The sequence below is a fragment of the Salvia splendens genome, chromosome 2 (assembly GCF_004379255.2).
Source record: "Salvia splendens isolate huo1 chromosome 2, SspV2, whole genome shotgun sequence".
NCBI classification, from domain to species: Eukaryota; Viridiplantae; Streptophyta; class Magnoliopsida; order Lamiales; family Lamiaceae; genus Salvia; species Salvia splendens.
The window spans coordinates 3188412-3323103 of NC_056033.1; the positions used below are offsets into that span (position 1 = coordinate 3188412).

The 134692-nt window shown below is 38.2% G+C and overlaps 9 protein-coding genes and 2 long non-coding RNA genes across 16 annotated transcripts; 5 read left to right on the forward strand and 6 right to left on the reverse strand.

The window, feature by feature from the left end:
* Nucleotides 1–10043: 10043 nt before the first annotated feature.
* Nucleotides 10044–16649, forward strand: LOC121783743 (protein TIME FOR COFFEE-like). Of its 3 annotated transcripts, none has more exons than XM_042181916.1 (13): nucleotides 10044–10441; nucleotides 10524–10964; nucleotides 11046–11200; nucleotides 11284–11551; nucleotides 11633–12011; nucleotides 12109–12157; nucleotides 12250–12351; nucleotides 12439–12667; nucleotides 12765–12834; nucleotides 12921–12993; nucleotides 13089–13433; nucleotides 13513–15949; nucleotides 16085–16649. In XM_042181916.1, exons 1-13 carry the CDS (start codon nucleotides 10345–10347, stop codon nucleotides 16123–16125), a joined length of 4686 nt encoding a protein of 1561 aa, XP_042037850.1. In that variant the 5' UTR covers nucleotides 10044–10344; the 3' UTR covers nucleotides 16126–16649. The 3 variants fall into 3 exon arrangements, with proteins under 3 accessions (XP_042037850.1, XP_042037866.1, XP_042037857.1); XM_042181932.1 differs by having other exon boundaries at nucleotides 10045–10441; nucleotides 16111–16649; XM_042181923.1 differs by having other exon boundaries at nucleotides 10045–10441; nucleotides 12924–12993.
* A 6170-nt stretch (nucleotides 16650–22819) lies between these two features.
* Nucleotides 22820–26992, reverse strand: LOC121783761 (vacuole membrane protein KMS1-like). 3 transcript variants are annotated; one of them, XM_042181942.1, is made up of 8 exons: nucleotides 26728–26992; nucleotides 25140–25351; nucleotides 24896–24974; nucleotides 24285–24584; nucleotides 23979–24136; nucleotides 23608–23724; nucleotides 23332–23511; nucleotides 22820–23263 (listed from the first exon to the last, which is right to left on the reverse strand). In XM_042181942.1, the coding sequence occupies exons 1-8, from the start codon at nucleotides 26789–26791 to the stop codon at nucleotides 23090–23092; spliced, it is 1284 nt and encodes a 427-aa protein (XP_042037876.1). In that variant the 5' UTR covers nucleotides 26792–26992; the 3' UTR covers nucleotides 22820–23089. The 3 variants fall into 3 exon arrangements, with proteins under 3 accessions (XP_042037876.1, XP_042037882.1, XP_042037889.1); XM_042181948.1 differs by lacking the exon at nucleotides 26728–26992 and adding an exon at nucleotides 25757–26029; XM_042181955.1 differs by lacking the exon at nucleotides 26728–26992 and adding an exon at nucleotides 25880–26028.
* A 15199-nt stretch (nucleotides 26993–42191) lies between these two features.
* LOC121783783 (linoleate 9S-lipoxygenase 5-like) lies at nucleotides 42192–57008 on the forward strand. The gene is made up of 8 exons (XM_042181965.1): nucleotides 42192–42294; nucleotides 53225–53494; nucleotides 53581–53870; nucleotides 54198–54435; nucleotides 54529–54867; nucleotides 54966–55159; nucleotides 55330–55898; nucleotides 56020–57008. The coding sequence occupies exons 2-8, from the start codon at nucleotides 53263–53265 to the stop codon at nucleotides 56792–56794; spliced, it is 2637 nt and encodes an 878-aa protein (XP_042037899.1). The 5' UTR covers nucleotides 42192–42294; nucleotides 53225–53262; the 3' UTR covers nucleotides 56795–57008.
* Nucleotides 57009–57840: 832 nt separating this feature from the next.
* Nucleotides 57841–58677, forward strand: LOC121759476 (photosystem I reaction center subunit II, chloroplastic-like). The gene has a single exon (XM_042155071.1). It carries the CDS (start codon nucleotides 57953–57955, stop codon nucleotides 58568–58570), a length of 618 nt encoding a protein of 205 aa, XP_042011005.1. The 5' UTR covers nucleotides 57841–57952; the 3' UTR covers nucleotides 58571–58677.
* Nucleotides 58678–59574: 897 nt separating this feature from the next.
* On the reverse strand, nucleotides 59575–60387 carry LOC121780820. Its single transcript, XR_006046099.1, has 4 exons — nucleotides 60289–60387; nucleotides 60101–60158; nucleotides 59927–60026; nucleotides 59575–59787 (listed from the first exon to the last, which is right to left on the reverse strand). It is a non-coding gene; the product is annotated as an uncharacterized LOC121780820 (long non-coding RNA).
* Nucleotides 60388–65522: 5135 nt separating this feature from the next.
* LOC121783792 (thermospermine synthase ACAULIS5-like) lies at nucleotides 65523–67985 on the reverse strand. Its single transcript, XM_042181976.1, has 10 exons — nucleotides 67755–67985; nucleotides 67272–67338; nucleotides 67089–67183; nucleotides 66904–67006; nucleotides 66732–66820; nucleotides 66493–66649; nucleotides 66331–66406; nucleotides 66187–66245; nucleotides 65968–66104; nucleotides 65523–65885 (listed from the first exon to the last, which is right to left on the reverse strand). The coding sequence occupies exons 1-10, from the start codon at nucleotides 67859–67861 to the stop codon at nucleotides 65801–65803; spliced, it is 975 nt and encodes a 324-aa protein (XP_042037910.1). The 5' UTR covers nucleotides 67862–67985; the 3' UTR covers nucleotides 65523–65800.
* A 4817-nt stretch (nucleotides 67986–72802) lies between these two features.
* LOC121759482 lies at nucleotides 72803–74489 on the reverse strand. Its single transcript, XM_042155082.1, has one exon. It carries the CDS (start codon nucleotides 74011–74013, stop codon nucleotides 73102–73104), a length of 912 nt encoding a protein of 303 aa, XP_042011016.1. The 5' UTR covers nucleotides 74014–74489; the 3' UTR covers nucleotides 72803–73101.
* A 13162-nt stretch (nucleotides 74490–87651) lies between these two features.
* LOC121759491 lies at nucleotides 87652–90390 on the reverse strand. Its single transcript, XM_042155091.1, has 7 exons — nucleotides 90178–90390; nucleotides 89982–90099; nucleotides 89684–89772; nucleotides 89535–89581; nucleotides 89343–89431; nucleotides 88560–88693; nucleotides 87652–88479 (listed from the first exon to the last, which is right to left on the reverse strand). The coding sequence occupies exons 1-7, from the start codon at nucleotides 90277–90279 to the stop codon at nucleotides 87799–87801; spliced, it is 1260 nt and encodes a 419-aa protein (XP_042011025.1). The 5' UTR covers nucleotides 90280–90390; the 3' UTR covers nucleotides 87652–87798.
* Nucleotides 90391–110802: 20412 nt separating this feature from the next.
* Nucleotides 110803–111410, forward strand: LOC121771495. The gene is made up of 2 exons (XR_006044056.1): nucleotides 110803–111000; nucleotides 111112–111410. It is a non-coding gene; the product is annotated as an uncharacterized LOC121771495 (long non-coding RNA).
* A 3492-nt stretch (nucleotides 111411–114902) lies between these two features.
* On the forward strand, nucleotides 114903–118026 carry LOC121783802 (pentatricopeptide repeat-containing protein At3g09040, mitochondrial-like). The gene has a single exon (XM_042181985.1). It carries the CDS (start codon nucleotides 115063–115065, stop codon nucleotides 118024–118026), a length of 2964 nt encoding a protein of 987 aa, XP_042037919.1. The 5' UTR covers nucleotides 114903–115062.
* Nucleotides 117985–120579, reverse strand: LOC121783813. 2 transcript variants are annotated; one of them, XM_042181994.1, is made up of 5 exons: nucleotides 120130–120579; nucleotides 118805–118964; nucleotides 118516–118695; nucleotides 118367–118427; nucleotides 117985–118286 (listed from the first exon to the last, which is right to left on the reverse strand). In XM_042181994.1, the coding sequence occupies exons 1-4, from the start codon at nucleotides 120273–120275 to the stop codon at nucleotides 118422–118424; spliced, it is 492 nt and encodes a 163-aa protein (XP_042037928.1). In that variant the 5' UTR covers nucleotides 120276–120579; the 3' UTR covers nucleotides 117985–118286; nucleotides 118367–118421. The 2 variants fall into 2 exon arrangements, with proteins under 2 accessions (XP_042037928.1, XP_042037934.1); XM_042182000.1 differs by lacking the exon at nucleotides 120130–120579 and adding an exon at nucleotides 119049–119135.
* Nucleotides 120580–134692: the final 14113 nt, after the last annotated feature.

Sequence of the window (134692 nt, forward strand, 5' to 3'; positions counted from 1 at the left end):
GAAAACTAAAAAGTATATATGATATGCAACTTTGAGATGTTCCCTCTTTATAAATACCTACTCCACTGATTGGCCATTCCCAACGTCCCATAAATACCACATGCTCAATGATAATATTAAATAATGTATCCTAGTTTTTTTAATTATACTCCATATACGGAGTACTTGTTTAGTTAATACTCCAAGTTCCTTCTAAGTTAATTCTCACTAATAACAAAATTTTTATTCAAATAAATAATTTTCACCTATTTTATTTTTATTTTATTTTTGTTTCTACAATTTTGCCATCTCCATTTTTTTCATCAATGTTTGTCCAGTATCTTAGTACTATGATTAATTTGAAACGTGAATACTTATGTAGTAGTCTTTGCACGTGTGGTCTTCAGTGTCTGTCACGTAATGGGTTGGGTGATACTATCATTCCCTTTAGCAAATGTGAAGATATTTTTGAGCTAAAGATAAGAGTTGAGAGATTCACAAGAAAAGCGAAAAAAGATGTAGCCAACCCAAATGCAAATTCTTTCTTTTGTTTATTTTATTTAATAAAAATTAAAAACAAATGAATAAATAATAATTTCTTGCACACGTGTCTGGGAGGAAAGTAGCCACGTAAGATAGCTCACTATGCCACGTAGGATAACATGCACTAAATGCGACATATGTGGGGCCACTAGTTCGAGGGAGAGTAGTACAAGTTTTGGTAAAAAAATTATAGTAGCTCAGAATTTTCTGGTTCCTTTTAGTTTCTTACTTTTACTTTTTTAGGTAATTTTTAATTCCGAAAAATATACTCACAGAAATTAATTTTCCGTCTGTTTTGTGGGCCATGTTTGACTACGATTAGAAGTGGGATCGAGCAGGTTGAGAATATGTTATTTTATTAATTTATTTGAAATTATTGAAAAAGTGGGTAAATTGAGCTTTGATTTTTATAATTTTTATGAAATAAAAAATTTCAATAATACTTTTATTGTATTAGAATCAAATTAAATATATAGATTAAAACGAACAATGTTAACCGTGTGTCAAACGGAAGTGGTGCTCACGTTAGATGTGTAGCATATAATTTCTTTTGAGATACCATCATAACTATTTTCTTATTATACTTTAAATTTTGAATACATATATTGATATTTATGCACGAATTTAACACAATTACGGGAGTACATTTCTTTTAATGGTCCGACATAAGTATTTTGTTACTAGCTTAATTCCATAATTCCATTGAATATTAAAATGTAATAGTGGCAACTTAATTTCACTTTTATCATGATATGAATTCAGAATTTGTATACAATGGTAATCACGGCAGAACTTGAGAAGATATTTATATAGTGGTATGGAATAGAAAAATGAGATAAAGTAATTGAAGTTAGCTATTTATACTACTATTATATTATAGGTAAGGAGTAAAATACCTTTTATATTAATATATATTCATTTAACTTCAATAATGAATAATTATTTGATTATTAATCTACTAAACTACAGTATTCATTTATTAACAATAAGATCAACTAAAAATCAAGCGAAAATGTCTAGTTAAGTAAATAAGTAATGCTTATTGTAAGCTAAATTGATGATGAATAATGCACTACTATTAGTTATCAAATTGAAAATTAATTAAGGATTAATTACATAAATCAACATCTTCGTTTAGAGTTTTTCCCAACGGAAAGTTGTCGCCGCTTCCCGGGTAAAGTTTTGCCGGGAAACATAATTGAACTATAAGTCCGAACAACCTACATTCAAACACAAAAGTTGAAGCGGAATGTGTTGACAAAAAAAAAAACAAATCTTCATTGCCCTTACCAATATTGAACAAACTACATTAAAACCCGCGAACAAAAAATATGCCACAATTGAACCCTAATATTAAAATAGGTGGTTCGAAATTTGCATACAGAAATCCTCATCACCCTTGTAAACATAGAAGTGGCTCAGATCTACCGAAGTGGAGTCACCATCGTGGCTGCAAGCCTGCTAACCAATTGCGACGACAATGTCGTTCGGGTTCGCCCAACCAAGCCACCGATAGTTAACAATCTTCAAATGTGCCCTTAGAGCATCCACATCCGTGCTCTTGCCAACGAGCACGGATGTGGGCCCGGACCCACTTTTACTCCATGCTCTTAGGCAAGAGCACAACACCCACATTCGTGCTCTTCCGCAAGGACAAGCTCAAGGGTTTCACCATTCTATTATTCAATTTAAATAAAAACATTTCCACAATATTAAAATGCATTAAAAATAATCAGAATAATATTACAAATTACAAAAAATTAAAAATTACATAATTAAAATCATAAAAATTAAAATTTTCATAATTAAAGTCTTAAAAATTAAAACCGCGGCTGGTCGGAAAAATAGTCGGCAACGAGCCTTTCGTTGGCTCCATCCCCGGTCACGATGGATGTATCGGCGAGTTGATCTAGTTGGTTGAGAAGGAGGGGTGGGGTTATTCGCTGCGACATAGGCTTCATAGGCGGCACGATGTTGTTCATAGTTTTCTTGTTCTTCGCGCTCCGCTTCCGCAATGAGATGAGCGAAATCCATTTGAGGGTTTGAGTGAGAGAGGAAGATGTAGATATAAGTTGTATGAAAAAATATGAATGAGAGATGAATGAGAGATTATTTGATGTGAAAAATGGATGATGAATGTGTGTATTTATAGATGATTTTGCGGATAATAAAAATAAATAAAAAAAATCCAGAAAACGGTAAAAAAACGGCCAGATTTTTGGGATTCTGAAAATATATATTTTTTAATTTTTGGAATTATTTTCGATTTAAAAAAATGAATTTCCAACGAAAATGCGGTTGGCCAATCAGAACGCGACACGTCAGCTGCTCGCTGGCACGGACGTGCTCGATGCATCGAGCAGCGCCGCGCTAGCGGCAATAGCGCAACATCGGACAGCAGTGCCGTGCCGCTGGCACGGACGGACAACGTCCTTCTCACCGCTGCGGATGCTCTTATATTAGATTTGTTAAGAGTGTTTATATTATGTGATGTCTTCTAATCTAGTGACATGAAATGAGATAATGACACATGATCTGAAATTTTCGGGTACCCGATTTCGAAACTCCCAAAAATCAATACCCGATACCCGATCCGAATTTGATTTCGGATACCCGACTCGGGTATCCAATCTCGATTGTATTTTTTTAGAAAATTAATTACAAATTTTTAGAATTTATTTAATACTTTTATTTACGCCGAATGGCAAATTTAATACAAAGTTGAATCCTCAACCTCTTCCATCTACATACAGATTTTTTTTACTATTAGTTGGATATTAGAATATATGTATAAGAAATTAAACTATACAAAATCAAGATACCTTTTTCTTTAGTGTTCAGAATCAAGACACCATTTTTCTTCTGTTTTGGAATCAAGATCCCATTTTCTTGTGTTTTTAGAATCAATACACCATTTTTAGTTTGTGTTTTAGAATCAAGGCTTTGAATTTTAAAACTTATTGTAATTCTCAAGACATTAAATTTTCCCTTCAAACATAATCTTAGGAAACCCGCAACGCGTCACGCGGGTGGCCCGTAATCCGTCACGCTAGGACGAGACGGCGGCGTGACGCGTTGCAGCGCCCCGTCTCGTCCCCAGCCCGCCGAGCGTTTCGTCCCGCCGAGACGGATGGCGAGACGTCTCGCCACGCGCAAGCGCGACGTGGCGCGCTCCGCGTGACGCCCACTCGCCGGCCCGCGATTGGGCATCGTCACGCTGACGCAATAAATCATTTTTTTTAAAAAAATCGAATTAAAAAAATTACAAAAAACGAAAAACAGTAATATTACCCTTTTTATAATTATTTTACTCTATAAATACTCCTAATTCATCTTCATTTCACACACAAATACACATCTATTCTTCCCAAATCATCTCCATTTCCTCTCCAATTTTCATCTAGCCTCTCATCACAAAATGTCCGGCGACGGAAACTCTGGTGGTGGCGGCTCCGGCAGGTTCGACATCAATGCATTCGGCGACTGGGGGGGCATGTACAATATCCTGGGTGGTGGTTTCGGTTCGTCGACGCCGGGCACCCAAGGTTCGTCGACGCCGGGGGTACTAACCACCCCATTTTGATGTGGATGCATACGTCCGTCCCTCCGCCCCGAGATATTCGCAGGGATTATCCCAGATTCGGGAGGATTATTCCGTTGAACCCACTCCGGAAGAAGGCCAAGGCGGTGGAGGGGGCCAAGACGGTGGAAGCTCCAGGCCGGAGGCGGAGAAGGAGGAGGAGGATCTAGGCCGACATCCGTACAGCCCCAAAGAAACGCTGGCGGTGTACAATGCCTGGATCAGCGTCTCGTACGATCCCATCGTCGGGAATCAACAATCCCGGAAGTGCTTCTGGGAAAAGGTCACCGAGGCCTACCACGAGATTAAGCCGAAGGGGTTCCACCGCCGCACATTTAAGATGCTCCGCGCTCACTTTGACCGAGTCGACGGAGAGGTCAAAAAATTATGCGTCATCTACAAGAGTAAAGCGGCTCATTACCAAAGCGGAGCCACGGGAGCCGACATTCTGAGGTCGGCTTTGCGAGTCTACTTCGATGACACTGGCAAACAATTCAAACATGTCGATGTTTGGGAGGTCGTCAAAGACGAGGAAAGGTGGGTCGGCGGTGTCCGGTCCAGCTCGGACTCGACTTGAAGCGCACGAAGCATACGGCGGGTGGCCAATACTCGTCTAGTGAGAGCGGTTCGGGCAGCGCCGCACAAAGAGTTTGCCTCCCGGGAGGTTGAGGGCACGACAGACGATGTCGGGGGTCCTCCCGTTGGTGCCGTCGGCCGCAAGGGTGAAATGCGGCGAAGGCGGCTAGAGGGAGGAGGGGCCGAGCTGAATCAAGTCAGGCGGACTCGGGCTCGGGGGCACCCTCGAACTCCCTAATGTCCATGTACATGACCGCTACAATGACGGACACTTCCCGCATTACACCTTCCCAATACCAAGCCTATCTTACCGGAATTGAGTTTATGGCAAGACAACTTGGTATTCCGCCTCCAGGTGGCTTCAGTGCACCTCCACCGCCTTCGGGGGATGATTCGCCGGTGGAGTAGTTTTTTTTTATTTTCTATAAAATTGTATTTTAAATTATGTAATTTTTATTTTTTTAGGATTTTATTTATGTGGTTTTTTTTTTATTTTATATTGTAATTTTATTTTATTTAATGAAGTGTGTTTTATTAATTTAATTTGGTTGGAAATAAAAATAAAAAATGAAATTGAAATCCGATCCCGATCCGAAACCCGAAAAATCATGTTTCGGATATCCAATTACCCGATTTTTTCGGGCTTGGATATTGGGTATCCAATATCCTATATCCATTTTGACATGCCTATATGTGGGGTAAATGGCAATATCTTATACTGTTAAATTTTGTCTTGTTTATTGGATAGACATACGAAAGTGGGCATTACCCAAAGCTGAGTGTTACACTCTAAAATGCACTAAGATGAATGTGGGTGCACCCACCACATGTAGAGCTCCATTCGCATAAAGTTAACTTTTTCATGAACTCATTGCAAACAATTACAAGCAAATTGTTTTGTGGATATTTTATAGGTGTAAATAACGAAAATATGAAAAACTTTAAACATTAAAATTATTTTTATCCTTTCACTATTAGACATAATACAATATTTTGCGATACTGCTACACCATTGTATGTCGATGGTAACTCGATATTGACTGATCCAATGCGTACTGCTACACCATTGGCTGTTGGCGGCAACTTGATACTACTCTAGTGGGTGGTATGCAATTATATATGAATGTGTCAAAATCGTTGAATAAAAAAATCGGGTGATACCATTGAACTGAAATAATATTACCCCCAATGTTTAAAAAATTCGAGATCTATCTCTCATTGTGAAACAACTTCGAACACGAAGTTTATTGAACATTCTCAAAATTTGTACTCTTATAGAGACATTTAGTTGCAATGTATAATTGTTTAATTTGATTTGTAACCATATGTGCTGATATGCATTATAGCCTCATTACTTTTCTAACCTAAGGCACGTTTTTCATTTTAGATGCATAAATCCAACGTATCAAGTCGTCAATTGTTTGTGAAGAAAATCTTAAAGAGGAACCAAAATATGTCAATTGAAGTAATTTTTTAATACTCCTATAAGTGCCTAAGTGATTACTAAAATCGTCTCCAAGAGTTAATTTTGAGTATTTATATGAAAACTTTCAAAGGTAATGGATTACGACAAGTCACTTATCCGGTATAAGTGATTTAAAGTCATTAACTTTCAATGAACTATATTTATTATGTAACGTACATACATTTAAAGATTCAATCGAAAAGTTATCAGCATTGTAATATGCATACACACAATTAACTACAGTCATAAACACAATGAAAATATTATCTAAAGAATTGATACGCAATTCAATAGTATTTTCTATAAAGAATTTATTGCATAATAAGCATACCTTTTTCTTCATACGGACTAACATTTATTTATTTTTACCACATTTAAAAACATCATCCAGACACAATATTTGAGTTGTCGTATGTAAAAGTAAAGTGCCTACAATTCTAAAATATGAAAACAATAGTATTATTTTTTTTGCATACTGAAGCGGCGGTGGCATGAATGAGAATAATTTTTTGACTTTAGTGGGACTCATTACACTTTAAAAAGTTTTACAAATTTTCCACCGCAACGTGACAATTAAGCATAAAGGATTAGTAAAATGAAACAAATAAATAATTTACCAATTAAACTAACATAAAAAAATAAAAAGGCAAAAAGACAACTCCGTGGGCCCACTCACTTTCGGAAGTTCCGTGACCGCGACTTCAGTTTTATTTGCTCGGTCTCGATTCACCACCGTCCGATATCCTGCAAAGAAACGGACGGCCCAGATCCGTTCCAGCCCCGCCACTGCCCAACCAAATATGTCTGCATCAATATGCCAGCTAGGACATATATTAAATTGCCGAACCCGCCACGTCGGCATACGATCGGACAGTCGAGATATTTCAACATCCATCCGCCAACCAAATCGCAGCCGTTGAGACTGGGACCCACGTGTCACTTCTATAAAAAAAGTAAGTACTAGCTGCTAAAAGTGTCCAGCGGACACGCCTAATAGCTCCGCCCCAATTTTTATCCACAGCCCCAATTTTGTTGTCCATAGCCCCAAAATATTATGTTTGCCACTATAGTAGACACCTCCAATAGCCCCCAAATTCTAATAAACTTTTATTTTATAATGTTTCAAGTAATTATGAACAAATTTATCGGGCTATACGTAATTAGAAGAACACGACTATACGAAGTAGAATTAAAATTAAATTTAAAATTGTAGTGAGATAAATTATTATAGATGTAGAGTTGGAATGATGTGAAAATAATGAATGGAGTGAGGTGTATTTATAGGTGAATTGAAATGAAAAAAAATTAAAATCGGCTATAGCCGCGGCGGTCGGTGCCGCCACTATAGGCGCCGCGCCTATAGCCGCGTCCGTCCCCATTTCGCCACGTCCTCGCCCCGGAGTAGGCTGAAGCCCCGTCCGCCCCCTACCGCCCCCATTTCGGTGTCCGCCCCGCGGGCGGACAACCTCTCCACTATAGCCCGCCCGCCCTCCGCCCCAACCCGCGGCTATAGCCGCGAGCACCCCATAATGGACACCCTAACATACGCCCCCGGTCTAGCCCCAGCTAATTAATTCCACCAAAATATCGAAATATGAGAAACTTACTTCTGTTAGCATAAAAATGAGAAATGCATATTTTATTATTTGGGCGAAGTTTGATTTTTTAGGGTATCCACAATAAGGGCGACGCGCCGACCGCCACGGAGTCGACTAAGCCGCGGCGACCCATAGTGGAGGACATGGCGCCGCAGTGTGGACAGATGGAAGGGGGCGGAAGGTCCTTCGCCGACTACTTGGCGAGGACACGGTGATGGTGGCGTAGCCGCGGCTATCGGCGCGGCTGATTATTGCACGGCTAGCCGGCACGGCTATAGCCAGTTTTTTTTATTATTAATTTTAAAATTTTAATAATTTGTATTATAAATACCCTTCCTCCATACACATCTTCACATCCATTTCACTCTCTATAGCGGTGGAGAATAGGCGGCGGATTCCGACTCCGCCACCGAGTAGACGGTGGCAGTGTTTTTATTTGTTTTTTTATAAAAATATTCATTGTATAATTTTCCCGTATCCATAATACAACGAATGTTTGGTCCCAATATTTTTTTTAAATTTGAATATTATCTCGTTTTCTAATTATTTATAGTCCGATAATTTTAATTATAACTGAATTAAAATATACAAAAAATAAAATAAAGTGAAATGTGGCAAAAAGTTTCCACCGTCCACTACTGCGGTGAAAACTTTTTTTTATGATAGCGGATAAATAAGAAGTGACTGAAGACAAAAAAAATGGTTTGTGCAGGAGAAGTGTCCTCACTATTGTGGATACTCTTAAAATTTGTTTTCACCTAATTAGTCTGGCCGTAATTCTTGGGACCTTCAATTTTGTTCTTTATTTAATGGAAATTAATTTTTTATTGAATAAAATTATATTTTATTAATGTGAACCGAAAAAATAATAAAATTTGACCAAGTTTTTGCGATATTTTTTCGATCACACCTAGATTCTTTAAAAGAGCATCCACAATAGCAAGGACTTCCCCACGGACTAGCACTTCCCAAAAACACTTTCTGTCACGTCATAAGGACTTCCCACCCCATTACCACATCACTAGTACTTCCCACTGCACAATAGTGGACTAGCACTAGGACAAGCACTAAGACATCCCAATAACACAATTTCACATTTTATGTACGAAATTTAAATACAGAATTGAAATTTCGACACTAATAAGGAGAAAATGCGAACAATTTATATAAATTAAAAAACATACATAATTTTAAAAAAACATTGTGAAATAAAAAAAATACATAGTTCAAAGAGAAAATAATACAATGCAACAAAAAAATAATTTAAACAAAGTTTAGTAGGCCTTCATTTTCGACTATCGTTGTGCATGATATGAAGTGCAAATGAAATGAAGTGGAACGAGCCGGATATATACAGTTAAAATTTTAAAAAATAAAAAGTAAAAAAAAAAATCAAAAAATGCTCTCGTCCGTCGAGGACCCACAATAGCGGACGAGCGGAAGGACGACACGACGGACGATCGAAAAATCCGATGGACGAGAGGTTGTCCGTCTAGCTCGTCCTTCGTGCGCTTGTCCGCCCCAATAGTGGACGTCCCGGATGGACGGCCCGCTCGCCGGTCGGACGTCCAGTACTGTGGACGCTCTAATGGCTCTCGTCCGTCTGGCTCGTCCTTTGTGCGCTTGTCCGCCCCAATAGTGGACGTTCCGGACAGACGACCCGCTCGCCGGTCGGACGTCCACAGGGACGTCCAGTATTGTGGATGCTCTAATGGTCATGTTGCTTTAAATAAGGTTAGCAACTGGATATACCCGGTCACTCCACCCTCCCACTCAATGCGTGTATTAAGGCTTTTTATTTGCTTAGACATTTAGAAAACAAATATTATTGGAGTATTTTATTTTCCATTTAAGAATTAAGATCAGTCACAAAAATTAATCAAATTTTACTTTGATAAATTTCTTCTTCATTAACAATACTAACTAACAATACTGTAAAAGATTAATTACCAAGATTAGTAGTAGTAGTTAAAGTTAGGATTGTTACCATGCTTGATTTTAGATTTTATATGGAGCAGTAAAAATACATATTTCTAGGATTTGATTTTATTATGCTAGAGACGTAAGCAAAATGGCTTTCCCATATAAATACAAATCCGAAAAAAAATGGAAGCTTGAATCCAAAGACAGAAACCGACACGTAGCGGTGGTATTCGAGATTTCATAGAGTAAATACCGCCATGCTGGCGACTGTGGAGCGTAGATGAGACCGATCTCAACGGCTGAGATCGATTGGCGTGACAAAGCAAGCTCATATGATTTTCCACGAGGGCTTTTGTAGATGTCAAATACTCTATTCTAACAAATGAATAGATGAAGGAGATCGTGACAGCAGGAAAAGAAAGCTTCATTTATAGGGGTAGCCAGACAGGAAAAAAAAGCTTCATTTAGAGGATTTGTGGAAGAGGAGGAGCCCATTTGGGGAGAGAAAAGGATATTTGGAGAAAAAGATTGTTGTTTTATCCGCTGGATTCATTCTGAATCTTGATTTCCGGCGAGCCTCTTCTTCTTCTCCGGCGAGTTATGCTATAGCGACCTCTGATGAGATATCTGATTGGATTTCTTCATCTGGGTCAAGCTGAAATTCTGATTCTATTCCAGTGATGGACAGAAACAGAGAAGCCAGAAGAGCTAGTATCGTCGGCTCCAATGGCTTCAACCGCCGCCGCCACCGAACCAACAGCCTCAGAGACTCTCCAGGTTGGTTTTTCTCGTTTTTTTAACAACAGATCTGTTTCGGCTCCGCTTTTTCTCCACTGATAATTCGAGCTTTTTTTTGCAGATGAAGATGTGGAGTTGCAGGAATCAGTGAGGTTAAGAGATAGAATGAAGAAAGATCGGGATCGAGAGAGGGAGAGGGACAGGGAGAGGGAAAGGGAGAGGGAGAGGGACAGAGAGAGAGATTTGAGAGAAAGGTCTAGCCGGAGTAAGAGGAGAAGAGGCGGAGACGAGACTTCGGAAGAGAGCATCAATGATGAAGAAGACGAAGAAGATGAAGTGAACGCCGGCGGCGTGAGGTTGCTGTCGCAGGCGGTGGGTTCCGTCCCCAACCACCACCACCATAGCAGTAGTTTTAGTCAACCGCAACAGAACAATACTGTAAGTAGCAATCACCATCTCCAGCACAGGAAAACCTTTCCTCCTATTTCTTCAACGGCGGCCAAGGTTTCTAAAGCGCCGCCGGAAATGATGAGCGCTCCCGTTCCTAGAAAGGCACGCTCCGGTAAGTGACGGAAAACTCTTATCTCATTTCTCCGATTTGATTTTTAGGTCAAACTTCTGATTTCTTTTCATTTTATTGAAGCATCCACGAAGAGGTCTCACGATTGGATTTCAATCAGCAACAACAGCGGCGGAGAGCTGAATCATGGGAGCTCTCCGGCGAGACAAGCGGCGACGCCTGTGCCGGCGGCTCCGATGTCTCCGTCATCTTCCAATGCTTCCATGAGAAAGAAGCTTGTCAGTGTCTGAAATCGGTCAAATAATTATTGAATCTCCAAAGATCTCTTCGATTCTTAATTCTGAACTTTTGCAATCTGCAGAAGCAGACTGTGAACAACTCTGGGCCGAAGCTGAAGCCGCCGAAAGTGGCAACGGCGTCCGCGTCGAAGCCAAGCTCTTCGAATCCGGAGGAGTTGGAGATTGAAATCGCGGAGGTGTTGTATGGTTTGATGACTCAATCACAAGCCCCTTCTTCATTGAAAAAGGAGGAGTCTAGAGAAATCAAGCGCAATTCATCGCCGATTTCTAATTCCCCTTCGGCCAATAATCCCAATTTGGGATCCAATTCTGGGCCCCTTTCAGCTGTCGGTAAGTTTTAAATCACGCTCTATTTGGTCTCTGCTTTCTCTGGCTGAGAGTTCTAAACATCACGCTGCTATCCTTTTGCAGCTCCGAAGAGGAAGAGGCCGCGGCAGATTCCGGAGAACTCAAGCCACGGCGCTCGTAGCAGCCCCGTTCCGGCGAAGCTCGACGCAGATCAGACGCCGAAGTGCGAGATTCCATCCCCAGAGAAAATCTCAGGACCCGCAGTTGAAAATGTGCATGAAATGGCTACCAATTCGGTCGATCCACAGAGGCAGGCGGCGGCGGCGGGGTCAGTGTCGGAGATGAAGCCTGTGGCTGAAGAATTAAGAGAGAGCAATTCCGTCGCGAAGGAAGAGATAAAGTCGCCGAAGGAAAAAGAATCTCCTGCGTTGAGAGCAGCGGTTAACCAAAACGGAGATTCACCGGCGGCGGCACCTTCACCGGCTGCGGCGACTACTAAAACGTGAGTATACAAATTTGGGCTTCACTTTTTTTTGAGGCGGTTGGGGTGAATTTCTCATCATTTGCCCTAATTTTGGTTATAATTTTCTCGAGCTTAGCAATTTTGCGGATTATCGGAAGGAAGAGAAGTTCGAAATAGATCTTATGGTGAGCGAAGATCAATTTTTTTCAAGTTCGTTTTCTTGTGTTTTTGTTGTTGAATTGGATTTCTTTTTAACGGATTTTTATTTTATTTTCAGGCGCCGCCGCCACAAGCAAAATCTTCTCCGGATAAAGAAGCAAAGATTGATCTGAGGGGTTCGCCGGTGGATCAAAAGCCGGTTGTTCCGGCCACCGATACAGTACGTAGATTGAGAATCTTTCTATTCGGATTATTGGATTTTGATGATTGGCAGCCTTTTGATTTTTTATCTGCTGCATTTCTGCAGAATTCGAAGGCGGTGAGAGATCAAGCCAACGAAAATGACAGAATTGGGGCAGGGAGTGATCAAGAAATAAAGGTGCTAGAAGAAAGGGAATCAAAGGAGAGGAATGTAGATTTGCATCTTAACTTGGAGAAGTCAGAAAGAGATGACGGTGATGGAGTTACTGCAGCAAACAAATCGCAGTTGTTGACTCCGAAGCAGCAGCAGCAGCAGCAGCTCACTGAGAAATCTGGTAGGTTTTATATTTTGTTATTTTTAAGGTTTTGGGCCATTGGTGTGGAGATCTGTGGATTGGGATGTTGAGAAGTTTGAACGTGTCTTGAACTTAGGTCACTCAACGAGCTCTTTGCCGTTGCCAATGTCGATGGGGAATTGGCCCGGTGGGCTTGCTCCGATGAGGTATGACTGCGTACCATTTTACTTGAAATCTTGGATGTTTTTATGTTGGTTCTGTCTGATGATGGCGTTTTGTTGGTTTCGGTCAGCAGATATATGGCTCCGTTGCAAGAAATTGTGTCAATGGAGGGAGGAGGGGCAGTTGCGCCTGGACATATTCAGGTAAGGGATCCTTGGTCCTTGTTTTGTTATGGTGGAGTAATGATGTCCTGTGGTGGTGGATCTTTGATGATGCGATTGTCTTCGAAATTCTGCAGCCGTTGTTCTCTCAGCCCCGACCAAAACGCTGTGCTACACATTGCCACATTGCTAGGAATATACATTACCTCCAACAGTTCATGAAGATGAACCCCTTCTGGCCTGGACCGGCTGGCTCGGCTTCTTTATTCGGGGCAAAGCCTTGCAATCTTAACTTCATACCAGGAATGGAGTTGCACGGGAATGTTGCTGTCAGAGGTGCTCAGGATAAGGCCCAGAATGCCCCCATTCCTGTCGGGAAGGAGAAGGGTTCTCAACCGGCCAGTACGTCAGATTCTGCTCAGGGAAAGCAGCAGATTCTTATCCAGCAAGCATTGCCTCCCGTTGCTCCTAGTAATTTGCTGGTATGTTTCCTTTATCAACACTAACTGCATGTCTTGTTTTGGTGGAGTGTGTGTTGAATGTTTGAATTGTTTTGAGCAGGGGCCTACTTTCATCTTCCCCTTGAGCCAGCAGCAATCGGCAGCACCACGGCCTAGTGGAACCAAATCACCGGCTGCTGGTGTTTCTTCCAATACCTGTAGCTCTGGTGTTACGAATTCCACTTCAGCAGGTGCAGTGAGCTTCAACTATCCGAATATGCCTTCTAATGAGACGCAGTATTTGGCGATCCTACAGAACAACGGGTACCCGTTTCCCATACCGGCTGCTGCTGTAGGTGCCCCCCCGAATTACAGGGCTACCCCAGGCCAGGCGCTGCCTTTGTTCAACGGTTCATTCTACTCGTCTCAGATGATTCATCCTTCGCAACTTAAGCACGCGCAGCCATCATCCATCCAGTCACAGCTGCTGCAAGCTCACCAAAATGCAAGCCAATCCAGTGGTGGTTCCTCGACTTCACAGAAGCATTTGCAGGGCCAGCATCCGAGAATGCAAACTGGCGGCGGCGTCTCCAGTGGTTCTGGAACTGCTAGCTTGCAGAACATGCCGTCCCAGAAATTGCAGTCATCCCAGCAGCAGTTGCAACAGGGTCTCAGCCAATATGTGCACCAATCACGGGCAAGGCACCTTGAGGGGGAACCAAGTAGGGAAGACAGCCCATCAATGGCTGAAAGCCGGGGTTCTCGAGCCTCTATGAACATATATGGCCAGAATTTCGCAATGCCAATGCACCCGCAGAATTTCGGGTTGATGACTCATCCTGCCACTTTGGCTGGTGTTGGCGGTGGTGCAGCGAGTGCTACGAGCGCGAGTAGTAATCATGCTGACAAGAAGGGGCAGCACGGATCCAAGCCTGGACCGGAGTCCTTGCCTGCATCACATAGCTTTGCGATGAGTTTTGGTACTGTCAATGGAACCAGTGGAGGCCCGGGCATTGATGTGGCATCCATGGCTCAGAATCACGCTCTGTTTCATAGCTCCTCAGAAGCTACGAGACAGAATATGCAGATGATGGCTGCTGTTCAGGCTGCCCAGAAGAAGAATTTCCGAATTTCAGATGATGGTAAATCTGCTGGTGTCGATTCCCATGCCACAGAAGAACGTAAGATCTTGACTGGAAAGGCAATGGGTGTTGGTGGTGGGCAGCAATCCATTGCATTCACAAGGTCGGACTTGACTACTGATGGGCATGTTTCGTCGTCTATTCAGGCAAACAACGTGATTGAGAGCTCCACACGGTCTATAAATGCTGCTGCTTCTGGTGCACCTCGCAGTTCCCGTTCCAATGCTGTGAATGTTCAGAATGCTCACAGCATTCAAGCTCAACTTCAGCAACAGCAAAATCTGCAGCTTAAGCATCAGCAGCAGCAGCAGCAGCAGCAGCAGCAGCAGCAGCAACAACAACAGCAACAACACCAGCACCAGCAGCAACTGAAGCAACACATGGCAGCAAACTCAGGTAGTCTGCAACAGCAACTGAAGCAGCACATGGCAGCAAATTCGGGTAGTCTGCCGCAGCACATGACAGCAAATGCAGTTAGTCGACAGCAGCATTTCAATTCATCTTCAACCATGGGTTTGAAGTTTCCGAGTGGACTCTCTGGCTTCCCGACAAATCTTGTCAAGAGCAACAGCAGCAGCCCCTCCCAGTCCCCACAATGGAAAGGCTCCGGTAGAAATCTGTCACCCCAAACCTCCTCTGCAACCACTGCGACTCTAAAAAACCTTCCTCAGCAGCATTCTCAGACTCAAATATCCTTCGGAGGAAATCAGAAACCATCAACAGGTTCTCAAGGGCAAGCTCATCCAAGCAACAACCAGACTTCGTCTTCCCCTATGATGGTAGGCTCTCCCACGGCCTCTTCAGTCTCCAAAGGAGCCAGTGGGAGCCCAAGAACAGCTTCATCTGCTTCTACGAACAACAAAACAAGCCAAGCGCCATCTTTGTCAGCACAGCCTACAAAGAACGCTCCATCCGGTCCTAACCAGAAGTCTCCATCAATTCTGGGGAACCTTCATGTAGCTTCTGCCTCTTCTGGAAGCATACAGAAATCTCAAATTCAACTGCAATCTCAGCAGCAGATGCCTAAAACAATGCAGCAGCAACTATTCTTCTCAAATCCGTATGCTCAATCCCAGTGTCCGCATTCTTCCAGTAAAAGCTCAACCACACCTGGGGTCAGTGGATATTATATGCCGCGAAGACAGACAGACCAACAGCAGCAGTCACCAAGTGCTCCGGTGACATCAGCTGGGTGTTTGTCTTTATTGGGTGGTGCAAACACGAATGATCCAGCTACAGCAATTGCAGCAGCCACTGCTAACGCAAAGGGTAGTGGATTGCCTTCACAGGGTATAATCCATGCACCACAGTTTGCTGCGAAGGCTGCTGGTAGCCTGTTGCCAGCTGGCTTTTCTTACGCACATCCCGTTCCAGCTGCTGTTCAGGTGAAGCCTACCGAGCAGAAACAACCTGATGGTAAGTATTTAACAAAACTAGAAAATAGACTTTGCAACCCCATTGTAGGTTGAGAAATGTGACTTTGTTATACAACATATTTTGGAATGAATGGGGGGTTGTGAATTTATGATTCAATTTTTATTACTTGACCAGGAAATGACAATTTAAATCCATGGCAGCCTGAGAAAAAGTGAAAGGTGCTGATGATGCTATGAGTCCCAGGAGGGAGGGAGAGTTGGGACAGGCACTTGCTGGAAGAATGAGGAGGAGGTGTCAAGAAGGGAGAGGATGGATGGAGCTCGTACTGCGTGCTCACGCCCCTATCATTCATCAGGTAAACATGCTGATGAAACAGTGAAGTGTTTTCGTGCTTTTGAAAGTCGGGTGGGGAAGAATGATCAATTTTTTGGTGGACAAGAACAAAATTTTAGATGTTAGAAGACTGAGTAGCTTCTTGTTTTGGTTAGAATAGTGGAGGTTCTTTGATCATATTTGTATCTTCCTCAACTACTCTCCTGCTTGGAAATATATTTCCCCAGAAAAAAGGAGAGAGAAAGAAAAGAAATTATTCTGAAAACCAAAAAGGAAAGATTTTAGTTTTGGATATATATGTATGTAATGGAGGGCTTGCATATGTATATGTGGTAGCTGTGTAAGATAAGCCCTCACTCCTTTTCTGTTATTTCCTTCAATTAAATTTATTAATCTCTGTTCTACACTTGCTTGGATTCTTGATGGTGATGGTGATGGTGATGGGTGATGGTGATGGTGATGCATTAATCTTCTCTGTACAGTTCTTGTTGGAAGAATTGTATCGTAGTATTATTTGTTTTGAATAGATAGATCTTGTTGGAAATTGTAGTGAGATTTGCATTACTTTTTATGGCCAGTGTTTGTGAGGGATGTTATTGAACTAAAATATGCATTAGAAAATGGGAGTGGTAGTAGTGTTGGAGGAAAATTGGACCTTTTCCTTTGTTGATATTGTCTTGTGGTCCCACTCTAATACACACCACAGGCTATTAATGTGTTTTTTATGAATGTGTTTTTTATACTACTACTACTACTATTATTCATGAATTTTGAGAGAGAGAGAGAGAGTAAAAGCAGGTTGTTGAAAAGACTATCTTGTACTCCTAGTACTGTTAAAACTTTAAAGTATTTCATGATTGAATTAGTAGTTGGTGGATAATGGATTGGATGATAATTGTTATATGATTTAATCTATTGTGAATTATTTATTCTTCTATTAATGAACTGATTTAAAATTTATAATTATAAGTTACAACTCAGAAATTGTACAAGTTTGGCCAATGTTATTTGAAATTCAACTCAGAAGTACACACTATATAACTCAGGCATAATTAAAATTAAAAAAGATTCAGTGCACAATTCAAAAAGCAGTTTCACCACGTTTCTGTTTTAGGGCATCCACAATAAGAACAACACAGCCACAAACTCCTCCTGCCACATCATCAGCATTAAAAATCTTTCTGCCATATCATCAGGACAAGCAAATAGTCCAGCAATAGCCTAGTCACATCACTCAAAATTATAAAACAAATAATTGATAATCACACAAAATACAGAATTAAATTTACGACACATATACGAGAAAATTCAATAATATTATTTAAATTAAAAAAAATACATTAATTAAAAAAACACACTTCATTAAAATTAAAATAATATTACAACATCCTCATTAATGAGTTTGTCCCACATCGAAAGTGGAACATAAAACATTCAAGGATGTCTCTATAAAAGAGAAACAACCAAGAATGATTTTGTCTCATATCGAAAGTGGAACATAAAACATTCAAGGATGTCTCTTTAAAAGAGAAACAACCAAGAATGAGTTTGTCCCACATCGAAAGTGGAACATAAAACATTCACGGATGTCTCTATAAAAGAGAAACAACCAAGAATGAGTTTCATAAAAAAACATTAAATAAAAAAAATCAAAATTTCCGCTCGCCGATCGGGAGCCTGCAATAGCGGTCAGCCGATCGGCGAGCGCTCGCCGTTTTTCTCGTCGATTTAGCGCTCGCCGGCTGCAATAGTTCGGCGAGCGGACCGGTTAGCGCCCGCTATTGGAGATGCTCTTAGCAGACATTTTGAGGAAAGTTGTAATTGCTCTATCTCAATAAAAACATACGCATCTAACCTTATCAAGTTGAGAACAATCAAGAAGGGAAAAAACTGTTTAAAAAGGGGCAGAAAGAAAAATTTGTGGGCCATGCATTATTAAATATTCAGACAGCAAAATCAATAGACAATATGGCATCTTGGTTATGAGGAAATTTTGTGGGGTTTATTTTAGATTGTATTGGTGTCAGTATGAGTCCCAAATTCCACATTTTGGTAAATAATAGTAGTAGTAGTAAATAGTGTGTGAGAGGTTATGACACGTGTCCATTATATATCTTTTTAATTTGTCAATGTCTTGCGGAAATTCAATGATAAGAAAGACAAAAGATGAGGTGAATGAAGTTGAAAATTAAATATACAGCTTAGTCATATCGGAGTAATTGGCATTTAAATAAGTAGTCACGAATTGAATTGGATTTGCCTTAAGTCGTTGGTCCCATCATGTGTCATAAATGTCGAAATGTAACATTTGAAAATGGGTAGAAAAGTTTAAATTAAGTTGAGTTTGCAGCATTAAATACACTAAATTCAAATTACTCTCCATTTAGACCAAATATTCTATTGCTTAGACTATCACTACATTTTTCTTACAAAAATAGTCGTCGTCTACAGTTTGCAGAGCACTCTTAGTTGGAATATTCTTTAGAGGGAACATCATTTTTGGTCCACGAACTTTACCAAAGTATCATTTTAGGTCCGTGAACTTTGAGTTAAAAAAAAAAAACTTTGAGTTAGTATCATTTGAGATACTTTTTACTATTTTCAAGTTTTTTTGGACGAAAATACCCTCAATACCTTAAAGTGTATATATTTTTAATAAATTTATCATATACTCATATTTTTTTATAAATATCTTTACAATATATTTTGACAAATTTTCTAAATATAATTTGACCTTAGATATTATCACTTAATTTTGTGACATGCAAGTAAAATTGCTTCTTCAATTTTTTATATTAATTTTTTTTAAAATTGAATAAAGAACTTTTCTTTAATAATAAAAAATTGAATAAAGATCTTTTCTTGCATGTCACAAAATTAAATGATAATATTGAAGGTCAAATTATATTTAGAAAATTTGTCAAAAATATATTGTAAAGATATTTATAAAAAGATCTTTATTCAATTTTTTATTATTAAAGAAAGTTCTTTATTCAATTTTTTTTTAAAAAATAATATAAAAAATTGAAGAAGCAATTTTACTTGCATGTCACAAAATTAAGTGATAATATTTAAGGTCAAATTATATTTAGAAAATTTGTCAAAAATATATTGTAAAGATATTTATAAAAAAATATGAGTATATGATAAATTTATTAAAAATATATACACTTTAAGGTATTGAGGGTATTTTCGTCCAATAAAACTTGGAAATAGTAAAAAGTACCTCAAATGATACTAACTCAAAGTTCACGGACCTAAAATGATACTTTGGCAAAGATCGTGGACCAAAAATGATGTTCCCTCTATTCTTTATTAGTAGAATTATTTTTCTTGACGTAGATAGATTTACAAATTGTTGTATTTTTTTGCTAGTGGATATTGTGTTGCATTCTATTTATATAGTATATGTATGCACATCCCACTAATAATGTTTATTTCAATCTTTTTTTAAGAAAGACTATATCAACATACAAATTATTTAAATAATAGCTTGACATTCATTTTTCAACATCTTTTAGCTAGGTATTCTTACTTTACCCAAGCTGAATTATTTAATTCTATACTTGGGTCACTTTTAACGGATTCTAGGTTTAAAATTTAAAAGAAATTATATAATAATATAGACGACATATATCTATATACATCTTTTAATTTTTTTTTATAAAAAATGGTAACTAAAACAATCCTTTTTATATAGGGTAGTCCAAATCACCCCAACCATGCTAACCCAATGGAAAGCAAGCACATGAAGGTATTAAATTTTACTTGAAGTTACTACCCTAGTTCTGCATTAACTGTCACATTTATTTTTCTGCACTCGTTTTGTAAAAATGATAATAAATAGTTAGAGCATCCACAACCGTGCTCTTGCCAACGAGCACGGTTGTGGACCCGGCCCTACTTTTTCTGCCTGCTCTTAGGCAAGAGCACAACACCCACAACCGTACTCTTCCGCAAGGACGAGCACAATGGTCCCACCATTCTATTATTCAATTTAAATAAAAAAATTTCCATAATATTAAAATTCATTAAAAAAACCAAAATAATATTACAAATTACAAATAAAATAAAAATTATATAACTAAAATCCTAAAAATTAAAAATTACATAATTAAAGGCAAAAATACCCCCGTGGAAGACTATTCATCCGATGGCACTACCCCCAATTATTTTTGAAGACCCAATATCATGGTCTCATGCGATCGAAATTGCGCGGGGTCATAGTTGACCTATCGGCCATATTGAGTTGGGCCAAAATCGCCCACAATGAGTTGTTGGGGGTGGAGGTAGCGCATAGGGAACGGGAACGGGAGCCGGTTCGGGAGCATCGCCGGATGGAGTCGCAGCGCGACGGCGGTTGGCCGCCGGCTTCTTCCTTCCTTGCGGTCGGCGTTGGGAACCGCTCGGGCCGGCGTCAGGGCTACTCAAGTTAGCTCCGGCAAGTTTGGCTAGCCACGTCTTCGGAGCCGGCGTAGAATAGGGATACCGACCTTGACCGTTTGGAGGAGCCGCTAGAGGAGGATGTTACGCCTCCCCTACACTTCAGATGCGACTGCGTCTCCTGCCAAATGTTGAGGTACTTGAACGGCTTGTAGTTCATGGATTGGTACGTCGACAAGGCGGAACTGCTCTCTGCCGACCGCTCTTCCTGGAGGTAATACCCCAGGAACTTTTAGATTTCTTCGTTGGCTTTGTATATGGCGTTGCGCACCATACTCTCGTTGCGTTCGATTGTTCCCGCCGGCCGGTTTTCATTGTACCGGCGACAGGTGCGCCACCACTAATGATCGCCGGATTGGTTCGTGCCAACCTCCGGATCTTCTGAGATTGACAAGAACGCCTTGAACAATTGCTCCATCTCCGTCGGAGTGTACGGTGTGCGGACTCCGCGAGTAGGAGGAGTCGGAGTTTGGGAGGGGCCGCTCGACCTCGCTCTAGGCTCGGGTGTCCACCCGTATAGCCCTTCGGGGGAATCTTGGTCGTCGATCGGGTAAGGCCGGTAGCCACCCGGAACTCCCGAACTTTGGGTTTGAGGAGGGGCCGAATATTCCGTTTCCGGACTAGGAAACGTTTGTGAACCGAACCAATCGGGGTTCCAACCGTGGGAGCCCGGGGGGTGATCGCCGTGGCCGGACATTGTTATGTTGTATGAGTGGAAGAAAGATTGAGAATGGAAATGAGAGAATGTAGATGAGAATTGTGTTGTGTGATGTGAATTTTTGGGTGTGAAAGTGGGGGTATTTATAGATGAAAATGTGTATTTTTGGGGGAAAAATGAAAAAAAGTGGGTAGAAAACGGATATAATTTTTTGGGAAGTGGGAATTTTTTTTTATTTTAAATTGTTTTTTTAATTAAAAACTGATTTTAAAAAAAATAAATAAATTGCCAACGGCTATGCCGTTGGCCAATCAACGCCTGCCATGTCACCTGCTCACTGGCACGGACGTGCTCGATGCATCGAGCAGCCCCGTGCCGGCGGCACGAGCGCAGCGGCGGACGAGGCCTCCGTGCCGCTGGCACGGACCGACGGACGCCGTCCTGCTCGCCGTTGTGGTCTTGTGGATGCTCTTAAAGTGGAAAAATTGTAATGTAAGAGAGAGAATAATATAAAGATGACTTTTCTGTACTTTATTCTCTCTCATTTTACTATTTCTCGACTTTAACTATTTATTATTATTTTTACAAAACGAGTAAAAAAAATAAATGTGATAGTTAATGTTGGACGGAGAATGCTAAGTAGAAATAGAATAAGTTATTCCCTAGACAACAAGTTCAAACCAAGTACTAATAAATTATTGAAGTCCAACATTAATTGATTTACACTACATTTCATGCATGATTCACACAACTAGCTTAAATATGCTACTATTAATGACACGCATTTACTGTATGTCTTCCATATGAATGGTTGTGAATAAACAAGTTAAAATGAAAAATAAACTCGATGTTATTTTTAATTTTGAGAGTGTATTTAATTTGGATTTATTAATTTAAAATTTACATAGTGTAATAATATCTTTTAAAGTAAAAGGATATTTTTTTCTTCTGAAATTAAGTAAAGGGATTTTGGGAAATGCTGAGACAAAGAGTTTAATTTTCAGGTAATTGATTAGTCCCCTTATAGTATATTTCTATAAAAACACCGTGATTTTTTTTATTATATCTACTGTTATTACTATAAATCATACTGTATATAAATTATTAAAACAAGAGGGTACATTACTTAAACATTAGGGATTAACTAAAAAATATTATTTTAATGGATACAAGGTACACAGAATCTATTTCTTAGATCAAGACGATTAGGACACCCTAATCTGGATAACTGGTATCGTTGTAGTATAAAATACTCATAAAATTTAGATCTTAATTAGATTACAACTTGATTTTTTTATCTCATATTCCAAGTCTATTTTTATACAACTCTGAGTCATTAAAGCATGAATTCCTGCTTTAAAAAATTAAATTTATCTAACCCATACCACTTGCATATGCAAATCAAGGCAAAAAGATATTTTAATTGAATATAAATAAATTTTCCTTAAAAAATAACTTCTTGGAGGATAGTAATATATGTGGGATTCCAGTAATATTAAATTCAAGTGAATAACAAAACAGAAGAAATAGAAGCAAAAATGCTTTCTTACATAACCCAAAAAAGAATAGGTCTCAACTCTCCCTCATACTAAAAATCCTGCAATTCCTGTACAATTTCTTCAGAGGGCTTTCAATGGTGACTGTGTATAAATATCCTAACCAATAAACCTAATTATTAGAGTCCTGGAGAACCATGAAAAAAAAAAAAAAAACTAGAACAAAAAAGTCATGGAAAATATGAATAATTAGTTGTTAGAAGGTTCGGAAGACTTGTTCTTCAATGCAGCGATTTCCTGATCTTGCTCTTTCATTAGATGCCCCTGTGCAGTTGAATTCACAATCTTTACGAAAAAGTTCATCAGCATTATCCACACCACGGTGTTCCAAATAGTCGTCAGCGAGAAATCCCAGTTGGCCGCCTGATTGAAACAAGTGTTAGCAGGAAAGATTCAAGGCAAGTTTGAATAAGAGAGAGAGGTGCAAATACCTTGACACTTGCAGGAGGTTCAGGTTTCGTGGACAAGTACTTGTCTTTCATGGAGTGAAGATTCGCGATGAGCTTAGGCATAATGTTGCTGAAACCAGGTACAAAGCTAGACAGCCAAAGCAGTTCATTTTCCATCCAATGAAGCAGTTGGTTGTTGCATACAGATATGATAAACACTGTCTACATTCATATAGGTATGTAAAGAATGTCAATTTTAAGAGGTACAACAGGTTTTATTTATTTATTTTTTAGAGACAATTGAAATCTTCTACCAACCTGAATGTGAGTCTTGATAATTGCTTTGCCTATCACCGTTGCCAAAAAAAATTCCCAGAAAGGAATTCCAAACTGTCCACACATTATTCCCGCAAGATCAAATAAAGGATTCGGCACCTACAAAATATTCCCGTAGTCCTTAAGTCATAGTGGCAGTCTCACAAAAATGAACATCGAGAAAAGTCCATCAATTGAGTAAGGCAAAGCAATACTGAGCCAAGAAAAGAATATAAGGAAATGGTTATATTCTGATTTCTGAGATGAGATCAATATAGATTTGTATTTTATGGATTCCTTAACTTACTAAAGAATAGTACCTGATGTAAATAAAAACTGCAAGTTACACAAAGAAGGGAGTTAAAGCAACTAACCGAAGCAAGAATGAGTATTGTAAAGAAGTTTAGATATTGAGCCTGCGACAGGAACCAGCGCTTTATTTGATTCAGACGAGTAGATAAAATACCCTCATCTTCTGCCGAAGAAGCATCCAATTCTTCCATGGCATCCACTGTGTTACCTGACAAGCGAGCTGCACAAATTATGCATATTAAGTTAAACTGAATCAACAATTAATCCAAAAGCACAAAAACTATCTATCATCCTAAAAAAGCTCTATGTGGTATAAAAAGCAGTTTGCATCATAAGAAGAAATGAAAACATGTAACCAATGTTCATACCTGCCCTTGAAATGAAGTATGGGGGAAGTTCACCAAGTGCAGTCCCGAGGCCCCATAGAATGGCCTCCAACTGGACCTGGGGCAATATGCTACTTAGTGGGATACGTACACCGTCTGATGATGGAAACAATGGGGGCCCAAAGTCGGCACAGTTCTTTCGAAGCCATGAAGGGCCTTTTTTTAATTGTATTGTGTCATATGAAGCACTTTTGATGTCTACTCGGCCACATTTTATTGCTTTAATTGTGAAGAATGCAATATGAGGTCCCAAATAGAGAACAAAGGTGTGTAATCCAGATCCTATACAAGTAACACAGTGAAGCAGGTTCAGAAATTAATAGATACGGATACGATCATAGAAAAGATCATACGAGGTAGGTGACAATAAGTGCTGTTGTGTACTGGGATCCCCTTTCTCGAACAACCATATAGTACAAATAATAATTTAGTTAGTGAGGTTTGTTTAAGTGGACAAGTTTGTTCACCTCAAGAACAATTTTTAATTTTGAATCACAATATGGGTTTGTCCGAGACGTTATTCCATCATTTCTACCAAGTACCAACAACATAAGAATAACCATACATATGCGAACTTTTAAGTCTTAGCTTACCAAGTCCAATGGAAGATGCGACTCCAAGAGCCACCCACCACAGTACAAATTGCACATAACGCTGAATTTCCTCGACATGCTGCATCACAGATTGCAGGTCTATGGTGTTAAACGAAAAACTCAAGGTGTGTCAGTCAGTAATCAGAGGCACCTAAAAGTTTTTGGCGAGAAATAAAGCAACTGGATTTGAATAAGAGAATGATAACATAACGAAAAAGATAGCCAAATGTGGCATTCGGATTACCTTCCCATGAGGACCCTCAACAGTCACGAGTAGTGTGCCGATGGCAGCAACAATAACACTCAACAGGATTAACCAACCGGCATGTGATAACATATATACTACGGATTTTCTTATATACTGCCTTACAGCAAGAACAAAGAGCTTTAATGTCTTGAAAGGCTGTGAAGTCAGAGTCAAGTTTTCTAAATCTTGTTGGTGCTTTTCACGAAGTCCTGAAAATCAGAAATTATCCCATTAAAGGAACATGTGACTGGAAGAAACTGGGAACATCTCACCAAATCACGCTATATTCCAAAATGTAGAATTAAATATAATTCTTAGATAAATTAGCTGCTTCACAGTAGCTTTCCAAACTATAAGACTTACATCCATATTAGCACACACTTTGCAGGAAATATCTTCCTGGTAACTTACTAACTATGCAAAATGAGTATGCAAAAAATACTACAAACAATCAACGATCAAATTCTCAATAACCTTAATCATGGTGTAGAAATATAACTTGCTACAACCAAAGACATTACAATAAAACAAGTCATCTCATTTTTTAGGAGTATCACTTCTAGAAAAGTTTTCAACTTCTATTTCAAATCTGAAGGAGCCCTAAGGTTCATTACCAATATACCACAGCCTGAGAAAAGCCAAATGTTCTCTGCTACACTTAACCATATAAGAGAATACAAAGTTGCATACTGAGTTTTTCAAAAAACGTGAATACAAGGGAATTCATATGACATAACCATATTTATTCTTTCCTATGAGGGATTAGGCAACACAGCAGCCACTGTGGAAGGAAGTCAAATATTTTTTTTCTAAAAGGATTGATAAAAGTGTTATTGCATTATGCAAGCTAGTATCACTGATTGTCCTCGAAAGATTCACAAGGCACCAAACTTGTAATTGCAAAAGGATGTGATTCCATCAGGAATCTAGCATATAAAAACAAATGCACTGTCACATATAAGGCCATCTAGCATCCAAACATCCAAATCGAGACAGAATTGCTCCAATCAAAAGCTCAATTTCCACATCACAATGCCGGTATGATTATTGCGACAACCATATGTGATTAGACCACTATCATATTCTTCCAACTAAAATCCATATGGATAAACCAAAAGAATTGATGAACCACTAGACCTAATTGAATAACATCCTGAAATAATTTGGAACATATTGTACCAACTTAACTGCAGCTGACAATGATACCATGTGGCATCAAAGAAAATACAATGTGATGAATTCCAACTCCCTAAACAAAGTAATCAGTAATCCTGATATAAGCATTCACAAACAATCCAGCTCAAACAGAATAAATGGTAAACATAAATTCAAAACATATACTCCATATTTAACATATGTATCCGCAAACCTGAAATTTTACAATAATATGATATAATCCACAACAAGGCGCTAAAATAAATTAAAATCCGCATATAAAGAATGGAATCTCAGATTTAAATCAAGTAAAAATTAAAAAAGTACCAATCTTTATATCTTTTCCACCATTCACAAGCACGCGTCTTAAGAAATACAATCCCCAAATCAAAATTATACGTCAATATTCATCTACAGACGATCAACTCACCTGAGATCGACATCGCTCTATCACCAGAAATACTGTCGGAATTCAAAATCTTGTTGGACCCCATTTTTCTATATTCTTTCACATATCATTCGTCACAAACTCGCCAATCCAAAAAAAATTATGAAAAACGAAAACAAAAAAAAAGACTGGGTTTATTGAGAGATCTGAACGTTCGAAATTCGAATGCTTGCTGGAAATATTAAAGTATTAAAATATCCAAAAGATAGCTTTGCTTGAAAATAAATTGAAAGATTGGTAGTATAAGAAATTAATACAGAAGAAATATTCTCTTATTTATAATGTGCATAATGATGTGAGGCTACAAGTAATAACTAAATAAACTTTTAAATAAATCCCAATAACCGAAATAACTAATCAATGCAAATCCTAATTTCAAATCTTAAATTGCTATACAGATATCGATCACTACAAAACACGAGAAAATCCTCCATTATTATTATTATTATTATTATTATTATTATTATTATTATTATTATTATTATTATTATTATTATTATTATTATTAAATCGCGAACAATCACATAGATTATAAATTTTTCTTTGTGTTCACTATCCTTAATCTCTATGATATGTTTCCAATGAGCTAGTAGCCTGCTATCAATGGCGTATCCAGAATTTTTAATTCAGGGGTACGATATTTTCATTACCTTAAACCTTTAAAATTTGATCAATCATTTTTATTTTATTTTGTTAAATAAAATACTAGTAAATCTTTTCATCATAAATTATTCATACAAAGTATAAGCTATTTTTTAAAAACAAAAAATAAAAATATATACTCCATAACTAAGCAATTGATAAAATATTTGTGAATTTTATTAATAGGAATATAATAAAAAAATAAAAATTATTTAAGAAAAATTCAGTTATTCATAACTAAGTATATGTTGACTACTTAAAAGTAGTACAAACGTAATAATTACAAAACAAATAGAAATATAATAACATCAAAATAGAGAGTAGAATAAATTAATTACATCAAAATACTTAAGTCTCCTGTAGAATATAAATTAACTACAAGTAAAAAAGAGTAAAATTAAAATACAACAACTAAAAAATAAAATGCAGCAAAATAAAAGGGAATATGTAGTTGAATCGAATAAGAAGACAAATAGGCAATCTTCAAAATAGAATGGAGAACAAATAAGTGCAATAAAATATAAAACCGGAAAGCTCGCAACCAGGAATCGAACTTGGGCCTCTTTGTAAACTACCGTTGGACCACAAAGGTTTGATTATAGCGTTACAATATATTCTTAAGACATCAAGTTTTGGGGTACAGTTGTACCTCTTTGTTCTACACTGGATATGCCAGTGGCTGCTACGTACTTGAGCTCGACGCCATAGCAAGTGCCGGTCGGGCCAATTCGGTATGATCTATCGAGTTTTGTGATTTACCAAACTGATCGGACCGAGAGTCGACCGGAGTCAAATTTTACGAACCCATTTTCAGCCCAAAATGGGTGATTGGGCCGAGCCCGCCTACTGAAATAAATTGAATTAAGTTTGTATGTCAAAAAAATTAAAATGAAACTTAAAATAAAAGTATTTTAGTACGTATTAGTGTAATCAATTAGTACTAGTAACAATTATTTTAAAGCCCAACGAAACCCTGAAGTCGGGCTAATTGGGCAGGCTAGTCGAGCCTAGCTAATTTTGCTGGCTCTATGTATGTATGCGTAACATGTTTAGGGCATCCACTACGCTGCCCCCACCGTCCCTTAAACAACTATTTGAGTGTCCCACTGTACTTTATTTCACCATCCCTTAACTAAGGGACAGAACCTGCAACGCTCCGTCCCTTAAATTACTATTCATTCAATTTCAGTTTTTTTTCCAACAAATTCAATTAAAAAAACAAACTTCATTAAATAAAATAAAATTACAACTTAAAATCTTAAAAAAATACATAATTAAATTTGTGCCAAAATAAATAAAAAAGACATAATTTAACTTTGTATAATTTGATGCTCTAAATTCAATTAAAAAACAAACTTCATTAAAATTAAAACAACATTAAAATTCAAAAAATAGAAAAAAGACATAATTAAAATCCTAAAAAAATTAAAATGACATAATTTAATTTTCTCCGCCAAAGTTTTCCCAAATGTGCTCAATTAGATCCTCTTGGAGTTAGGCGTCGGCGCTAGAGTCGCGTGTCCTTGCCCGAATAGACAACCGTTCTTGTATTGACGGATGCGCTCCACTTCGCGGCGGACTACTTGCGGTTGAGCTTCCGGGGGATTCGGGGTCGAACCAATTTCCCGCCTCGGGTCCTTCGTCTTGGACAATCATGTTGTGCAAGATTATCCACATCCTTGCGAGCAGCCTCCTGCTTCTGCACAAAGGCCTGCTGCACGTCTTCACGAAGGTCGGCCACTTCGGGTAGATGCCGTCGGCGAGATAGTACCCCATTTTATACAGCCGGTTGTTGGCGACGAAGTTGATGGCCGGCTTATCGCAAAAGTAGTCGCGTACTAACCTTGCGGCGGCTTCCTCCCGGTTATGATGGATGTACGTCCGGGAGCGTCGTGGGGGCGGCGCGGCTTCCTCCGCCTCTCGGCGTCGATCTTCTTCAAGCGATTGTTCCATTATTTGACGCATTTGCTCAAAAGGATCCATTTGTTTGAGTTGATTTAAGATGGAAATTGGAGTGGATATAGAGAGGATTTGAGAGGAATAAATGTGTATTTGTGTGTGAAATGAGTAGGAAATATGATTATTTATAGAGTAAATAAATAAAAAAATTTTAAAAAAATGAAAATAAAAAACAAAACGGTAATATTACCGTTTGACAAAAAAAATTTTAATTCGAATTTTTTAAAAAATAAAATAATTATTGCGTCATCAGTGACGACGCCCACTCGCGGGCCAGCGAGTGGGCGTCACGCGTGCGTCGGGCGCTCGACACGTCGCCCGGGCGCGTGGCAGGACGTCGCGTCTCGAGTCCCGCAGCGACGGGCTCCGGGACTGGCTGGGGACGGGCGCAACGCTGCAACGCGTCCCGCGGCGGAACCGTCCCTCCCGGACGGAACACGAGCCGCGCGCGGGACGCGTAGTGGATGGTCTTAGTATAATCCATAAACTGTTTACAGATAAACATACTACAATAATTATATAGATAATGCTCCACAGGACCGTGATTAGGAAACTCGATGTGTCATTTTGGAAAGTCCGTAATTACTAACCTCCATTTTACTTTTGCTATAAATAACAAATATGTCTCAATTTCATTAAGAGCATCCATAATGGTTTTGGCCAAGCAATAGCCCAGCCATAGCCTAGTCACAAACTCATCCTGCCACATCAACAGCCCTAAAAACTCCTTCTGCCACATCATCAGGACAAGCAATAGCCCAACCATAGCCTAGCCACAATAAACAAAATTATAAAAACAAATAATTAACAATCACACAAAATACGGAATTAAATTTACGACACAGATACGTGAAAATTCAATAATAATATTAAAATTAAAAAGTACATTAATTAAAAAATTACATTAATTAAAAAACTCCTCTTCCACACACGAATTACGGAATTACATAATTAAAAATTACAATCACGCAAAATACGAAATTAAATTTACGACACAAATACGAGAAAATTCAATAATAATATTAAAATTAAAAAATGTACATTAATTAAAAAAATTACATTAATTTTTAAAAAATTACATTAATTTTAAAAAAAATAACTCCTCTTCCACACACGAATTACGGAACTACATAATTAAAAATTACAATCACGCAAATACAGAATTAAATTTACCACACAGATACGGGAAAATGCAATAATTTTATTTAAATTAAAAAAAGTAAATTATAAAAAATAATATAATTTTAAAAAAATCGGCTAGCCGATTCCGAGCCGCAATGGCGGCTAGCGGATCGTCTAGCGCTCGCGAATCGGCTAGAGCTCTCCGATCAGCTAGCCTAAATTGTCGCAATGGAGGCTAGCGGTCGGCTAGCGCCCGCGATCGGCTAGCCTATCCGCTAGCCTCCATTGTGGATGCTCTAACTTATTTCGTTCATATTTTAATACTCCATCCGTCCCATCTCATGTGATGGATTTCTTTTCGGCACGTGAATTAAGAAAATGATATGTATTGAGTTAAAGTGGGGAGAGTAAAGTATGAGAGAGGAAAAAGTATGAGAGTTGAGAGATAAGGAGACAATAAAGTAAGAAAAAGAGAATAAAGTAAGAGAGATGAAATAAAGTAAGAGATGATTGAAATTTTATTTTTAGCTAAAAAAAGAAATCAATCACTTTAGGTGGGACAATCCAAAATGAAAAGTTGTTCGCTTGAGATGAGACGGAGGGGGTACAAAACTATATATATATACATATATAGGGGAGCGTTATTCTCCTTTTCACATCTTAGATCCTTTTTTCTTCTTAATATTACGCGTTAGATCTAAGGCATCAACGGATCAGATTGATTCTATAAAACTGGTTCCGTGTTGCATTATAGAAGGTGGTTGTATGCATTACAGGGTTATTATTGACATTTGACGGAAAAGTAACTGCCACATTTTGGTATCTGCAAATAATGCACCACATGGTCACGAGTAATGCATATAATTGACTATATAATGCACAATATGTGAACTGCAATGCATACGAATAAGATGTACCATGTTATGATGTTTGGACACACGTTTCTTGTTTCCCCTAAGGGTTTAATAAGCTTAGGGGCTAGGGTATAGTACGTAGACACGTATGTAATCTTCACATGGTAACGAGTAATGGATATAATTGACTATATAATGCACAATTTGTGAACTGCAATGCATACGAACAAGATGTGCTGTGTTATGATGTTTGACACACGTTTCTTGTTTCCCCTAAGGGTTTAATAAGCTTAGGGGCTAGGGTATAGTACGTAGACATGTATGTAATCTCATTATTAGATTACTATTGTACCATCATAATGCACAAAATAGGACAAATAATGCAACACGTGATTAATTACCCAATGTTGATCTTGACCGTCCATTTCTCTAATCTAATGGCTGATATTAAGAAGGAAAAAGGAGGAAATATAGGAAAAGAAAATGAATACATCCATATATATATATATATATATATATATGGATGTATAATATTATAATTATATTCTATTATATTTTTCCAGCAATTTTTCTTTATTACTCTCTCTGTCCCCAAAAAATATGCACTTTGGGTTCGGCATAAGTTTTAATGCAAAATTGGAAAAGTAAGAAAGATGTAGAGAGAAAAAGTAATTAAAGTATTGTTAGTGGAGAATGAATCCTACCTCATTAGAGTGAAAAGAGTTCCCAAAATTGGAAAATGCATATTCTTGTGGGACGGACTAAAAAGAAAATAGTGCATATTCTTGTGGGACGGAGGGAGTATGTTGAACTCAATTGGGATTTCGAATTGGCAACAAGGAGAGTAGCAATTAGATATATATAAACTCAGGGGTGTGATCCGTTGTTGACTTTTCTTAAGTTGCTAACTCATCAACGTAGTGTATTAAAAATATCAGCACGATGACAATAAAAATGTCAGCATAAACTTAAGTTGATATTTTAATACATTGTGTTTATATTAATATTTAAATGTTAACATAAATATGTGTTGACATTTTAATGTGATCGTGTTGACATTTTCAATACACTACGTTGATGAGTTAACAAGTTAGAAATTTAAGAAAAGTTAGGTTATAAACCATCCTTATTAACTCAAATTATAAACAGAAAAAACAGTACTGAAATAGATTAACTATAACTCTCAAATATGAGGATGGGGATCTCTTTGCGTACAAATACACAGCAGCCCCAACTGTTGCATACAAAGAAATAAAATAATCAAAAAAATTAAATTAAATACAAAGAAATAAAATAATCAAATAAAATAAATTAAATAAATCAAATTAATATATATTATTTTATTATTTAGTGTGGAATAGCAGGGCTGCTATGATCCCATCCCCAAATCTTATCCGTTCATTCATACAAAACAACTAGTACTACTTACTATATAGTTAAATAGGTCAATATCTAAACACTCCAATAATACACACGCCAATTACAGAACACTAACAATAAACCAGCTCATTGTCTCCAAATTAGATTACTTCCATATTTTTTTTTCTATGATCCATAAAATGTCAGGAACATGATTGTGAAATGTGAACATCTTACACATTTTGACTGTATATAAGGCCATCCGCAACGATGTCTCTTATCCGTCTCATCTTTTAACTATTCATGGTCCATTGTATTTTTCACTCTAACTCTTAACTAAGAGACAGGACCTGCAACCCTCCATCTCTTATCCGTCTTAACCATCTTATCCCTTAACTATTCATTCAATTTCATTTTTTATTTTTATTTCCAACAAATTCAATTAATAAAAAACACACTTCATTAAATAAAATAAAAATATAATTTAAAATTAAAAAAAAACATAATTAAAATCCTTTAAAAAAAATACAAATTACATAATTTAAAATACAATTTTATAAAAATTTAAAAAACTACTCCGCCGGCGAATCATCCCCCGAAGGTGGTGGCGGTGCACTCAAGCTACCTGGAGGCGGAATACCAATTTTTCTTGCCATATACTCAATTCCGGCAAGATGGGCTTGATATTATGGAGGCGTCAAGCGGGAAGTGTCCGCCATCGTGGCGGTCAAGTACATGGACAATAGGGTGTTCGAGCCCGAGACCGAGCCCGCCTGGCTTGATTCACCTCGGCCCCTCCTCCATCTAGCCGCCTTTGCCGCCTTGGTCCCTTGCTTCCGACGGCGCCCACGGGAGGACCCCCTGCATCGGTGGCCGTGCCCTCAACCTCCTGTGAGGCAAACTCTTGTGCGGCGCTGCCTGAACCGCCCTCACTAGACGAGTATTAGCCACCCGCCGTGTGCTTCGTGCGTTTCGAGGTCGAGCCTGTGCTGGACTGGACACCGCCAGCCCACCTTTCCTCATCTCTGACCACCTCCCAAACATCGACATGTTTGAATTCTTTGCCGTTGTCGTAAAAAAAGACTTGCGAAGCCGCTCTCAGAATGTCGGCTCCACTGGCTCCGCTTTGGTAATTTGCCGCTTCATTCTTGTAGATCCCGCAAAATTTTTTGACTTCTCTGTCGACTCGGTCAAAATGACTGCAGAGCATCTTCAATGTGCGGCGGCGGGACCCCTTTGGCTTAATCTCGTTGCAGGCGTCGGTGACCTTTTCCCAAAAACACTTCCGGGTTTGTTGATTCCTGACGATGGGATCTTAGGAGACGCTGACCCAGGCGTTGTACAGAGCCATCGTGTCCTTGCTGCTGTGTGGGTGACGGCCTACCTCCTCCTCCTCGGCCGCCCCCTCCTCTTCCACCACAGCATCGAATGCGCGAGCCCTGGAGCTTCCACCGCCTCGTCCTCCTTCCGGATTGGGTTCATCCGGATAATCCCCTAATTTGGGATAATCCCTGTGAATACCTCGGGGCGGAGGGACGAGCGTATGCATCCACATCAAAATGGGGTGGTTGGTACGCCGCCGGCGTCGACGAGCCTTGGGTGCCCGGCTTCGACGAACCGGAACCGGAACTACCCAAGACATTGTACATGCCCCCAGTCGCCAAACGCGTTTATGCCAAAGCCGTCGGAGCCGCCAGAGTTTCCGTCGCTAGACATTTTGTGATGAAAATTAGAGAGGTGAGATGAAAATTGGAGAGGAAATTGAGATGATATGAGAAGAATAGATGTGTGTTTGTGTGTATAATGAGGATGAAAGGGGAGTATTTATAGAATAAAAAAATTAAAAAAATTAAAAAATTAAAAATAACCGTTGAACGGTCATATGACCGTTTTTTAATTTTATTTTTTTATTAAAATCAATTTTTTTAAAAATGATTTATTGCGTCAGCGTGACGACGCCCATTCGCGGGCCGGCGAGTGGGCGTCACGCCTAGCGCCAGCGCGTGGCGAGCTGGCTCGCCGAGACTGGGACGAGACACGGGGCTGCAACGCCATCTCGATGTCGTCTCGTCTCGCCGAGACGAGATAGAGATGGCAACGAGACGCGTTGCAGATGGCTTGGTTGTTGCAGGCTTTTCATATTGATGTAGATACTTAACGATCACATTGGTCGAATATAATTTGGGAATCTTCAAATGTTTGTATTGCCAAGTAGTGCTAAAACCAATCAATTAGAGTTTACTAATACAAATATTACTTTTGTAAAAAAAAGTAAGATAACATATTATACGAAGATAGGAATGGAAGTTGGCCTGATGTATTAGTTTGTCATAATTATATATTGGATCTCACAATCATGGAAAATGAAAGAGCAAAAAATGCCAACGTTATCTCTCAAGTTGAGCAGTTGATTATGACATTTATACGTTAATAATAATTCAATTTACGTAGGTCCTCAATTATTACTTTGCTAGTGATCAGTAGTACACACCGTGATTAATGTGTATTAATTTATAGGAAATGAATATTTTTAATTTGAGCACTGATTTATATTGTTTGACTAAACTTTCTTAAAGGAGAGCTTGCATTTAGAAGTGAAGGTATTTCAAAAAGAATATACATATACTTATTTAGAAGGATCAAAACTAAAAGGAAAGATTCATGTTCTCTAAATGAGAGATTCATGTTTTACCCAGCCTTGTTTGTTAAATGACTATTTTACCCCGCCTACTTATATTGTGAAGTAATTTTCTGGATCAGTTTTGAAATCTTAAGCTAATTTTTCAACCCTTGATTTCTTAATCTTGTGGTTGAAATTTATTCTCTAGTTATATACTTAATGAGTACTTGCCCTATATCATTACTCTCTCTATATATATATATAGAAATACGATCACCACCTGTAATTAGAGATGCCCACGGTTCGAAAACCGGCGGTTCCGGTTCGGAACCGCCGGTTCCGGTTTTGGCGGAAGCGGAACCGGAACCGGACCGTGAGGCTATTTCACGGTTCCGGTTCCGGTTCAAAAACCGGGCGGTTCCGGTTCCGGTTCGGAACCGCCGGTTTTCCGGCGGTTTTGGCGGTTCCGGTTTTTGAACCGGCGGTTTCGCCGGTTCAATTATTTTTTATTTTTTTTATTTTTTAAATTTGAAATTTGGCTTTATACAACAAATCGGAACAAGACAATGCATAATTCAAGCACAAATAAGACGAATAAGGAGAAAATGAAATAAATTTTATTGATTTTGAGTTGTAACGGACAACGATACATTACAATTTACAATACATAAGTATACAATACAACAACATACAACAATGTAATATAATTTACAAGTGTCGTCGGGCGTCGGCTCGTCGCCTCGTCGGACTCGGAAGGTAAATTTAAAAAAAAATGAAATGGGGGGGAAAAAGGAAAAATTGAAAAGGGCTTGAGATCAACTTAAACTTTCAAAGTTAAACTTTTCAAATTTAAGTTGAGTTGCCTACGTATCCACAATTTTATTGAGGAATCAAAGCCCACGTAGTTCTCTTACCTTGGGATCAACCCTTTTTTCTTGCAAAATGTTGCCCATTTTCTAAGCAAACACATATCAACACGCTATATACACATTGCTACATTTCTAATAGGGGCAATTTGATCTTCCAAAGCAATCAATGCATCTCGAACACACATAGTCAGAATATTATTCAAGCATCTAGCATGGAAAAAATTAGTACTAATAGATAGTTTGTTCTGATTTTTTCCATGCTAGATGCTTGAATAATGTTCTGACTATGTGTGTTCGAGATGCATTGATTGCTTTGGAAGATCAAATTGCCCCTATTAGAAATGCAGCAATGTGTATATAGCGTGCTGATATGTGTTTGCTTAGAAAATGGGCAACATTTTGCAAGAAAAAAAGGTTGATTCCAAGGTAAGATTTCATAGATCATTCAGGATGCGGCTAAGTTGTACTTGAAGATCATTAAAATATATTCCGCATTTGATATTTATCAAATGGGGAATATATTTTAATGATCTTCAAGTACAACATAGCCGCATCCTGAATGATCTATGAAATAGGGGGAAAAAAAAAAATTGAAAAGGGCTTGAGCTCAACTTAAACTTTCGAAGTTAAACTTTTCAAATTTAAGTTGAGGTGCCTACGTATCCACAATTTTATTGAGGAATCAAAGCCCACGTAGTTCTCTTACCTTGCTTACCTTTTTGGTCGGCAGTGCTCGCCGTTCACCGCCCCCGTCGACTCATTGCTAATGTTGAGTGCTATCGCTTCTGACCTCGTCATCGCCATCGGAAGAAAATTCTTCACCATCACTCTCTACACGGAAGTCGAAATCCGGCTCTTGTGCTCTCATGTCCGCCTTTGCCCAATCGTCAAGTAACATAGTGGCTTCCATGTTCTTGGCGGAGAGATTGCTCCTTTTGTCGTCTAGGACACAACCGCCGACACTAAAAGCTTGTTCAACGGCGACGGTGGAAGCGGGAACGGCGAATATCTCCTTAGCCATGATGGAGAGTATCGGAAACTCTTTGTCATGTGTTCCCCACCAATTAAGGACGTCAATTTGTTGAGTAGGAGGACCTGCATCTTGAAAAATAGAGCGCGATTCCAAATATATATCTAATTCACTAGTCGCTCTAGTCCTATTGGTTGTAGTACCGTATAGAACTTTATGCCCTAAGTTAATAATAAACGTACCTAATTGCGCCTTCTTTTCCATGCATTGTCGAACAACGGCTCGCGTCATTGAAGTTCGACTCAATTTTCTTGCAGCGGCATTATATACTTGCCGCATACTCGACTCAAAAGCATCGTTATCAAAAGCATTGAATGGAAAATGTTTCATAACGGCAAATCTAGACATCACATTAAGAGCATTTTTGTGATCATATTTCAAAAGAGTATTGCTACACATACCTGATGTTTGGGATGAACCCGTCGTCCCACTTCCGACTCCATGTTGAAAGTTGAGTTGAGTTTGGGTTGGAGCGATACCAAACTCGACCGGATGCGCTTTCTCCAGGTGACGGGTAAATGTACCGTACCCTCCACCCTTTCGGAATGTGTATACGTTTTCGCAATAGTTGCAATACACATTATAAGTGTTTGGATCGTTACTATCTTGTACCCTCTTGAAATGTTTCACGAAGATGTTTGAGGTTAAAGACCTTTCAGCTGGTCTAGGAGGTTGAGGAGGTTGTCCACGTCCACGACCACCACGACCACCACGACCACGCCGACTCCTTGGTGGTGGTGGGGGTGGCATTTCTTGAACCTCTTCTACCTCCTCCCCCTCCTCCTCGTCGTCATCATCATCATCATCATCGTCTTCATCAACATTCACGGGGGTTGGACTTTGTTGGGAATAGGCACCGCGACCGGGAGCACCACTACCGGTACCAACATAAGCATCGCCTTGGTATTGAGAGCGAGAGAGAGCAATAGCATGTGCCACATCTTGCTCTTCTCGAGCCTACAAAATAATATTTGTATTGTAAATACAAAATAAAATTATGAACAATAATGAAATGTAATTCAAAATTAATGAAATTAGTAGATAATAAATATTAACCTGCCACTCATCCATGTTCATTTGAGAAATTTCATCAATAACGGATCTCCGAGATGGCCTCTTGGCCTTTCCCTTTCCCTTATCAACACGACCTTCTCGGGATGAAGACATATTGGAATGGTATGTAGAAATGTAGAAATATGGAATAATATATTTTTTTTGTTTTAGTAATTGAGAAAGAAAGACAACTTATAGAACTACGGGAACAAGTATAACTGTATAAGTGTATAACAATGCGTAATAAGAGTAGCAATTGCGTAATTAAATGGAAGCACAATAGCACAAATGAGAAATTGGAGACAAAGAGAGAGAATTGAGAGATTGAAGAGAGAAACTCTTATTAACACAAGAGTGGGGTGAATGTAAATGAGGATAGAGGGGGGTATTTATAGAAAAAAATGAGGGGGAAAATGGAAGAATTCGAATTTGAAATTTAAAAAAAAAAAAAAATTTGAATTTTCACAAAACCGGCGGTTTTGGCGGAAAACCGCCGGAACCGGCGGAACCGCCGGTTTCCGGGCCAAAACCGCCGGTTTCCGAAATAAAACCGCCGGTTCGGTCAACGAACCGTCTGCAAAAGCTGCTCCATTGTCGCCTCGTGCTCCGCGCCGCCTCGAAAGTCACTAAACCGGCGGTTAACCGCCGGTTTTTCCGGTTAACCGCCGGTTAACCGCCGAAAAAACCGGCGGTTTCGACCGTTTTTTGAAGATCACCACCGGCCCTCATCCCCCTGCCTCGATTTAAGCGCCGGAACCGGCGGTTCCACGGTTAACCGCCGGTTCCGAACCGTCCCGAACCGCCGGTTCGGTGACGGTTCCGGTTCGAAATATCTTGAACCTGAACCGGACCGCGAACCGAATTGCGCCGGTTCCGGTTCGGGAATATTGCGCCGGTTCCGGTTCCGGTTCCGGAACCGCCGGTTCCGGTTCGGCGGTTAACCGCCGGAACCGGAACCGGTGGGCATGTCTACCTGTAATTGTAAAATTGAACAGCAGGAAGCAGAGAATCACGAGACGGTCCATTCAGAATTGCATGTAAATTTAATTTGGGAAGAAAGATAGATAATCGGAGTTGGAATTTGATTACAATTCTGAGCGTCAACTCTCAAGTAAACGTGTTGTACTGTTACACTAGTCAATACACGTTCACAGTATGTTGTGAATTGAAATTTGTACAGAGAAAAAGATCATTTAGAGTGATATTTATTTTGTTATAGTGATCTATTTTTGTTAACATCAGCGAAGTAAAAACACGGTTAGAGTGATGCTTATTTGATATTTTGTTATAGTGATCTATTTTGTTAACATCAGTGAAGTAAAAAACATGGTTAGAGTGATGTTTCTTTGATATTTTGTTATAATAATCTATTTTATTAACATCAGTGAAGTAAAAACATGATTAGAGTGATGTGTTACAGGGTTAGAGTGATGTTTATTTGATATTTTGTTATAGTGATCTATTTTGTTAACATCAGTGAAGTAAAAACTTGGTTAGAGTGATGTGTTCCACAATTAGAGTGATGTTTCTTTGATATTTTGTTATAGTGATCTATTTTGTTAACATCAGTGAAGTAAAAACATGGTTAGAGTGATATTTCTTTGATATTTTGTTATAATGATCTAACCGTGGAACACATCACTCTAAGCATGTACTTACTTCACTGATGTTAACAAAATATATCACTATAAGAAAATATCACAGAGACTTCACTCTAGCCGTGTAACACATCACTCTAAGCATGTACTTACTTCACTGATGTTAACAAAATAGACCACTATAAGCAAATATCACATAGACTTCACTCTAGCCGTGGAACACATCACTCTGAGCATGTACTTACTTCACCGATGTTAACAAAATAGATCACTATAAGAAAATATCACAGAGACTTCACTTCAGCTGTGGAACACATCGCTCTAAGCATGTACTTACTTCACTGATGTTAACAAAATAGATCACTATAAGCAAATATCAAAGATACTTCACTCTAGCCGTGGAACACATCACTCTAAGCATGTACTTACTTCACTGATGTTAACAAAATAGATCACTATAAGCAAATATCACAGATACTTTACTCTAGCCGTGGAACACATCACTCTAAGCATGTACTTACTTCACTGATGTTAACAAAATAGATCACTATAAGAAAATATCACAGAGACTTCACTCTAGTCGTGTAACACATCACTCTAAGCATGTACTTACTTCACTGATGTTAACAAAATATATCACTATAAGCAAATATCACAGAAACTTCACTCTAACCTTGGAACACATCACTCGAAGTATGTACTTACTTCACTGATGTTAACAAAATAGATCACTATAAGCAAATATCACAGAGACTTCACTCTAGCCGTGGAACACATCACTCTAAGCATGTACTTACTTCACTGATGTTAACAAAATAGATCACTATAAGCAAATATCACAGAGACTTAGCTCTAGTCTTGGAACACATCACCTTGGAACACATCACTCTAAGTATGTACTTACTTCACTGATGTTAACAAAATAGATCACTCTAAGCAAATATCACAGAGACTTCACTCTAGCCGTGGAACACATCACTCTAAGCATGTACTTACTTCACTGATGTTAACAAAATAGATTACTATAAGCAAATATCACAAAGACTTCGCTCTAGCCTTGGAACACATCACTCTAAGCATGTACTTACTTCACTGATGTTAACAAAATAGATCACTATAAGCAAATATCACAGAGACTTCACTCTAGCCGTGGAACACAAATTACTAGGCCACAAAGTTTTATAAACAAGAAGCATAAAATCGAATATCCAGAAAAGCTCATCAGAAACTGCCACCTGTCTCAGCAACATATAAATAAAGAATTGTTTTCATATGAATAATGGATCACATGACGTTTCGAATAATGATACATTTCTAATCTAGACACACTCAGAATTACAGCCGACTCTTTAGCTGTGCATTGTGTCTTTTTTTTTCTTATTATACTTTTCAGTTACGAGATCTTCCAAATCCTTAACGCTTATATATAATCTCCAAGTTTCAATCGAATCCGCCAAAAATAGTGGTGATGTCGAGCGTGATTTCTGGAAATTGCTGTTCGACGAAGCGTGAAAAGCTTATCATCGACACCGACATCGTGAGAGAAGGAGAGAGTGTGTGTTTGTGTGTGAGTGTGAATGGTGTGTGTATGTGAAAATATGAGAACAAACTCGGTTTCCTAAAGTACCCCTATGCAGTTTTTATTAACTAAAAATGTTTACTTATTTTGGTCATTGGATTAAGATAATGTATGGCTGAGATTTGTTCTCTAGTTATACACTTAATATTAGTTATACTTTGATCATCTCCCTATACATATATGCTATACTCTTTTTTGTAGTACTATTATTTTTAGCCAATCTTTAAAGTACACTTGTACCAAAAAAATCTTGAGTTTATTCGTAGCTTTGCGTATCAAGAAAGGTACGTGAAACTCACGATATATAATTAATACTCCCTAGTAATATACTCAATTTTTTTTATATTTTTATATACTAGTAGTACAATATTATTTTTATGACATGATAAATAAACTTAGTTAGAATTGATATCTTAGTAAATCACTATTCAAAATATAAGTTCATGTAGTAAGATAGATCTAATCTAACAAATTTGACTCACAAATTAAGTCAACTTGATTTATTTGGTCATAAAAAAATAATCATTCTTAACTTTTGTAAATGTTCTGAACACATAGAATAATTTAATCCTAAAAGTAATTTCTAACAACTAAAATCCGCTGCAATGATATGAAACATGCAGGAAATTATCTCTCGATACAGGACAAAAATAATTGAAATTATTATATTCCCAACTTACAAATGATCAAGTTTAATTAATTGTTTCCCCACGTGACAACAGCATGTTTGATTAAAAATGAAGAAATAGTCCAACGCATCAGACGACTCATCTACCTTCCAAGAAAACACACCATCGCTGTTGCTACAGCTGCGTTCATAATTTCTACTAATAAAACCACCCAATTCTCGAACTAATTCATTGCATATTGATGGATCCGCGAATTTCTGATGTTAGTAAATGCTGGTAGAGAATGAAGATTACGACACAAAGAATTTACGTGGTTCGATTTACTGAAGTAAATCTACGTCCACGGGAAGAAGGGAGGGCAAGATTGTATTGCTTGATCTGGGATTACAGCTTACAACACAGACTTGCTATATGGTATTTTATCTCTAGAGAGCTTAACCCTTTTCTATCTGATCTAAGTTCTATTTATACATTGAACTAAGGTCGTGGCTTGCAGCCCCACTAACAAGATCGTGGGTGAGCAATAACTGCTCAATAACTGCTTCGTACCACTAAATAGATCGTGGGTATAGCGGAGGTCGTGGAGGCCTTTCATGAGTCCACTAACTCCTAGTTCGGTCGAATGCTGAGACCGAACTGCTGGACTTTACCGATCAGCTCTTGCCGATCTGAGAGGAGAGCTTGACTGGTCGGCTTTTACCGAGCTGTAGGCTGAGTCCGAACTCTTTGGTCGTGCCGAACTCTTTGGTGCCGAACAGATACTCTTTCTGGGCTGATGGGCCGTCACTGTTATTGGGCTTGCCATTAGGGTTTAGTTCGTACCCCATCACTACCCCCCCCGAAAAGCGAAGTGAATCACTTCGGCGAGGTGAGTCACTTCGGCATTCTGGATAATGGTAAGGGGGAGGCTGACGTCAGGGGACGTGCCTTGCGCGTGCCTGCATTAAATGCGACAGTAAAATCCGGCCGTTGAATCCTGAAAAGGTGGGATTCGAAACAGCGCAACGATCTCGAAATCTTTCCCGAATCTGATAAATATGCTCTTTCTTCCTCATTTGAACACCTTTGCTGTTGCGTCTTCTATACTCTCTCTTTCTCGAGAAATTTTCTTCCGCTTTCAAGAGCTTCTTCAGACTTTCTTCACCTTCAAAAAGTAAGAAAAATGGCTTCTATTTCTTCTTCGGAGTCGGGTAGCAGTAGGAGAGGCGGTAAGGGGTCTTCTGTCCGGAAAGAGTCCGGGGAGAAGACCGTAGAGTATTTCCATAGTATTTTGAGTAAGGATACTGTGGTATCCCTACCCGAAAAATACTTTTTTCCTGGGGGGAGGGCGGTGGTACCTGACGGTGATCATAGGGCTGACTCCCCGCCGGAGGGTTACGCCACCGTGTACGAGGCCTGCTTAGAATGCGGGCTTCGTTTCCCCCTCCCTTCTGCCTTTATAGATTTACTAGATTTTTTTCAGCTTCCTTTAGGCCAGGTGACTCCGAACTCTTGGAGGCACTTGTCGGCCTTCGCTGCCGAACTCCGTAGGTTAGGAAGGGATTTGTCTTTGAAGGCGATCCTTAAATTCTTTCAATTTAAGAGGAAGGGGTCTTGGTTTTACTTGATCCCTGTACAGCCCTTTAGGGCCTTTTGTAAAACGAAGTGGCCGAAGTGGCAAAACCGCTTCTTCTATTATGATAGGACCGCGGCTCCTAGTTTTCCCTGGAGAGGGCCGAAGTCCGTTATCCGTCATCCTCGGCCTGAACCGTTGGACGAGCTCGATGGCGAGCTCAACAAGATTCCCATAGTTAGGAAACAATACACGGAGTCTGAGCTCGTCAAGGGCGACGTCGTGTTCGACATCTCGTCTTCGGACGAAGAGGCCGAGGGTGAGGATTTCTCTTTATCTTTATGCTCTACTGCTTTAACGAAGAAAATCTGACTTTGCTTTCTTGCTTTTTGGCAGTGTACATGCTGAATAAGGCTATCCGAAAGTCCCCCGAGCTTGTGGAGCCGGAGAGGCAGAGGGCCCCTATCTCGGCGTCTGAAGCCGAGAAGAATCCGAAGAGGCGAAAAACCTCTTCTTCGGATCCGAAAGAGCCGGAGTCGTGTTCGGCCAAAGGGAAGGGGAAATTTCATGAGTCCCCAAGAGTGCCGGGGAAAGACCTGGTCGTCTCCGAGGTGGTTGTAGACATCCCGGAACACGTCCCTGAGCCTTTTCAATGGCCGACGAATTTTGTGGAGGTAAGCTTTCTGACTTGGCTTCTTTTCCACATTTTTTGATGGCCATTCTGTTGAGTTTTTTCCTTGTTCATCTTCAGAGAGCCAAGCTCGTCTCCGTGGAGCTCTCCAAAGCATCCCACGACTACGAGGAGATGCAGAAGGAGTTGCATCTTGCTCGTAGTATGGCCGAACAGGCTGAGGCCAAATTTGAGAGGGCCCGAGCTGCTAGGATCTCGGCTCAGGATGAAGCCCGGTCAGCCAAAAACCAGCTCATCATCCTGCAAGAGCAGACGAAGCACCGGGAGGCTCAGAAGGAGGCCGCCGCCGTGGCTGCCCAGGGGGAGGCTCTCCGTGTTTACACGGAGAAACTCTTTTTGAGCAGCCAGTTCTCGGCCTTTGTCGGTAGTCTGGTAAGGCTAATTACCGATAAGGGCGAGCAGGGGGCCGACGTCGTGCTGCCTCTGTACAGCCGAGAGATAGCAGCTCGGCTTCAGAATCTGCCGCTCCTTGAGGAGCTCGCTTCATCCTCGGTCCTGCTTTCTGCAGACCGAGTCCGGAGTTGTCGAGCTGATCGGGACGAGAACCTGGAGGCTATCTTTGCCTCCGTGGGACCCGTTTCACCCGCTTCGACTTACAACGGAGAGGGTGAGGCCGAGTTGCTGGAGCTGGAGGCCGAAGTCGAGCGGGCCGGGCATCCGGAGAAGGAGGCCGATCAGGAGGCGGAGGCGAGGCCGGCAGGATGCGAGGCCGAGGCTGAGGTAGCTCAGGAGAAAGAAGCTGAACCAGACCAAGGAGCCGGAGACGAAGCTGGCGGAGTATGATTTCGTCTCCCTTCTCTTAGTCTAGTTTCTTCCTTGTAAAATGGCCTTGAAGCCCTCCTAGTGTAAAAATTTTCCTTGTGAATGAAAAATTCTCTACACTTGTCTTCGTATAGCTTTTCGTACTCGCCTTTATTCCTGTTGTATTTTACTATCTGCTCGGTACAGCTGCCGAACTAATATAGCTGCTTTGTACTCAAGGAGATGGAGATACTTCACTGGAAACGGCTGTACTCTTCGGCTTTAGACGAAGCTGAGAAAAGAGCTATAGCCGATCAGACGAAGAAGGACGAGCTTCTGGCTCGTTTAGTGAAGGTGGAGGCCGATAATAAGGACTTAGAGTCCGATAAGAAGGATCTGGAGGCCGAGCTGAATACGACCATTGCTGAGAGGACTGCGTACGAGGATTACATCCGTGTGCGCGGGGGAGTGACCATATCAGATGTTCAGAGTCGAGTTGACGAACTGTGGGAGGAATATCATGTACTCCGGAGGAACAATGCGCTGGAGAGCTCGGCTTGCCAACAAGTTGTGAAATCATTGCGGCGCTGGGCTTCTCGGTACGACATCATTCTTTCCCGGCGTCCCTCAATCGGGAGATTCCTTAGGCATTTCCCGCCAACAGATGCTCGCACTCCAGATCAAGCCTCTGGTTCCCTTGTTCAAAATCCTACTCCCAGTCAACAACGAACTCCGGAACAGCCGGAAACGTCAAGACGAGAACGGGCTCAGGAGCAACCGGAATCGTCAAGACAGGGACGGACTGAAATTCGCCGAGGAGTCGTGACTATGAGCGAGCAAGATCAGCAGATGCTTATTGCAGAGACTCTTCATCGCCGAGGTGTTAGGACTTCTCGGGCTCGGGGAAGAGGCGTTGGGTCGAGGATAGCATCTCGTCGACCTGCTTATTCTTCATCTGCTCGGAACAACCGAACTCGGCTTCCAGAGGATTTTGCAGATAGGTGGCTTAACTTCAGCAACCCTGGACAGTAGAATAGTCCTTTGTAATAGCGTAACGCCATTTTGTAGGGTAGCGGAGTTGTATGCCGAACAAGATTTGAAAAATGAAATTTTGTTTTCGCTTCTAACACTGTATTTACAGCTTAGCGAAAAAATTTCATCGTACTTGTCCTCGGTCTTATGAAGTAAACTTCTTTGACCGGACTTGGTCCTTGGTCTTATGAAGTAAACTTCTTTGACCGGACTCGTCTTTGGTCTGATGAAATAAACATCTTTGACCGGACTCGTCTTTGGTCTGATGAAATAAACATCTTTGACCGGACTCGTCTTTGGTCTGATGAAATAAACATCTTTGACCGGACTCGTCTTTGGTCTGATGAAATAAACATCTTTGACCGGACTTGGTTTGTGTTCTAATTTGGCGATTTTTGTCGCCGGGATCGAACTTTCCCTTGTCCTAATTCGGCGAGTTTTATCGCGTGGATCGGACTTTCCCAGTTAACCGAAGTGGTCTTATGCAGTAAACCTCTTTGACTAGACATGGTCGTCCCCGGTCTTATGAGGTAAACTTCTTTGACCGAACTTGGTCGTCCTAATTCGGCGAGGTTTATCGCGTGGATCGGACTTTCCCTTATTGCAGTTCGTTTCAGACGAAGTGCTTATTTCTTAAGCCGAATTGTGGTCTTGTATCTTCCTGAGAAGCTTGGACTCACAATCGTTGGCTTATTGCAGTTCGTTTCAGACGAAGTGCTTGTTAAGCTGAATTGCGGTCTTGTATCCTCCTTGGAAGCTTGGACTCACAATCGTTGGCTTATTGCAGTTCGTTTCAGACGGACTGCTTGTTAAGCTGAATTGTGGTCTTATATCCTCCTTAGAAGCTTGGACTCACAATAGTCTTTAATAATCGATCTAAAAAGGGGATCAGTCTTTAAAGAACGATATACCTTGGTACCATTTGTAAGAGACGACAAGCACATAAAGACAAAACACATAGAGAAAAAATGAAAAAGATGAAAGAAAAAAACTTTAAACTTTTTATAAAACGACAAGTAAAAGGTACAAGTAAAAAACAAACAAATAAAAACATATACCCCTATGACCGAACTAGACACGAGACGGACTGACCGGACCTTGTCTCTTACAAGTGGAACTTCTTGAGGTTGGAGACGTGCCATGTTCGGGGTACTTGTTCTCCTGACATGTGAGTCAATTTATAAGACCCTTTGCCGAGGACTTCTGACACCCGATACGGACCCTCCCATGTGGGCTCGAGTTTGCCCAGCTTTTCTGCTCGGCTTACTTCGTTGTTTCTCAAGACGAGATCTCCCACTTGAAATTGAAGCTTTTTCACCCTTTGGTTATAATACCGGGCTACTTGCTCCTTATACTTGGCTGCTTTTATGCACGCCAATTCTCTTCTTTCTTCGGCGAGATCTAGTTCTGCTCTCAGTCCGTCGTCATTCATTTCTGAGGAGAAATTTAGAGTTCGGGGACTGGGTACGCCGATCTCCACCGGAATTACGGCTTCAGTGCCATACACCAGACTATACGGAGTTTCACCGTTGGAGGTTTTGGGTGTAGTTCGGTAGGACCATAGGACTTGAGGGAGATTTTCTACCCATTGTCCTTTGGCTTGTTCTAACCGAGCTTTTAACCCTTTCACCAGAATCCGGTTCGTTACTTCCGTTTGTCCGTTTGCTTGGGGATGGGAGACCGAAGTGAACCGCTGTTGAATGTTCAGCTCTTGGCACCAATTCTTGAACGTCTTGTCGGTGAACTGAGTCCCATTATCCGAGATGAGGATGTGGGGTATGCCAAATCGGCACACTATGTTCTTCCAGACGAAGTCCAATGCCTTTGAGCTCGTTATCGTAGCTAATGGTTCCGCCTCCACCCACTTCGTGAAGTAGTCCACGGCAACGATAAGGAATTTCATTTGCCGAGGAGCTTGAGGAAGTGGTCCCACTATGTCTATGCCCCATTGCATGAAAGGCCAAGGGCTTTGCATAGTGTATAGATCGGTCTGCGGCATCCTTGGGACATTTGCATGAATTTGGCACTTCGTACACTTCTTGACGAGCTGCACTGCCTCTTGTACCATGGTTGGCCAATAATATCCCCATCTCAGAACTTTTTTAGCTAAAGCTCTGGCTCCGATGTGGCTACCGCACGATCCTTCATGAACTTCTCTGAGGATGTAGTCCGTCTCTTCTGGTCCTACGCACCGCAATAACGGCTGGAGGTAAGACTTTCTAAAGAGGACTCCTTCATGAAGTTCGTACCGAAGTGCTCGGCACGTGATCTTCCGAGCTTCTCTCTTATCCTCGGGCAATTGTCCTTGATCCAGATACTGCAAGATCGGCGTCATCCAGTTCGGCGAGCTGGATACTGAATGTACCTCGGCTTCATCAATGCTTCGATGCATTAATTCTTCCGCCTTTGAGCTCGGATCTGAGGCCAACTTACTTAAGGCATCTGCTCGGCTATTTTCCGCTCTAGGAATGCGGATTATCCGAAAATAGGAGAAACTTCGGCTGATGCTTCGCGCTTTGTCCAAATACTTCTTCATTCTCTCGTCACGAGCTTCACTTGTACCCAACATGTGATTTACTATGACTTGTGAATCACAATGGACTTTGAGAGATTTGACGAGCAGACTTTGCGCTAACTGGAGTCCGGCCAGGAGGGCTTCGTACTCGGCTTCATTATTAGTAGTGGGGAATAGGAACCGAAGTGAGTAGGTTACCTCGTGTCCGTCGGGAGCGACAAGTAAAATACCAGCTCCACTTCCCATCTTGTTTGAAGCTCCATCTACGAATCCGCTCCAGCAGTCCGGCGGCTCTACTTCGGATTCCAAGGGCTGTGCTAGTTCGGCATTGGCAGAATTCTTCTGTTCGGCAATAACAGGAATTGCTTGATCGAACTTTGCTTCTGCAAGAAAATCTGCCAAGGCTTGTCCCTTGATGGCTTTCCGAGGTAGATATTCAATTGTGTGCTCTCCCAACTCTATAGCCCACTTGGCGATTCTGCCTGATGCTTCTGGTTTGGTCAACACTTGCCGAAGTGGCAGATCAGTCAAGACGCATACCTTGTGAGCATAGAAGTATGGCCGCAGTCTCCTTGCTGCATTTACTAATGCCAGAGCAATCTTTTCCAGAGGTTGATACCTGGTTTCTGGACCTCTTAATGCTCGGCTTGTAAAATAGATGGGAAGCTGCTTTAGGCCTTCTTCTCGTACAAGCACCGCGCTGATGGTTTGATCCGATGCCGCTAAGTATAAGAATATTACTTCGGCTTCGGTTGGAGCAGAGAGAATAGGAAGCTCGGCTAGATAACTTTTGAGCTCGTCAAAGGCCTTTTTCTGCTCGGCTCCCCACTCGAACTTTGGTGCCTTTTTCAACACCTTGAAGAACGGCAGTTGCTTTTCGGCTGCTTGGGAAAGGAATCGATTCAGTGCGGCTAGACATCCGGTTAGCCTTTGCACGTCATGTATGGACTTCGGCATTGCCATGTTCTGAACGACTTGAACTTTTGAGGGGTTTGCCTTGAGTCCGTCCTTTGAAACCCAACAACCCAGAAACTTTCCCGAATCTACCAAAAAGGTACACTTTTGGGGATTAAGTTTGAGGTTGGCTTTCTTGAGCACGTTGAGAGTGGACTTGAGGTTGTGCTCGTACTCCGAAGTGCTTTTGCTTTTGACGACTATATCGTCAACATACACTTCGACCTCCTTTCCAATCAGGTGCCGAAAAAGCTTGTCTACCATCCTTTGATAAGTGGCTCCGGCATTCTTTAAACCGAATGGCATCTTTTTATAAGCGAAAATGCCGAAATCAGTAATGAAGGCCGTTTTTGAAGCGTCAATCTCATCCATTAAAACTTGATGGTATCCTTTGTACAGATCAAGAAAACAAAAAATTTCAAAGCCTATCAAAGCTTCTACTTTTTTATCTATGTTCGGAAGGGGATAGCAATCTTTGGGACAGTGCTTATTTAGATCGGTGAAATCTATGCACATCCGCCATCCTCCTTCCTTTTTCTTGATCATGACAGGATTGACCACCCACGAAGGATACTTCACTTCGAATAACACATCCGCCTTCAATAATTGACGGACTTCGTCATGGATGACTTGACTTCGTTCTGCCGCAAAGAGTCTTTGCTTCTGTTTTATCGGCAGGACTGAAGGATCAATATTTAACCGATGAGTGATTACCTCGGGGGGTACTCCGGTCATGTCCAACGGAGACCATGCAAAGACGTCTTTATACTCCTTGAGGAGCTGGATGGTTTTTTTCCCGAAGTAGGGGCGTTCCCGCGAAGCCGATCTTAACCGTTCTGGATGGATCGTCTTCGTACAGCTGAACTGTCATCGAGTTCGGCTCCGGTATGACTTCGGTCATCGCCTCAGACTCCGGCTGCTGTGATTGCTATGCTTGGTGGTGCCGATCTGACTGCTCGGCACTTCTAAGCGCAATTTGCAGACATTCCTTTGCTCTCTTTTGGTCACCTCGGATGACCGCTATCCCTCCTTTAGTAGGGATCTTGATGGTGAGGTGATAGGTGGAGCAAACGGCCCGAACTGTGTTGAGCCAGTCTCTTCCCAGGATGACGTTGTACGGGGACCGAGCTTTCACCACGAAAAACTCAATCATCGTACTGGAGCTAGTAGGCGCTTTCCCCACCGTGATCGGAAGGCTGATAATACCTTCAGGGCGGGTGTCCTCCTGGGTGAAGCTCTTCAGGGGAAGCGGAGCCGGACTGAGCCGAGCTGGGTCCACTTCTAGTTTGTCGAAGCACTCTTTAAAAAGAATGCTAACCGACGCTCCTGTATCCACAAACACCCTGTGGATCAGTTTGTTTGCCACTCCGGCTTGGATGACAATGGCGTCTTGGTGAGGAGAGATGGCTGGGACGGGATCAGCAGCCGAGAACGTAATCACTTCGTCCTGCTTCAGCCTTTTATGCGTTGGCTCCTCTCGATTGGAGCCTCTGCGTTCTGACTTTAGGGACGACTTGGTCTTCCCGGCAGGGAGCGCGTCAATAGTCTGGATTACTCCATCATATTGCGGCTCGTCATCGTCTTCGGGATCCGGCTGCCTTTTCGGATCCTGAGGAGCGCAGTTCGCACCACTCTGCTTTTTATTCTTCTTTGGCTGCTTGCTTCGGTATTTTTTCAATGCCCCTGCCTTCACAAGAACATCGATACCTGCAGCCAAGTTTCTGCACTCCTCAGTATCGTGACCGTGGTCTTGATGGTAGGAGCAGTAGCTATCCTGTGGTCGGCGCGCGGCTGATTTCGTCATCCGCTTTGGCTTTTCGAATAGGTCAGAGTGCAGTTCGAAAATTTCCGCTCTCGGCTTGTTCAGCGGCACGAACTGCGCGGGCGGCTTCTCGGGATTGAGACGAGGTCCCAATCTGTCTTGCACCGGAGCCCTTTGAATTCTTTCAAATGGAGTCCGGCGAGGATGCCCCTGATCGCTATGATCGGGCTTCCTTCTGTCTCCTCGGGTCGATGAGCTGTCTAACGACCGTTTGCGACGGTCTGCCTCATCGGCCCGGGAGTACTGGTCCGCAATGTCCCACATTTCCTGAGCTGTCTGCGGACCGCACTCAACGAGCTTCCTGTAGAGAGCTCCGGGCAGGATTCCATTTTGGAATGCCGAAATGACAAGCAGATCGTTGAGATCGTCTACTTGCAGGCATTCCTTGTGGAATCTTGTCATAAAGTCGCTGATTTTTTCGTCGCGACCTTGACGAATGGAAAGCAGCTGAGCCGAAGTGATTCGGGCTTCCGCTTTCTGAAAGAACCTCCTGTGGAAGGCATCCATTAGATCTCGGTAAGATCTGATGCTGCCCTGGGGGAGGCTATCGAACCACCTTCTCGCGTTCCCGATGAGCAGCTCGGGAAACAGCTTGCACATGTGGACCTCGTTGAGACCCTGGTTCGCCATGTTATATTGATAGCGCCCCAAGAAATCGTAAGGATCCACGAGCCCATCGTAAGTCATCGACGGAGTTCGGTAGTTCTGTGGTAGGGGAGTTCGGGTGATGTCGTCCGAGAACGGAGTCTTCAGTGCTCCGTACACGGCGAATCCGATATCTCGTCGGTATGGAGGAGATTGAGTTCTCCTGTGATTCCGGTACCGAGGAGGAACAGGAATATGTCGGGGTTGAGGATTCTTCTTCCTGGAAGACACGGCACTACTGCGGTAGTGACTTTCTTGTGCGGAGGGAGAAGGAGAATCCGCCGTTTTCGTCTCCGGCTGCTTTTGGCTTTTTCGCAGGAAGGTTAAGAATTCCTCCTGCTTCGCCGCCAAAAACTGCTTGACAGCCTCATTCAAATCGGGCTGCTGGGAAGACTCAGTGGGATGATTTTTGGAGCGGCTTGTTCCTTCGCCATGAGAACTGGTGGTGGATTTATCCCTAGGCTGTTTTCCAGACCTATGGGATGTATTGGCTTCCTCCTGGTTCTCACGGGCAGGAATACGGGTATTCTGCGATCTGGTATGCATTTTTTGGGTGGAAAAAATGGATCAAAAATTCGCTTTATCACAAATTTTGTTCTCTGGTTCCCACAGACGGCGCCAGTGATGGATCCGCGAATTTCTGATGTTAGTAAATGCTGGTAGAGAATGAAGATTACGACACAAAGAATTTACGTGGTTCGATTTACTGAAGTAAATCTACGTCCACGGGAAGAAGGGAGGGCAAGATTGTATTGCTTGATCTGGGATTACAGCTTACAACACAGACTTGCTATATGGTATTTTATCTCTAGAGAGCTTAACCCTTTTCTATCTGATCTAAGTTCTATTTATACATTGAACTAAGGTCGTGGCTTGCAGCCCCACTAACAAGATCGTGGGTGAGCAATAACTGCTCAATAACTGCTTCGTACCACTAAATAGATCGTGGGTATAGCGGAGGTCGTGGAGGCCTTTCATGAGTCCACTAACTCCTAGTTCGGTCGAATGCTGAGACCGAACTGCTGGACTTTACCGATCAGCTCTTGCCGATCTGAGAGGAGAGCTTGACTGGTCGGCTTTTACCGAGCTGTAGGCTGAGTCCGAACTCTTTGGTCGTGCCGAACTCTTTGGTGCCGAACAGATACTCTTTCTGGGCTGATGGGCCGTCACTGTTATTGGGCTTGCCATTAGGGTTTAGTTCGTACCCCATCACATATCTTCCATTTCCAAAACACGATTTTCATATTAACAATGGGGATTTTCCCACCATGCGACTCTTCAGAGGTGATGGAGAAGCTGCTCGGATCCGTGTGTGGGAAAACCAGAGACGATCCCATTCCCAAGATCGAAGGCAAAGTCGTGTTAATGAAGAAAAACGTTATGGACAGCACCGACTTATGGGCATCATTCGTCGATCGCGTCCACGAGCTCTTCGGTCGAGGCATCTCCTTGCAGCTCATTAGCTCCGAGCATTTCGATCTTGGTTAGTGAATTTTGACCATATTTTTTTTCTTTTAGAAAGATGATCAATAATGATTTCTCATTTATATATATATTTTTTTATTGCAGATGATCCCAAGAGAGGGAGGCTAGGAAAGGAAGCCTACTTGGAGGATTGGGTGACTAAGTTGACTTCACTTAAAGCTGAAGATGAGGTCTCCTATGATGTCGAATTCGACGACTGCCTTGGGATTCCAGGGGCTTTCGTGATCCGGAATCGACATCATAGTCAAATCTATCTCAAGTCCCTCGAGTTACAAGATGTCCCCGGACACTCAGGTCCTCTCCATTTCGTATGCGACTCGTGGGTTTATCCCTCACATCGCTATGATTCGGACCGCCTCTTTTTTTCAAATAAGGTACGTTACTATTGTCAATTTATATGTAGAATATGAAAATCTACGATACTGAAGCACCTAGATGCGAAGTAATTAACCCGTTATTTGGAATCTTCTTGTCTCCTTTTATGTTTTCTAGCTAAAGCAAATTAATACTAGTATTATACTTCTCATAACAATTTATACAATTGATGTCAGATTCTAAATTACTCAGTGCCCAAAAGTAATTCCCATAGACACGGGATGTTGACTATCTTAATTATAGACTCCTTTATTAACTATTCATATAGGATTATAGATCAAATTAACTAGTCTAAATGTAAGATAAAATTATTTTTGTTTGATTAGGCATACCTACCATCGGAAATGCCACCACCACTTATCGTTTATAGAGAGCAAGAGCTAAAAAACCTCCGAGGAAAAGGCTCCGGCGAGCTCAAGGAGTGGGACAGAGTGTACGACTATGCATACTACAACGACCTCGGAAGCCCTGAAAAAGGTGAGGATCACGCCCGCCCGGTGCTAGGCGGACCAGCCTACCCGTACCCTCGTAGGGCACGGACAGGTCGCGCACCAAACAAAAAAGGTAGCATTACAATGCACTCAACAGTCAACACACATTACTAAAAATTTCCCAACTGTACTAATACGACTTTTAACCCAACCTTGACGACTGAAGATCCCAACACGGAGAGCAGATTGTTCCTCCTAAACCTAAACATCTATGTCCCACGAGATGAAAAATTCGCCCAAGTCAAGTTCTCGGATTTCATTGGCTATGCCATAAAATCGGTAGGGCAAGTCCTAGTCCCCGAGATCAAGGCCTTGTTCGACAAAACATTTAACGAGTTTGACACGTTCAATGACGTCTTGAGCATCTACGAGACGAGGACTCAGTTGCCTGACGATAAATCCTTAGCGAAAATCAAAGACTGCGTTCCGTGGGAGCTGCTTAGGGAGCTTATTCGTTCCGATGGTGAGAGGTTCCTCAACTTCCCAGTTCCTGAAGTTATACAAGGTACATAAAGTTTAGACTATAGTATAATTTGGAAGTATGTCACATTTGTAATTTTATTTGATTGATTCGAATTAAATTTAACATGAGTTCCTATGCAGCGGATAAGACGGCGTGGAGAACGGATGAAGAGTTCGGCCGTGAAATGCTGGCCGGCGTCAACCCGGTTGTCATTCGACTTCTCGATGAGTTTCCACCAAGAAGCAAACTAGACACTGGAGTATATGGCAATCAAGATAGTATCATCACAACAGAGGATATGGAGAAAAACATGAATGGCCTCACTGTTATTGAGGTAAAATTAAGATACTTATCTCATTTATCATTTAGAGGATAGTAAAAGTTTCAGCATGCAGATAATCTGCTCTGATACCATAATAGAGTTTACATCATAAAATCAATTGACTATAAATATAATAGTTTATTATACTTATAGTGATTTCAATTATCACTTTACTTGTACAGGCAATAGAGAAGAAGAAGTTGTTCATACTAGATCACCACGACGCGCTGATGCCGTACCTGAGACGGATCAACACGACGTCGACGAAGACTTACGCCACCCGAACCCTCCTTCTGCTCGAGGAAAACGGCACGTTGAAGCCACTCGCCATCGAGCTCAGCTTGCCACACGAATCCGGAGATTCGCATGGAGCAGTGAGAAGAGTGTTCACTCCGTGCAACGAAGGCGTAGGCGGCATGATTTGGCAGCTAGCAAAAGCATACGCCGCCGTCAACGATTCCGGCTTCCACCAACTCATCAGCCACTGGTTGAACACCCACGCCGTGATCGAGCCATTCTCGATCGCGACGAACAGACAGCTGAGCACTCTCCATCCGATCTACAAGCTTCTCAAGCCACACTTCCGCGACACGATCCACATAAACGCCTTGGCCCGCCACACTCTCATCAACGCCGGTGGAGTACTCGAGACCACCGTCTTCCCGGGTCGATACGCCATGGAAATGTCCTCCTTGGTCTACTCGAACTGGAATTTCACTGATCAGGCTCTCCCGAAGGACCTTCTCAAAAGGTACGTTACGAACTCTAATGTCTCACATCAATTGTTTAATGAAACTGCAGTTAAGTTTTTAGATTAAATGAGTTCTCTCTTTTAATATGGAGTACTAATATTTTATTATCTCTAAAAACAGAGGAGTGGCGGTTCCTGATCGGAGCCGGCCGCACGGCCTCCGCCTTCTGATAGAGGACTATCCATTCGCGGTGGATGGGTTAGAAATCTGGTCGGCGATCAATCTCTGGGTGACAGAGTATTGCTCGTTGTACTACCTGACCGACGAAAAGGTAACTGGGGACGTGGAGCTTCAGTCGTGGTGGAAGGAGATTCGCGAGGTCGGGCACGGGGACCTGAGCGATAAGCCGTGGTGGCCGGAAATGGCGACACGGGACGACCTCATCGAGTGTTGCACCATAGTAATATGGGTGGCGTCGGCCCTCCACGCAGCGGTTAACTTTGGCCAGTATGCTTACGCTGGCTATCTCCCGAACCGGCCCACTGTGAGCCGGCGGTTCATGCCTGAACTGGGTTCGCCCGAGTACGCAGAGCTGGAGAATGAGGAGAATCACGAGGTTGCGTTTCTGAAAACCATAACGGCTCAGTTCCAGACGCTGCTCGGGGTGTCACTGATCGAGATGCTGTCGAGGCATTCGACGGACGAGATCTATCTTGGGCAGAGGGAGACGCCGTATTGGACCGGCGACCGAGAACCGGTTCAGGCGTTCGAGCGGTTCAGCGCTTCACTGGTTGAGATTGAGGATATGATAAAGAGTAGGAACCTCGACCCGGAGTTGAGGAACCGAACCGGGCCGGTTCAGATGCCGTACATGTTGCTCTATCCCAACACTTCGGATGACACCAAAAAGGGTGGACTTAATGTCAAGGGAATTCCAAATAGTGTGTCTATCTAAATACGTGCAATCTAGTTATTTATGTCACATAATTAATTTTCTTGTAATGAGTCGATTTTGAATATTATTTGAGTTGAGGATTCAAATAGTCATCTCCACTATTCAGTTTTGTGATTTTCAGATAATGCACTTTTGTATAATCAATGTATAAATGACTTGAGTCAAATCTATTTGCACCAAGCAATAACCTATTTTTCATGTAGATTTCTTCTTATTTGGGTTTTTTTGGACTCATCTATTTTACTACTCCCAGTACCATAAAAATAGTGAGAACATTTGGGATGGTATGATAATTAATACATACTTCCTCCGTATTTAAAAAATAGAAATATTTGAAAAGGCACGAGTTTTAAAGTACAATTGGTAAAGTAAGTGAGAAAAATTGGTAATGTAAGAGAAAGTAAAAGAAAAATGAGTAAAGTAAGAGAGATGGAGAAAAAAAGTAGTGAAAGTAGAGTTAGTGGATTGTGGGGTCTATGTCCTAAAATAGAAAGATTCTAAAGTTTCTATTTTTAAAGAACGACCTAAAATGGAAATAGTTGTTATTTTTAAAAAAACGGATGAAGTAATTGATAAAGTAAGAAAGTGCATGTGAAAGTAGTTAAAATAGTCTAATAGTATAAGCGGTAAATAAATTTATATATATGAATAAGTTGGAGAAAACTTTTTATAAATAAAAATTGACTATTTTTATTGGGAGGAAGGAAAATGAAAGTGTCCATATTTTTATTATGACGCAAATGAAATATTTTTTTCCTAATGAACTGCATCTTTACTTTTTAATACCTTGTGCTCAAATGGAACGTCTCAATTATAATAGAACGGAAGGAAGGAGTACAAAGGCCATCAGCAGCACGAAGAAGGTAAATTAATTTCAAATTAGGTCCATACAACCACACCATAGGACAAAATAACCAAAGTTGAAGTGGAGATCGATTATCCGAAAAATGAGTCAAAAAAAGAAGAGGAAATGGAAATAAATACAGATGGCGCCACAAAGCAAGGGTAAGGCTTGATATCAAATGCAACAATCTAATTGGCTCAACCATATCACCTTATCCCCAATATCCAAACATTTTCTCATCAAATAATATTCAAACCTCCTCCTTCCATTTCCCACCACCCAAAACTAAAAAAAAGAAGAAGATACACCGAGTCATGGCCATGGCAACCCAAGCCTCCCTCTTCTCCGCCGCCGCCCCGAAATCCTCCGTGGCAGCCCCGTGGAAGCAATCCCTCGCCAGCTTCCCCTCCCTAAAGCCCACCAAAATCCACACCAACCGCCCCATCCGCGCCATGGCCGAGGAGGCCCCCGCCGCCGCCAAGAAGGCCGAAGCTCCCGCGGGATTCACCCCGCCGGAGCTGGACCCGAACACACCCTCCCCGATCTTCGGAGGCAGCACGGGCGGGCTCCTCCGGAAGGCGCAGGTGGAGGAGTTCTACGTGATCACGTGGGAGTCCCCGAAGGAGCAGGTGTTCGAGATGCCGACGGGAGGCGCCGCCATCATGAGGCAGGGACCGAACCTGCTGAAGCTGGCGAGGAAGGAGCAGTGCCTCGCCCTCGGCACCCGACTCCGCTCCAAGTACAAGATCAACTACCAATTCTACCGGGTTTTCCCCAACGGAGAGGTGCAGTATCTGCACCCCAAGGATGGGGTCTACCCGGAGAAGGTCAACCCCGGGAGGACCGGCGTCGGCCAGAACTTCCGGTCCATTGGGAAGAATGTCAGCCCCATCGAGGTCAAGTTCACCGGCAAGCAGGTCTACGATTTGTAATTTCTCATCGCCTTAATTCATTACTGTTTGTAACCGTGTATTTATGCATGAAAGATACTCCTACTTTGTTAAATGTGGTTCAGTAATTCATCTCTTTCTATCATTCATATCATTTCTACTTTATCTTACTACAAAATTATTGTCATTGTCTAATGGTAGAAAGCATCATAGCTTCCTTCCGGACCAAGAATTTATATTCTTTAGTCAGAATTTATCAATTGAAGTCTAATGTTTTTGATTATAGCTGATATCTTAATATAGTGCATACATAATTTAGGTGATTAATCGATTGTGCCAAACTAAAACAATACAAACTCCATATTAAACTGAAATTTAACCAGATTTTGTTGTCTATTTGGAGAAACTAAATTTAATCCAGGTACATGTGTAGAGGTTTAAGGGTTAGCAATTATGTGAAGGCAAATGGTGTTTCAAGATATGTGACTATTGTAAAGCACTAACAATAGACGTTTTGAGGGTAGGGGTGTTTTAAGATGATTTTAAATGACAATAATAGTCTATCGCTCTTTTAGCCTTTAGCCATGAGGATTCGACTGTATGCACCTATTAGTTGCATGAGAAACGACTTATCAATAAAATTTAGCTTCACGTCCAATAAGTAGACAACTAGATAGTCGATGCTTCGAATTTTCAAGTGAAATGTGCAATTCGATTTCAAACTTCAAAGTTGACTTGATGCACAAATTTCATCCCTAGCCATGTAATCCACTCATAAGATGCCATTTTTTTCGTTTAATTACTTTATCATCCAACATTCACTTTTCGAATCTAGAATTATAGTACTACTACCATCTAATAACTTGCACCAAATTACGATGTCTATCGTAAAGGTAACAGTAAATCGTAACGAAAATCTGTAATCCGCAAAACCAAAATTTCTGAAAAAACATGTTTATTTACTTTGATTGATCAGCAAATGGACATACACAAAGTTTACAGATTGAGACTTAGTCACATGCATATACAGATTGTACATAGCAGTTAATTAGTTGTGGGGTTGGAACATATTGAAAGTAGATGTACAAGTCTGTCAAGCAACAACGGTAGTGGCAGCATAAACGGAACCCATTTCATTTGTGGCGCGACCAATCCTCTTATCATCCTCAGCAACCCATATTTCTGGTATCACCTGCACCCATGTTTGCCACCGTTTCTATAGCATAATCAGCTTCTTGGCTCTTTGTTGCTCTTCCAACCTATTTTCACAATTCAAATAAACCAAATTAATTATAATTAGTAGTATAATTAAGGTTAATATTCTGTACATATTGTGAAGTTGAAATTTTGGACAATTTTTTAAAATTTAATCAAGAAGAAAGAGTAGGTTGATGTTACCTGTGATAATCATCGGGATGGATATCACAAGTTCGGAAAAGCTCGCTGTTCATATCCTGAGCATCGGATTCACAAATTCCAAATTTCTCAGCAAGAAATTCTGCAACAAAATCAACCATTTTAACTAAGCTGTTCCTTTCCTTTCCGCAGAAATAAATAATGATGGTAATTAACCTTCGTTTAAGAGCTTTGACGATTCCAGTCTTGGAAGAATACAGGGTATCATCCAAATCTGCTCATATCAAAAGAAAAAGAAAATTTAAAATTCACACATTTTCATAAATTCATACTATTATCTCATCAACCCATTAGTATATACACTCATTAATATTGCAGCGGGAGGGAGAAGAGAATAAGTATACCAAAAATGAGGGTGGAAGAAGAAATGCCGGAAGAAACCATATCGGAAATGGAAAATTAAGGTTTAGAGGAGAGGAATTTGAATTTCGATTTCGATTTTGATTGGATGGAGAATTGGGGAAGCGGGCCAGAGACAAGTGATGAACGGTATTTATAGGGAGTGGATAAAGATGAAATGCAAGTTTGAATTAACAGCTGGGTCCCATCATCTAATAATATTGAAATAGGAGTATTTTACTAAGAGCATCTCCAATGGCGGACGTCGGACTAAGAGCATCTCCAATGGCGGACGTCCGACGGGCGACCGGGACGTCCGCCATTGTGGCGTGGCAACTCGGATACGGACGTCCCGTAAGGACGTCGGATGTCCTCGGACGTGCGAGCGACGGGCGGGCGGACGTCCTCCATTGTGGCGTGGGTCGGACGTCCGGTATTATTATTTTTTTAATGAAGTTATTAATTTTTCCCGTTCGTATTCGTGTTGAAATTTTATTTCCGTAAACGTAAATTGCTTTATTTGTGAATTTGTGGTTTTTTTTATTATGGGAAGTCCTAGTGGGAAGGGCGATGAGAAGGGCGGATTGTGAAGGGGAAGTCCTAGTAACGTGGCAGTGGGATGGGAAGTCCTAGTGACGTGGCAGAAGGTGTTTTTGGGAAGTCCTAGTGGATGTCCGAGTGGGACATCCGTGCATTGGAGATGCTCTAACTCACTGTCACGACTCGATCTCTATAGTTTTTATTTTAATTTAGGGAGGGGAAACAATTGTGGAGTACTCCATTTTGTAAATATCTTTGAAATGGTTTCATATTTACTTAATTTTTCGTAAATATCAATAAAATTGGTTTAGATTTTTTTTTTCTAGTTTTATAATGTTGGCAAATGAAATAAAAATAATAATATAGGAGTATTACATTAGTGTAGAAAGAAACATGTAATTATTATTATTATAACAATGTCTCGTACTATTAGTGTAAAGAAAAAATTTTAACTACTACTTAGTACAACTGTGTGAGCGTACTGTGTATATGTCTCTCCTATCAGAGCATCTCCAGTAAGACTGGACGTCAAATAGCCCTCACATAGCCTTCACACTGCCACATCATCAGCACTACAATTCTCCTGCCACATCAGCTTGCCACATCAACTGGACATCAAATAGCCCTCACATAGCCTTCACACTACTTATCCACATCACTAATAACAATTATATAATTTAATTTACACTCGTATCAACATACGAAATTTAATTTACGAGACAAATACGGAAAATTCGAATAATAATATTAAAACTTAAAAAGTACATTAATTTTTAAAAAAAAGTACAATAATTTAAAAAAAAGTACAAAAATTAAAAAGTACATTAATTTTAAAAAGTAAAACAAAATCACTTCTCGCCGCCGTCCTCGTCTCCGTCGTCGCCCAGCGCTTCTTCACCGTCGTCGCCACCGCCGCCGCCTCCGTCGCCACCTACTCCGCGGCTATTCCCGCCGGTGTCCCACCTCATCGCCTCCAATTCTTCACGCTGGCTCTGGAGCAATACACGAAGAAAATCCTTCACCTCGGGGTCCACCGCCGCTTGGAAGTCGGCTAAGGTCTTCACCATTTGAGCGCGCGTTTGTTGGCGCGCGAAGAATTTGAGCTCCTCGGTAGACCTGCCGAGGGGGGATGTCGAATGGACCCCCTGGGAACTCGGGGTGCCCCCCCTCGCAACCTGTTGCGCCCGCCTTTGGCCAACCGGGCGAGGTCAGCGACCGAACAAACGAGGAGTCGGGACCTCCTGGGCCGTCTCGGGGAGGTCTGTCGAACCACCACTGCTGCCGCTATAATCTCCGGTATAGTTCAGTTTCTGCCTCTTCGGCCAGCCAGCGTCGACGCCTGCCCGGAATTTCAAAGCGCGTATATATAGTGTTTTCGAAAAAGAAAAAAAAATTTAAAATCTGACGCCGAATAGGGGTCCTACAATGGCGCCGTGAGGATCGGCGTCGGAACCGGTGTCATCGCGCGAATCGGCATGGCCACGCCGATTTTGACGCCGATTTCGCCGATGCCGGTTCTAATGGTTCGGCGTCAGAACCGGCGTCGGCGAAAAATCGGCGTCGCGATTTTGACGCCGGCATTGGAGATGCTCTCAACAATTCATTTTAGCATTGCCCTGATTTGACCCAATAAAGTTCAGATTTTTTTGTTTGTAGTACTAAAAATTACTCCCCTATGTCCCCATTTAAAAGTCATATTTTGCTATTTAAGTCTCCAATTTAAGAGTCATATTTAGAATCTTTCATATTTGTACATAAAATTTAACCCCATTAATCATCAAAATTACACTCACATGGCATTATTTACATAAAATTAAATCAATAGAAACACTTTTTAAATCCATAAAGTCAAACCCACTTTCCACCAACCCACTTCCTTTATTATACTCCATACTCCACCAATTTCTTAAACCACAAGCCATAACTAAATCTAACTCCTAAACTAGGACGGAGGGAGTACTTCGTAATTTATTAAAATATTATTTTTTGTCTCATGTTAAAAACTACCGTCCTATAATAAGAGTTACATTTTCCATTTTTGTACGTCCCATAATAAGAGTCACATTTCACTTTTACCAGAAATGGTAAGTAGGTCTCACATTATATCAACTTATTCCACTCACATTTTATTATAAAAACTCAAAGGAATACAATATGTCATCAATATATGAACTCAAAAGAAACAACATTCTGCGTACGCATTCCAGAAAAGAATACTAGGAGTATTATGTATGAAGACATAATATATTCGAAACATTCTATTTGCTATCTTCTTCACTTTCATGTTCAACACCCACCGCCCTCGTCACAGCTCAACCTGCACATAGGGAAAACACATGCAGGGCATGCAGGGCTGAGTACTTGATGTACTCAGTGAACAAATGCCAAAACAATTTAATAAAAACAGTAATGTCATGTCGCCATTGAGTGACCTCGGGTTTTAACTTTGAAAAGGCCCAAGACACTAAAAATATTTCAAACACAAAATTTCGACTCATCCGCAAATCCTTTTTCTCATCATTTAAAAAACACAACCATTTCTCCTTGAGTTATATGAGAAACTGTCATATCTGTTCTTTAGGGTGCCGTGTAAGGTGGCCACTTTCCACGAGCACGAAAACCGGCCAACCCGTTCGATGACTCACGCTCCTCATCGTGTACACTAGTCCGAGTAGGGACGCACCCTTGCTAGGACCCGAATTCGATTAAACTCATAGTAGGGACTCACTCCCCACTAAGCAATCATCAACATCAACATCAATCTCATCAACATCAACAGCATAATGTGAAACGAGAATGTGGCCGCAAACTCAATCATTGGACCGGCCGACCCAAAAGATGGCTCACGATCTCCATTGGTGTACACTAGCATGAGTAGGGACTCACTCACTAGTCAGACCCGAATTCGATTTCAATAGGTCTAGTAGGGACAACTCCCTTGCTAAACAAACAGATATGCATTTCTCAAAACAAAAACATGGCATGACATTCCCTTTGCAAACTTTATTTTCCTCAAAAACGTATTTGAAACACAAATCATTTTTCTGTCAAGGTCGAACATCAATTCACATCACATCAACAAAGCCAAGCAATTTATAATATCACTCAATAAATCAACACATAGCACCGCATAACATGCGCAACAACACTTTCACTTTGATCACATATCTCGCCTCATCATTGGAATAAATATAATAAATCAATCACACATAACCTGATGTTCAAACCGATATATTAAAACGAAAGCTCTTGAAAACACTTTAGTTCGAAAGCCCACCTCGTTCGTTTAATTTTCTGAATTTGAATTCCTTACTTCCACTTCAATTTGATTCGCGGAGAATTCCCTTCCTTGAGTCCATGCTTCTCTTCTTCTTCATTTATTTTCGGAGTCGATCGTCGCGTTCCCATCATTCTTGAGCTCAAAATCCAGTCCAAACAATTCAACGAGCAAAACTTCCTTGGAGAAAATCAATGGCTCAACTATAATTAATAGACTGGGCCCAACCAATTAAATCACTCTAGGCCCAAATCAAAATTTTGTACAGCAGCCCAAAACTTGGATTAATAATCTGGCCCAAACTAATTCTAACCCAACTCCTCATCTCCTCTTTCAACCCCACGGTCAACGCCCCAAATTCAACAACTCTCCCTCACAATTTATAGCTCCTGCAATCTCCATCTCCCTCCCCATTTCGCTTCTTTCTCTCGTGTCAAAATCAGGAGAATCCCCAATTGAAACTGAAATAAAATCTCCCTCTATTCTGCCCTCCGATCTGAACTCCGTCGGCGAGCTCAACGGCTCAGCTCCACCTCCGCCGATCTTCTTCCTTTCTAATTCTCGACCAACAGGCTTGTTGCCGTCGTCATCGCCGTGAAACTCCACAACTCGCCGGTGTGCAAGCCGCCTCTGCACTGTCATCTCGAGTCCGGTCTCACGTCCAATTCCCGAATCGCTCCACCAGATTTCGCCTCCAAAACGAAAATCCCAATCTCTCTCTCGCCACTCCTCTACACCAATAGCCACCGCCGTTAATCGCTCTGCGGCACTGTCGTATTCGATGATCGCCGTCTCCATTGCTGGATCGTTGCCGCCCCGCTGCAGCCGCTGATCGGACGTGCTGCTCCGCCGGGACAGCCTGCCGCGCCGCTGCTGCTCGTTGCTGTTCTCTTTCTCCGTGACAATTCGCCGCCGTTGCCATCTCCTATTTCTCTCTCAATTTTGTTTCTCTGCACTCTCTTTTCCAAATTCCTCAATCGAGAAACTGTCTCTCCTTTTCTCTCTTCACTCTCTCTGTCAAAATGCGTAATCGGTTGAAAGCTTTAAATTGGTGAAAATAAAAGGAAGTTGATTGTGAGTGATGAACGTGGGATCAGTATGTAGAAACCGATTTCATGGAACAGAAATTGGGTGAGACTAATCTCATATTTAATTCTTGCATATTCAAATTAATAAATCATTTGGGCTCATAACAATTAGATTTTAAATTAGGCTAAAAAGAATAATTGCTCCATGTCCAAAATGAAGTTGAAAAGGACTTTCAAAAGTTGATTACAAAGAATTGGGCTTGATGCAAACAAGGAAAAAGATCCTAGCCCAAATTCAATAATAAAAACTCTAGCTAATTCCATCAACGTCGAAAAGAATTGAAGGAAATTTTTCGGCTACACAAACGACGTCCCTTCAAGAACAAAAAAAAAGTAGAAAAAGTCGGGGTGTTACACTAAAATAAAGAAAGTTGTACATGCACAATATATATATAAAGTAGCAAAACAACACTTATATAAGTTTGCCATGACATGTATTCCACTTCCATTAATACTTATAGAGGAAGGAAAACATCAAGGAAACAAGGCATAAGGCCAAACATAATTTCTGCCAAACAACTACATAATCAAAGCAACATATCAAAAGTAGAAACCATCAACCAAATTTCTTTAAAATTTTCTTTTCTCTCATCTCTTTTTCTGTCTTAGAGCTCAATGTTGCTTGCAAGCATTGCTTCCATGGCCATATATGAACCTCGCACTCCCTTCGGTGTAGATATGAGTCTCATTGTCCAACCTACGATCGATAATCAATAATAGATAATTAAATATCATAAATATGCACGTGACATGACACGATCAAGAATCCAAGGACTCACGATTTTCTAACAGCTTTGCTCAAGGTAGAGGAGGAAGTGAATGTTTGGCCATCAAGATATCTGTTCTCCCCTTCAATCATCTGCTTGATCCTTTGGTCTAGCCCATCAGCATTCAGTGTGAAAGGGTTATCCGATGCCTATCATCATATATATTTATATCAAAATTAGAATTGTTCATCAAAATATAAATTGAACTATTGATCAAAGTGTTGATTTTACCATGACCCATCCCCAAGTATCAGCATAAGATGGGATGTGAGCTGAATAAGGCACAACATCTGCACATGATTATAATAACAGAGTTATTATTAATAAATCATACATATATTAGATTAGCTATATTAATATATCTCATCAACTTACACTTGAAGACCTGTCTCAGGGTGTTGAAGATGCAAGAAAACACCTCTGTATGGCTGAAAATCCCAGCTGGTCCTGCCTGAATTATTGAAAATAGTTTTATTGTTATTAATTAAACAATCATCAAAATTACAGCACAATGACAATAATAGTAAAAGAAAATACCTGTGTGACAAAGATGCCACCTTGGCTAAGCCTTGGTTTGACTACTAATTCATAGAATGATTTGGTATAGAGTTGGTAGCATGGCCCTCCTTCAATTGGATCTGCCAAATCACCTATTATCACATCATACACCTCTTCCCTTCTTTCAAGTTCAGCCCTGATCATAATTATTAAAACAAATTATTTAAAATAAAAAATTAGAAAAGAACTTTGATTCTTGCACATGGTATAGTAGCAACCTTGCATCATTGATAATCAGCTCCAATCTAGGATCATAAAAGGCTTCCTTGTTAACCAACAAGTGTGACTTGCAAAAATCTACCACTTCCTGCAATATTATGCACTAGATTAGCACAAAATAGATTTTAATTAAAATTAATTAGATATGGGATTGATTAAGCAATTAATTACCTCATCAATGTCACACATTATGACCTTTTCCACTGTCTTGTGCCTGAGTATTTCTCTAGCAGTAGATCCTTCACCTCCCCCCATTATGAAAATAGTTTTTGGACTGCAAATTTAAATTATTTATTAAATCAGATATCCATAGTATATAGTATAATGTAAATATATGTGAAGGTGAAAATATTTACTTGGGATGATTTAGAAGTGCTGGATGGACAAGAGACTCATGATAGATGAACTCATCTATCTCAGCACTCTGAAGCTTTCCATCAATTACAAGAGCCTAAACCATATGAGATATAAGTCATGATATATTTTATGCTATTTTATATTTATCAATAAAATATAGGAGTAAGAGATAGATATTACACCTTGCCAAAGGGCTTAGTGTCCAAGAGTTGAATGTCCTGGTATTGAGAGGCACCTGTGTGCAAAATGCTGCATACAAAAAAATAAAACAAACTGTTATTTACTTACAAGATTAATGATTTTTCTTCGCTCACTTGATCTTCTCTTTGTCTCAACTTTAGCAGACAAGATTTGGGGAAAGTTGTAGTTAAAAAGATAAATAAATAGTAAATTATTTTGTCTATAGGAGTATGCTGCAACTATAATAATGATAATAATAATAATAATTCACTGTATTATAGTAAATACTATTATTCAAAATAAGAACATCAATACATTCAATTAACTTCAAATTTTGATTTATTTTTTCCTTAGCATGATCAGTTCTTTTTTCATGAAGATATCGAAATAAAAGTGAAAAATGCAACAATGTTTCTAATTTACAAGAGAATAGTGTCTGGTTTTGTGAAATGAATATGAAAATGGTTGAAATATAATATAGTTACCTCTTAAGTGCAAAGCACCACCTCAAATTCTCCTCAATTTCTTCCTCATACCAGCAGCTCTTCCTCTGAGAGTTAGTCAAGCCGTTTGAGATTGAAACATCACCCATTTTTCTAGACTTAATTTGATGTAAAAATGGATGGAAGGATGTGTGTATAGAGAGAGAGAGGAAGAGAGAGCTAGGATGATGAATATTAAGAAGAGGAAGTGATATATAAGTAAAGGAAAGTTGGGGGAAATCGAAAAGGATATGATGACTTAGGTTAGGAGGTGATGTTATGAAATTAGGGAGATTTTCGCAGCCTCCTATAACCAATTACAAAATTAAACAAAAACATAAAGGTTGTAGTCAGAGTTAAAAGAAATAATAAGAAAAACTCGACTTCCGGTTTCATTAGGGGAAATTACAGCTCAAAATCCATCGAAATTTTAAATGCCAATAAATTTACAAAGTGCATTTGCATGCATGACCCGACATTACAAGCATGTTACATTGAATATATATTCTAATTACGAATTATTGTATTCTACTTATGAATATACTGGTATTTTTTTACAGGGACTATATACTCACTTTGTCCAGCTTAAAGAGAAATGTTATTTTTTTTACACATAATTTTTTATACAGTGTTGTTTGTAAGTTAAATGGATAGAGGATGATATTTTCTTTTTTGAAAATGTGGCATGTTAAGTGGGATATTTCCAAACGGAAGGAGAATATATGAGAATTAAATATGAAGGTAGTGAGGAAGGCAACGAATGAGAAGTCGACACGTGGAGAGCAGGATATGGACAAAGTGGGCATGATGAAGGTAATACAGTGTCTTGTGCTACACCATGATGCACTTAAACAAGAAAAGGTTAAAAGATGATGATTGAATTGGGTGACAATAAACCCTAATTTGAGGGGTTTTATTTTTCTTGAGAAACTGGACCAAAATCCAAATCTTGGTTGGGAAATGCAGTTAGAATAGAGAGAGGCGTGCAGTGGATTTCATGATTCAAAGATGAATGGCGTGCTAAGCCAGGCGCACTCAATCATCATCGTCACCATCGCAACATCAATTCTCTCCCCCAACCCTCATGATAATATCTACCAAACTTCATTTTTATTCAACAGTTTTTAAACATGTCCCTGCCTCCACACTCGACAGATACTATTATATTGCTTCTACATTAATTTTATCACGCCTCAATATTTATAAATCAAAACTAATTCTACTACTACTTTCCTCCATAAAATATGAGTACTAGCTTTTTTTATTGTGAATAATACATATTTTAATATAAAAATTGATATAGTAAGAGATATTGAGAATAAATGGTTGAAGCATTAGTAATAAAAAATGAGACTCGTCTAATTAAGGACATAAAATTTACAATAAATAGCTAGATGGTAATTTTGGTGGACAACCTGAAATGCCCGTCTATGATAGATGTCACAATTGAAAATAACATATGATACTCCATGTTGTCTAGTGTGTTAAGTGGAAAGAGAAAATATGTTTAAATTTATCGATGTGAGAGTGAAAAAAAAGTAATTAGAGTTTTAATAAAGAGATAATAAGAAATGGTGGATGTATAAATAGTGATATTTATTTCTAAAAAAAGAAAATGTGACATTTTTGTAAATAATAAAAAAAATATTAGACATCTACCGTGAAATGGAAAGAGTACTCTTATTATTTTTAATGGACTGAGATATTACATGATAGACTATATCTGTATTCAATCAAACAATCTTCACTAGTGCATTTTCTTTTGTCAAAAAATAATTATTTTTTCTTTTCATATTTTACATTTTTTGTAGTACTATTTAATTTTCTTTATCTTTTTAGTAATTTCCCTATTTAACTCATCAAATATTTTAGTTCTTTTAACAAATTAAACGGTTCATTTAAACGGGGATGGACTGTCTATATTCATATCCCCAACTTTTTTTTGGTAATTACCAAGGGTATTCACCGACGGGCCCAATGACTATCCCCTGCGTTGATTTGTAGGCACCTCAAAGGATGGGACAACTGGTTCAAGGATTTAAAGCAGCTCCATACCCAAAAGCAGTGATTGATCCCAACTTCGAATTACAGTATATGTTAAATTCTTTGTCTGTGTACACAATCATAGATGATGATGTGCATGCATGGATAATAATAATATCCGCATATTTTATTCCTCTCAACTAGATTTGATTGGCCACATGTCAATTGGTGATGCTGCACTCTTTAGGGGTGTGTGGGACTCAATAGGGCAATGAGCATGGCTTATAATGTATGATGTCAATTTTGCATCAGCATGATGGTGTGGGTGTAATAAGATGGAGCATGCATGGAACATATAATAGCAATAAATAATGTGTGTTTTTTTTAGGAGGGGGGAAATGAATATAAATGGTGTGTGATGATGCAATGGGAAAATGGTGATGATGGAGTTACCTAACTAATGTGTTGAGAATCATTATGTTAATTCCAACATATCTCATAGAATCAAATCTTCTTGGGAGATAGGAATGCCAATTCGACTCCTTCATATTGAACTTATCCTTTTAGTTTACCATTTTCAATGACTAATTTCAAAGTTTGACTCATCTTAGAATTTATTTTGAAGATAGTATAAACAAATTATTCTCTATAGAATTGATCCAGCAAAATAGATTTTGATTTAACATTCGACAAGGTTATAAAATAAGTGTTCTCCATACAAGCTTAGGTAGAGGAACTTTTGAAAATATATTAATAGGTTTGTTGAACATCATCTAGATTATTTATGTAAGTATTATGTGACGGATTATGTATAAAGTAACAAGTATTTTGATGCATTACTGATTAATTCTCCTCTCTAAAAAATCCCAAGTAATAAAGCAATCCACTCAGCTTCCTTTTCTTGTTTTATAAACCAAACATCTTAGATATACATTAACATAAAAATTATTTATTTGGAACTTTTTCAAATATGAACCATTCTTTTATCTTGTGCCTAACTTGGAGTATTATAAAAAACAACTCGCACTTTTCCTAATTAAATCAACAGCCAAACTTTTACCAAACGCTAAACTTATTCTTGTTAATTCAAAAAACAACTAAATATTATTTTAAATTTATCATAATTTTTTTATGTACCTAAACTTAGTAATTTTTAATTACAAATTTAAAATATAAATAAATTATGCCATTACGTATGTATTTTAATCATTAAAATTATAAAAAAAAGTTTTTATTATGTTAGATTGGTCTATAGATGTACGTATAAATTATACTACTATATGAATCATCATCTGCTTAGGTTTTGAGAAGCTGCCAAGATACTGGGCAACTTAGTAACTTTTTATAGTAATAACTAATAACTAAATATCAATTTTGTATGTTAAAAATATCAACACAAAGACATAAATTTATCAATCTTTCTTGTGTTGATAAATTATGTCTTTGTGTTGATATTTAAATTTACATATTGTATTGATATAATTATGTCTTTGTGTTGATATTTTTAATACACAGTATTGAAAGTTATTAGTTATTACTGTAAATTAGTTAGCACACTACGTCACTACGCAACCATATATATATATATATATATATATATATATATATATATATATATATCGTTATGCAATATGACCCAAACAGTCCCCAGTTTAATTAATAATAACTGAAAAAAGAAAAAAAAATTAATTATATAAAAATTTCGACAATCTATGGAGTTATATACCAAATCCTGTTTTCACAACAAATTTGTGAAGAGTTCCTTTGCATAAGAAGAAGACAATGAAAATGCATAACCCCACCAATCGGTTATTCCACTTTTCAAGATACTTACAAATTTCTTCGTGTTCCTTATTAGTATGTTCCAAGATTAATTACCATATTTTCTTTTCAGTAAAAGGTTAATCTTTATTTTATCTCCTATTCTATTATGTTTCTTTTATTCAAATCACTAAACATTATTTTGTTAAGTTCACTAAAAAGGAGAAAGGAAAATGCATCTAAAATGGGACTGTAAGGGATGTAATCAAATGCAAACTCTAAATATTATACAAATTCCAAATTATGATCCGAACCGTTAGAAAATGTCAACAGATGACAAAATATTAGCAACAAAAAATGTCTACACGGTGTCAACGGTTGATGTTGTGTTGACGCTGTGTTGACATTTTTTGTTGTTGTTATTTTGTCATTTGTTCACATTTTCTAACGATGCAGATCATAGTTTGAAGTCTGTATAATATTTAGAGTTTGCATTTTATCACTACCCGGGCTATATATGGGTAAAGTGGTATATCAACTAATTTTATTACTGTATTAGTTTTTTTTTAGAAAAACGGTTATATTGAGAAAATTGAGGGTCATAAAAGAAATTATTTTTAGATCAAAACTGAGGATAACTTTTAAAATTTTGTTATCCTTTTAGTAGTAGTAGTAGTATTTTTTTGAAGTGGGGCAACAAGCCTATGTTATCAAATTTCGAAATTGAAAGGGAAGCCCTACCTAATAAATTGCGTATTACTTTCCACTTCACATTATTTTCCAATCCAAGGCCCACTTTAATTGAATCAATATTTAGCCCATTTTAAAGTCGACGTTTTACACTTCAAGAGCCCGTGGTGCTTTTGAAAGTCCCCTTTCTCCACTTTTGAGATTTTGAATTCTCCTCTAAAACACAATTAATATAATCGAATTTTGCACATGAAATTTCAATAAATGTAACTTTTAGTAGGTGAAATACTTTTGACGAAATGATATGTTAAAATAATGTGTTTGTCTTTGACATTCTTGGCAAATAATTAGCACTTTGCATAGAAGCAATTCATACATGAAAATGACTTAACACTTATTCAAATTCAACAGAAAAGCAATAGAAACAAAATATTCATCGTTTTTTGTATTTTCTTTTAACTTTCTATTCGTTTTAGATCAAACTTTTCTATGGCAAGTATTCAAAATCCATACACGTTGAAGACAAAATTGTTGGTTAATTGCAAAATCAACAAGACAGAAAATGGCACAAAATGCATTCTGCAATAGAAAAAAGAAAAATTAGCAAAAGTATTCACTAAGTGTTAAAAACATCAAGCCAAATGTGGCTAATAAATTGTACTAGTACACGGATTAATGTAGCATAGTAAAAAAGCATCACAATTGCCATCAAGAACATGGCCACATCGCATAATCAAGTTCTTGAATTCTCAGTATCAAGAATTGTATCAATCCTCCAATAAATAATTCCAAGACATACCCTAAATCAACCTAGTACTGTATTGTCCAATTCCATGATTATGCTAGAATTTCTATACACAGAAGAACTCATCAAAGAATCACCACAGCTTTGGAAAAAATACTAAAACCAGAAAGTTCAATCTTTATTCCAAGCATACAAGAAAACTGAGAAACCAAGGCCTGGCATATTAGACTCCCTCAAACTCTCCGAACAGCTCCAAGAAAAGGCCGGTGAGTCGCACATTGAATGGCTCCCGGTGCTCCACATCTTCTCCGCGGACAAACTGCTATGGAACATGAACACTGCATTGCCAAGGCTCGGGCCAAACAGCCAGTTGTGGACATCCCAAAACACCTCCACCGGCAAGCCATCAACAAAGATGGTGTGGTTCCCACGAAACTTCCATTGCAGATGCTTCACTTGCATAACCGTTTTTGCATCAACACGAACCAAGAGGGACGGATCGTCGCTGCAGCTAGCGTCGCACTCGATCTTGATGTCATGAATCTGGCCATTGTCTGAGAATTGTGCCTTTGTGCCAAAAACCCTTTTCCCAGAAATGTGCTCCTTTTTTGAAATGAAAATGGCACTTGAAAGTGAAGCAACTGCTCCTGTTTTCTTGAGTGCTTCCCTCCTCATATCCCCAACTAGCAAAACCATATCCCCTTTCCACACAACTGCAATGTAGTAGCCCTGCACCGGCTCCGGCCCGGGCCCAAATTTTGCCATGGAAAGATCCCAAAATATCTCAATTTTACTGGAATTCACTTCTAGATTCTTGGATCCTTTCCTCTTTGAAAACAGAGAGGGCTTCACATCTACTTTGCATAAGCACTGATGAGATGCATCATCTATCTCAACACTCAGGCATTGCCCCATTAAATTCTTGCTCCAAACAATACTAATCAGACAAGATTTGCCAAAGAACTTACATCTATACACGCACGTGACAGAATTCTGAGAGGGTTTAGTCCCACCCACACTAGAACAAGAAGCATCAGCAACCTGAACTCCATTCTCCCCAAAACAAGAAGGAAAATCCCTCATTTTTCCCTTTCTCCCCACTAGATTCAATAAAAGTCTAGATCTTTCCACTAACTACTCTACAAAAATCTAATCTTTGCACAGAAAAAAGCAGGAAAATCGAGAAGGGGTTACAACATACACATACCAAGATTGAATCTTTATGAGGCGAATCAAGGAACCCACTTCTGCTTCGTGTTGAATTCAGTTTTTAGGGATGAAGATTCAACTTTTTTTTTTGGTGTGGGCCTTTTAAGGTTGGAGGAAGCAACTGTTTTAAGGTAAGGACAAAGGGAGTTGCAGATTGAGGGCAAATTTTTAGGGGCTGTAAGAAAGGAGAGGACTAGAATCACGGTTTAGAGATTTTTATTGTTTTCTTGCTAATAGTAAGAGAAGAATATTTGAATTATCGCAATCGACTTTGCTTGAATTTGAAGAGAAAATAATAGTCACATGCTAAAGTGCTGGAATTGTCTGCAACGGAATATTTAAAAAAATGATGAATTCATTTCAATTAGACAGGAAAGAAATCATAAATATAATGAGAAAATCAAAACAGGAAAGATTCCTCTGTCGTCTTCTTTTTTAACCAATATAGTTTGGCAGATTCACTCTAAAAACTAGTTTTGGAGGTGTGCAATGTGCATTCCATTCACGGTAAAAAATAAATTTTCATATTTTAACACAGGGCTTTATATTGTGAGATTTTAAAGATTTTTTTAGTACAATTAATATACTAATCAGTTTATGAATTGATTGAGAGGAGAGGTTGCTTTTAGACAGTTATACGTGACAGAGAGAGATGCTGGATTTGATATTAAAATTTGTATTGTCCATTACCAAAATTATTTTGGCCATGTCTTTTATCAAAATTAATCTTTATTTTTATTTATAATATATTTCTCATTCTAATAAAGTTGGTTTGATATTAAAATTTGTATTGTCCATTACCAAAATTATTTTTCGTGGACCTGATTTGGTATGCATATCCTTGAAATTTAATGTGCTATAAATAGAAAATATATTTTTGAATAAAATAATGTGGATAGGTTATTGAAAAGAAATGGAGAGATACTTTTGGTTTTGGTTTGAGCAGGCGTAATTAAATGGTGGGGTTGCTAGAATTATTGGTTATGAAAAATACTAGGCCTTTTGTGACATGGTTGTGAGTAATTAATGCGTGCACCCAACAAAATTATGCTAACATATTACCCATATTAACTTTTCCCCTTAGTGGGATCCAAGAAAAATGAGTAATCATTTCTTTTTCGAAAACATCTTTTTTTTTGTCAAATTATCTTACACACTTGTGACAGACAAACAACTGTATAAATTATAATGGTAAAATAACAGGTACTCCCTCCGTCCCGGGCTACTCGCTCCTTTCCTTTTCGGCACGGAGATTAAGGAATGAGTGTATAGGAAAGTAAAAAATGACGGCTGTAGGTGAAAATTTTTACTAAAAATGGAAAGAGTGCAAGTAACTTGGGACGCCCAAAAAGGAAATAAGTGCGAGTAGCTTGGGACGGAGGGAGTACTATATATGTTAGTGTAAAAATAAATAAAATCCTTAAAATATATAGTAGAAATATTTAAAAAAGAATAGTGTTTTTTAGTCACAACTTGATTAGAAATAATTTTGATTTAGATAAAAATCGATCGACTTGTTACTGCTTTAGTGAAAAACTAATAACGTAAAAAATAGCATTAAATTAATTAAAGTACTATTATTTACTATTAAAATAGTTTTAAACGGTCAACCATATATATTACAGCGGCATAGATTTCTACTCCCGTATTAAAAATATTACAGTTGAAACTTGTTGGCCGATTAGTTATGTAAATATATACTACTCCTTTTTTTACATTTTACAATATCTGTTTTAACTCTTTTTCAATGTTTAGGTGGTTCATATATATATATATCATATCATGCACAAAAATACAATAATTCACATATAGCATTTTCAAACCTATAGTTTTGAGACCCAAATCCACTTCCTGTATTATATTCACAAGAAAAAACATATACTAACCTCATTAATTCAACTAAAAAAATAAAAATATATGTAGGGATGGCCGATGGGTGTATTACCCATCTCTAAGAGCATCCGCAATAGCGGACGTTCCGGCGGACGTCCGCTATTGCATCGTCGGAGGTGGACGCGGACGTCCCTTGTGGACGAGAGGTCGTCCGCGGGTGTGCGCGGACGTCCGTCGTGACGTCCCAAATTTTTTATTTTTTTAATTATGTATTTTTTTAAACAATGTATTTAATTATGTATTTTTTTATTTAATTATGTATGTTTTTTTCAAATAAAATAGTTGCATTTTCTCCGTATTCGTGTCGAAATTTTAATTCCGTAAAATTGCATATTTGTGAATTTGTGAATTTTGATTATTGTGGATGTCCGTCGGGTTGTCCTTGGGGATATCCGCTATTGTGGAGTGGGATGTCCTTATGACGTGGCAGTGCTAGGATATCCTTATGATGTGACAGAAGGTGTTTTTGGGATGTCCACTGGACATCCATTCTATTGCGGATGCTCTAAGAGCATCAGCAATGGCGGATGTCCCATCGGACGTCGGACCGGTGTGTCGGAAGTCTGGGCGGCACGTCCGCCATTAGACACGGATCGACGGATGCGGACGTCCGCCCCGGATGTGAGGTATCCGTGGCCTTCCGACGACGTCCGTCGGGACGTCCGCCATTGCGGTGCCCCGACGGACGTCCCGAATTTTGATTTTTTTTTTATAATGAATTATCATTGCACTTTCTCCGTCTGTATTCGTATCGAAATTTTAATTCCGTAAAATTTTTAATTTGGTGAATTTGTGAATTTTTATTATTGTGGATGTCCACCGAGATGTCATTGGGTAGGCATGCACACGGTTCATAAACCGCAGGTTACGGTTCGGAACCAGCGGTTCACGGTTTAGGATTTTCAAGAACCTGAACCGTCCCGCCAAGGGTTCCGGCGGTTCCGGTTCAGGTTCAAAAAACTGCCGGTTCGGACGCCGGTTCAAAACCGTCGGTTTCCGGCCAAAAACCGCTGTCAGGACGGTTCGCCGGTTCGTAATATTTTTTTTTCATTTTCTTATTTATTTATCTATGAAATGCGCATAAATAAAATTCAAAAAATCACAATGAAAATTACAATTTTATTGAGATTACAAGTTACAACAATTACAAATCACAAAAAACTTGAAGTCTTGAAGTCTTAAACAAAAAAATTAAATACAACGAGACTATTAGTCTACAACGAAGCTAATTACAAATTACAAAAAAGACTTGAAGTTCTGAACATTAAATTTATAAGTATATATACTCTTAGTCGGCGAAGTAGATATTTCTACATAACTAAATTGAGGACACCTTTAGCAATTCAACCTTAAATGTTGAGTTTAGTCTAACAATCAACAATTATAGTAGAATTGTCAAAAGTTTCCCAGATTTAGCCTTACAGAGAAATCTACTTCACCGACTATAGTACATACAAATACAATTATTTAATTGTATTTTCATATTTTTGAAGTAGAGACAAATGGGAAAAACAAGAAATAAAAGAAAAAGGACTTGAGTTCACTTAAATTTAAAATTTAAGTTGAGGTGTCTACGTATCCACAATGCTCATTTGCATTAGGGAATCAAAGCCCACGTAGTTCTCTTACCTTACTTACCTATTTGGCTTGGCCAGTGGTTGACGGTTGGCCTGCGATTCATCCCCGGTGAAATCTTCTTGTGATTCCTCCTGACGATCATCCTAATCATTTTCTTGTTCTCTGACGTCAGCTTTGGCCCAATCATCAAGTAACATCACAGCTTCCATATTTTTCGCGAAGAGCTTACTTCTTGATTCATCCAACACACGTGATCCAACACTGAAAGCGGACTCGACGGCGACAGTGGAAGCCGGAACTGAAAAAATCTCCTTGGCCATTGACGCAAGTATGGGAAAATCTTTCTCGTGTGTTCCCCACCAATCGAGGACGTCGATTTGGGCAGGAGGAGTAGGACCTTCATCACCAAAAGAAAAGAGTGAATCGAAATATAAATTTAACTCACTTACCATACATGTGGTCGACCTTCCGCCGGTGCTGTAGCTGTATAGGTCGGCTAATTGGGATTGCGCGTCGGGGTCATCATAATCAGTTTGAAATGCGAAGCCAAAATTATGTTGTTGAGGAGGGGTAGGTCTTCTGACTTGGTGGGTACTGTTATACTTGGTTTCATATTCGGTGTAGAGAGCACGCAAGTTAAACTCGAAGGTTTATTGGACAACTGACCGGTCCGGGAGGTTTATTTGAAATGTTTCGGTTAGGTTTACTCCCCATTGGTCATTGGTATCCGTTTGCAATGCTTGAAGTGGACCAAGATCAATAGAACTTAAATTGTTATAATAAAAATCTAAAAACCTGGAGGTACCGGCTAATTTCCATTTTGGATCCAAGACCTTTGCAGTAAAAAACACCGTTGGAATCTTGTTGAAATACTTAAGCCATTTGTCAATCATATAATATAAAACACACATCAATTCAGGAGAAGAATAAACATTTTTCATCGCAGTTTTAAAACCAAGTGATATATTATACATGCAATGCTCTAAAACACGAACAACAGTGCAATAATAAACACCCGATAATTCAACGGTCGCATTTTTGAAATATTTGAACAATTTAAATAAACTCACGCTATGATCCCAACAACTATGCGACAGATATAAATCAGAAACGGGATAGGTTCTAAAAAAATCACACAAAGAATCTTTATGCCCCAAAGTAGAATTCAGACAATGATATGTCGAATTCCATCTATGAGACACATCCATGGTAAAATTCTTATATCTTACCTTCTTTTGATGGCAATACTTCTTCCAAGCTTTGACAATAGGCGGCTTTTGATGGATTAATCTAACTGCAGTTCTAATATGACTAACATGCTTTTGCCATAATTCAAGCGCATCTTGTACACATAAATTCAAAATATGACATATGCATCTTTGATGAAAATACTTACCACCAATAACCGAAGCACAAGCCGCAATCAAGTCATTAATACTTACAGTGTTAGCAGTTGCATTATCAAAACCAACAGAAAATATCTTATTGCATAATTGAAATTCATTCAAAACTTGAATAATTAAAGAAGCAATTTCGGGTTCAGTGTGTTGTGTCTCAAATTCTCTAAAACCAATCAAACGCTTGTTCAAAGTCCAACTATTGTCCACAAAGTGAATCGTAATGCCCATGTATGAATGTCTATTAAAAGAATCAGTTCATACATCTGAGCAAATGTTCACTTTGTGTCCCAAGTTGAGTAAATAACGTGATAATTCAACTTTTTTCTCCAAACATTGTCGAACGGTAGTTTATTGAACGGTCATTCGACCTACTCTTTTGACAGCTACGTTCATACCACTTTGCATAGTAACCTCAAATTTTTTATCATCATAAACATTAAAAGGAAAATGCTTCATTGCAGCCCATCTAGTCATAACGTCAGCAAAATTTTTAGGATCACATTTAAAAAGAGGCGTACCTGACGAACCTAAGCCACCGGGTTGGAAGTTTAGTTGGGTTTGGGTAGCGGCAGTGCCACATTCTTCCGGATGCTTTGTCATCAAATGACGACGGAGGGTGCCATATCCCCCACCACTCGCATATTTGTAGACTTTATCACAATAGTTACAATATGCATGAAACGCCGATGTTTGTTCTTGAGAAAGCGGATCATTAGGACTTGGAATTACCACCGGGACCTTCTTGTAGTGTTTAACAAAAATATCAGATTTCAATGTTTTTTTAGTGGGTGGAGGGGGATGCATGTCCTCATTTCCGCCGATGCTAGACGGAATACGAGAACGAGATCTATCATCATTGTTGTCCAAGGCCGACGATATAGTCACGTCGTACTCGTCATCTTGTTGTTGGGAACTACCACCGTCCCCCCACCCACCTTGATGCATTTGAGCTAGTAGCATGGTGGTCCTATGATCTTCTTCTATCTATAAATATTAAATAAGTTGAAGTTTTAATTAGGAACACAAAAAAAATTAAAAAACTCAATCTTATGAAATTATGAATTGTAAAAATAATTTTATTTTTTAGAACTTACTTGCATGCGTTCAGCCGCCACTCGGAAAACCTCTTCCATAACTTCTCGACGACTAGGTCGCTTTGATTTTTGGGGACGACTACTTTGATCTTGGAAAATTCCTTTGCCCCGATCACCACGTCCCGGTCCACCACGAGAAGAAGACATAATGCAAAATGAAAGTAGTATGAAATATGAAATATTGTATAAATGGTAAATTACGAACATAACAACAAATATAATAGTAAACAACTTGAGCAATTAGAGAGAATGAGGTAGAGAATAGAGAAATTGAGATTGAGAAGGAATCCTTGTTAACACAAGAATGAGGTGAGTAAAAATTATGGGGGGAGTAGGGTATTTATAGGAGTAAAATTAGAAGAAATAAAAAAAAATTCAAATTTCAAATTTGGGCCGGTTTACCGCCTGAACCGGCAGTTTCGGACTGAACCGGCGGTTCAGTCCACGGTTTCTGATTGAAACCGCTGGTTTCTGACCGAAAACCTGTCGTTTCTAACTAGTTTTCAGGCCTATACACTGCCACATATACGCTGCCACCTGAAAAAGGTCCCGAACAGTCGGAAACCGGCGGTTTCTGCCAAAAACCGTCGGTTTTTCTGCACACCTAGCCTGAAAACCTACGGCCTAGCCGGAATCCTACTGTTGGAACCGCTGAACCGCCTGTTTGAACCGGTGAACCGGCGGTTTTGAACTGCCGGTTACGGTTCACGATTTTTTTGAACCTGAACAGCCCGCTTGAACCGCCGAACCGCCATCCGGTTCGAACCTTCGTCACCGGTTTTGGTTTGTGAACCGGCGGTTCCGAACCGCCGGTTAACCGGTGGTCCGGTTCGGTTTGTACATGCCTATCCTTGGGGATGTCCGTCATTGTGCAGTGGGATGTCCTTATGACGTGGAAGTGCAGTGGGAAGTCCTTATAACATGGCAGGAGGTGTTTTTTGGAAAGTCCGTCGGGATATCCGCACCATTACGGATGCTCTAATAGGTTATCTCCTTTATGTGAAACTTGGTTCTTTTTATGTGTGTCCCGGTCAACGGATTCATTAATGTTTCTTAGTTGTCTCTGTGCTGATTTGGTTTCTTTAGTTTTATGTGTGTGGGTTATTGGTGTTACTCGATTGTATCTGATCAGATATTAGGTTTTTCTCTTATTACGTAGTTAGTCGATTGTATCTGATCAGATATTAGGTTTTTATTGTGTAGGAGTATAATATTCTTCTCATTAAATTCTCTTTTTGTTGGATTGAAAGCATTTTTGTTTCTTTATAATAAAAGAGGATGAATAAAACCAAATATTTCATAGGTTGCATTCAACCAACTAATTGATTTTTTTGCTGAATTGACCGGGCTTAAAAAAAGCCAAATTTAACAAGAAAATTTTCAAAGGTAAAAAGGTGTGCTACATATGTGACAAAACGAGCCTACTAGGTGGAATAATATCTTGGATTTCTATAATCAACCAGAAAACCCAAATCCTCCCAAATCACATTGATTTTATTTTATGCAATTATGCAATTTGGGATTTACTATACTATAACTTATTTTGTTACGAATATTGTAGAAATTTACATGTGCTTGGTAATAAATAAATGAGGGTCTAACTCAGCTTCATATTTTTCTCTATGTGAGTAATTCATCGTAGTATTATTTTTTTCTTAATACATGTAAAAATAAATAAATAAAATATTCAGAAAAAGATGTATTGCCTGTGTCAAGTAGGTAATATAATTATATAAGTATAGAGAAAAAACGTAAACATATAACATCCCAAGGCTTGATAATTATCTAAAAAAATGTTGGCAGCGAAGAAAAGTGCATGTAATGAAAGCTGTTGTGAAATTAAAGCAAGTAGCTTTACAGCCCTTTGTCCTTTTAGAGCATCCACAATAGCGGCGAGCGGACCGGCTAGCCGATCTCCAGCGCTAGCCGGTTCGCTCGCCGAACCATTATAACCGGCGAGCGCCATTTCAGTGAAAAATCAGCGAGCGCATGTCGATTCGCGAGCGCTGAGCGATGCGCTTGCCGGTCCGCTCGCCGCCATTGCAGGCTCCCGATCGGCGAGCAATTTCGAGCGGAAATTTTAATCTTTTTTTATTTAATGTTTTTTTTATGAAACTCATTCTTGGTTGTTTCTCTTTTATAGAGACATCCGTGAATGTTTTATGTTCTAGTTTCGATGTTGGACAAACTCATTCTTGGTCGTTTCTCTTTTATAGAGACATCCTTGAATGTTTTATGTTCCACTTTCGATGTGAGACAAACTCATTCTTGGTTGTTTCTCTTTTATAGAGACATCCTTGAATGTTTTATGTTCCACTTTCGATGTGGGACAAACTCATTCTTGGTCGTTTCTCTTTTATAGAGACATCCTTGAATGTTTTATGTTCCACTTTCGATGTTTTATGTTCCACTTTCGATGTGAGACAAACTCATTCTTGGTTGTTTCGCTTTTATAGAGACATCCTTGAATGTTTTATGTTCCACTTTCGATGTGGGACGAAATCATTCTTGGTTGTTTCTCTTTTATAGAGACATCCTTGAATCTTTTATGTTCCACTTTTGATGTGGGACAAACTCATTAATGAGGATGTTGTAATATTATTTTAATTTTAATGACGTGTGTTTTTTTAATTAATGTACGTTTTTAAACTTTAATATTATTATTGAATTTTTCCGTATCTGTGTCGTAAATTTAATCCCGTATTTTGTGTGATTATCAATTATTTGTTTTATATAATTTTGAGTGACGTGGCTAGGCTATTGCTGGGCTATTTGATTGTCCTGATGATGTGGCAGGAGGAGTTTGTGGCTGGGCTATGGCGGGGCGAAAGCTATTGTGGATGCTCTTATTTGCTAATCTTTTTCTCCAATTTTTCATTGTTATACATATGAGTTTATTACATATATTTATAAGGGTGTCTCCATTTTGGGTCTACAAGGAAATATCAGCTTCATAGCTGCCACATTTACCCAATGTTCGATTTGATGAATTAAATTGGATTAAATTTAGTAATACTGTTTGATTAGATAGATATAGTCAAATATGTAGTTTGGGAGAGCAATAGTATGTCTTAATTACTCTTTATCTTATGATTATAAAAAATACTACTCCCTCTGTTCTATTATCACTGTGACACTTATTTTAAAAATTACTAGTACTGTAAAATAGTTTAAGTGGAAGGAATGATATAGCTAATAACAACCATTGAAAGCAAAAAAAAGAAGTCTTCAAAGAAGACTTGCTAATCGTGCCACATACGACCGAGTCCAAACTCTGCGAAATTAATACTACTACTACTTTGTTTTTTACAAAGTGGGGTCTATCAAAAACCACTTATTCAATAGAAAACGTCAAATGACTAGCAAATTTAAATATGGACATTCTATATAAACTTATAGTAGTAATTTAAAATGTGAGGTTGTAATGTAATGAGTGTAAAAAATAAGAACAGTAAATACAAATATTGACATTCTATTAGATTTTTAAAGAGTTGAATAAATGTGTATTTATTTATCAAAGTCCTTAAGGCCAATAACACTTAATATAAACTTCAAAAATTAAACACTGATAATCAAGGACAATAATAAACATGATATAAACAAAAGAAAAATGAAAGTAGTGCAGTAAATTTACCAACTATTGTTAATGAGTCACCCCAAAAAACGTTCATTTCCTGTTGTTGAACATTTTTTTCACAAATTTCAATTCTACCTTTTAAATTGATTTTATTTTGCAACTGTGTTGCTTATATATATTATGATATTCCATAAACTTCAATATCACCTATTGTATTAGGGCTGATTTTTAGATGTTTAAGATGTTTATTTGGTTAACCAAAAGTTGATTAATATGATGATGTTTAATCTAAAAGGAAAGGCGTATCTGCTCATTTCATTTTATGATTTTCCACATTTAAGAAAATAAAGAAATGTAATTCAATTTGAAATCCTTTACGTAAAGTGTAAACATGCTAAAAGTAATAAATCAGTGAGTGGCTTTAAATTGGGCCAATGATAAGTCCAAAGTCGCATATTATGGGCCATGGTTCTAGATAATTAAATCAGCCCATGACTATTAAATTGAGATCTGATCCAGCCAAAAATGAAACAATTGTTAGTCCAGATTCCATTTTAAGCCATGAAATAAAGGAAGTGTCTGAATAAAATTAAAACAATGCTACTTTTTCTACTTTATCTTGGTGTTCGGTTTCCAAGATAAAATAATACCAAGATGCAATCTATGATTAAGTTGTGAGATTATTTTAGTCATAGGAGGTTAGCTATGACTAACTATCCCATGATTATTCATATAGGATTGAGTTGTGGGGTTGAATATCATGAACGAAACACACTACAAATTTAATCCCGGATACAATCTTGCAAACCGAACACCCCCTATATATATTATAAGATTAATATATTTATCGGTGTAAAATAATATCTCCTATTACTTAATCCCTAAGCATAGGTATAGCTAGCGGTTTGTAATCTATATAACCTCACAAATTGGCTATAATATGTCCAAAACAATAGAGATCCTGTGATTAATTGGACCTACATAGTTAAATCAGCATAGTAGTAGTTAATATCAGTGAGGTCACGAGAAAGTAATAAAGACAAATTAGAGAATGTAGAACTAGTGGCAACTAATAATTAATAGAATATAATTGAGTCCACATTCATGTTGGGTTACAAACCCATCCCACATCGGATGAGTGAGGGAAGTTGGAAGGTGTATATAATTCCTGTCCAACCCCAATTAGTTTGAGGCCTTTTGGGAGTGATCCAAAAACAAATCCGTGCGGGCTTGACCCAAAGCGGACAATATCAAACTAATGTTGCAGTCGACGATCCTAACAAGTGGTATCAGAGCTCAGGTGGCTATGGGTTGTGCCTGGATGAGCCCCGGTTAGGGTCGGGCCCTGAAGGACTCAGAGTTAGAGTCGGGCCCAGGATGACCCAGGGGCCAGGGCTGGAACAACCCATGTTCGTGTCGACTGCGTTCCCGATGTGGTCTCGGTTTGAGGGGGGTTTCCATGTTCGTGTCGACTGCGTTCCCGATGTGGTCTCGGTTTGAAGGGAGGTTTGTTGGGTTACAAACTCATCCCACATCGGATGAGTGAGGGAAGTTGGAAGGTGTATATAATTCCTGTCCAACCCCAATTAGTTTGAGGCCTTTTGGGAGTGACCCAAAAACAAATCCGTGCGGGCTTGACCCAAAGCGGACAATATCAAACTAATGTTACAGTCGACGATCCTAACAATTCATAGGTCTATATCCATCTCAACTTATTAGGTCTGTAACATATAGAATTAATTAACAAACACACAAAATCAATGAATAAAAGATGAATGAATACAAACAAAATGTTCAAACCCAAGTGCAAAAATTGATCTAGTTAGAAAATTCATCCACCATATACTTTTATTACGAAAGTTTTTAAAATTAACGCCATCCATCATCAATATTACATTATGTACTTTAATCATTCAAAATGACAATTGACAACTAAGAACTATAGTTAATCCATCGATCACGAAGATCTATGGAGGATATATCTCCTCATTGGATATGCCCGGCACATGCATGATTCAAATCCTTTAGGGGAGAAAATTTAATTTAATCATCATTGTTAATGTGCAATTAATTTCACAATGAAGGATGTAACTTTGTACTACCATTGTTCAATTTTTAGTTTTCACCATAAAAATGAGTTTTTACGTTAATTTACCCATATATGAATGTTATTTTCTTATTGTTAGTATGCTAGTACAGTATACATTTGCTATATCCGTTCAAAACGTGAGTAATTTGATGCGCTAAAAATGAAATTTACATAGACAATGCAAAAGATTCATTTTTAGGTATTAAGTTTCTAAATAAGAAGGAAATTAGTTAGATTTTGATTTTTATACTACTCTGTACATATAAAAAATAGATGCATATATATACTCCATCTATTAAGAGTATAGTCTAACCACTTAATTTTCCATGTCACTTTCAAGGATTAACAATACTGTAGAGTCTGTCTGCCTCATTACAAAACAAACCACAAAAAACCAAAATTCAAACCAGAGATAGTACAAAAAATAATCCATGACAGTTTGACAATTTCTCCAGTGATTAATAACTCTTAGAAATAAGCGAAGAAATACCACTTTTTTCCACAAAATGAATAAAGAAACACAAATTACCAGAAGAAGTTTTGTCCATATCAAATTAACCACAACCTAAAATACAAACCAATATCTCACAACAGTGGAGAAAAATACACAAGATTTAATCACTAAAAGTGCCTTGATTGGTTAAGGACAGATATATAAGTCACAAAACTGCGTTTTCTCTAATGGGTGCAAGTGTGTGTATTCTAGTGTGCTTTGCAAATTTTTGTGTGTAAAAATTTCAGTTCCCTATATGGTTTTTACTTTATAATAATGTGAAAATATTAATCTGTTCGAATTTGACTTTCGCTTACAAACAGCAAAAAAGACACATTTATTCCTACCAAATACCCTGCCATTGTTGAAACCAACATTTTTATTAAAATATTGATCACCACCACATACTACGATAACAATCTTACAAGGAGATGGGTTTCAAACATAAGGTCAAATTTTTAGTTATTCAAACTATAATTAACTTTAGTAATTACAGGTGCTCCATGGATAGTACACATACCATAACTTTATAAATAAAATCACCATTATTAATTTTCAAATGGGAAAAGCACGAATATAAGGTTTTGTATATAAAGTTTGGAGATGGTTCATCGGTTTGTATCATTATACATCATAATCATGGAGTATAATTAAATATGTAATTAAGTTAATTTAATTGGTTCTAAAAATATAAAATCATATTTTCAAACATTGGAACATTAATTTCTTTAAAGAAAATGGCGGTTTTTTTTATCAATAATGTTAAGACAAGATAACTATTGATCTTGAAGTCTCTGTAATCAACATTTTGTTTCTTGCATTTTGTCCAAAAGAAAAAGGAAAAAATCAAACAAACATAATATACGATGAAAATGGGGTATGGAAAAATATATTAGCATGGGCGGACACACATAGGAGGGTCTAGGGGCTTAAGCCCCCCCTAATAAACATGATTTTAAAATATTTTTTCTTTGTAAATTTTATTAATTTATACTAATTTTATGCAAATTCTTATACAAAAGCCCTTATATATATTAGCTAAATAATATATGAATATAGTTTAAATAATTTTTTTTATAAAATAGCCCCTATAAGTGACGATTTCTGTGTCCGCCCCTAATTACAAATATAATTGATATCACAAACTCAACCCAATAGGCATGTCCAGGTCGAAAAAAAATTGAAGTAGTAATAAATTAAACATAGGGAAAAAAATAAATAAAGTGAGAACATTTATGTGTTCACCGTTTTGACCACGATTTCTTATTTCGACGCTGTCTTTTCTTTTTTGCCAATTGCTCAAATCAAGTGTAGCACTAGAGCGACATTAATATTTATTGCACGACATTTCACATCCCACATTGCACGCAGTCTTTTCTTTACACACATTTTGACACAAAAATAGTGTACTATGCAATAACATTTCCTTTTGATCTTCCAAGATTTAGGCAAAACAATATTCAATAAATGATGTAAGACACCTTTTTGGGGTTAATTGAAGATTCTAGTATGTACTATTTTCCTTTATAGAAACTTCAAAACCTTTGCGACATCGAGATGTGTCGGTTGCGTCTTAGTTGAGGCGAAACGATCGAGATGAGGCCGCCAAGAGGGGGCCTCATCTTCGATCTGTAGATCATCTCATCATAAGGCCTTCGGTAGAACTTTACGAACGGGGTGAATGAATCACGAGACTTCTCAACCCGGCTCGGTTGGGAGTCCCTCCGGAAGAATAGGGCCGGCGATTTTAGGAACGAAGGGTTCGGAGTCCTCGGGTGGCGGATCGTGGACGGGTCAAAGTCCAATTTCTGAGTCCTTTGCGGCATTGGCGTCGACGGGAACATGCCCTTCCTACCCACGTCGAAGCTGTCGTGTGGCCCTCTTGCAACCGGCGAAGCAAAGGAGTACGACCTAGCGTTGAGCGGTGAGATGGCGGGACCCGAGAATGCAACGGGGTGGTTTGCAGGGCCCACCTTGGACACAGACGTGTCCCCGAAAGATAGGTACCAAGGCTTCAACGAGTCGAGATGGTGCGAGACGGTGAACGAGAATCGAGAGGAGGAGCACGAGCCGAGCTTGGCCGCGGTCGAGGGATCGAACCGGAGGGAGGCAGCGCGTGGGTAGCAACTCAAGTCGTTGAATTCGATCGATTCCTCAAAGTCGATGGACGACACTATCGCGGCCGACGATGACAACTCGACGAACGGCTTCACACCCTACATGACAATCACATTACAATCATTACTACCATTTCACTATTAAAAAATTAAGTATTCCACAAATTAATCACACAAACCTTCCAAAGATAGGAAAACAGAGAAGGAGGATCAATAACAAATGCCTTGTGAAGGCGGCCAGGATATTGATCACCAAGAATCTTTAATGTTGCTAGTAACATGTTCATAAAAGAAGAGGCTGACCTGAAAAAGCCTGCAATAATGCACATTAGTCAACAAGAATATTAACAAACTCCCAAAAATCCAATAATCATGTTACTAAGTAGTATTAAAGAAGGTCAAGAGAAATTCAAATCGCTGTTGGGTGATTGGATCATTCTGACATAAGGTAAAGAGAATAACATCACTTTTTAGTAAAAAATAATCAACTACCAGAAACACCCCTATACACCCCAAGCGTGACCGTGACACCACAGGGGCACTCCAGGCAATTTCTGAAAAAGTTTCAGACATCATATGCCTGCTTTCCGACATAATATCAACTGCTGCTAATGTGATTTTAACATTAATTATAATAATTAGGCGTGACATGGGAAATTAAATCATGTTATTAATTTTAGCATAAAGTGTGTGTTAAAGGGTATTTTCGGAGTGATTTTGAAGTGGTTGTGGAATCCCCAGGCATATAGGAATATGCACATTCATTGCTGCTCCCAAACTCTGGATAAAAGCTGTGTTTCTGATTTGGTTTGACAGAGTATGTGTTGATAACTTTAAATACTTTCATTTTTTTTTCTACACCTAAATACTTTCATTTTTCCACCAAATTAATTTTATTCTCAATCTATCCCCATATGCATACACATACATACAGACTAAACTTTCAAAAAATGGAGACTTACTGGCATCAAAGAGGATAACAAATTGGTCAACATTTTTTGCCATAGTTTGAATTGCAACTTCTAGTGTGAACACTAGCAACCTGGTAAACCTATATTGAGAAAAAACAAAAAAAAAAATTACTACTCCACTAATTAAGCATGAAAAATCATTTAGTGGAAAACTAAAATCTAAGCTGCTGGTGATCAACTTACAGTTTTTGAGAATGGAATTTCTGGTAATCCTGCTTGATTCGAAATATCTGAAATTTGAGCAACATATACATCAAATTTGCGTAAAGAAATTAATACTAATATAACAAACGAAAAAAAAAGAGAAAATAAAAAATAATACTAGTAATTACCACAACAGGTCTTAATTCATCGTCGTTGCCAGCAACATAAGCTACTCCCTCAGCGAGCTCAGCAGAGAACTCATCAGCCATCAAATTATCTACAAAAAAATCAAAATAAAATCACATTAAAATCAGTGATAATTAAAAACAAAAAAATAATAATAATATTGGTGCTTATCCAATTTTTCGCTTTACTGCATGCTACAAACACACTTTCAAAATACCAAAAAAAGAAGAAAAAAAGCAAGATTCTGAGTTCAAACTAGCAAAAGAAAAAGGAGAGAGAGAGAAAAAAAAAATAGTGTACCAGTTCCAATGGAGTCTCTCCAAGCAAGACAAGCTCTAATCTGCTTAGCCGCTTTCTTCACATGATCTCCTTTCGCCTTCAAAAATCTCTCAACGCAAGCATTGTTGCAGAACTTCTCCTGCAAATTAAACTCACACATTGCCTCAATTTGTAGAGGAACACACAGTGGGAGGTGTGAGTGTGTGTGATTGCAAACCTGTTTGATGGTGAGTGGGGGGGCTTGTTTCTTCAGAAGCTCAACCACGGATTGAACTCTCTGTTTCTCCCTCTGCGCTTGGCTGCTGTCTTTCCTTCCCATGATTATCACTGTTTTTATTTTTATCAAGAAAACGCAGAGATACCACTCTTCTTCTTCACGCAACCATTTCAAACTCCCAACTGAAACACAGGCTGTGTTTTTTTTACACCTAGTGAGTGTGAGATGTCAGAGCGATGGGAAAAGAGCCCGTATTTATAGCCGTGTGACGGAAGCCGTTAAGTATAACGGAATACGTCGGAATTCCGGTTTTGCCCCTCTAATTATTACCACACTCATTATGTTTATGTTATGGCAAAAATCAGCACGCAACGGGTTTCGTACTTTTCCTTTTCTGTCCTTTTTTTTTTGCTTTTTTCTTTTCCTTTTAATTTACAAATTTTAAATTTCATTCTAAAACTAACTCTCTCGGAATAATGAAGTCGACTTTGAAGAGTTAGTTATTGCTATAGGTACATATATGGCTCATAGAAGTTTACGTATATTTACGTAATAAATTCATTTAATTTATAAAAAATGCATCAGGTGAAATGATATCGGTTCAGATTTACACTATTTTGATAGTTTGATTTATTGTTTGTGATTTATGAAAAACTAAAAATATATGGATCGACAGCTACCAGTGAAATGACCTGATAATTATCTTAAAAGTATAATACAATTATGATATAGGAGGCAAATCCTAGCCACAAACATACAAATAAGAGATGAGGTTTGAGATGTTATATTAGTAGTATCATTTATGGATATCTTACTACACTACATGGTGGTGGGCACTAGAAACATCGTTGTTTGTTGATAAAGTGACACTAGAATTAATGGCGAGTTGTTCAGACATACAATTTTTAATTTGAAAATTTAACGTCTTCACAACCTCAAACAATCAATTTTGCTCTTGGAACTTCTAGCTATATAGTCATATATTTATAGTACTACGTCACATTTTTAAGTTTACTTATATACAAGATGGATCTTTGCATAACTTTTGGTTAAGTCATAACACAGAATTATAGTATCAACGCGCAAATATATTGATATCAGTTGGTATCATAAAATACCAATTTTTGACTCAATATCAATAATCGACATGTTTTGTAATTACAACTAATATTAATAATGTATCAAATAACTCATAAAATTTTCACGTGGTCAAATTTCTCATTTAAAAAAAGTTATTATTGAAACCACTACATATATATATATATATATATATTTTCCAATCAACCTTTGTATGTTTATAACACTGTAACAGAGGCAATAATACCTTTTTTTCCTATACAAGTGAATCTAATCTAATCAATTAAAATGGCAGGAAAGAAGAAAAAATGGAAAGAATCTAATCTGGCAGTAAGTACTAAACAGTGAGGAGATACAGAGAAATTGTCACATTGTAATGATTTTTTTAATTATTTTTTTGTAATGATGAAATTTAGGAAAAATAAAATCCGTGAGCATATAAATGTATTTGCGACTAGCTTATTATTATGGTCTCAATATCGGTGAGGATACGTTGTAAGTAGTCGTGGATTTTGTTGATGCTTATTTACCTATTTCTTGACAGTTTTCTCGTGGCCATACACCAGTCCAAACTATTTTAACGTCCCTACATATTTGTAAAAAAAATATTTACCAACAGATATTATTGTACTTCTTATAAGTTGTCTTACTGTAATTAATATTACTAATACTATTGCATTACAGTTAGGGTTGAACCAGCTAGCTAGCTCAACTCAATTGAATTCAAGTATATAGGAATTAGTTAGATTGAATAACTAAAAAACATATTCACAGTTCTGAAACAGTGAAGATATATGGTGAGTTGATTTACTATTTTGCTCAATGAATTCGTTTTATTGGGTTCTAATTTTGCAGAGGACAATAATTTTTTTTATTCGTCATTTTCAAACGAATTAATCATATTTGTATTATAAAAAATGAGTGAATAACCAAAAAAAAGTTTTTTGAACAATATAGCTAGTTTGCATATTTCGATACCTCGTTAATAAATACTCCATCATCAAAATTCTCCTAGCAAAGACAAAATAGTGTTTTAAGTACTTTTCACTAATTTCAGATAATTTTACCATTTTCCCTCTTTTTGCCTTAAGGGCTATTTAGGTACATTTACATTAATTATTTCTCTCCGATCTCACTTCATCTAGTATTCTTCTCTTTATTTTTTTAATCTAATTTTTCTTATTTATCATCATTTATTCGATACATCAATTTTATTTGGATTTCTTTTACCTTATTATTAATACACCATAAAAAATCTTTCATTATTATTTGGGGTACAAAATTTATATGCTTGGACAATCGTGTAATGCAATATTATTTGCAACGTCAACATTTTTAAAATATTGCTACAAATACATAGCATTCATTAATTAGTCAACACTTCGATAGTTGAAATATGTCCGCCTTCGTTCTCATTACGGCGAAGACCATGCACATGCAATTATTATACTACTCCACTATTTATACTACTATTATTTTTATTTTATAAGTAAATACTTAGTTTAGCAACACAAACACAGCATAATAGTATCAGACATTCCTCACGTGTCAGTTAATTACGGAACAACTATTTTACATCACTTTAATAGTAGATTTCGATCAATACAAACGTTATATCTATTTTTAATTTAGGTGAAATAGAAACACACCTACTTATGTATCAGTCACCAAGAATCACATATATAGTGCTCACCTAATATTTAAGAATATTCAAAAACCAGAATCCCTTTATACAGTTTAGATTGGAAATTAATTAGTAATCAAAGTAGGTAAATTTGGAACTACGGTGTTAGTGAAGTCTAAAAAAATGTCACTTAATTTCCGTTAAAATTCAAAACAAATAGCGTTTGATGATTAAACAAACTTTAATTGGCTAAAATAAGAATTAAAGCTTGATTACTACTTCGATCTTCTAGTTGAGGTTATTAATAAGGTTTGACGGGATTAATTAACTAATTCAATTTAGAGTTTCTCGATAGTAGAAAAAAGAAACAGACAAGTTTTATTGAGAGGAATAAAATATTTAAGCAGTCGTTTCTGAATATTTCTTTTATTTGTCCACATTGAAAGATGTCGTAGATTCGTTTACAATTCCATTTTCCTTACTTATCCCAAGTAGAAGTCTTTGTTTAAGTGTATGAATTCTAAAATTTTCAATAGTTATCTAGGAGTTATGCAATTAGCTAGTGGAGTATTGACTTTAATACTTTGTGATTCCATAATCAGTACTTTTTAAGTCTATATATTTTGTACGTCAAATATTGAAGAAAAAAAGACAATAAATGTTTTATGGGACATAATAAATACTACTACTACTACTACTAAGATTCAGCTATCCCTATCGTCCTTAATTGTTGTTGTTTAAAACCTAAAAAATTCATGCGAGGTCGTTCCGTACTAATTACAAAAATTAGTTAATTATTTGAAGTTAAGATTTTTAAATATTTTTTACTACGGAGTTTTAATTTTCAAGTATAATTTACTACATCCCTCCGTCCCTAATAATTTGGCACCATTTGACCAGCCACGAGTTTTTAAAAATGTATAAAAAGTGAGTTGAAAAAGTTAGTGACATGTGTGTCCTACTTTTATATACTCGTATTAGTTTTAAAATAAAATGTGAGAGAGAATGAATTAGTGGAATGCGGGGTCCACTACAAAAAATGGTAAAAGTTAAAGGTGAAATTTTTTTAGGGATGGACGAAAAAAGAAATAAGTGACAAATTTTCAAGGACGAATGGAGTATTTATTAGGCGTAGAATTTAATCGTGATAGATCCACTACGTAACACCTAGCTGTTTCTCCTCTCTCTCCCTCCTCTCTTTTTTTCCCTTTCTTTCTCGTTGGTTTTGGGCTTGGTGTTTTTGTGTTTGCTCTTTTGGTAGATTGTTAGTTAGATTTCGCCTGTTTTTTGTGTTTTTTGTTGGACATTTTGGATATCGTATTTTAGCTCGCCAGCTGTAGGCTTAAGCGGTTGTTATTTTATAAAAAAAATGTTAAAATATTAAAATACTCCACTGAATGTATATGTGAAAAACTAAAATGTAGTACATTATAATATCTAAAAATTTTGTACTTCTCGAATTGAATAAAATTAAAATCTCATATGCTGATTACAAATCTTAAATCATACGAGAAATATTAGTATTAAATTATATAGGGAGTAATACTTTATAATATTTGTGTATTTAGTATTTAGTATTTAGAAATTGAATTTTCTCAATCGATATAGAAAATTTTCAATCACGTGCCATTGTGTGCCATAAAGTCAGATTCATCCTCACCTAACCTAATATTGGTTTCAAAATTTGAACACCACTTTTCATAGCACGACTTGTAATTTCTTCATCATATCATAGTCTAATCATTGCTTTATTTAAATTAAATTTCAACCAAATTATAAGAATTGAGTTGGATTTCACTTTGTGGGCATGTGGACCATGCGTTGTGCATATCATTGTCAATTAAGCTAATGATGTTCAACTGTATTTCTGCGAAAGACCATTTATTTATTATTAAATTTTTAAAAATATCGTTTGCTAGGTAAGCTTTAATTAATGCAGGAAATAAGCCAAATTACTGAAGTGGGGCCTCTTTGTTTGCCTTAATGGTGTTGTTACACTTGATTTGCTGTTTTTATTTATATTCTATAGATTTCTAATAAATTGTACTATGTGATGTATCTCCTCTAGTGTATATATGTTATCAGAATTTAAAAAGTATGGATTCTTAAGAATTTTAATTTAAAACAACAATTTATTATATATAGATGTGTCAGTTCTTTTAATAAAATATAACAATTTATATTTATTAAATATATTCATATATTTATAGAGAGATTTATATGGAGAATATTTTGCTATCTAAAACTTTATCTGATGCATCACACCCTCAAGATTATCTATCTAGTGGTATACTTTCAAATAAAAGATGATAAATATCATACACATGTTGTAAAACTTAGTTATATTATTTACAAAAACCTTTAACATGTAAAAGGCGCAAAAAGGTGTGTTTTGACAAAAAAAATTGTCACCATTGTTTAAATATTGGTCCGTTGCTTCTCTTTTGGCTTTAGCTAAAATCATGCCTCTCTATAGTCAACTATCTAGTTAACTCCAGGTACCAAATTTCAAAATTAAACAGTTTACAAATTACATCTAACTAATGTTGGAAAAATGGTCATTTAAATCACAATTTTATTGATTAATTTTTAATCAATTTCATTACTAACTTTTAAAAATAGCGAATTAAACCTTAATTTTTTGTACATTTCTCAGTTTGTATCTTTTGTTATCATGTCTTCACCATATACATGATATTCATCTTGATTCGATCAAAATGAGGTAGATCAATGTTAGAGTTGTCTAAAAGTCAATCAAAAATTTAATTATATGAGACAATTGCGAAATGTACAAAAGTGATTCTTTAATTCAATACTAGCAAGTAGTTATTATTTGAATTACAGTTTTCCTTTACATATAGTATATATTTCACGTTGTAATCTAGGGTAAATTGTCCAATGTATATTTTAAAATTTAATCGCCAACACACACTACAACAAAAAATCTTGTTAATGATATTTTAAAATGCAATTATGGACGTTAAGCATCTTAAAAAAGCAAAATATAATTTGAACTTAATTTAGGAACACTTTCTTTTGTGTCCTAAATTGTTGTTATTTTTAAAAATTTTCCAACGCATTGTGTCATTAAAAAATAAGTTTTTTTGTAGTGACAAAATATAAAAATTAATTATCTAATCAAAATAAATTATCCCATCAAAATCTTATCACATAAAAATAAATGTTCAGGAAATATAATAAATTATCTAAAAGAAATTGGCTTCCAAGCTCTAAAAAAACTTACATGATCTTAGTTACAAGTTTTTGCAAAGCATACAACTACAAAAAAAAATGATAGTAGAAGTTATACAAGGAATTCAGACTATTACTAAAACCGAGGAACTCAATTTATAACATTAGATAGTTTCCATTAAAATTCATAGAAAATAGGAGATAAACTCAGACTTCTATATACCCCACTTTCCTGATTTAATTTTTATGATTAATTTCCACTCGAAAAAAAATCCACTAACTTTAGTTGGTTAGTTAGTGGGGGGTTTTGGGTGGTCTGTCAAACATGACAGGGAAGAAAAGATAAAAATCATTTTGTCTATATTTTAAGGTTGCATTTTTGCATTGAAAGTGAAATAACCGAACAAGTGTGGAAACGCCACTCAAAACCCCAATTTCCTTTTTTCTTTTGATTTATTTACTCCATTTTATCTTCTTTTTCGAGAGATATAACCGTTGCTAAATTCTTCTAGTAGAGTTCGAAAAATATTCTGGAGAAAAGTTATAAAAGGATGGCTGTGAATAAATCATTGTGGCAAAGTAAATAGTAGCATAGAAAGTTACTCATGAAATGATGATAACCTCAATATTTTTTCCAGTTATATATAGGGCCCATTTTCACTATAGGCTTGTGGAATGATGGTAGATAGGTAAGTAGATAAGGAATGATAGAAATTAATGAGTTTTATCCTAAAATTAATGGGTGATAGGAGTAGAGGCACATGAGACTTATATAGTGGATTTAGCTCTTTGTGTACACCGATATGGGATATTTTTATATTCATTTTATGTTTCAATTGCCAGCATTCTCCCTCAAACCCTTCAAGGTGAATCTTGGAGGGGTTGGACTTTTTTATGATCATTGGACAATCGGCCTAATTTTTTTTCGATCGGTTGGACCACTGGCCCAAATTTTTAGCCCAGTTATACTACTGGGCCAGTCTCTTTTTTTTCGGTTTCAGCCCAAATATACTGCTAGGTCAGTTAAATATGACCCACAGTCGGCAACCCGCTCTGATAGCATGATAGAAATCCATGGGTTCCATCCTAAAACCAATTGGTGATAGGAGGAGAGGCACATGAGACTTATATAGTGGATTAAGCTCTTTGTGTACACCGCTGTGGGATATTTTTATATTCATTTTATGTTTCAATTGCCAACACTCGTTTCGTTTCATTCATAGATATAGTAAGATAGTTATTCGAAGATAGTAGTTTATGGCCATTGGTAAAACAACGTCAAGATAGAATTTTTATAATGTTGTTTGGTTGATTAAGATAGTTCACAAATTTGTTTTATAGGTAAGATGAGAAATTACAGAAATATCCTTATGTAAAGATTACCATGCATATTTCTGGATTATTAACTAAATCAGTAGTTAATTTATTGATTATTTAAGAATATAGTAGTTAATTTTATCAAGTTTAAGCATATTTATCATTGATTAAAGAAACTTACGTTAATAATCAAACGGTCCATATTTGATGTGAAAATCAATGAAATTGTGAAGATGAAATAACCATATGACAAAATCATTTAATCCATAATTTTTGAGAAAAAAGGAACATATTGCGAACTACGAACCCAACACCAAAAGTTTTGAACAAGAACAATTAATTTTATTATGACGAATAAAAACAATTAAAAAGCAACAAAACCCAACACCAAAATTTGAAGAATTCAACACAAACTAATGACGAACTGCATTGAAGAACATAATTTTTTTGCAGACAAGATACATAACACATCAAAATTTATAAAATAAAGTAACACAATTTTTTACAGAAAATATCTGGATTGAAGACATGCAAATCAAAATAAAATATTGAAAAGAAAGAGGCTCGGATCCTGTTTAGTTACTATCATCTCAAACATTGATCCAATCGAAATCTCTGGAAAATCACTCAAATCCAAGAACAACTTACAAAGAAAAGAATTTTGAAAAAAATGGCTCAGATTTTATAGGAAATGAGAGCTGAGAGGATAGAGGAAGTAGAGAGAAGAGAGAGAAGTAGAGAGAGAGGGGGAGGTGGGAGATACATCTCTAGCCTAAACAGTGGAAATCTCGCGGTTCAAGACTGGCCATAGATTAATAACACGGCTGCATTTTAGGGTATTTTGTAAACCAAACACTTGAAATACACTGTTCCAGCAACGTTACTTTTCTCTAAGTGGAGGTAATCAATAAACCAAACACGTCCTAAGTAAAATAAAAATCCAAATCTATATTGTAAGTATATGATTGCATTATGGGACCCGGTAAAGCAAAGTGGGTTTGCAGAAAAGTTTACTAGAAATATATAATAGTTGGCGTCATCAAAATTCCAGTCTACATACTGCATTAGTAGTACTACGCAATCATATCATATATGGACTAGTAAAAAGTTAATGCAATAATTACTGTCCATTTTATATGTACATTTACTTCTTTTATTTTATTTGATACTCCCTCCGTCGAGCTATAAAAATAGGTTAATTGAAAATAACACAAATTTTAATATATAATTAGTAAAATAAAAAATATAAAAACAAATTAATTGAAAATAACACAAATTTTAACGTGGTAAAATAAAAAATAAGGAGATCAAATATATAATAGATAGTGGGCCTAATAAATGATAAAGTAAAATAAATAAGAAAAAACTGTCATAAATAGATATGAACTATTTATATGAACGAAAAAGAAAATTCGTCCTATTTCCTTGAAATGAAGAAAATATATAATTTAATAGTAATAGAAAATAAACTTGTCGAGTTGTATATATTGAAGATTATAGTAGTAGTATTATATAGGTAGCCAAAGAATTAGAGCATCCGCAATGGTGCGGATGTCCAGCGCAGAAACCTGACGGACTTCCCAAAAACACCTCCTGCCATGTCATAAGGACATCCCACTTCACTGTCACGTCATAAGGACATCCCATTGCACAAAGACGGACATCCTCAAGGACATCCCGACGGACATCCACAATAATAAAAATTCACAAATTCACCAAATTAAACAATTTATGGAATTCATAAGAGTTTTTTTTTAATTTAAAAAATCGGGACGTCCGTCGTGGCACCGCAATGGCGGACGTAGCCGGAAGGCCGCTGATATGCGGTGTCCGCAGGAGACGTCCGCATCCGCGCCTCTCACGTTTAATGGCGGACGTCCCACGTGGACACCCAACACTTCGGTCGGACGTCCGCAGGGAAATCCGCCAATTGCAGATGCTCTTAAAGTGAATGAGATGCAACAAGAAATGTTGCTCCAACATCGCTCCAGTTGGAGCAAAGACTGGGAGCTGCTGATGAATTGGCAGCAGCTTAAATGGCGGAATATTTTTTCATTTAATTTACAAATAATAATAAATTTGATATAGTACAACAACCGAGATGATTGTGGATAAATATTCAACCAATAATATGAGGAGGGTCATTGACTCATTGAACACATAAACTTATTATTCACTATGAGAAAATCAGAAAAGCTAAGTGACTTACTACTCCAATCTTTCTGGGTGGCTGGAATTTGAATGATGAAGTTCACTAGTTTCATTTATATCTACGATTATTTCATTCAACCAAAATAAAAATTGCTAAACCAGCGATAAATTAGCGATGATTAATTGATTATCTAAATAACATGCCATGTAATTATAGCTTTTACACATTGTTTAACTTACAAGTACTCCTACTATTTGATTTTGTTTATATATGCAACGAAACATTTAATTTTTAATTGGAAAAAAAGGAAAATAAAGATGGAATGCTGGCATTACAAAGGCAAAAGGAAAGGAAATGGAAACTTATGTAAATGTCGTCAGAATTTATGTGGTCCTAGATTTAGGTTTAAGCTATATTGGTAGGGGAAAGTAAACTATATATATCTTGTTCAAAATTTAAATCATATGGCCTCCAAGTCTCTTGGCTAACGATTGCATCTTGACAAAATAAAAATAAATAAAAAAAAATCGAACTTTGAGGTTTACGCATATGTATGTAGGGATGAATGGTCATAGAAATTATCTCTCGTCACAAAATCAGAAATTAATGTAAACCATTTACTCTTCGTATCATCTATTGGGATTCGCTTTTTTGACTTAATTATGTTATGCTATTGTTATTTTCCTTAAGTATTAAGGATATCTTAATCGTATGTATCACTCACTTTGGTAAATTGGCTAAATCATCTCAGCCTTTAAATTCTCTACCAGTTGTCGACTGACACAGATTAGGCTGCATTTGAACTTTAGAAAATTGTCACACTAATATGTTCTCTTGATTATTTTACTTTCTAATTGTTCGAGCCTCTAGAAAAATCTTGATTTATGATCACACATATTAATTTATTTTTGAAAATAAATGATTACTATAGTACTATTCATTTTTTCGGTTCAGAATTAATAAAAAAAATTGAAGTACTATATTTGTAAATGTACGAGAACGAAAGACTGATTTAGCTTAGTTTGAAATTGGTAATCACTAGAGAGCTGGCCAATTAGTGCGTAAGGATAAAATGGTAATGGTTCAAGTACTTTTTATTATATTTATTTAATTTCGTGATTTTTAAAAATAATGTTTTAAATAATTTCAAATAATCAGCTTTTAGGAAATTATTATCCCGATAAGATTGAGATAAGTCATGCACCCCGTTCCCTTGGTATAAGTCAGCATCACATAGTTTTGTTTTGTTTTATTTTTTTTTTGAAATAATTTTTTCTTAATTATTCTACTTATCCTTCAAAATATATTAAGGAAAAAGCGAGAATAGTTTCTAGTGTTTTCTGTTTCGTGCTATTAGTTCTTATCGTGTATGATCCATTTGGTGAATGGTGATGGTACGTATATAACATCAGGACGTGTGTTGCGAATTTGTTTTTGTTTTCTTATGTTCGTTCGCTGATTTCTTCTGTAGTGGTTTTGTAATAAACGTTTGCTTTTGTTTATGTCTTGGTTTCATTGTTTTCTTGGCGTTGAATAGGTTCTATATCGCAACTCTTCTTCTCGCCACATTTTTACCGATTAATACGAACTTTAGAAAATGTTGTAAATCTATCCTAGCACAAAGTTTTCGGTACCAAAGTCTTGTGCAGTCATTGGGTTGAAATTGCCTTCTTAGAATGAGAGCTATATAATTTTTTGGCTTTTAAATGTATGGAAAATGGTAGTAAGAGTTTACCCTTTTCGTATCAGGAGTTAATCTCAGTGGTATTAAGTGAAGTATACAAAATAATGCTCACAAATGAAAAGAAAATTGGAAGTGCAAGAACCACATTAGCTTTAGTTTTGGGAATAAATATTGGAATATCACCGTTTTAAGTATATTGGTTTAAGATATTTGGAAAATTATTAAGACTTTAGTGGATCCTAATGCTAGGTGGGCCGGGCCATATATAGTTTACTAATAAAACAGTTTAATTACTCTAACAAACTAATTTGTAAAATTAAATCATGAGCGGGCTCGTGCAATGGGCCTAACCGTTATTATCAACTCAACTTTTTTAGATAGTAGTGACAATACATAAAAAATACGGAAATATTAATTTATTTGGTAAATTTATCAATGTATTCTGCTCCTAATAAACTTTTATGCACTACTTTTGGTTGTTAAGTTTCATTTGTATTTTCTAAATACACTGTGAACCAAAACATGAATTATCTAATGTACACCATTAATTTATTGTAAAATTAGTTGGTGCAAAAAATAGTTTTGAAATGTAGATGATTTTTAAAAAAATAGTTACGGTGTGTTTTGGACTATCCTCCTATTTGTTTAATTATAAATAATATTGCGTGAAACTTGTAGAAAATTAATTCGTGATTAAAATATGGATCGTCGATGTAGCTTTTTTGACGGCCTACACCACCACACAAATATGTAGACACACATAAGCTATCTAACAATGAATGTGACAATATAATGTATGAGAATTTATCTATATGTATAATATGCTTTGTGAAATGAAACACGTGTTGATAATTCATATAGTATGTAAGAAAATAAACTTAAAATCTACCTTACTCATCTAGAACGAAGTTTTTAATCAATAAATATATATATATATAGTGGGCCACAAGAGTGGTGTGTGAGAATTGACAACACATTTATTTAACTTAATTAACAAAGAATAGCATGACCTAGACAAATCAAACTCTAATTAACATCGAAATTAACATCGACACGTAGAAAAAGTTTGTTACTAATAACATAGGTGGACCAATATCATTTGAATACGTACCTAAGACTTAAAATACACAAGGAACAAAGGTATCTCATTAAATTGTACTCAAAACAAAATTAGGGAAATTCGTAATTTGGAGACAATTTATAATGTCACACAATAGTAATATTTGAAAAATACAATGATACGAGAATATCTCTACGAATATCCCCACATCTCTATTATTTAGTTTAGTATTGATTTAGCATATATTTCCTATGTATTATTAGGATCTTTATTTTCTTGTTCTCTAAGTTAGGGTAGTCTTATAAATAGGAGACACTGTATTCTTCCTATTCAATCAAGAAATATCAATTATCCTTCTATTTTATTTTCACGCTTTTATTTCAATTCTGTATTTTTCTTGGTTTGATCGGGGGCAGAGCTCCCGCGACTACCTTTTATCCCTCCGACGATCGCAATCGCGACGCCTGAATCTTGTTAAGGAAAATTATCCCTTAACAATTGGTGCTTTCATCTTCGTACTCATGGCTCGTTACACCAACGAGGAAATCATTATGTCTTCTCTATGTGACCGGATAACGGCTTTCTGCAACAGATTAAACTAGAAGTTGGATGCGGTCGATCGTCAGGCTTACATGGAGTGGCAGCTACCCACCCAAAATCAACACGTCGTTGATCACTCGTGGCAGCATGACCATGCTTCCTTCTACCAACCGGACAGGTAGCCTCTCCGACTTGATCCAGACCCACCTTATGCCCCTCTGGCATACGCCAACCGCGCTGATCATTCCCTGGATTGGCAGCACCTCCGGCCGCCCGATGCTACACTGCTTTACGACACGAATCATCAATTCGGCTACCAACATTGGTACCCAACAGCGCAACCAAACCATCCACCGGCGCACACGACATGGCAGGTTCCAGCAGAGCCGCTGCCTCAGCATTCGCTCATGAATTCCAGCTGGTATCCACCGCCACCACGGTCGCCTACCTGCTGGGACCCGTCGGGATAGCACGCATCACAAGGATACCCGACATATGATCAGTCACCCCCTCCCGACTGGCAGGCGACGCAACCGCAGTGCTCGCCCTCCTACTGGTGTCCATCGAGGCGCGAACTCCCAACAACAGTGGATGCTGTTGGCTATATGAAACATCCTTTTGGTTAAGAGACTTGGGATATGGCTTATGAAATTGACGACCCATTCCGCCGCACAGAAACAGCAACGGTCCATGCTGCGACTGCCCTACCTCACGACGCTATTCCGCCTCCACAAGCCGCGGTATCTCTGTCTTGCAGCCCCAAAGAGCAAATTGGAGAGGGAGATGCATTGTTAGAATATGGACATGATGATGTATTTCTAAAAGCTTCATCACTTTCCCCACTGTTTCGACATGAAGCTTTAAAGTGCATTCAAATTAGGCCGGATTTGTGTCAGCAGATCAGCGACGATGCTGTCAAAGCAATTGCAATTTGTTGTCCACAACGGAGACAATTTGGGATCTCAGGAGTTCAAGAAGTGGACGTGGGTGTTATCAATGCTTTAGCAGTACATTGCCACAATCTGGGGAGGATTTTCGAAGGAAGATAATCTAGACTACCGTGAACTTCTCTCGGTGCAGGATTCCATCAGATACACAGAGGGTGTTGTTACTGAAGGTGTGAAAGTTGCTGATGTTAGTGAGGATGCTCCTGCAGTAGCTGGTGAAGTAAAGATTGCTTCCCGAAACAAAGTTAAAGAGAAGGAATGTGAGGGTGATGAAATGACACTGGACCAAAGTAAGAAGATTTTGGAGGAGAAACGAATGGCTCTGCATCCCACGGCCGAATACCTTGGCGCTGTTCATGCTGTGTGAGGCAGCACTAATAACTATGATGGCTCTGCTTTCCTAGCCCTTCCGTGTGGACCGACAAGAATCTGCTTGTTTTCTGATCCTACTAGAGAGGGAACGTGTCTTCACAAAATATGGAGTATGAATGATTCCAATGGAGTACTTGGGGTTTTCAATGGTGCTGCATTTGTTAGTACAAAACAAAGACATTTTGCATTTGATCCAGGGGGATACCTTGCAAAGTTGTTTTCTTTGTAAAAGCTTCTGTTGTCGATGGCTATTTTGAGTGGCAGGGGTAACAAGAAGAGCCATGTATTGTTGCATTCACTACGCTACAGACATATTTTGGCGGGAGACGTCATGAAGGTAACGATCTCAAGTTATAAATCGATTTTATATAATCGTAATTTTTTGGGGTATCACCCTCCTTCACTGGTGAGCTTTTCTCAAGATGGTGAAAGGAGACGTTCAACTCTTCTGTTTGGTGCACAAAGACGATCTTGCACATTTGATCTAGGAGGTTATGTTTCTCTTACGAAATTCTTTCTAGTTCTTGGCATTCTAGTGGTGCAAAGGGTAATTGTAAAAAGAAGAGAAACCATGGGTCTCAGGATTACTAATTTCACCTCAAGATTCTCAAACATGGGTTTACATGGAAAGGATAGGATGGAATCGAAAGAAGATTATGTTAAGTATGTTCATATGGCTTACTACACACGAACTTTTCGGCTTTCTACTACCGTGAGCACAGAGATTCAGAGTTCTGCAAGAAGTGCACTTTTAGGACTTGTCATGAACAATACAGTAGTGGGCGACTTTCAAGAAGATTTTCAGTTAAAGGGAGCTATAGTACTTGTTAAAATCTAATATTTATTCAACTTGTATTGTCACAAAGATTACATCGAGTATTATAGGAAGAGCAGCTATACACATAAGGAAAGATTTTGCCCTAATTCTAATTACCATAATCTTGGTAATTTACAATTAATTCCATATCTTCCTCATTATTTGCTTGTGATTTGATTCCCCCAATCTTCTCGATTATTTACTCGTGATCTCTTTTCAACACTCCCCTCAAGTTAAGTAAGGGGATCGTCCTTACTTAACTTGCCCAATACTTCATGGAAACTTCTGGAGTCCACAGCTTTGGTGAGAATGTCAGCCAACTGGTCTTCTGATCTTACAAACGGTAGTTCCACCACCTTTGCTTCAATATTGTCTTTCATGAAGTGGCGATCAACTTCAACATGTTTTGTCCGATCATGTTGTACTGGGTTCTCTGATATGCTAATAGCTGCCTTGTTATCGCAAAAAAGTTTGCACGGTCCAGGGGAGATCAACTCTAACTCAGTCATTAGCCTCTTAAGCCATAGGATCTCAGTCAACCCGCTCTTGATTCCTCGAAATTCTGCCTCCGCACTTGACAAAGCTACCACCTTCTGTTTCTTACTTCGCCAGGTGACTAAATTCCCCCCAACAAAGGTAAAGTACCCCGCAGTTGATTTCCTATCATTCGGATTTCCTACCCAATCAGCGTCGGTGTATCCATGTATGTCCATATATCCATGTTTCTTGAACAACACTCCATGTCTTGGTGTTCCCTTCAAGTATCTGACAACGCAGAGCTGCCTCCCAATGAGCCGCCTGTGGTTGATGCATAAACTGGCTCACCACCCCGACCGCTTATGCAATATCAGGCCTAGTATGAGACAAGTAGATTAGTTTCCCGACTAAGCGCTGGTATCTTGACCGATGAGTGGGTTCTGCTCCTTCTACTATTCTCAAGCCGTGGTTCTGGACCATAGGTGTGTCTGCTGGCTTGCAGTCCAGCATCCCAGTTTCTGCTAACAAGTCCAGGACATATTTTCTTTGATTGATGAAGATTCCTTGTTGAGATCTTAGCACTTCTATTCCCAGAAAATACTTCAGCGAACCTAGGTCCTTCATCTCGAATTCTGAAAACAAATTCTCTCTCAGCTCCTTGATTTCTTCTTCGTCATCTCCAGTAAGAATCATGTCGTCCACATAGATGATAAGGCAGGTGATCTTTCCTTCCCTTTTCTTCAGAAACAACGTGTGGTCGGAATTGCTCTGATTGTACCCATACTTCTTCATCACTTCGGTAAATCTCCCAAACCAGGCTCGGGGAGACTGCTTCAATCCATACAGTGTTTTCTTGAGTTTGCATATCTTCCCTCCTTCAAAGTTTTCCGAGAATCCTGGTGGAGCCTCCATGTAGATTGGTTTCGGAAGTTCACCATGCAGGAAGGCATTAGTGACGTCAAATTGGTGTAAATGCCACTCCTTGTTGGCCGCAATTGAGAAGAGTACCCTGATTGTGTTTATCTTGGCAACCGGGGAGAATGTCTCGGCATAATCAACTCCATAGGTCTGAGTGTACCCTTTTGCTACCAGCCTTGCCTTATATCGCTCGACTGACCCATCTGGCCTCCTTTTTATGGTGAAGACCCACCTACATCCCACGGCTCGCACTCCTTCTGGCTTGTCACACACCTCCCATGTATTGCTCTTCATCAGTGCTTTCATTTCTACCATCATTGCCTTCTTCCAATGAGTGACCTTCATAGCTTCCTCGGCAGTTTGAGGAATCTCTTCTTCTTCTTCTTCATATAGGGCGGTTGTGAATGCCTTAGCCATTTCTATGAGGTTGGCTTTCGCAAAATTTGCAACTGAGTATCTGCTCTTAGCACCTATCCTTTCTGGACTGTATCTTTTTGGAGGGACTCCCCGAGTACTGCGCTAAGGAAGAATGTATCGACCGGTATCCCCATCAATAGCGGTGATCTCATCTGTCTCAGAATTGTCAGGTGTAATTGTACTTTCAGAGTTGAGTTCAGGATTTACCTCGGATATCACTGGAGAAGAATCGGATTGAGGCGTGGTTGCCTGAGGAGGGTCCATAGTGGTTGTGACCTGCTCGGCGGTGGTGCTAGCTTGCTCTGATAGTTCCACCTCTGAGTTACTTGGTTGAGGCACCAACCAACTTGGGGGTCCACTGATATCCCTTAGGCTATTTCTACTACTCTCTCCCTGACCCCGAAGATGGGTGTGGTAGAAATATTCACATTCAAGAAAATTACAGTTCATAGTGGTGATTATCTTCCTAGTGGATGGATCATAACTCCTATACCCCTTCTGATTAATCCCATATCCTAGAAAGACACATTTCACAGCGCATGCAGAAAATTTTGTTCTCTCGTGTTTCGGTATATGCACATAGACAGAGCATCCAAAAATTTTAAGTGGAAGAGTAAGAGGTTCAGGAAGTTTCGTCATTTTCGAAAGGGTCTGAAGGGGTGTTTTCATGTTAAGTATTTTTGTAGGAAGACGATTTACAAGATAAACTGACGTAGCCACGGCTTCGGGCCAAAGGAACTTTGGGACATTTGAGTCAAAAAACAACGCTCGAGTAATTTCGAGAAGAATTCTATTTTTCCTCTCAGCTACCCCATTCTGTTCTGGTGTATACGGGCACGTGGTTTGGTGAACTAACCCATTTTTTAAAAAAAAGTCTTCCATGTCTTTATTGACAAATTCCCTCCCATTGTCTGACCGAAGGACTGAGATGGTTTTTCGAAATTGTGTCTGAATCATTTTAAAAAAGATGACAAATTTTTCGAAAACTTCAGATTTATTCCGCAAAAAATACACCCAGGTCATTCTAGTGCAATCATCGACAAATAGAAGGAAATATTTAAAACCATGATCACCAACAATAGGCGCAGGGCCCCACACATCAGCGTGAACAATAGAAAAAATATCCTTAACACGAGTATCACTGGATTTGTAAGATTGTCTATGATTTTTAGCCAAAACACACGACTCACAAGAAATGTCTTTAATATGCAAAAATTTTGGAAAAAGTAATTTAAAATAACCCGTTGAGGGATGACCCATTCTCCGATGCCACAACCAAGCTTCTCTATCAGCAGATCCGTGAGCAAGCATTGCGGCGCCACCTTGGTGAGCTATCTCATCCACATAATAGAGCCCTTGACGCTCTGTGCCACGCCCAATTATCCTCCTCGTCCTGATATCCTGTAAAACGCAGAAGTTCGGGTGCATCAATAAGGTACAATTTAACTCTTTGGTCACATGGCTAATAGACATTAGTTTGCGAGACAGTTTAGGCACATAAAGACAATTATTGAGTTTCAGGTTTGGAGATATCTCAATAGTTCCGCTCCCACTTACGGACGTTGATCCCCCATCAGCAGTCTGAATTTGACTTTTAGTTGCCCCATTAAAAACAGAAAAATCATTTCTATCATACGTCATTGTATCTGTAGCCCCACAGTCAAATATCCACTCACTTGTAGTACTACCCGGTAATTTTTTTGCCATACACACAACATGGGTATTTTGAAGGGGTGCAGAATAATTTGGGGTAATAAACGAGATTTCTGAGGATTTGGGGGCAGATTTCGAATTTCCAGCTTTTATGGGGTTCAATCTTCTAATATTATCAGAATGGGGTAAAATGTGGGGTTTATTAATCTGGGGGGACTCATTTGCAAATTAAAGATTGGGGTTAGGGTTTAACACCCCTAACTCGTTACCTGCTCCGAACGATCCGCCGCTCCTTCTGAATTCAGCGATTGCTGCCTCTCCCATCGCGCCGACCCGATTATCTAGCCGACCGTGAGCGTCGGCGGCCTCCTGGTTGCCCGCTCCGGCCGCTGGAAACATGTCCCCTCCATTTTCTGTAACACCGATCGCTAATCTGGCCTTGGCTTTTTGGTTGTCGTCCCACCATTCCGGGAATCCGACGAGTAGGAAGCACATCTCCTTGGTGTGCTTGTGCTTCCCACAGTGTGAGCACCATAGCTTGGACTTGTCTTGCTTGAAGGGCCGGCGATTCGGGGCGGTTGTTGTATTGAGACGATGCGGCGGTTGTCCACTCCTCTGTTGACTCCGGACCGCGAATCCGAGCCCGATTCCGCCCGATGATGTGGTACCGTTGGTTGCGACGGCGGATTCAGTGGTGGTTGCCGGCATAATGCTGAGCCGGGCGGTCTCCCTCTTAATCCAACCGTACGCGACCTCGGCTGAGGATTACGGTTTGTCTTTAAGCACTTCTCGTTTCATTTGGTCGTATCTCGGGTTCAGGCCGGTTAGGAATTTGAATAATCGTCGTGTTTCGACATACTTTCGGAATTGCCCTATCCCCTTGTCACAACACGTGACCGGCTGTTCTTGACACCGGTCGACGTCGATCCACGTCCCATGTAAGTGACGCCAATAGGTTTCGAGACTTTGTTCTCCTTGCTTGACATTCTCTGCTTTCTCTTCCAGATCGAAGAGCAAGAACGGATCGGACGTGCTTTCGAACGTCACGGCTAGGCTCTTCCACAGGGCTTCGGCTGTTTGATGGTGAGCGAAATCGATGACGATGTCCGTCTCGATGTTGTCTAAGATCCACGAGAAGACAATCAAGTCGATCTCCTCCCACTCCGTGTAGCCAGCCGCCCCTGGTTCGGGTGGTGGCGGGCTGCCGTTGATGTGGCGGAGTACTCGTCTACTCCCGATTTGGATCTTCATGAGTCGGCTCCATATGGAGTAATTCGTTCCGTTGAGCTTTACTGCCACGGTCACATTCTTGCTGACCCGTAGCTTGTGGTCGTCTTGAACTAGGGGTTTGGTTTCGTCGGCCATGGCTTAATCTGCCTTTAGGTCGAGAGAGGTAAACAAAGACTATGATGAAATTATTTCTGAGCCTTGCTCTGATGCCATGTTAAAATCTAATATTTATTCAACTTGTATTGTCACAAAGATTACATCGAGTATTATAGGAAGAGCAGCTATACACATAAGGAAAGATTTTGCCCTAATTCTAATTACCATAATCTTGGTAATTTTCAATTAATTCCATATCTTCCTCATTATTTGCTTGTGATTTGATTCCCCCAATCTTCTCGATTATTTACTCGTGATCTCTTTCCAACAGTACTAATGGGGCAGATTGAGAGTCATGAAAGTACAACTATAGCAGCGGACAATAATCTCACGGTAGAATTGAGAACGCTTGGAGGAAATTCGATGCGTAGATGTTGTTCAGATTTCTATGCCCACCTTGAGGACAAGGTAGATTTTAACAGAGGGAGAGTTGATACGAGAATATCCCTACGAATATCCCCATATCTCTATTATTTAGTTTAGTATTGATTTAGCATATATTTCCCATGTATTATTAGGATCTTTATTTTCTTGTTCTCTAAGTTAGGGTAGCCTTATAAATAGGAGGCATTGTATTCTTCCTATTCAATCAAGAAATATCAATTATCCTTCTATTTTATTTTCACGCTTTTATTTCAATTTCGTATTTTTCTTGGTTTGATCAGGGGCAAAGCTCCCGCGACTACCTTTATCCCTCCGACGATCGCAATCGCGACGCCGGAATCTTGTTAAGGAAAATTATCCCTTAACATACAACATACTATACAATATGCAAATTATAGTAAGTATGAGATGAATGTGATGTGAATATCGAGTTTTGGATTTGAGAAATGTTGGGGTGAGAGAGAAAGGTTCCTTGTAGGTAAAGAGGGTTCTTGTAGTAGAAGAGAAAAGGTTATGTATGAAATAGACATTTTACCAAGAAAAATGTGGTGCGCATGATTGATTTACAAGGATTGTAGCAACATTTTTAATGGAAAAGAAAGAAACACTAGTATTGAACCTAAAGCAAAATCATAGTTCAAGTTTCTCTCTCTAAATTTGGTTGAATTCACTCTCTCTCCAAACTTGCATAAATTGTTGAACATGTCTTGAGCACTCACCCCTCTCCTCCAAAATGGGGTGGCTCCAATCCCTCCTCTCTCCCTTCAAGAAGCTGTGGATTCGTCTGAATTCCGCTCACAAGAAGAGTATGTGTTAATAATAATCATGCAATTACATATATATCTTCATTTTAGTAAGTATGTTTTGATCATTCCAATCTAATTACTACTACTTTTTGATGTTTTTAATTTGGTTAGGTAGAGGGATATACATTTTGTACGAGGATGTGAAATCGTGCCCTTACGAAGACGTACATGTGCTTTGGTCCATATTGGTGGAGTCGCATCGGCCGCCACTGCCACTGCCATTGCCGCCACCACCGCCCAAGTGACTCGAGCATGCACGGCGGCGTTTAACCAAAGAGATTGAACACATACATGTACATAATTAAGATAGAAACTTTCCTCCCTTTTTGGGTTACGTTTTCAATTTTCACATTGTGGTTTTTCAATCTTGTTTGAGTGAGGTAAAGTTAATATAGTATGCACTTAAATTATTTACGTCTATAGAGTTACATTTCACATGAGTCATGTAATCAATTACTATATATTACTACTAAAAAGGTATTTTCTAGTATTATATATACCATATCATTTGATTAGTTTAATTTATAAATTTATGGTCAATTGGGTACCCCAATAGAATTAGCTAGTTTAGTTAGAGTTTGTGTGATGAGATACGTGTTCTTGATTACTATAGTAGTATTTACTACCTTCCTAAAATAATGAGATGAGCATATTGATGATATATGAAGATGTAGTTATTTGGTAAATTAAAATGAATTGTTGTTGGCTTGTCAATTTCCGGCAGTTAGGATAGGTTCTTCCCAACTCTCGGAAGTTTAAAGGTTGACTAATGATAGGTGTTTAGTTTTTATAGATGACACAACCTAAGGCCATCCACTACGCTGTCTCTATACCGTCCCTTAAACCGTCTCTTAACTACTATTTGAGCACTATTTGAGGGCCCCACTGTCCTTTTTTCCTCCATCCCTTAACTAAGGGACGGAACCTGCAACGCTCCGTCTCTTAACCGTCTCTATACCGTCCCTTAATTACTATTCATTCAATTTCATTTAGAATTTTTTTCTACCCAATTCAATTTAAACAAACACACTTTATTAAAAACCACACTTTATTAAAAAACACACAAACTAAATAAACACACAAAATAAAAAAGACACAAAATAAAAAAACACACAAAATAAAAAAAACTACTCCGCCGGCGAATCATCCTCTGGAGGCGGTCGAGGTTTAGGGGGTGTCGGAAGGTCAAGTTGTGCTGCCATAGCAACAATTCCGTTCCACCAGGCCGTGAATTGGGCGTACGAGAAGTGGGAAGTGTCCGCCATTGTGGCGGTCATGTACGCCACCATAAGTGTGTCCGAGCCTCCCCGCGATCCCGAGGCCGGCTGACTTGATTCGCCTCGGGCTCGCCGCCATCAAGGTCAAAATTGGGTGGTTGATACCCCCCCGGCGTCGCCGAACCTGAGTCCCAGGGGTTGACGAACCGGAACCGCCCAATGTGTTGATCATGGTCTCCCAATCGCCGAACGCGTTGAGATCCCACCCGCCGGAGCCGGAACCGCCGTAGTTGCCGTCGCCGTTGCCGGACATCTTGAGTTGGTTTATGAAAATTTGAGAGAAAATTTGAGAGAAAATTTAGATGATAGGAAGAATAGATGTGTAGTTGTGTGTGAAATGAGGATGAGTTTAGGAGTATTTATAGAGTAAAAAAATTAATAAAAAATCAAAAAAATTATAAAAAAAATAAAAAAACGGTATTATTACCGTTACAAATTATTATTATTTTATTTAAATTCGAATTTTTTTTTAAAAAATATTTATTGCGTCAGCACGTGACGACGCCCACTCGTGGGCCGGCGAGTGGGCGTCACGCACGACGCCGGGTTGCTCCACGTCGCCTCGGCGCGTGGCGAGACAGCCCGTCTCGTGGCTCGCCGGGACGAGACGGGACGAGATGGAGGCTGCAACGCGTCGCGCCGGCGTCCCATCTCGCCGGGACGAGACGCGAGACGCCGGCGAGACCCGTAGTGGATGGTCTATGTATTTCGAGCTAGCTTTATGATATTTAAATGATAACAAATGTCGGTTCCATATTTAATTATGCTGGCTTAACGTGTGTTTTGCGTAGATTACATTATAAAAATAATCAAGCTCTGAGTATCTCTTTAATTTATATGGTATTCAAATAGTAGTTCAAAATTTGTAAGCTAAATCCGAAATTTGGTATGAATACTTAGATTGGGTTAATTTGTTTTAATTGTGCCGCGAATTTTTAATCTCCAATTTCTAAATGACATGGATACCGCAATTGCCTACATAGATTCATTGTCCGACATAAAATACGACGTCGTTCCAAACTTCAAAAATATATCATATTATGATTTAATTACATATTCATTTTTATTAGAGGTTAGGGTTGCATATTAAAAATATGACACCTTGTTCTTCATCAAATTCAGTCATTAGGATGTTGTTTTCATCACATTCGCCATGGTCAAGGGACACCTTTTCAAGATTGGGTAAAAAAATTAGTACTAATACTATCGAGGCCAACAATTTAAAATGATACTTTGAATTTTTATCCATTAACAAAAACTCAAATATTGAAAAAAAAAATTAGTAATTAATATTGAATAAGCTTGTCAGATTCTCGTATGTAATAGTATATCATGACGTATGGTTTCTTTCAACCTCAAAAAACAAAAAAAACACGTCCTCAAGGTGGTGTCAACATTTAATTTCAGATTTAGATCTATATTTCAATAATATATTGTAATTATATAATTAGATATGTGTTGAATTCAAAATTAATCCTTAATCTGTCTCGTGGTGGTGTCACATATGTTTGCGTATATAAGTCAATGGGTGTAGTTAGGATGTCAATGTAGCCCGCAACTCATGAGATGATCCGAATAATCCGCCAAATTTATAGGGGTTAGGATTGAAAAGTTCTAACCCGATAAAATTACAACCCGATTAGCCCGACCCGATTAACCCGCAACCCGTTAGGGTCAGACCTGAAAACCAGATGGGCTGGCCCGAAAACCCGATAAAATTTCTATTGTTCTATTTGTTTGACTCGTAATTGGACAATTTCATTGATTATTTTTATAATATAGATAACTAAAAAAGTAACATTCAATTTTATATTAAATATATAAATTATATATTAAATTTTTATTAATATAATAATAAATAAATAGATTAGAAACTTCTAATTCATTAATAAATATTTAAATTTGTAAAACATGTTTTAAACTTGCTTTAAAATATTTAAATTTATGTTTTATTTTACACAAATCTCAAATATTAGTATTTGATCATGTTTGTGTTTGAGTTTAAGTATATATCTCAAATTTATCATAATTAAATATTTAGGTTTTATAAATATAACTAATTTTCGTCATTATTTATTGGATTGATCGCATGTTAATTTTATCGGTAGCAACCCGATTAACCCGCTGGGCCAGCCTGAAACCCGAGTGTTTAGGACTGAACTTTTATAACCCGAAAAATCTCAACCCGATTAGCCTGCACCCGTCTGACCCGCAACCCGAATAAGGTTAACCCGAAACCCGGTTGGCCGGCCCGATTGAAATCCCTAGGTGTAGTGCTAGTGATTTTCAATATTAATTTGTCGGTTCAAATCCAATAATAAATTAAATGGATTGTCCCTACCATGAAGAAACATGGACAAATGTCAAATCTATTGATTGGCTACAACTAAATGCCATAAACTAAGTGTCGCAATCAAATATATATTCATTCATACCCATAACATATTTTAGGATTGAGAAGTGGATTCATTCGATAAAATTAATCAATTTTCGAATCACTCTTATTTTTTTGTATTGAATTACTATTCCAACACGGCCCGTTTCTAATAAGCCCAGCCCAAAATTCGAAATCAATTTCAACACCAAATCTGAACTCGAGTGGCGGCAAATAGATACAGAGTGGAGTTGGCGCCTTTACACCCAAAGCCATTGCATCAAATCTGCTCGCGAATGGAGAAGATGGTCCATTGCTGATTCGGCTGAATGGTACAAATATATATGGAAAAATATTTGATTAAATGATTTAGTCTTTTCTCATTTTTAAGTTATACAGTTAGCCGATGAAATGCTAGCTAGATATAACAAGATTAGGCCGCAGCGACTGAACCCAAATTCTTCATCTTCGCATCTCCAATTCGGATTCTCAACTCAACATCCCGTACACGATACAAGATTTCGTCAATCTCCGTCTCAAGAACTCACCTTTTACGACTATCTATTAGAGATATGCTTGGGGGAATGCAAGAAGATCCAAACCCGCAAACTGTTCGACAGAATTCCCGAAAGACTAAGTTTTTCATTGAAGGCGGCGAAATCGATTCACGCCCAGAGCTTGAAATTCGGCATATCGTCAGAGAGGGAATTGGGGAACTCTATCTTGGATTTGTATGCCAAATGCGGCCACATGGATTACACAAGAAAGGTTTTTTTGCACCTCGAGAAAAGGGATGAATTGGCTTGGAATTCAATTATGAGTATGAAATCGCGTAAAGGGTTGTTTGTGGACGTGTTGGAGGACTTTGTCTCGATGTGGAGTTGTGGGGTGGCAGGGAATCAGTTCAGTTTTGCGATTGTCTTGTCAGCTTGTGCTAAGTTGATGGATGTATATCCTGGGAAGCAAGCACATTGTGCTTCTATCAAGCTAGGGTTTGAAACCGACCCATACTGCGAGGGTGCGTTGATTGATATGTATGCAAAATGTGGTTATTTGGCATTTGCCAAGAGGATATTTGATGTTGCAATGTACCCGGATAAAGTTGCTTGGACGTCAATGATCTCGGGGCTGGCTCAAGCTGGCTTGCTTAGTGAGGCATTGAAAGTCTTCGAGCGGATGCAGGAAGCAGGTCATGTGCCCGATGATATAGTGCTTGTGACTGTCTTAGGCACATTTGTGGGGCAAGGAAGGCTTGAGGATGCTTGCCGCCTGTTTTCCCAAATGCGTAACCCAAATGTCGTTGCATGGAATGTTATGATTTCGGGTCATGTGAAAGGGGGTAATGAAGGAGAGGCTATCAAACTGTTCAGGAATATGGTCAATATTGCTGTTGTTGAGCCAACACGTTCAACGCTAGGTAGCGTGTTGAGAGCAATTGCCACTGTGGCTAACCTTACATATGGCTTGCAGGTCCATTCTTGGGCACTGAAGCGTGGCCTTAGCTCTAATGTATATGCAGGGAGCTCCTTGGTTAATATGTATGCCAAATGTCAGAAGATGGAGGCGGCGATGGCAGTCTTTACTGATTCAGAAGAGAAAAATGAGGTGTTGTGGAATGCATTAATTGGGGGCTATGCTCAGAATGGTCTTGCTCATGAAGTATTCGAGTTATTTGCAAGTATGATGATTTCTGGATTTCGACCTGATGAATATACTTATACTAGTCTTCTGAGTGCTTGTGTGTGTTTGGGGAATATCAATATGGGCCGCGAGTTACATTCATATATAATTAAGAATGAATTTGGAAGAAACGTATATGTGCAAAATGCATTAGTGGATATGTATGCCAAATGTGGAGCTCTACTAAATGCGAGGACACTATTTGAGAAAATCAAGAATCGAGATAATGTTTCTTGGAATGCAATCATTGTGGGCTATGTGCAGGATGAAGAGGAAGAAGAAGCCTTTCAGATGTTTCGGCAGATGATGTCGGAGGGGATTGCACCTGATGAGGTGTCCTTAGCTAGCATACTTAGTGCTGTGGGAAATCTTAAAGATCTTTGCAAGGGTATGCAGATACATTGTTTTATGCACAAGTATGGTCTAGAAAAAGCCATGTATGCTGGAAGCTCACTGATTGACATGTATTGCAAGTGCAGAGTAGTTGAAACTGCATCGGAAGTATTCTCTTCCATGCCCCAGAAAAGTGTGGTTTGTGTTAATGCTTTGATTTCTGGCCATGCTCTATTTAGCTTAGCCGAGGCAGCAAATACTTTTAAGTATATGCTCCTTGAGGGACTGCAACCTTCCGAAGTCACGTTTGCTACCCTTCTGGAAGCATGTTCCGATAGCAATGATTTATATCTTGGGATTCAAATCCACTGTTTTATCCTAAAAGTCGGCCTTCCATTTAATGACGAATTTTTAGCTGTGTCGCTCTTGGGAATGTACATCAATAATCAAAGAAATACTGAAGCAATTAGCTTCTTCTCTGAGCTTCCTCATCCGAGAAGCACAGTATTGTGGACAGTCTTGATATCAGGAAGCGCGCAAAATGGTCATTATGACAAGGCATTGAGTTGGTACCATGAAATGCGATGTCATAATGCCATGCCAGACCAAGCGACATTTTGTAGCGTCTTGAGAGCATGCTCAGGTTTAACTTCTTTAGAGGATGGTAAGAAAATCCACTCTGTCATCTTTCATATAGGTTATGATAAAGATGAGTTGACTGGAAGCGCTCTCGTGGATATGTATGCTAAATGTGGAGATATTAAATGTTCGGCCCAAGTCTTCAGGGAGATGATTAGCAAGAAAGATGTGATTTTGTGGAACTCTATGATTGTTGGATATGGGAAAAACGGTTATGCAGAAGATGCTCTGAACATCTTCGACGAGATGAAGCGGGCTAATATAGAACCAGATGCAGTCACTTTCCTTGGCGTTCTAACCGCATGTAGTCATGCAGGAATGGTACCTGAAGGTCGAGAAATTTATGGGAGCATGGTAAGCATTTATGGGGTTAAACCTCGTAGAGATCACTGGGCGTGCATGGTTGATCTTTTCGGGCGTTGGGGTTTTCTTGAGGAGGCAGAGAAGTTCATCGACAACCTAGGATCTGTGCCCGACTCTATGATATGGGCTACTTATCTTAATGCGTGCAGATTGCAGGGGGATGATGCGAGGGGGAAGTGTGCTGCTGAAAAGCTTTTCGAGTTGGAACCACACGATTCTTCTCCTTATGTGCTGCTTTCCAGTATGCATGCAGCATCGGGCAACTGGGATGGTGTTAAATTTGTGAGGGAAAAAATGATGGAAAAAGGACTTGTAAAGTTACCCGGAAGTAGTAAAATCTCACTGGATGTAGTTTCTTAGTTTCAATAGAGTGCTAAAGGATGAATACATGCTGTGATTTGTAGGTCGGTGACAATATAGTGATTTATTATTGATAAAAATACATGCTTTGATTTTCGAACTTTGAAGACAGATTTATTAGAGTAAAATTGCAGCTTCTTGCGTGTTCAAATGGTAGAGGAAGAAAAGCATTGATTCAGAAGTGGCAGCCACACTGCAACGTATGAGTGGATATCTTCCTCAGCAGGAGACATAGCAGCTAGAGGAGGACTCACACTTGTCTGCAATACCAACACCACAAATCAATAGTAAGCGGCTGACAGACTAAGACTTGTTTCTCGCACAAATGAATCAGACTTACGTATCCTTTCTAGAAGAGAAGAATAATCTGTGCCACCATCTTCGACCTGAAACTCCTAGAGCTGAAGGAGAAACAAGGAATTACTGTTAAGAGAAGCAAGGAAGAACTTCATGTCTCAGGCTAAAATTCTAATTCAAGATTTATCTTACTTTTCTTATGAACATAAGATTTTTGTTTTTGGTATCATCCACTGCCTCTGATTCAAGGATTGATGATGGACGCGGATCTGAAACCATTGCTGATATCATTTCTTCTCCTTGAGCTTGAGAAGCGACTTGCTTCCACCCAAGTTTATTCATACTGTTCCCTGGCTTGGTTAGTCGATACCCCTGCTCAACAAAGAAAACGTTTTAATATGAACAAAGATAACTAAAAAATTACAAAAGAAACCTGTCAAAGGAAATATTGAGGAAATTGCCAAAGAAGATAAAAGATGACCTTATGATTCACAACATCTGCTGGAACATTTATATTGAGAAAACTGTTTCTAGGATAAGTATTCAATCTGATTTTAGCCAATATACCGCTGATTATAGGCAAGCAAGCCTCTGCTTCCAGTTCATAATCATCAGCACTGCGCCTCCCTCCAGGACCATACCTTAATATTATTCGATATACAATAAATACCAGTCATATGATAAAGAAACAGCAGGTATGTTGTGCAGAAATGCTTCCCGAGCACCTGCTACAGTCCCTGAATAAATACTGCATTTATTCAAATATAAAGTCAACAAATGCAATCTATGGAATGCTTACACGCTCAACATGTTGAATATCTATCACAATCAGCTCACAGTCATGGGATTTCCACAGGCTTAGCATGCATAACAGTTAGCACTGTCGAACTATGACTAACAGAAGATGGTTCCCTGTTAAAGTTTCATTTTCTTCAAATCAAGAGTAAAATAACTATTTCACTCAAAACCGTAGAATCAATACGATTACAACACTTGCAGTTAACAAATTCATCCTACAGATCTGTTGAAAATTATCTGTCAATCTATGCTCAAACAGCTCATATTTTTTTTTGGATTTCGAACGAAGCGATCTTAGCATAAATAAAGTGTTGGGTTACAAACCCATCCCACATCGGGTGAGGGAGGGAAGTTGGAAGGTGTATATAATTCCTGTTCAACCCCAATTAGTTTGAGGCCTTTTGGGAGTGACCCAAAAACAAATCCGTGCGGGCTTGACCCAAAGCGGACAATATCAAACTAATGTTGCAGTCGACTATCCTAACAAGTGGTATCAGAGCCCAGGTGACTATGGGTCGTGTCTGGATGAGCCTCGGTTCTAACAAGTGGTATCAGAGCCCAGGTGGCTATGGGTCGTGCCTGGATGAGCCTCGGTTAGGGTCGGGCCCTGAAGGACTCAAAGTTAGAGTCAGGCCCAGGATGACCCAGGGGCCAGGGCTGGAACAACCCATGTTCGTGTCAACTGCGTTCCCGATGTGGGATGGGTTTGTAGGTCTCGGTTTGAGGGGAGGTTTGTTGGGTTACAAACCCATCCCACATCGGGTGAGGGAGGGAAGTTGGAAGGTGTATATAATTCCTGTCCAACCCCAATTAGTTTGAGGCCTTTTGGGAGTGACCCAAAAACAAATCCGTGCGGGCTTGACCCAAAGCGGACAATATCAAACTAATGTTGCAGTCGACGATCCTAACATAAAGCTCTTGAACTTGTAAATTGAAAATTCACAACAACAAAAAAAAAGCACCAAATATTGGCTGTTTGTATGATTAGAGATATTCTCATAGACGTACCTTTCTGGTGCGCTGACGTAGACTTGGAATTGATCGGAGGAAACCAGAGCACGAACAAGAGCTTGGAGGCCAGGCGCGTCGATTCCGTCGTCGTTCGTCACCATCACCGTCGGACGATCGCCGCTGCTCTGCCGGTTGTTTTCCATTTCTGATTTATGATCGCTTTTTTCCCGTTAATTTTGTGGCGCGCACACAAATAATGGTTCGTGGCCTTTTTTTTTCTTTTTGCAATTTTATTTTATATTTTGTACTCCAATTTTACAATCACTAACATACAATATACATCTCGAAAATATTATTGTTGTATTAAAGACATGATAAATATATATACTTATTTCATATAAAAACATAACAAAGAAATTGATGCAAGACAAACATATGTGTACAATTTTTTCGATGAATACTAATATTAACAGAACAAAATAGTAGTAAAATTTAACTCCTTATTAACTTTAGATGATTTTTGGATTCGCGAAGAGTAAACATTAGTTCAACATAAAAAAAAAAAGTATTGATCGAATGTAGAAAACTCATGTAGAGAAAAAATAATAAACTTTGACTTGTCAACAGGGACAAGGTATAAAAGAAACTTTGATTTGTCAAACGTTTATAATTTTATATTGAAATAATAGGGATTAATTAGTATATTTACTAGTAATTTTTAAATATAGGCGCTATGTATGGAACTACCGTTGTATTTGTATGACTGTATATATTTTTTTAAATCAAGAAAATGTTTTTTAGATTATTTTCCATACTTAACTCAAATCCGTATAGGTTATAGACAATAAGTCCAAGATTACCAACAAAAAAAAAATATTACTTTCTGTATGAAAAGTATTTCTTGGAAAAAAGTACAATTGACTTGGTAGATGCATATTTGTTATAAATATTTATATCATTTATTTAAATATATATAAATTGCAGTAAAATTAGTGCACGCAGTAAGATACTAATGAGAAGTTATTGTAGTATATCAAAATAGAGTGGTGCTAAATGGCCATATTATGGCCTGCCATAATTTGTCTTTTAGCTGAAAATTAAATGAGTTCACTTAATAATTAACTCACCTTAAAAGTATCAAAACTCTTAAGACAACTCTACCCTCTACCTTAGTTTATAAAGTAAGTACTTTATATTCATCCATCCAAGTGTATAAGTTAATAGTATAGTATTACGACATTATAATTGAACATTTAGATTTTTTATGTATACACAATATACATTGTCAATTTTTACATGTATAGTATGATCCAACATTTGTGATACTACTATAGATTAATTATCAATGATAATTGTATTATCAATAAATATAATCATGTTAACAGTTTGTTATATTATATAACTATAGTATGATATTTTATAATTTTATAATATGCTTAATCTACTTATAATTAAACTTCAATTATTTATTTCTAATTGATCTTTAATGCAACTAAAGATTGCTTATTTCAATCGTATAATTTGATATTCAAATTAATTTTCATTCATTTAAGTAATTTAGATCCTGAGTAGATTTTCGATTTAATTGGGTGTCATCTAGTATTAGATTAAATTAGAGATTTGAATTGATCTTCAATTTAACGAAGAATTTTTATTGGTCTTAGATTTATTTAATAATTTGAGATCAAATTTTTTCAAGTATTAAATAACACCACAATGTAAAATCTAAGAAAAACATAAAAATAAAAATAAATGACACTAAAGAGAAAAAAAATACGCGTAAAAGATGAAAAATAGAATGTTTAATTGATTTTCCAAAACTTATGATCTACTCCATTATTTTACTATTATTATTTATATTTTATGTATGATGTTTTGATTTTTTAACATTATTAATATGTTAGTGTAGTAATTGCTATCCTTTGTATATATCCCATCTTGGATGTACTTAAAAAATAATTAATTTTAAAATTGAGAAAAGGGTAATTAAGTAAAATTATCTTAGCACTAATTATTACACACTTAAAAGTAAAAAAGTTGTTTAAAAGTGGGACCCAACCTCCACTATATCATTTATTTATTACACACTTAAATACCACTTAAAACATGTGCCCGACTCAACCGGGACTGCTAAAGCGGGACGGAGGGAGTACTATTAATTTATTGTATTGACTTTTATAATTATTTACAAAAGAGGGAACATCATTTTAGGTACACGAACTTTGCCAAAGTATCATTTTAGGTCCGTGAACTTTGAAAATATCATTTTAGGTACACGAACTTTGAGTTAGTATCATTTGAGGTTCTTTTTACTATTTCCAATTTTTTTGGACGAAAATACCCTCAATACAATTAATTTATTCCTAATACAATTCATTTATTCCTAATACAATTCATTTATACTCATTTTTCCTCACAATCCGTATATTTTCTTCATCACAATTCGATAATACCAAAATTAATCTATATGTCAATTCATGGTGTAATTTCTACATATTTCGGTGTTCGAATCTTCTGCTTATATAAATAAATTGCTGCAATTCCACGCAATAAATTGCTGTAATATTAATCCATAAACTCCATACTTGTCACAAACTCCTTTTTCTGTAATTCCCACGCAATAAACTGCTGTATAATATTGTACTTATATTTTCATAATTACTACCTCACATAACGTAATTATGCATACCTTTCTGTAAAACATTTTGTATATTAATTGCATGATTGATGTTCTTAATTAATTTTTACTGTAATATATAAATTTGACACATAGAGATCAATTAAATAACTGAGTATACTTCATGAATGAATAACATTTATAAATATATTGTGAGAAGAGCGAAAAGAAAAAATAATGGTGCCAAAAAAATAACATTTAGTAGGAAAAATGAGTATAAATGAATTGTATTAGGAAATGAATTGTATTAGGAATAAATGAATTGTATTGAGGGTATTTTCGTCCAAAAAAACATGGAAATAGTAAAAAGGACCTCAAATGATACTAATTCAAAGTTCGTGTACCTAAAATGATATTTTCAAAGTTCACGGACCTAAAATGATACTTTGGCAAAGTTCGTGTACCTAAAATGATGTTCCCTCTTTACAAAAATGTCATTGTGTGGTTGGCCATACATTATGGCGGCATAGCATTACCCATCAAATACATTATTAGTGCCATGATTGAATTTTTTTGACTCGTAATTACGATGTAAATATCCAAAACCCAAACAAATGAAATTGGATCACACACACTGACACACACACACACATGTATATTAGTAGTAATGTTTCAATGATTACCGGCATCATACCTTTGATACTTATTCTCGAATAAATAATGCATTATAACACTGTTTCACTTTAATTTTCAATTGAACTATATATATGGCCCAAGCTGGAAATTGTCATCATCCAACTCACTACTTGTACGAACAAGTTAATTTTAATCCTATCGTTTCAAAAAGTCAAAAGAAGTGGCTATTCTTCCAAAACTGAATGCTGAAATATAAATAAAGTGTAGAAGTAGTGCAAATATGAAAACCCAAAATTCCCGAACACATTGTCAAAATTGTTGAATCTAGTGATGTAGTGACGTGTATTTAATTACTGGGGGTGTTATTATATTTTTATACACGCATGTAAGTCTGTTACGGGTCCCCCGTCGGCGAGACTAAAGGAGCGCGAGGCGTCACACGAAGCAGAACTTGACGTCGACACAAACGTGGCGACGGAGCAGAGACAAGCGGCACCGTCGCGTCGAGACCGATCGCAACGGAGGATAACGAGGAGACCCGCGCGGTATGGCGAATTTGTCCCTCGTTAAGGAGGAGTCCTTCGTCGGTTAGGATCCTTAAATTAGTTAGAATCTTTTTTGATTAGTTAGAATCCTTTTTGGATTAAGTTAGAATCTTTTAATTACCGTAAATAGCTTAGGCAATTAGTTATAAATAGGGCATCTATTTCATTCTTTTCTTCAAGAAATAAAACACTTTTTTTTGCAATTTATCGTTCCTTTCTTCGTGCACAAAGCACGAACACTAGAATTCGACGCCGGATTGATCGACGGGCAAAGCTTCCGCGACGTTCGACGCGATTTCCTATCATTCCGGAATTTTAATCATAACAAAGTCAATATATAAATAGTTACTATATGAGTATGCATGGACACATATGGCAAGGGAGTATAATTAACGATCCAACAAATGAAAGTTATGGGATAAGAAACTATTAAGAAGGTCATCGCAAGTATAAAAAACTAACAGGGCGTGGGATTATTGTGAGTGTTAATTGCTTAGCTGCAATCGCAACTACTGATCGAATCAAGAGGGAAGAAGAAAACATCAGAGCAACTTAGCTTTCAGCTGGAGGAAGCTCAGTAGCCGTTGGATGCTGCATATCGAGATAATTAAATCCTAGCCATAGGATTTGATATTAGTTACCGTTAGGTTTATTAGTTGATTAGCGGTAGATAAAAAGGGAAAAGGAAGAGTTAGAGTAGAATCAGATTCTGATCCAAATTGTCTAAAACATTCTCCTTCAAGAAATTCAATAATAGATTTTCATCTTGTTCGTCATTCTCGATTCATCATCTCCGATTGAAAGTTAACAATTGGCGCCGTCCGGTGGGAACGAAGGAGGCTACGATCGAAAATGGCAATGCGCTTGGAGTCAGAAAAATTCAACGGCAAAAATGACTACGGTCTATGGAAGATGAAGATTAAAGCGATCTTGATCGAGAAAGGATGCGCAGCGGTCTTGGAGAAGCCCGATTTCGCAGATAAAGGGAAAACACCTGCTCTTGATGAAAAGGCACAGACGAAGCTGGCGGAGATGCAGCTCAAGGCTTGTGGTGCGGTGATTTTAAACCTTAGTGATAAGGTTTTGCGTGAGATTCAGGAGCAGAAGACCGCGGCGGACATTCTTGAGAGGCTAGATGAGATATATTGCAGTAAATCTCTGGCGAATCGATTATATATGAAAAAAAGGTGTATTCCTATAGTTTTTCTGGTGATAGATCGATTCTTGAGCAGTTGGAGGATTTCAACAAGGCGATAGATGATTTGGTGGCATGTGATGTCAAGATCAGTGATGAGGATAAGGCTATCTTGGCTCTCAATGCATTACCAGATACATACGATCAGCTCATAGATGCGATCTTGTATGGTCATGATAAAGAGATTACATTCTCTGAGGTGCATTCGGCCCTTATGGCAAAAGAATTGCATAAGGGTGTGGCGAGGAACCAAGGGTCATAGGCAGAGAGCCTAAACATCAAGAAGTTTAAAGGAAAGAAGAACTTTAAGAAAGAAGATGGATTTAGGACCGTCAATAATGATCAGAAGGAGACACGGTCTTGCCATTGGTGCAAGAAGCCGAGTCATCTGAAAAAGGACTGCTTCGTGTGGAAGAGAAAGCAGGCTCAAGATGCTGGTAATTCTAAGTCAAACTCATATTGTGTGGAGGAAAAGGAAATCACACATGCTCTAAATGTTATGGAAGATGTATGTGGTGGTTCTTGGATACTTGATTCGGGGTACAGCTTTCATATGTGCCCTAGACTTGAAATGTTTGAGGAAATTTCAGAAGCTATAGGGACTGTGGTGTTAGGAAATAACCAGGTCTAACATATTAAAGGCATTGGCAAGGTTAAGCTCAAACTTGATGATGGTTCTGCTGTGGTTCTGAGCGAGGTCAGGTATATCCCTGAGGTAAAGAGGAATTTAATCTCACTCGGTTTATTGGAGAAAAAGGGATACTCTTTCTATTCTTTTGCTGGGGCCTTGGAGGTGAAGAAAGATGGTGTTCTGATGTTGAAATGAACAAGAAATGACATTCTATACTACCTTTGTGGGTGGGCTTTGAAAGCTTGTGACCAAGCCAATGTGGTGAAATCTGAAACCATGGAGATATGGCACATGAGGTTGGGGCATCCAGCTGATGGAAGTATCAAGGAGCTACTGAAAAATGAAGTCATTCATGGGACTGTAGAGAGGGCAGGTCAGCCATGTGAAGACTGCATTCTGGGCAAAGCAAAGAAATTGTCATATCAGAAAGGTAAACACACTTCAAAAGCCCCTCTTGACTATGTGCATAGTGACTTGTGGGGGCCCTCTCCAATTTTATCTGTTGGTGGTGGAAAGTATTATATGACAATCATATTCTTAAAAAGAAATCTGAAGCATGCTCAAAATCTAGGAAGTTTTGGGTTTATATTCTCAAAGAGAAATCTGAAGCATGCTCAAAATTTAAAGAATGGTGTGCTGTGGTTGAGAAAGAAAAATGTTGTGTGGTGAAGTGCCTTAGAACTGACAACGGGTTGAAGTTTTTATCAAAAGAGTTTGAATCATTTTGTCAGGCTAAAGGCATTAAGAGACACAAGACCGTTCCTCCCAGTCCCCCAACAAAATGGGGTTGCAGAGAGAGCAAATAGAACTATAATGGAGAGAGTGAGGTGTATGTTGGCTTCTTTTGGATGGAGAAGAGATTCTGGGTAGAGGCTATGGCCACTGCTGTGAAATTGATAAACAAATGCCCCTCATCTAGGATTGATGGAGATACTCCAGACCTTAGATGGTATGGAAGTTATGGAGATTATTTTCATCTCAAGGTTTTTGGGTGCAAGACATATGTATATTTGAAACTGACTGAGCTGGATGCAAGGGCAGTCAAGTGTGTGATGTTAGGATACCAGCAAGGTATGAAGGGGTATAGACTCTAGTGTGTGGAGCCCGAGAATCACAAGGTGATTATAAGCAGAGATGTCACTTTTATAGAGTCTGAGATGCCTTACAAAAGGGCAGAAAAGACCATGATTGACCTACAGCCAAATTCTGATCTTGATATGGAGGATCGGGGACCAGGTTCTGCTAAAAAATTGATGTCTCTGATGAAGAACAATCAGAGGAAGAAGCTGGGCAGCCTGGCCTGAAGAATTATCATTTAGCCCGGGATAGAGTCAGGATGAAGGATGTAAAGCCACCAACAAGATATGTACACTTTGAAGTGCTTTATTTTGCACTCTGTGTGACAGAAGAGATAGAGTTCTCAGAGCCTGGTTCATACAAGGAAGCTATGAATTGCAGAGAAAGAGATAAATGGCTGAAGGCAATGATAGATGAGATTGATTCTCTCATCAAGAATGGTACCAGGAAGCTGGTGACTTGTAAGTGGCTGATTAAGAAAAAGATAGAGTCTGCTGATAATGAGAAAATCAGATTTAAAGCAAGATTGGTGGCTCGGGGTTTCACACAGGAACATGGGGTTGACTACAATGAGGTATTCTCACCCGTGGTCAAGCATACATCTATTAGGATATTGCTGGCTGTTATTGCAAAGATGGACTGGGAACTTGAGCAATTGGATGTGAAAACCGCATTCTTGCATGGGGATCTGGAAGAGACAATATATATGTCTCAACCAAAGGGTTTTGTGCAGCAGGGAATGGAGAATAAGGTTTGTTTGCTCAAGAAGAGCTTATATGGGATCAAACAGGCCAACAGACAGTGGCACAGAAAATTTGATGATCATGTGCTAAGAAATGATTTGTGAGATCTAAATATGATGAGTGTGTGTACATCAAAAAGAGGAAGGGAATTGTAGTTGCTTATTTGCTGTTGTACGTGGATGATATGCTAGTGGCAGGAGCATCAAAGCAGGAAGTTCAGGCAGTAAAAGATAACTTGAGCTCAGTGTTTGACATGAAAGATTTAGGTGGAGCCAAGAGGATCCTGGGCATGAATATTGTAAGGAACAGAAAAGAGAGAGAAATTTGGTTGAGTCAGACTGATTACATCTCCAGGATCATTAAGAAATTCAGGATGGAAGACTCTAAACCAACTAGAACTCCAATGGCTCAACATTTCAGATTGTCATAGAGCAAGCTCCAAAGGATGAGAAGGAAAGGCTGGAAATGGAGGCTATCCCTTATGCTAATATTGTAGGAAGCATAATGTATGTCATGATTGGGACAAGACCAGATGTGGCTCATGCAATTAGCATCACAAGCAGATTCATGAGCAATCATGGCAGAGAGCATTGGCTGGCTCTGAGATGGATACTTAGATATCTGAGAGGAGCTGGAAATATTGTAATCTTGTTCAAAGCTGGTGTTGATAGTGAGTGTGATGCTCTGATGGGTTTTTGCAATGGTGATTTTGCAAGGAGCATTGACACCAGAAAATCCCAATCTGGGTATATTTTTACTATGTATGGGACAGCTGTGAGTTGGAAGTCGGAGTTGCAAAAGGTGGTAGCTTTGTCCACAACGGAGGCCGAGTACATTGCTCTAACCTCAGCAGTCAAGGAAAGCTTTTGGCTTAAGGGGATAGCTGCTGACTTTGGGGTGGAGCAGGGAGCCATAGCCATAGGCTGTGACAATAATAGTGCTTTGAGTCTAGCAAGGCACCAAGTATTCCATGATCGTAGTAAGCACATCGACGTGCGACTACACTTCGTGAGGGAAGAGGTAGAAAATGGGAAGGTGAAATTGTTCAAAGTTGACACCGCTGTTAACCCCGCAGATATGCTGACAAAGCTTCTGCCGAGAGAAAAAATTTAACTTTGTCTAAGGCTAGTTGATTTGTGCAGTCAGCAATTCACATCTAAGCAATGAAGGTGGAGATTTGTGAGTGTTAATTGCTTAGTTGCAATTGCAACTACTGATCGAATCAAGAGGGAAGAAGAAAGCATCAGAGCAACTTAGCTTTCAGCTGGAGGAAGCTCAGTAGCCGTTGGATGCTTCGAATCGAGATAATTAAATCCTAGCCGTAGGATTTGATATTAGTTACCGTTAGGTTTATTAGTTGATTAGCGGTAGATTAAAAGGGAAAAAGGAAGGGTTAGAGTAGAATCAAATTCTGATCCAAATTGTGTAAAACATTCTCCTTCAAGAAATTCAATAATAGATTTTCATCTTGTTCGTCATTCTCGATTCATCATCTCCGATTGAAAGGTAACAATTATCATTGACAAAGGACATATTATGGTAACGGAGACCGAAAGTATACTCCTATCCTGAAAAATTAGGGTGGCTGAGTGGAGCTGCCACGCTCCAAAATACCGAATTTAATAAAACTTTTAAGACTATAATAAGCCGATGGTTGGATCGGTCAACCCGGACTCCTTGACACCTTCATATGATCAACACGTTTATTTATTGAAAAAAAGTATATTTTTATATAACACATATGTATTGGTATTTTTCCATCTAATTGGGAGACTATATTAATCATTTTCAAGAGTTTGACTGTTTGAGCCTACGAGGGACTGATGGGACATTATTGAATTAAAGTGTCGATTTTGACACGTATATTTTATTTATCATATCCTCTCACTCTTGTTTGGATTGATTTGGTTGGGTTGTTTTGACAAAATAAAAATGCAGGTATGGCAGCACAAAAGTTTAGGATGGGTGGAATATCAGTTAAATGTCTTTAACATTTATTTGATGGTTTGTTCATGTGATATTTTTTTTATTAAATATGAAAAAAGGATTGAATATTATATATTGGTTAAATGTCTTAATTTCATTACTAGTATACATTTCACTCCTCAAGACAATAATATGTGCAAAGAACATGATTAGTTTGTTTCCCATACATGGATTTCTTACAAGAAATTGAAAGTAGTTTGGTACACCTAAAACAAGTCATGCCAAAAGAGTTTGTGAAATAATGTGACAATTAGGGCCAAGAGAAAACATCTATGTCTAGTACCGTCCCAACCATATTACAATAACATGTGATTATTGCAAACAAATCATGTCTGCTGCAATTTTTGTGGCTATATATTAATGCTAACGAACTATTTTTCGGATATTCTAAAAGAAAATTGGATATTATTGCTATTTCACTTGCGTTTTTATTTGAATTCGGAGCACATAAAAGTATTCAAAAATCAAAAGTATAGAAATGACTTTGAGATGAGAAGTTTTGTTAGGGCTCGAATCCACTTTTTTTTTTGGATAACTTCAGGTGGAGACACTTTAGATTTGCGTGATTAAAATTGGGGATGATCGATGTAAATTATGCAAGAAAAATATATAAATTATTGAACACGGCTTTTCTATTGCAAGCTCTCTAGCAAATTTGGTACACTATTGCGATCATCGAAATTTATCTTTTTGCCTTCCCACAAATATGAAGGCGTGCTTACAATTCTAACTTGGTGTTCCTTTCAGAAGATTAACATGAATATAAGATGTAGCTCAACCACTTATTGGTGGAATTGTTAAATAATTTAATCGTTTATGTAGTGTTATTACATGAGTTATCATATCTAAAATATTTATACAAAATAAATTCTAAAGTAGAAATAATAATCATAAAAATAGAGTGGAAAACCAACATTTGAATCATATTATATGGAGCATAATGATACGAATAGGTGAAAAACATACATGATGGTGAAATGACACATTTATAGAACTCGTAAATTGTACGTATAATTTGGTTATCATGTCAGCATGATAACAACACCATGTGAAAATGCCAATAAGCCCAAAGTCAAAGATACCATGCTAAAAAACCTCTAAACATGAACACGACATAACATGCGTGATTCATTATATAGGAACACGTGAATGATATGACCCGATTCAAATGTGCGCATGTAAAAACAAAAATAATATGTTCAACAATTTTAATTTATTAAATATTTTTTTTATAAAATGACTAGCTAGTTGCTAGTAGTAGATAATATGGGCTTTATTTATTTTGTTTCATCATTGAGGCATTACACAAACTGTTATTATAATCTAAAAGTTTTAAATGTAAACGTTGTAACGATACATTATATCTTTCCGGATTTTGATCAAAACAAGAATGCGTTTAAACAAAGAAATAGAGGCCAAATGTGGTCCTTAGGATTACTCGAGATTATCTTAAGATTAGAATATCTAATGGCTATATTAATTTCTGAAATATTATTATTTTAATCTTTATTAATCCTATAAGGTTACTTATGCCATATCATGTAATCGTCTGTTATGGAAAATCCTATAATGTTGCATCTAACTAACAAATCATCTGCGTGAGTGATGAATTTACATTCCATAACTTCAACTCCTTCATATCTTCCATATTCATTAGACGATCTTCCATTATACTTATTTCCATGGAGATTTATTATTCTTGAGCAATTAGTTTCCAAATTTTGTCGTTGCATCAATCTGTTCCATTTGCGTTTCATTTTCAATCATATACCACCGTTCATCATATACTTTTGTATCAATATGTTCCATCGTCGTCGTTGCCAGATCCATCCCATATATATAGTTTGATACGAACATTTCGATTAGATTTGTATGACACATTCTGGTACTCCGTAGTTTTATATAATGACTCGATTATTTGATTATTATGACCCAATTTACCCAGAAGATGACATGACTCAAATATTCATTTAGTATGACCCAAAAGACTGGAAGATGTTTGGGTTATCGTTTATTTTACTTCCGTTTGTTTGATACGAACATTTTGATCAGATTTGTATGACGCATTCTGGTACTCCGTAGTGTTATATAATGACTTGAATATTGGATTATTATGACACAAATTACTCATACTCTGACATGACCCAAATATTCATTTATTATGACACAATGTATGAAGTAATTATCATCATATGGTATTTCGACTACAAGAAACAAGAGGATTGCAGTACCCTTAACCAATTTTATTTTTACTCTAACGACTAATGTATTATTCAATATGGCAACTTTAGGTCATTGTAAGTGCAGTTTTCAGTCATATTAATGTTGTTGGATGGAAAAAAAGGTGTTGTTTGGGTCATTTTTATTGTATTTAAATTTATCAATACCAGCGGAATAATTTGACCGACGAAGAGCTTTGATTACTTTGTATTTTTACTAATTGGTAAATTACAATGGATTACTAGTACATAGAGACTCCAAAATAAATACATATGAAATAATATATATAGTGAAGTAACAATAACATCCAGCTGACATTTATAAAACATGGTTCAAAAATCGAGAATTACAAGGTCTAAACATCGTTTACTTAAAATAGTGGTAAACTATAAAGAAATGAACAAAAGTTTTAGTAGTTTTAGGTATGACATAACCATTGATTAAGATCTGTAGTTTGCTATCATCTTTTCTACGTTGATCTTTGTTTTCTTGCTCTCATTTGCATAATGTTTGGATGCCGCCGCTTTATTCAATAATGCGCTATGATTATTTGTTGCAACCATCAACACACGATTGTATTTAGCTCTTACATACTCAAAATCCCCTATCAATGCATTTGTGCATAAGAACGAGGTTAATACAGAGACATAAGCGTCATAAAACAACAATTGTGTAATAGAGATAGTACCACAATCATATCAAGTTATGATTTCTGTTTAATGTAAGGACCTTTTCCAGAAATGGGAACATCTTCAGTAGTTCCTTTCCCTCTTTCACCTTCTGCACAAATATATTTATGTGGTGTTGTATCTGAAAGATCATTAAATTAGTGTATAACATTAACACAAACAAAGCATAAAAAATATGAGTTTTTTCCATAGCATGTTTCCCATATGTCTCCTATTATAAAAGCATATCCCATCTCAATTCATGAGTACTTCAAAAGCAGAGGTTCATAAGGTAAATACATATAATTTTAACCTTGTTTTGGGTCATCGATACCATGTCTCAGTTCAGTCGAGTTTTGAGTGGAACTTTGACCTATTGCTGATAAAAAAACACAATTAAATACCAGAGTGCCCAAAAAGAACTAAAACTACAATCCTCCAAATAATAACCCAGAAAATTTAGTCGACATACCTTTCTGTGCATTGGGTTTTGGCGGTACCTTCTTCTTCACAGTCATTCTTTGATAAACTAGGTTACATCCAACCAATTGAAGTGAAAATTGGTTAAGATTTGAGTTAAGTTTCAGACAATCGGTATACAAAATCTTACTAACCTTTTCCATCATGCGTCGCGGTTCCAGAAGATCGTGTGTCGACCATTGCTGAAGAAGGTGCTAGGTTTATCGTTTTCGTTGATTTCAGAATCGTCAACTGTGATTTGTTCTTTGTTGATTTGATAGATTAGGGTTTTTGTCACAACCGATTTTGAGGTTTTTTGATAAAAAAAATGGGATGAATTTTTGGTAAAATAGAGTTAAATTGAACGACGCCAGAACCCAAGCACCAACTTAGCGTGTGGAGTAATGACTCCCATTTAATCCGCTCTTAAGAAACGGAACGACGGTTCATGAATTTTTCTATTCCTAATTTATCCTTCACATGACATAAATCGTTCTTATTATGCCCCAAAAGATTCAGTTTGCAATCCAAATCGTGGCCATTCATATACATATCTAACGACCCATATATGGTCTATATTTCTATACTTAGGGACTTCTTTTGATAGATTAAAACCCATATCTTTCCTAGTTCTCAAGACATCTCCATTCAATAAATTAATGTATGATATTTATTCAACTACTCTTCAATGCACCTTTATTTAATAGAAAAGGTTTAAAATATGAAAATAAATGTTTAAAATATTAGTTGGAAAAGATTGATGATGTATCGTACGGAATAGTACAGCTCTTTCTCCAATTTTTCTCCACTAGAATAAAGTGGATATGTTTAAATTAGTGGTCAGCATTGAAAACCCACTAAAAGATTTTAGTTTTTTATTTGAAAGAATTTCAAATAAGCTATAATTCCTGATCTGGCATATCTCATTATTGACCAAATCATGTCACATTTCATCTTGTTAACAAAAATAAGTATCCAAATAAAGATTTATTTCATCTTGTGAACCCATTAAATAAGCTATAATTCCTGATCTGGCATATCTCATTATTGACCAAATCATGTCACATTTCATCTTGTTAACAAAAATAAGTATCCAAATAAAGATTTATTTTAACTGGTTGTCTTTTATGTAAGAAAAAAATTCTTGTGATGCGCGTATCATATGCTCCCAATCTTTTTAGGGTGATTAAGAAGTTAAACAGGTGAATATTAGAACATAATTCCTTAAATAATAATTAACTGAATAATTTAATATTAAACCCTAAGGGTGGCGCTCCAGTTCACTAGATTTATTCAACTTAATGAAATGTGTTTTATTTAATTGATCACTTATCTTTATTTAAATTAGATATAAAATGAATCATAAAACTCCCTAATAAATGTTTTTGTTTCCGTTCACAATTATGGAATCACAACATTTGGGTAGACCTATTAATACACGATTTTTTCGAGAAAAAAGACTAAGACTGAATTCACTTAAAAATCAGTACTTGGGTTTCAGTGAATTTGAAAAGATTAAAAGTATGGGTACTAATTTTATCAGTAATTTTCTTTTCAAACCATGACTAATTTCTTTTTAATCATCATAGTTAGCCACTTGGTACCGACGAATTAATTCAATGGTGTATTTTCATAATTTGTTGTAGTTTGGAATAGTAAATTGTCAGTCCATATAATTAAGGTTTAAAAAATAATTGACCGTAATTTAGGATAAATTTTAATATTTAGCCTATTAATACTTATAGTACTATATGTTTTTTCACATAAATTTTTATTTCTTCTTATAGTTTAATTTTTAGTTATTTTTTGTCTTTTGTGTTATTCTTCCATAGCTTCCTTCTTT

What these genes read in the sequence shown, in the direction of transcription:
- LOC121783743 (XM_042181916.1), top strand. Translation starts at nt 10,345, where the DNA reads ATGGACAGAAACAGAGAAGCCAGAAGAGCTAGTATCGTCGGCTCCAAT. An exon ending in GCTGCGGCGACTACTAAAAC is followed by an intron (nt 12,012 to 12,108) that starts GTGAGTATACAA and finishes TCTCGAGCTTAG; the next exon opens with CAATTTTGCGGATTATCGGA. An exon ending in CGAGCAGAAACAACCTGATG is followed by an intron (nt 15,950 to 16,084) that starts GTAAGTATTTAA and finishes TTACTTGACCAG; the next exon opens with GAAATGACAATTTAAATCCA.
- LOC121783761 (XM_042181942.1), bottom strand. Translation starts at nt 26,791, where the DNA reads ATGGGGTCCAACAAGATTTTGAATTCCGACAGTATTTCTGGTGATAGA. An exon ending in ATACTTCATTTCAAGGGCAG is followed by an intron (nt 24,137 to 24,284) that starts GTATGAACATTG and finishes TAATTTGTGCAG; the next exon opens with CTCGCTTGTCAGGTAACACA. An exon ending in TTATCAAGACTCACATTCAG is followed by an intron (nt 23,512 to 23,607) that starts GTTGGTAGAAGA and finishes ATATGAATGTAG; the next exon opens with ACAGTGTTTATCATATCTGT.
- LOC121783783 (XM_042181965.1), top strand. Translation starts at nt 53,263, where the DNA reads ATGGGGATTTTCCCACCATGCGACTCTTCAGAGGTGATGGAGAAGCTG. An exon ending in CTCCGAGCATTTCGATCTTG is followed by an intron (nt 53,495 to 53,580) that starts GTTAGTGAATTT and finishes TTTTTATTGCAG; the next exon opens with ATGATCCCAAGAGAGGGAGG. An exon ending in AGTTCCTGAAGTTATACAAG is followed by an intron (nt 54,868 to 54,965) that starts GTACATAAAGTT and finishes GTTCCTATGCAG; the next exon opens with CGGATAAGACGGCGTGGAGA.
- LOC121759476 (XM_042155071.1), top strand. Translation starts at nt 57,953, where the DNA reads ATGGCCATGGCAACCCAAGCCTCCCTCTTCTCCGCCGCCGCCCCGAAA.
- LOC121783792 (XM_042181976.1), bottom strand. Translation starts at nt 67,861, where the DNA reads ATGGGTGATGTTTCAATCTCAAACGGCTTGACTAACTCTCAGAGGAAG. An exon ending in GTGGCATCTTTGTCACACAG is followed by an intron (nt 66,407 to 66,492) that starts GTATTTTCTTTT and finishes TCAATAATTCAG; the next exon opens with GCAGGACCAGCTGGGATTTT. An exon ending in AGCAAAGCTGTTAGAAAATC is followed by an intron (nt 65,886 to 65,967) that starts GTGAGTCCTTGG and finishes TATCGATCGTAG; the next exon opens with GTTGGACAATGAGACTCATA.
- LOC121759482 (XM_042155082.1), bottom strand. Translation starts at nt 74,013, where the DNA reads ATGAGGGATTTTCCTTCTTGTTTTGGGGAGAATGGAGTTCAGGTTGCT.
- LOC121759491 (XM_042155091.1), bottom strand. Translation starts at nt 90,279, where the DNA reads ATGGGAAGGAAAGACAGCAGCCAAGCGCAGAGGGAGAAACAGAGAGTT. An exon ending in CCCCACTCACCATCAAACAG is followed by an intron (nt 90,100 to 90,177) that starts GTTTGCAATCAC and finishes TTTAATTTGCAG; the next exon opens with GAGAAGTTCTGCAACAATGC. An exon ending in TGTTATCCTCTTTGATGCCA is followed by an intron (nt 88,694 to 89,342) that starts GTAAGTCTCCAT and finishes GCATTATTGCAG; the next exon opens with GCTTTTTCAGGTCAGCCTCT.
- LOC121783802 (XM_042181985.1), top strand. Translation starts at nt 115,063, where the DNA reads ATGCTAGCTAGATATAACAAGATTAGGCCGCAGCGACTGAACCCAAAT.
- LOC121783813 (XM_042181994.1), bottom strand. Translation starts at nt 120,275, where the DNA reads ATGGAAAACAACCGGCAGAGCAGCGGCGATCGTCCGACGGTGATGGTG. An exon ending in TACGTCAGCGCACCAGAAAG is followed by an intron (nt 118,965 to 120,129) that starts GTACGTCTATGA and finishes AATAATATTAAG; the next exon opens with GTATGGTCCTGGAGGGAGGC. An exon ending in CAGATGTTGTGAATCATAAG is followed by an intron (nt 118,696 to 118,804) that starts GTCATCTTTTAT and finishes TTTGTTGAGCAG; the next exon opens with GGGTATCGACTAACCAAGCC.